This window comes from Anser anser (assembly GCF_964211835.1).
Source record: "Anser anser genome assembly, chromosome: Z".
Taxonomy (NCBI): domain Eukaryota; kingdom Metazoa; phylum Chordata; class Aves; order Anseriformes; family Anatidae; genus Anser; species Anser anser.
Window position 1 is genome coordinate 72,964,856 of NC_139723.1, and position 144,170 is coordinate 73,109,025.

The 144,170-nt window shown below is 42.8% G+C and overlaps 1 protein-coding gene across 3 annotated transcripts; it reads left to right on the forward strand.

Annotated features, from left to right (window-relative positions):
* Positions 1-25,204: 25,204 nt before the first annotated feature.
* Positions 25,205-117,029, forward strand: PLCXD3 (phosphatidylinositol specific phospholipase C X domain containing 3). Of its 3 annotated transcripts, none has more exons than XM_083818424.1 (3): positions 25,205-26,367; positions 79,844-80,552; positions 93,142-96,147. In XM_083818424.1, exons 1-3 carry the CDS (start codon positions 26,265-26,267, stop codon positions 93,308-93,310), a joined length of 981 nt encoding a protein of 326 aa, XP_083674550.1. In that variant the 5' UTR covers positions 25,205-26,264; the 3' UTR covers positions 93,311-96,147. The 3 variants fall into 3 exon arrangements, with proteins under 3 accessions (XP_083674550.1, XP_083674551.1, XP_083674552.1); XM_083818425.1 differs by lacking the exon at positions 93,142-96,147 and adding an exon at positions 103,447-110,357 and having other exon boundaries at positions 25,210-26,367; XM_083818426.1 differs by lacking the exon at positions 93,142-96,147 and adding an exon at positions 110,365-117,029 and having other exon boundaries at positions 25,244-26,367.
* Positions 117,030-144,170: the final 27,141 nt, after the last annotated feature.

The window sequence follows — 144,170 nt, forward strand, 5'->3', positions numbered from 1 at the left end:
CTTCAAGTTCCAGCAATTGTGATACTACTTCTTTTCACATTTTCTGTCATTGTAGGTCAATTTGTTCATGATTTGCTGGGTTAGTGTCAGTGTTACATTTGTCTCCTTTGCATACTCCTGTATATTTTCTGAAGTAATACGTTCTTTACTGCTCTGCTTGCCTTCATTCACAATAATTATTGCTGCAACACAGGAGATACTGATCACCCAGTCTTTCAAAAAAAAAAAAAAACAAAAAACAAAGAAATCCTCCTGTGTCAGTCTCTGCAAAAGAAAACCTGCTTCACTTTAGTAAAACTATTAATGTGTCTCCATTATTTTGTTCCTTTCCTGTCTCACTAATGGAGACAAAAAAAAAAAATTGAGACGAGTTTTTTCTTCTGATCTGTTTAGTTTAGTTAGATATAATATTGGTCCCAGCATGTATCATTATTAGCAGTGGTTTTCTGGATATCTTCATAATTCTATCCAATTTCTGCAATTCAAGTAAAAAGACAGGACTTGTACTTCTCTCCTTAAGAGAGACAATGCACTGTTATGTTGTTCTTGTGCCAGTTACTAAAGTCTTCCTTCACACAGTGATCTGGAGCCTCCAACGGGAATGGTTCATATTCTCAGTATTGATAATGTCTGTCTTAAAGAACTTGTCTTGGTTGATGCTTACTTCATACCACAGGGGTGACTATCAGGTTACACCCCATTTAGCTGAGTTTTGCTTCTCCATCAGCAGGTTTCTTGGCAGCTGACTTGCTGACAGCCTGGTAACCATTTTATGCCTCCAGCTGAGTTAAGAACTGTTTCTATTTCTCATTTTTTACTAGCATTCTCCAATCTGGACTGCACATGATTATGAATAGAGTGGTATGTGGCTTTTATCCAGACTTGCAAAAAGTCCTGGATATCGCCACAAATTTGAAGGGACTTTATTTTAACATTTAATTTCGCTGTTTATTGAAAGGGTCATTTGACCTTGGCCAACATTGCTATCTGCCTAGCTTTGTAGAGTGAAGGAGATTTTAAAACTGTTAAAGATCTCAGCTGAAATTTCTTCATTGGCATGGCTGAGGACGAGAAGGTCACAATTCTTTCCTACAGCTTGAGAAACATAAGGTGCCAGTGGGGTTCCCACACAAAAACTGCAGAGCACATCTTTGTTATTTATGCCTAAGCAAACACAGGGATGCCAGCAGAGTTAAAAATCATACCATATGAGGCTATAGTGATATTTTGTCCTTATAGCTCACCAGTGAATAAACCATAGGGATGAGAAATGGTGGAAGTGGTTGAGTCACCGTTCCTGGAGTTATTTAATTGTTGTGTAGATGTGATGCTTAAGGACATGGTTAGTGATGGACTTGGCAGCAGTAGGTTAATGGTTGGACTTGAAAATCTTAGAGGTATTTTCCAACCTAGATGATTCTATGGTTCTCACACCTTATATTTGGCTGATGACTGCAAAATACCCTTCAGAGAAAGTGCTTTCTTCAAAGGAAGGGATTTGGCTAACTGGTCTTAACACACACATAGGGCAATTGTCTTGTAGTTAATGTGATGTTGCTTTCATTGAATTCTGAGCTGCACCTGGGGGTACAAGGAAAGCTTGGGCCAATTATTATTTTGTAAGCAAATAGTGATATTTCAGCACAGTCTGTAAGGCATGGCTGTAAGCAGCATAGGAGAGAAAGGGAAAGAATTGTGCACAAAAGAGAATAAAAAAACAAGGGCCCCAAATTACTTAGTAGGTATAAAGCTACACGTCAATAAATTATGACCATGCTTCATACTTTGAGTGATAGCCTGCAGGTGCTTTCACCTGGGGAATGGGCATGCAAACACCTGATTACTGTTACTCCTCTGACATTCCTGTGCCCTGGTGCACTATTGGCTGCACATCTTATGCCTTGTCTGTTCCTTGGGCAAACCAACCATAAAAGCAACCGTACTGTGGAGAAACACAATGAAAATGGGTCCCAGTGAGTTTCTGACTGTTATTACCAGGACACCATGAACAGCAGGCTGGAGGAAGCGTGCCTTGGCTTAGTGATGTGGCCGAGGGGCTGGATATTGATATGAATGAGAGAAAGGCAAGATTAAGAGAAGTTGCTAAGCAACGAGGGGAAATTATTCTTGGAAATGACATTTGGACTGAAAAGGGCCAATGTCTGATCTCAGTCTTCCTGCTGCAGAGGGGTTAACCTAATAAGAGTGCCACGCACAGTTATCTACGGTGGGTTCTTCACCGTCTTAAATGGAAGTTACTTAATATCAAGAGAACTAATTTGACGATGGAAAAGCTGTAACTTGCAGAAGTAAAATTGGCTAAGATAAAACTAAAGGGAAAAGACAGGATAATAACTGCTTGCAATGAGGGTGGTAAAGCCCTGTCATTGCTGCAGTTTGAGCACAGATAGCAGTGTTAAAAAGAGCACATAACTGTTCAGCACATCAGGTTGTACGCAGTATATTTATGAGTGGTATGTTAAGTATGTTTTTTGCTTAAGAGTACGGTCTGACAGTATAGTAATATGTTGAAAAATGTAACACCACGCAAAAAGGGAAAAGAATTATAACGGATTGCAACAGCCACTCATGCATTGGCCTTCCGAATTCACATTCATTATTTAAAAAAAAAATTATATAGTTCATTCCCAATGGCTAAGAAGAGTGGGAATAGTCACTTGATAACACCACATTTATAACCTGATAGTACACTCATATATAGATGATATAGATAGAGATGACATAGATATAGATATAGATATATAGATATAGATATAGACACAGGTATAGATACAGGTATAGGTATAGCTATAGGTATAGCTATAGGTATAGGTACAGGTATAGGTATAGGTATAGCTGTAGGTATAGCTATAGGTATAGCTATAGCTATAGATAGATAGATAGATAGATAGATAGATAGATAGATAGATAGATAGAGGTAGATGTGTGTGTGTGTTCTTCAGTGTTGCACTGGCAAGGCCAAAATCTTTAAAGAACTTTAAAGGGATCAGATTACATGGTAAACTCCCATTAATTTCAAAAAGTGATTGAGTATTGGATTGTCTCAGGAATTTGGCCATGGTTCCTACCGAAGGACTAGAGTCTCTAGACAGTGTCAAGACTACAGGTATGAAGTGTTTATTTCTAATAACTTTTATGATTAAAATGCATTATGGATAATAGTCTGAACTGGCAATGTCTGTTATACTACTATAACTCGCCTTATGTCTCCATGAGGAGGGAAATAGCTTATTCTGGTGGAAGAGAGAAGCGTAGAGAGCTGAGCCAAGTTCTCCTCCTTTTCCAAACAGAAGGATGCCCTAGGTGGTCCCAGAGTGCCAAGAACAGGCTCACACTAAGATCAGGGAAAATCGTTATGTGGTTCTAAACTCTTACATTTCTTATTTACCCATGTTGTCTTGCACAAGTCATTTAGCCCCCCAAAAAAGAGCTGGAGTAGGCAATGTTAAGAGTTGTTCTAACTGGAACCAATACACTGATTTTTCACCTTTCTGTAGCATAGACTTTTACAGTGATATAAAAGGATTTCAACAATATAGATCATTTCTGCAAATTTGCTGGAGAAGGTGGCCTTTTTGTTATGAAACCACTACATCAGCCTCAGCAAGGAAAAAAACACCCTTAAAAAGAATATTTTGGTATTTTAACTTTGAATTTGGTATCATGAAATGTTAAGGTCTAAACTGACTACCATCTACACACGTTGACCATTCCTGCAGCCAGACACAATACAAGAGGAGTTGGCACCCTTGATTCTTGAATTCTTGCTCACCTACCTTCTACTTCAGCATATGCCATATGCTTACATCCCTGCTGCACCAAATCAAAAACAAACCCAACTTCCCCCAAGCAAAATAATGCCAAGCAGTGCATGTCTGCTGTCAAATTTTCAAAAGATGTCAAAATCCTGAAATAATATCACTGGTTATGCACCTGGAAAAAATTGTTTGAAGCAATGAACCAACTTTTGCTTAAAAAAGCCCGTTTTGTATCTGCAAAGACTAGACCATTTCCCTCAAATAGATCTACCAAAGATGATTTCCCACAAAAATGAAAGTCAGCTGGGAGCAGAAAAAGTAGACGAGCTTTTTCCATTTTATGAATAAAAATGAAGCATGGAAGGAAAATGTATTGGTTCTAAAATCTTGAAGGACATCATCACCAGGAACAATCTGTTCAGTTCAGTGTATTTCTTAATAAATCAGTTTTTAATGTAGAATACAATTTGATAGGCTTATTTTTCTTCTTTTGTGTCCAGCAAATTCAAGGCAATTTAACAAATAAAACTACTCTTAAATTCTACTGCATGTAATTTAGCTGCCTTCCAATTTCCATCTAAATGTTGCTTTGACAAATACAAAGTTTCTTAGAGACAGGGCATACTCTACTTACATTTATGGAAGCAGCTATTTGATTGTAAGTGGTTATGTGGCTTAACACAGTTATTCAGTCTTATTTAATCTTGTGAAGACATTGTACATGTCCTTGTGTTACCAAAATTATGAAATTTAGTGAAAGAACTATAATAGTTGAAAATTCACATCATTATAGCTCTCACGACATGAATCATTTTTTTTTCTTTAGGAAAATAGAAGGAGAACAAGATTAAAATGTGTGACAACATGAATGAAGTCTTCTTCTGTGGTGTTCATACAGAGTTTTACATCAATTCATCCTGAGAAAACTTTGTGGCTCAGGCTTTTGAGTCAGCCTAGCATCATTTGAGCATTATGAGACATCAGATACTCCGAGGCCAGCAGGAAGGGCTGCAGCCCCAGATCTGGCAGTGCTGGAGAGGATGCACCAACAGTGGTGTTGCATTTTCCTTCCCCTGAGTTTTAACACCACTTAGGATGGGGAACAGCACTGGGATTGCCTTAACACACACAGATAGTAGTTTTTACCCACAGGGAGTGTTCTCTAGCCAGTCCTGCTGTAGCTGGGAGTCAGATGTAAGTGGCTTAACTGCAGGGTCAGGGGGTCCGGTGCATTAAAGCTGCCTCTCACTCCAGGGAAATCTCCTGTTTCCAGAAGGGCAGCTTCCTGGCCTTTTCTGGCATTAAAGCACGCTCCGAGTGTAATGGGATTGACCTGGTTTTGATTAGGTGTCTATAGTAATATCTGCAGTCACGTAAACAGGCTAAAACGTAGAGGAGGAAATGAAAAGACAGGGAACTTGTTGAGGTTTCAGCTGTGTTTTTTCCCGTCTTTAGACACTTAAAGCACCACAACTTTGTGTCCAGTTCAGCAGGTGAATGCATGAGTGTTTGCTCTGCCATGCTGAGCAGTGGCACTGTTTGGCACTGTGTGGTGGCCCCATTTGTTTGTCTGTGCCAGGGAGCTCGGGGACTGCCCGTGTTGGTGTCATTATGGATACCCTAACTGCACCTCTCCATGGCCATGGCAGAAGGTCGTCACAGATACAAGGTTACCACTACGTCAGGAGACATCACTTGCCACTCCATCAAGACATATGGCAGCATTAATGTTACAAAAATAATGAACTTCAGATTTAATTCCTATAATGACAAAAATTTCCCTAGCAAACCTTAGATTTAAGACAAGCAGAAACATCCATACAACATACAGGGTTTTAAAGTGTCAAAGGCCAACTTTTGAAATCTAGTTGCACAAACCTGCTGTCTTGTTCTCCTCCTGCTTTAGGTAAGCACCTAAATAATGCTAGCAGCCTCTCCAATGGGGACTGCCCAACTTGGTTCCCAGCTGCGATGCCCGCCCTCCTTTCCAGTTCTGCTGTGAGCCTTGGTGTAATTCATGTCACAGCATCACGCACGTCCACCAGATCAGTGGCCCCACCGAGGCCGGGTGAAGGTGGGGAGGCAAAGTCACAGCCCTCTGAGAGCCCCCTGACCCTACTGGAGGACACAGCAGACCTGGGTGAAGGCTGGGACTTCAGGCAATGCCTGCGTGTTGGGTGGTAACGTGCTGCTTCTTGAAATTTTCCTTTGGGTTTAGCAGCCCGGGATCTGGTTCTTGCTGCAAATCCAGTGGTTGCTTTGAGTGGTAATCTCAGAAGCCCTAAATATTTCTTAAAAATCAGTTTAAACTGAAAATTAACATCACTGTCGGGGTTTGTTTATGTGTGAGTAACAGGAATTTAAGCTTTTTAAGCTGTCATTACAGCTGCATTAGTAGAAGGCTGTGTGCAACTATTTTATTTCATCTGACAGCACTTACAAGTTCACAAACTGAAAAACACAATGAAATAAAATGTGTTCGAGTTTTGGAAGAGCCAAGGTGCCCTTCCTCCATCCTGTGTCCAGCTTCCCAGAGCGATGGGCATGCAACAGTCACAACATGGGACCCTTTGGACTGGGGATGCTGAACAGATTTGTATCTGGCAACACGAGTAATATTTGCTTCATCTGATTTATGTTTTTATGCTGGCATACATAAATATCAAATCTAGGTGCACACAAGCATCTGCTGTCTAATTGCTTATATGTTGGTAATGGCACTCAAGCTTGCTTTTGGCTCATTTTTTTTTGGCACATGTAGCAACATAGGGGAAAAAAATGGAAAAAGGAGTAGAAAAGCTGGCCTCTGTCAAGGCAGATTGAGGCAGCTATCAACCAGCACATGAGCTTCTTCACCTTCCCTGTGGGTGTTGGTGCTGGGGCTGCTCAGCCAGAGGTTGGGACAGCTGTTTTTTGCTTTTTAGGTGGCAGAGGGGAGCCATATGGCTGCATGGCTTGCAGAGAGCTTCCTTCTCCTCAGGGCTCCTGTCGACACAGCATAGTTCTGGTCTCACCCCAGTTCCTTCCTCACCCCACTTCCACATCCATCACGCTGAGATTTTAACCACTGAACTTAACCTTTTCAAATTATCAAACAGGGTAATTTTTAATTCAGATAAAAAATTTTTAATTGCAGTTTAAATTACGTTTTACATTACCACCATTGGGAGCACCCTTCCCTGAATTTGCTTTTCGTACCCACAAGAGGCTGTGAGGGCTGCAAGGAAAATGCTGCCCATAGACCATGGTCATGATCTATCTGGCTTCTCCTCCATCACGAGCATCTTGATGGAACGGGTTGCCCAGGGAGGTGGTGGAGTCACCATCCCTGGGGGTGTTTGAGGAAAGGTTGGACGTGGTGCTTAGGGACATGGTTCAGTGGGTGATAGTGGTGGTAGGGGGATGGTTGGACCAGATGTTCTTGGAAGTCTTTTCCAACCTTAAGGATTCTGTTATTCTATGATTCTTCCGATGATCTCTGCAAAGTGGCTCACCTCCTTTTAGTTTCTGTGAAAGAAGCATGAAAAGAAGTTTTTTGCTTTGTTAGGTGGGCAGGGGCATGTGTATGTATGTACACATGCATGTATATGTTCATACATGCATAAAATAATTCTTTAAAACTCTTTTCAGGAAGAAGGACAGTTATGAAAACCAAGCAGATGGAATTTAAGAGGAAGGAAAGTCATCCAGGCTGTTTAAAATCCTAAATCTCATTTATGGTCTCTCTTAAAACAGGCTTATTGAATATGTGAGTGCTCCTCGTAATAAATAGATATATTTTATTGTGCTGTCAGATGCTGTCAGATTATCTTGTGGGAGAGATACCAGAATCTTAAAAGCAATCATAATCTGGTTATCAGTTACAAACTCTATTGATTTACTTTTTAAATGAGAATGTAACTGGGAAGGTACAATATTTGCTTTTAAAAGATGACAATTTTACTGGCTTGTGTGGGTTGAAAATAAAAGAGGCATCCGACGGAAAGCCTGCAGATCTGACTGAAGAATCAAACAGAAAATGGTTCCTGCATGTGCTGAGGCACAGACAAACAGCCCGGTTTGCTGTGTTCGTGACAGCTGTTAGTGGTTTGGGATCAGAGAGGAGGCAGGGATTAATAATATCATAGTGCTGTTTAGGGAAATTTTAAATGGAGCCATCGTGCGCCTGGTTAGAGCCTCGTTGGAGGATTTTATTCTTGAGAAATGAGTCTGCTAGGGAGTGAGGAAAGAAGCAGGAGCTTCTCACAGATGGGTTTTGCCTGTCGATAGGGAATTGGCACCTCGAGAGCTAATGTATGTGCTTGTGCTATGGAGTGCAGGCACAGAGGACTACTTCACCAGCCAGGCAGGAACCTTTTCTCAAACTCTGCAGGCTTATTTTAAGGCATTTTTTTCAACTCACATAGGCCAAAGAAAATTTTGGGGGAAAGAACATGTATGCCATTTAAAGAAATCTGCAAATCTATCACACTGCTCAAAGGGATATGAAGAAAAAAAACAATATATACAGATATATTCACAAAACCCCAGCTATGATGTACTGAGCTGCTGCTGGAAGAGGTGTACCAGGACTGGAAGCCCATCTCAGAAATATAAAGTGTAGGTATTTTAGAGGTGCTTCTCAATTCCTATAGCAATAAGAAAGGAAGGAAAAGAGGAAAGTGCTGAATTCAGGATATAAAAAATCCAACAATGAGCTGCTTCGGAGGGCAGAGAGGTATGGCCTGTTCAGTGTTTTCTTTCCCCGAGATGTAGGAAATCACTCAGTAATTTCTGTGCTCCCAGCAAGATGGAAGGTGGAAATTCCCTAGCCTGCAACATCGGATGTCCCAGAGAGTCAGGCTAAAACCCTCTCACACTTACAAATCTGACCTTCACATTGTGAACCCCTTGTTATTCACATAATTTTCGTCTGTTTTTTTTTTTTTTTTTTTTTTTTCAAAAAAATGAACATGCAGATTCTGGGGCCTCCCACAGAGGGAGAGGATTTTTCTGCCGTCATCCACTCCGGCCTTTCTGTTCCAATAACAGGAGAGGGTGTAGGATGTGCTCCTCTCTTGGCCTCTCATCCTCTTCCCTTTGGGCCAACTCTTGAGGAGTTGCAGGAAGAAAAGTCTGTCTGGTGGGCCTTAGGTTTGTTTGGGAGCTTCTCTCTAACAATCGCAGGCTGTTTCCTTTAATTTAAACAACAAACCTGAATGAAGTTATGCCACTTAAGGAGAGCTTGCCAGAAGTAAACAAGTGCACATAAGGCATAAGGGCTAATAAAAGGATAGGCTGCTGACAAACAATAACGCTTTTAGTACGTCTAGCTTAGTCTTTAAACATTTCTATAAGGAAGGGGCATCAAAGCCAAAAATAGTTTGGGTGATTTGAACCATTTTCTGTTTTTACTCTTTCAGGCATAAAATCTGCAATTCCGGGAAAGCTTACACAAGGTTATTTCCATTGGGGTTCTTTCAAGCTCCATATTAAAATACTTAGGCAAATAAACAGGTGAGCATTAAAACAATAGGAATGGGTTTGTATTTTCCACAGGTCTGGTTCTCCTTTTGCAGCAGTTTCATAGAAGAAAAACCTTATTTGCTTCAGTATATTTACATGCACAAGAAGAAGTTTCAAGTTTTTATCTTTTCAGAGTGACTGTGTTTGGAAGGGGCCTCTGGAGGCCACCTGGTCCAACACCCTGCAGAGGGCCTCCGGAGCTCTTTTCCAGCCTCAGCCTCTCTGTGACTCCAGAAGGACCCCGAGCTCTGAGCTGTTCATAGGAGAGGCAGAAAGGCAGCATTTCCTTGTGTCCCACGGAGGATCAGCTTCTCCGTTTAAGCACATTGTGCCACTTCATGTGAGGAGGCAGCATGCCTCACTGTAATGGCAACAGACAGGTGCAGGCCGTAAAAATGAATCTGAATTTGGATCCCCAATTACAGAAGATATTTGAGCTTTTTGTTAGCATTAGGCATGCAATTAGTCTCATGGATTTGGTGATACTCTTCATGTGGTTGAAGATCTTTTGTAACTCATAAAAGAAATTAGACACATTCTTAGCTATTTTGCTGTAATAGGGCCAGCTAGCATTTCTTGAGCCTCTGAAGGCTGTTTGATGCAAAAATCTGAGTTCAGTTATGCTTGGTTAAAACAGGGAAATGCCTGATTTTGGTACTGTTTGGTCTTAAAGATAAACTGTATTTTTTTTGTTTGTTTTAATGTTTAAAATCACAGTGAGACCTGAGCTAAAACAGCAGCATCAACAGGAGTGTATAGCTGGAGTCAAGTAACAAATTCTAATTTATTTATTTGTTATTCAATATTTAGCATAAATCCAGGCTTTTACCACTGCAAGTATTTATCACTTCAGTGGGAAATAACTGTTGATATATATCAACGATTTTATGTTCTTTTTAAATTAAGGAACAGCTGCCTCTGATAATAATTTCAGCAGCTTGTCATAAAAAGTTTTAAGTGGTAGCTCTCCTAGGGAAGCTGTACAAAAAATAACTTTTAAAATCAGGACAAAAATAGGAAGCTGTGGATTCTCCATCCCTGGAGGTGTTCAAGGCCAGGCTGGATGGGGCTTTGGGCAACCTGGTCTGGTGGGAGGTGTCCCTGCCCATGGCAGGGAGGTTGGAATTAGATGAGCTTTAAGGGCCCTTCCAACCCAAACTGCTCTGTGATTCTGTGATGCTGCCAGGAGGAGCAGCACAAGGCTGACACCAGCAGCCTGCCTCCAGGGGCTTCAATGCACCCACGCAGGGCTTCAGAGCCTGAGCCCTCTGCAAAGCGGCGGGCAGCCTAGCCATCTTCCATGTGTCCTTCCTGTCTCCTGACCAACATTTCTGGGCTGCAAACACCACTGTGTTTTCAGCAGTGGATTGAATATTGGTATTTCAGAGGGCTTTATGGATTCCCAGTAAGAGCAATTTAGGGACAGGTGTGAAATGTTGACTTGAGGGAGTGCTTGCTTGGTTTCTGTAACCTGCAGGTGTTAGCTCTGCACCTAAAAAGCATTGGCTCAGACTGATGCATAAACAGCAGCTTTTTCCTCTGAAATCTTGGTTTCCAAAGTAAATTTCACCTTAACTAAAACAGTATTTTATTTATTTTTTTATTTATTTTAGGAGAACAGTGCTAGCTGTCACACTTATATTTGGCAAACCTCAGTAGCTTTACAGTTGTTATTTAGAAACTCGGTGTTTGCTGACACAATAACCATTGTATACACGAGCCTCTTTACTTCAAAGAGGAATTAGTTTTGAAACAGCAAATGAAATTGTTGGCAAATTGTGGCAACTAGTGTAACACTGAGTTATTACTGTAAATATTTTTTGCTATGCCATTGCTCCATTTTCCCCGCCGAGCCAGCTCTGGGACAGCAGGCGTACTGGCCCCGCGTTGGCATGCCAAGGCAAAGCCTCAGCAAAACACATCTACATCTGTCCCCCCGAGCACTGCTTGCATTAAAATAGATTATTCTTCACATACCCAGCGCCTGGCAGGCCAAATGGAGATGCCTGGGTTGCTCGATCGATTTCCATTTCTGACAGCCTCGTGTTTGCTCAGTCTTGCCTCCTGCTCGATGCCGGGGCGGGTGTTGGGGCTGGGAGCTCGTCTCATCCTCATCCGCGTCCTCACTGGCATCGTGGTGGCTTTGTTGCTTGGAGACAGCTGCGGGGACGTGCTGGTGGCACCGAGCACACCTGGCTCAGTTGCCAAGGAGATGGGAGCATCTCCTGCTTCCCCTTCAGGCCTTGTCACGAGAGAGGCGAGCAAAACCCGTCCCCAGGATGCTTAAAATATTGCTTTAATTTAACCAAAGTGAGAGGGAAGCTACCTAATGTGTGTCTGCAGCAGCCTTCTCGGGGAACAAATGCTGTGTTTTGTGTCTTCTGGAGGTGGTGGCTGGAAGCGCGAGGTTACAGCACGTTGTGTGATGGAGGAGAATAATTAGACACAATCTGGATTTAGGGCATAAAAACGCCATAAACTTTCTGGAGGTTTTAAACTCACAGAGCAGCGCCTTCTGCTCACCCTAATGTTTATGGAGTTTCAAGGAAAAACACTAAAATTTGCTACCAGAAGCTTGATTGCAAAAGTGAAGATTGGACTTGAGAAGTTCATTTTTCCTTCAAGAAGACCGTAAAAGAAACAAAAGCCAGGCATATCTATTTCATTCCTCTCCATAGAGAATCACAGATGCACACTTCAGCTGGCCTTAATAAAATGCTTGATACAGAGGTAGAGGAGAAAATGTATTTGGGGAAGAGCAGAGATCCTGTGAACACATTTCTCAGTCTCCCTCAGTTTCTTGAAGGCTCCTTTCTCCTTGACGGGACTGGGAATGGGCACAAGCGAGGTGGCCACTCAGGAAGGGATCGGGCATCCTCCTTCAGAGCTGTTCTCTCTCCTCAGTGAAAGCAGGTCCAGATAGCTGCTCCCCTGTGACATGGCTTTGCAATGGGCCGCCTAGGTTCTGCCTTTCCCTTTCCCTTTCCCTTTCCCTTTCCCTTTCCCTTTCCCTTTCCCTTTCCCTCCCTCCCTCCCTCCCTCCCTCCCTCCCTTCCTTCCTTCCTTCCTTCCTTCCTTCCTTCCTTCCTTCCTTCCTTCCTTCCTTCCTTCCTTCCTTCCTTCCCTCCCTCCCTCCCTCCCTCTCTCCCTTCCCCCCTTCCTTCTTTCCTTCTTTCCTTCTTTCTAAATAAAATGGGTTTACTGTCTTTTATCCTTTGCAAAATCTGTAAGTCGCTAATCAGCGCAGCATAGCAAATGTATGGGGTTGGGTGGTGTTGGAAACAAAGTTCAGCACTACAGGGAAAAAATCCTTGGAAATTGCTCTTGAGATGTATTCATAGGTCTAGAGGTTTCTAAATATTTAGTGTCCATTACTGTTATTGGCAGCAATTTACTGGTCTCATAATTATTTCTTCTCACTTATTTATTTGGATTTATACAGCCAATAAAGCAAAAACCTATCCCCATCCCTAGGCACTCCTCATAACTTTTGAGATAAGTACCTTAAACTCACCGAGCTTTACCAGACAAAACACCAACAACAATATTTATCCCCCCTCATAAATATTTTAGAGATCCCCCTATCTCACAGATCTCCCCACCACTGGGGACTTCAGCACTACAGAGGAGAGCAGCAAAGCACCAAAGCAAAAACCCACCCAGGATTTCACAGGCACGTTTTAACCACCGGAATACTGCTATGTTAATTATTCATTCGGGTTATGAATTTGCATGACATTAGTGAGGAGAGGTCTCTATTAGCACGTCACTGGAAAAAAAGAAAAAAAGAAAAAAAAAAAAAAAGCACCTGAGCTGAAGAATTTACTACTGTATTTTAGAAATAATTGTAGGGCAAGGGGTGAATAGCAAGGAGTGGTAAAGGAAAGGAGCAGCGAGGCACTTCTGGTCAGGGTCGTGTGCAATGCTGCCGGTGTGTCTGACTCGTAATTGCATGTTTTTTTGTCAGTGTGGTGCTGTAAATGGGTTAAAAGGAGAATTTAAAAGAAATTACTGTTCTTTCTCCTTTCTCCTGCCCTCTTATCTCTCAGAGACAGAGGCAGTTTTAGCAGATATTCATTGCCTTTTCATACTTATACTTTTAAATATTTTCTTTGTGAATTATGTGTACATGAAGTGCCAGAAGTTCCTTCTATATCTAGCAAGATTTTTTTTTTTTTCAAGGACTGGATGCACAGTAAAAGGATGTTCTGACTATTCCAGTGTACTTTTGTGAAGACTTTTTTTTTCTCCAAAGGTATTATTCCTTGGTCAGCAAACCACTTATCCATGGCTGGCACACTCAGCTACTGAAATCCTTTGCTCTCACATTTTTCTTAATTATTCTTCCTCATTGTCCTACAGACCCTCTCTGTGCATTAGTAAAAAGCTGGCACTTCAATCCACTCTCAGCTGAACTTCTCTAACTTCCCAAAAGTTGCTCAAAGAGCTTCTTCTAATAAAGACAATTTTCAGAAGGTATTACAGTGAGAAGTACCAGAGAAGAGAGTTGGAGTGTTGACACACCACATCCCAGATGGATTTCTGCATGCACACATGAAAGTGTGCAAGCAAGACACACATTGCTCAAAAGGCTTTGTTTTTTCTGGAGGGAATACCATTTCAAACACAGCATTTGCCTTTTGGGATGCCTTTGGGGGTTTAAGGATGTCTGTCTCCACACAGGTCAAGAAAATTATTGTCCTGGGATCCCAAGTTTGTTTCCAGGGGAGAGGAGTGATGCAGAAGATCAGAGCATGGTTCTGGTTCTCGTTTGCAATGGGAAAAAAAAAAATAGTTCCTGCTTTTCCTTTTTCTTCCACAACACTGTGGCTGTTTAGCCAACAGTGAGACTTGCAGAGCTCTTGTTACATCCCAGGGAAAGCCAAAACAGTGCCGGTGAAGGCTGGCTCCCTCATGTTTGGAGCCAAACCTCCCATTGACTTCAAAGGGGAGAGGATTTTACCCACTGGATCTTCTCCATCTGTGTGCCATTCAAGCTGCTTATCACTCTGAACATTCACAAAACTCCTGCTGCTGTTTCTCTTCCAGCAATGGAAAACTCTTCCAAAAAGTGAAATTCTAAAAATGGGCCTGAGTTTTGCTAGCTTTTTCACTTCATATGGCTGGTAGAATAACACATCAACACTCCTGCTTTTCAGATGGCATATGCTCAACGTAACAGCAAGGAAACATTATTGGTCTATCCTCACCATGTAGATGCTGATGAATGTGCTGCATCATTTCCACACAGAAATTTTCAACAACGTACTTACACTCTGAATCAATGTACTCTTTCTTCCATTCATAAATATGTATTGTCTGGTTTTGAGATGCTTATATATGTATATGTGCATCAATCTGTTAATTTAGACAGAGCTACAACTCACCGTACTTTAACAGAGAAATACTTGTTAAAATAAAAGACTACTTAAAAATCTTCAGATTCAATCTAGCACTTTAAATGAAACTGATTAAACTAAATAAACTCTTTTTAAATTAAAAATTAAATTAAACTAAATAAACTAATTAAACTAAATAAACCATTTATTATGTTCTGCCCGTGTGCACGAAAGGATGAAGCCAAGTACTGGGCTCTCTCCCTGCAGCTTCTGCCTGTTCTCCAGGTCCATCTTCATCCCCTTCACTTGCCCATGCCCCTGCTGGTGCTGGTGGCTGTCCTCATGGCTGCTGTGGTCAACACTGAGCCATTCCTGGAGCTTTCCAGGGCCAAGATCTGCTTCTGAGCCACTGACACCTAAATGCACAGCCATCTCTTGCCACTTGCCATCTGAAGTTATTTTAATTTCATCCTCAGGTAAGAGGGCTTTGTGAAGCTGTAATTACCATGTGGAAAATTCCCAGGATCTCCTCCTAGGTGTGAAAACATCAGGAGCACAATCCAGATTAAGTTTCAGCTTTCCACAGAAGCAGAAATTGGAAATCATCACTTTGTGCAGACACAAAATGTATTTCAGTAAAGTTTAACACCTGTGTGCAAATTATTGTAGCCAGCATGGCTTTGGGAACTTGAATTCTTTCACTTTTTGTTGTCTTGCCCATGTGAGCCCCATGATCTCCATGGGTCTGGAGTTGACATGAGAAAAAGCAGATGCTGCAGGTTTCAGCCCTGCCCTGCTCTAGCCTGCTTCACCTGTACAAAAACACCCGTTGGAAGTGGCCCATTCGTGGAAATACCGTGGAACATTGATTGCAGCAATGTGTTGCTTTTCCCTATTGCCCTGAAAAATTATAACGAGAAGACCGGATATCTGAAAAAAAAAAAAAAAAAGGATCAGACATATTTTAAGGCAAAGTGGTTGTACCTTGCATTCAGGCTAGTAGGTCAAGGAAATGAGCTGCCCAGAGCCCTGTGAAACACTTGGGATTTATTTCATTGTAGGAGTGAGCCTGAAAACGAAATTCACCAGCCTGATCCTTCACTGAGGGCTGTGCTGCCAGCTGGACCCCGCTGTGCTCCCCAGGGCAGCGGGACTCGGGCACAGCGAGTTACCATAGCGGGCCACAACCTCTCCCTCCAGCTTGCTGTTTTATGGTGCTTGCAGGTTGCATGGGGAGAAGTCTGATGAATTCTTTAACCCCATTTTTTTTCCAAGGGAACTAGCCAAATATTTTACAGTCCAGCAGCTAAAATATGTGACTTTATATTGGGAAAAAAATAGTTCTAATCCTAAGGGGTTTGTATATTTACTACGAATTCTTCTTATCTTTTATTCACTCAGTGTCATACGGATCATTACTTTTGCAAACTTAATTATCTTTAGAATCGAGAGCTGCACTGCATTTAATGAAACTGTTTTTAACATCTTTTCACTCTGCTAGCAAGTCATGATGCACAGTAATTAGGGCTCGATCCTGTGGACAGAAAATTACTTTGGAAACTGATGCCTGATTTCCAGGCTTTAGCTGGAAACACTCGTGTCCTTCTGGAATTGTTCATTACGTACAGTGCTATCTGGCAATTAAGGTGTTAGGTGCATAATTTAATTTGCCGCACAGGTCAAGGGTGAGGAAGCAATTCAAAGCAGAGAGAAGCTGAGATGAGTCCGCGGGTATCAGGAGGAGCCAGATGGCAGGGGGCAGACGCTCTTTGAAGGAAATGCGGTCTCTAATCCTCAACACTGGAACTATCTCTGTTTCTCCAGTGCTCAGCAGAATTACGTGGCTGGCTTCCCATGCAGACATGTCAAGGACTACATGATCCCCCATGAGGAAACTGAAATTACAGTGCAGCTTCTCTTACTTGCTCCTTTTACAAGGGGGTGTGGGATGCTGCTGTGGTCCACTGGCCCCTGTCACTGTTTCAGTTCACAGTCAGCCCTGCCTTACCACGCAGCCTTGCTTGACCCCCAAGCATGGTCCTTTATTAGGCAGTAAGAGAAGCCATACTGTCATACAACTATTATGCAAACATCAAGTTCCTCTGCGTACTTGCCAGCCTGGATCCAAAGCTGTGATTCCATGTTCCTCTTCTAATTATGTATTTTCATTGCATTGTATCAATTGTTCTCCTATTGATTATTTTTATATGTTTAATTCAACCACTATCCCATCGAGTTTTGCAGGCTATACTGCGTGGTTCCTTCACTTCTTGAAGACCAAGATCTGAAGAGTGGTCTTGCACTATATTCCTCTCCAGGGCTGATGTGAATCAAGCCCTTCCTTTAATTAGCCTGGGCTCAACAGCATGTTTAGTTTGGCCTGTTGACGTCTCCATTGCTTTGTTACTTGGCTGCAAACAATTAGCTCCGCAGGCAGGTTAGATGAGATTTCCAGGTGTGCGTTTGTCTTGTGCCCAGCTGTTAGCTATGGGGCACTTGGCTGAGACAAGCTGTGCTCACTGTCTTCCAAGCCTGTATGTTACTTCATGCTTTATAAAAGACATTCATCCTCCAAGCTTATAGTTCTCCTCCTTTCACTGATTTTGGAAGATATGTAGAACAAGGTGTTTAGGATCTCAGTGACCTATGATCTGCACATAGGTTTCAAGGTGTTTCATGACTCAGCAGACAGCTAAGACCCTGCCATCTGCTGATGAAACACCTTTGCCAACAGAGACTCCTGGAGTCTGCCTTCCTGGGGATTTGGTCAGGACATAGCATCTGACAGCTTTTTTTGCAGCCTCTGGTTTGTTGACAGCGTTGAACCCTGTCATAGTCTGCAGGCATGTTGTTATCATCAGGAATCACCTTTGGATTTCAGCATTCTCCATTTCCTTGAGCAGTTATTTTCTCTCTTCATGACCAGCTACTTTTTCATTCTCTTGTTCTTTCCCTCTTTCCTTCTCACCTCATTCTCCTGGGCTGGAAAAACAAATATTCCTGGTTTCAGGAGAAAAGTTTACGTTGTTCTATAGGATACTACCTTTGAGCAATGACTGTATGTATAACATTCCTTATTAACACATGGCCTGGCATGCTGCAGAAATGCTGACTCCCCAGAATTAGTTCTCATCTTTATTTCTCTAGAATCCATGCCTACCTCTTCCTACCTCTTCCTCTAGAGAAGACAGATGCATCATGCATTTCTCTGGAGCTGAGACTCTGCCCTGCATTCTGTACTACCTGGCCTGCAAATGCCAAGACGGTATGAATATTTTGTTCATACTGATCACAGGGTGTGTCTAATTAGAAAGGAACATTACTTCTCATTCCCACAGCATGCACTGACTGCAGCCCGTAAAATGTGGCTATTCTACTGATTCCAGAAGTGTGCTAAAATCTCATTACTCCTGCTGACCATTTTCAACACCGCTGGTCAACGCTTCATTACCATGCAACCAGCAGGAGCCTGTTTAGGAAGCCTTGTCCAGGATGCTGAAATGCATCGTTCATGAAACAGTTGCAGTTGCCAAAAGTGGAAGTGACCACCGTTAACACTCTGCAGCTCCTGTTGGGAACATTCTGTGTCATCCATCATGGTTTCTGTTTAAAAATAGAAGACAATTCTCATCCCTAGTGGCTTTGGATATAAGCACAGTAGAAGCATCAGCTATTAACCAACTGACACTGGTTCTCCACCCAGGGAATCCAAATCCTACTGAATCCAGCAGAGAATTTAATTTTCTTCACTGATTTTGGTTTATTTTCCAACAGGCAAAGAAATAAAAATAATTTGTTTATTATTGCTTAATATTAATTGCTTAAGGAGCCATTCTACATTTATTCACTTCCGCTGTTTTCTCACTTAATTCAGTTCCCATTTCTTTTAGCCTCTTTTAAATAACATTTAATACAGAACATGAATGGCTTGAGTGATGTTTGCTCTTTTAAAAATAATCCTACAGCAAAGAAATGGGAACTACAAAGAAGTGCATGTGCTCTTCATTCATAGCCAAGATCAATTACAAGATATCATTCAGAATATCTTGATTGTAATGAAAGCTCTGTAGAATTTGAGTTTCACTTTTTATAAAACTTGTTTTCCATACTTTAACAAATAAAAAAACTATTTTCCTCTTTTCCCTTGGTAGCTAAATACCCTGTCAGGGAGGTCTGAACTTCATCCTAAGTGGCTGACACACACAAAATGATTGTGTCTTTTATTTCTGATGGTCCACTGTAAAATCCTGCAGATGCTTCACTGTGGAAGAAGATTACACAAGTGGAAGATTATCCACTTTGGATAATCTCAACCATTTTTTTTCCTGCTACATTCACTGATTTTTCTGTGTGTGGGCTTGTCTTTTCTTACTACCACAGGATAACATAATAAATATTGACAATTATTTTTTTTTCTCGACTTGGTTCTGTCTTGCATTTTTAACAGTTTTTACCCTGCCATGGAAGTTCCTAACTTGTCTCTGCTAGCTACAGAGTCCTAAGGTAAGATCTCAGCATCTAGATACTCTGAATTCTTCTGGAATATATTGTCCAGTTCATATTACTTTTCAGTGCACATTTTATTAGACTGGCCAAAAACATATATTCATACAAAGGGGTGGGTTTTCTGACAAAACTAGGTAGCTTCATTGTTTTGTGACTGCCTTGAAAACTTTTTTTCATTTGTGCTGCTGGAAAACTTAAAAATTGGGAGGAGGGAGGAAGAAACTGGAGGAGGAGATATTGGCTGGGGGCTTTCAACTCTATACTTTTTAACCAAAGGTAGACATTTTCCTGTTGAAGAAGTCTCCTGTGACCACCTCAACACTACGCTGGGTGGCTACATATTTTATGATTAGCACTGGGACTTAGTTCTGCATTGTCTGTGATACCTCCACCATTAAACTAGCTCAGTTAGCTCTTGTTTTTGTTAAAACTCAGTTTTCATTCTTGACAATGTGCTGAAGTTAATATGCTGTAATCCAGCCTGCTGTGCAAGGTCTCCACTGAGTTAAACATGGGGCCTTCAAAGTCACAGAGGCACTTGTTCATGGCAAAATGTTCCTGAGCTTCTGTAGGATATTTTGAAACATTGTCAGGCCTGTTTAGATTAAAAACCAACCAAACACGTCTCTCCCATCCCTCCCTGTACTGAAGTTGAATATATATATTTTTTCTGTGATCTTATGCTACTGTGCAGAAAATGGGGTTTTTCATGATCTTCCATCACAAAACTCAGTAATGCCACTACAGTCTTTGCAATTACGCCAACATTACCAACCTTGTTTGTTTTTAACCAAATAAAAGAGTAGTCACCATAGCTGTATTTTTAAACAAACTTCTTCGATAAAACATGCTGTAGGTGATTACTGAACATGTTTCATTTCATCATAAGTACAATGTTCTGTACTTTTCAGTCATTTTCTTGTTTTATCTGGCCTTTCCTAAACAATAAATAACTCCGCATGACAATCTTAGAAAAGAGAAGAAACAAAACAAAACAAACACTCTCTTCCAGAAACTGTAGAAATAACGTTCATAGAGGGGTAGCTATGGTGAAATTGATTTCCACCTGCATGCTGGACATGTGTATTATAATTCACCTTTCAGCCTCTTTATCACAACTTTTGAGAGTTTGGTTAATTATAACAAATTGTCTTTCCATACATGTTAATTATTTTATTCTGGGTTAACAGTAGATGGAGTATACATTTTGGACCTGTGGTTTTTTTTTTGTTTGTTTGTTTGTTTGTTTTTTCATTAAGACATGCATATTTTCTTGGGTCCCCTGTATATTATAGTGAAGTTTCTACTTTGGTTGTAAATTATGCTACTATAAATGCACATTGGATCTTCACCCATTTCGTTCGCAGTGCCTGTAGTTCACTATGACAAATGGGAATAACATAGAATCCTTTTCATCAGCTGCCTGGTACAAATACAATGACTTCTCCTCAGATTCAACACCAGTACCAGCAAGGATGTTCAGTTTTTCTTAGCAGAGAAAAATTGAACATGAGTGCACGGTAAAATACTTTTTTTTTTTCTTGAAAAAAAGACAGAAACACAAATATTCTTTCCTATAAAATGAAAAATAGACTATTTACCCTAATTTTACAAGGTTTTATTTTCTGTTTACTCATAAATTTTGTAAGCTGTTTTGCCAGGATGAGTACTGCCAAATAAAGATTGCTTAATGAAGGCAATATGAGATTGTTGAAGAATCCAGATGAAGTCTGAAATGACAAAAATACTTGTCACTTCTCGTATTAATCTATATGGTCATTTTAAAAATTATGTCCTTCAACCAACCTCTGATTCTTTAGGGTTTTGCTTGTTTTAGGGATAAAAATGTCTTTTTATTCCTGTCAGCCATGAGGACTAACAATGTTGAGAATAGCATGGTTTCAGTGTTTGTGGAGGTAACAAGAAGATAACTAGAAATTCAGCTGCAAACAACTGGAAGGATTTTGCTGCCCAGTTGTGACTGATAGCATAATTTAAAGACATGAGAGCTGCTAATGTGGGGTTGTGGCCAGGATGTGTTCTGAAAAACTTCTATTCATAGAAATGAGCAAAGAAGGAGGAAGAGACCAAACCTCAGAAGCAGGGTCCACTGAAAAACTTCAAATATATAAAGAATATCAGTTCTTCTGTGCAGAGCCTCATTTTGAATTCATTAACAATAGATTTATAGTAGCCTCTAAATAAATAACATATAACAGGAAAACTACAGAGAGACAATGTCTCGCTAAGCCATTTTTTTCTTTTACCTTTCAGAGTAGAATGTACTTTTTGCTATTTAGAGGAAAAGATCCTGTTACTACTCTTTTGTTATTCACATGATTAAAACGGATGCCAAGGACATGTGAAAAGACAAAGCATCTGACTGTTAAAATGACAGAGTTTAACAATGAATGTTTACCATTAAAATGCTAATTTTTAAGAGAATGAAAACAATGGAAAACCTTTTTTTTTAACAATGAAATTAATTTTGAGTGCTGAAGTAACATTCCTACTGGCTAAATTACTGTGTTTTCCTGTTCCAGAGAAGCAGAGGTGTCACTGTTCACCAATGCAGTTATAGTTGCAGACTGGAGAGAACACAGTATGCCATGACCAAATAGTACGATTTCAATTCTCCTTCTCTTCATGGCATCTTCAGTGAGCTCAACAAAGTTGTGAATAAAAGCGTGAAGATGGTATTTTTCACTATCTGTGCATTGCCTTTCATTTTCATTGTATCTGGTCCCTCTTAAACTTTTAAAGTATTTAACTCCTGGAACTCACTTTCTTTAGCACTTCAGACTTGCTGTGTGTAAGTACTCGGTAATTTGACCAAAGATGTAATTTAAAAAAAAATCTTTTTAAATAGGAACAAAAGATTGTATGGAAGCTCTGACCCTGTTTTACTTGCTGCCACAGTTTAAATTTTCTTTAAGATAACAAAAAATATTTTAAGATAAAAAAAATTCTTTTTACAAACATATTAACAGTAAGACGAGTGCCAAGGAGGATCTTCATCCTTTACTGGACGCAGTGGGGAACATGGCCACTGAGGATAAGGAAAAGACTGAGATTCCCAATGCCTTCTTTATATCTGCCTTTAATAGTCAGACCATTTATCCTCGGGGTACTCAGCCTCCCGAGCTAGAAGTCTGGGACAAGGAGCAGAATAAACCCCTCACAGTTCAGGTGGAAACAGTTAGAGACCTGCTGCTTCACCTGGACTGCCATAAGCCCATGGGGCCAGATGCAATCAAGCCAAGGGTGTTAAGGGAGCTGGCAGATGTTACGGCTGGGCTGCTTTCCATCATCTATCAGCAGTCATGGTCAACTGGAGAGGTCCCAGGTGACTGGAGACTTGCTAACCTGACACCCATTTACAAGAAGGGATGTAAGGAGGATTCAGGGAACTGCAGGCATGTCAGCTTGACCTCAGTGCCAGAGAAGGTGATGGAACAGGTCATCCTGAGTACAGTGACACAGCATGTGTGGGACAATCAGGGGATCAGGCCCAGTCAGCATGGGTTCATGAAAGGCAAGTCCAGCCTCGCCAACCTCATCTCCTTCTATGACTGGGTGACCCGCCTGGTGGATGAGGGAGAGGCTGTTGGTGTAGTCTACCTAGACTTCAGCGAGGCCTTTGACATGGTCTCTCCCATGTATTCTCCTGGAGAAGCTGTCAGCCGATGTTTTGGACAGGTACACTCTTTGCTGGGTTAAAAACTGGCTGGATGGCTGGGCCCAGAAAGTGGTGGTGAACGGAGTGAAATCCAGCTGGCAACTGGTCACCAGTGGTGTTCCCCAAGGGTCAGTGTTGGGGCCCATCCTCTTTAATATCTTTATGGATGACTTGAATGAGGGAATTGAGTGCACCCTCAGTAAGTTTGCAGAGGACACCAAGCTGGGGGGAAGTGTCGACCTGCCAGAGGGTAGGAAGGCCCTACAGAGGGATCTGGACAGGTTGGGTCGACGGGCAGAGGCCAGTGGGATGAGGTTCAGCATGGCTAAGTGCCAGGTCCTGCACTTTGGCCGCAACAACCCCATGCAGTGCTACAGGCCTGGGGCAGAATGGCTGGAAAGCTGTGCAGAGGAAAAGGCTCTGGAGGTGTTGGTCGATGCTCACCTGAACATGAGCTGGCAGTGTGCCCACATGGCCGAGAAGGCCAATGGCATCCTGGCTTGTGTCAGGAATAGTGCAGCCAGCAGGACCAGGGAGGTGATCATCCCCCTGTACACTGCTCTGGTGAGGCCGCGCCTCGAGCACTGTGTTCAATTTTGGGTTCCTCAGTACAAGAAGGACATCGAGGCCCTGGAGCGTGTCCAGAGAAGGGCTACGAAGCTGGTGAAGGGCCTGGAACACAAGTCCTGTGAGGAGTGGCTGAGGAACTGGGGTTGTTTAGGCTGGAGAAGAGGAGGCTCAGGGGAGACCTTGTTGCTCTCTACAACTGCCTGAAAGGAAGGTGTGGGGAGCTGGGGGTCGGCCTCTTCTTGCAGGTAACTAGCGATAGGACTAGAGGGAATGGCCTCAGGTTCAGGTTAGAAATTAGAGGTCATTTCTTCTCAGAAAGAGCAGTCAGGCCTTGGAACGGGTTGCCCAGGGAGGTGGTGGAGTCACCATCCCGGGGGTGTTTAAGAAAAGGTTGGACGTGGTGCTTAGGGACATGGTTTAGTGGGTGATATTGGTGGTAGAGGGACAGTTGGACCAGATGATCTTGGAGGTCTTTTCCAACCTTAATGATTCTGTGATTCTAAATCAGTTAAAATCCGTAAAATAGGTTTAGGCCAAACCAAAGTAAGCTGCTCTTCAACCAAGAGAGGCATTTGCTCTGTTTTTTATTAAGCTCTTCCCAAACACGGATGATTCGTTATGCTGAACTTACAGATCACTGAAACGCTCAACAGAATGCTACCTTTTTAAGTCAAAAATTCCACATAAGTGTTTCTTCAAGTTGCTAGAGAAAATATTTCCTACCTTCTGTCCCATTGGAGCTTCCTCTCCTGCACCACTTCCCTCTAAATTACTTATGTGTGCTTTCTCAGAAGTTCATAGGGAATCATTGACAGATTTCAAGTCTGCTATCTTAGCAGTTACAGTACATTAGAAACAGAGGCAAACCTCTTCAACATGGTTAGTGTGAGACATACTAGGGGGGACTGGTTTTTAGAAAATGGTTTGAAAATCCAGACCTTTAAGAAACCCTGCTTTGCATACTGAAAGACAAAAAAGCAGATACAAAAGCTCCAATTACCTGTGGAAGCAAAGGCCCACAAATTTCTAGCCATTGCAAAAAGGGACACTTACAGTTCTCCAGTAAAGTAGAAAGCATTCCTGAGAGACCTGGAATGATATCAGATAGTTCTAGCATTATTATAAAAAATAATACATCAAAAAATGATGGGACTTTCATGTATTTGTTTTATTTTGCTCTGAGGTAGACCCAAAGCTTTAGAGACTGAAAGAGATCAACAGTAGTTATTAATAACATGTTTAACCTTTCAAAAAGCAATATACATCAGTTTTGTGTCCGAAAAGATAGAACACATAGTGGAGTGGATAAAAATTCAGCAGCAGTTTTCCAGGTAACCAGTGCAATCCATTAATAACATTGCCACTTAAACTGATTGGGTCCAATCATGTTAATAAAAATATTCATTACCCCTCATTTGAATGCTCTTTGGAAATTTATAATTTTTGACTATTATTTCTTACCATCTTTTGAAGATGAAGTAAAGCAGCATCTTCCTTTTCTATGTCATTAGTGGGTCTTATGTCTTCATATTCAAAATCTGGACTTTTTTTTTTTTTCCCATGTTTACTAATACTGGTGATTTTGGAAGGGGCAGATTAGCATACTAATAAGCAGGGAGCTAACACTGCAAAAATTAAACCTGTCACCATGACTGTATACTCTGTCCCTTTTTTCATGTACTACCAATTGAGATCCAATGTCTCTCACAAGGTCAACCATCTGTTCACATTTCTGCACACAGATCCCACCTTAAGAGCTGTTTCTATTGCAATAAGTGAGTCAGCAATTTTCCTTTTTTTGAATACCTCAGAAATATTCAGTCATTTTACAAAAAATCCTTCTTTTGTATTGTGCCTGAAGCAAGAGGTTTTTTTGTTTGTTTTGTTTTGTTTTGTTTTTCAAGCTTGCACTGAAACAGAAATAATGGTTATTAATAATTGCTCCTTCCATGCTTACGTCCAAAGCCAGCTGCTATTGAAAATGTTGAGGAAAAACACAAACTACAGGACCAGAGCTGGCTCTCCTAGGACTTCAGGGCAAAGCAAGCATTGCTTGTGGATCTCTTCAGGCATTGTTTATGGCAGATCCACCAGGTGAACATCTCCACAACTCCACACACATATCACCTACTAGCTACTTTAATAAAATGTAAGCAGTCACGTTGAGGTCAAAATATCAGGATTGTTTTAACAGCTCAAGATGGTCACTGAGCTTTATCAGCTTCACTAATTCATTGATCCAAAGGCAGAAATAAAATTGCTTTGCTAATGCCAACATTTAAGAAGCTGCCTCTTGAAATAAAGTTTGGTTGGGAATGAGAGTGTATGATACTACTTTACACCATCTTCAAAGGCTGCTATAAAATCACAGACCCTAAAAAATCAGATCTTGGAAGCGCGTTCAGGTAAGGAGCGATGTTTCTTAATGCAACACACTGCACAGAGTTTATATGACGAGCAGGGCAACCTGAGGCAGTCATGGGCTGAGAGACCCCTCCGCGGGCCACCTGTCCCAGCACAGAAGGCATTTATTTAACCCACCTCCTGCCGAGCTCAGGGGGCTGTTACAGACCCCACGGGTCGCCCTGAGGAAGAGGAGGCAGCCGACCCCCCCCGAGCGCCCTTCCAGGAACAGGCCGAGCGCCATCGCCGGGGGGGCCCTGAGGGGAAATGGCGGACCCCGGCAGCCACCTGGGGGGCGGTGGCACCGGGAGCCGAGCGGAGCCCGGCGGGGTGTGAGAAGGCGGCGGCCCCGCGGGGGAGAGGCGGCGAGGAGCGGGGCGGTGCCGGGCGGGCGGAGCCGGGCCGGGCCGGGCCGGGCTGGGCTGAAGCGAGCGAGCGAGCGAGCGGCTGGCGGTGGGAGAGCGGCAGGGGCACGGCAGCGGCATGGCTTCGTCGCAAGGCAAGAACGAGCTGCGTTTCGCCGACTGGATGGCAGCCCTGCCCGACAGCATCCACGGCACGCCGCTCACCAACCTGGCCATCCCAGGTAAGGGCCGCCCCGCGGGTCCCCCTGCCCCTCGCCGCCCCCGGGGCGCTGGGGAAATGGCGGTGGGGGTCTGCCGCGGGGGGGCGACCCCGACGCCCCCCCGAGGGACGCGGTGCTCTGGCGGCGGCTGGCCCCTCGCCCGGGATATCGCGGGGTCGGGGCCGGGGTCTCGGAGCCGGGGTCTCGGAGCCGGGCCAGAGCCGAAAACATCAGGAGAAAAAAATAAAAATAAAAAAAAAAAGCGTGTGGTATTGCTGCCCGCGCTCCATCCCGGCCGCAGTTCCAGCGGCACCGCGGCGTGCCGGCTGTGAACTCTGTGTCTCTCTTTCTCTCTTTCCCTCCTGGACTTTCGCATCCTTTTCCTCAGGAGGATGAAAGCCGAGGCTGCACTCAGGCAGAGCAGGCGTCGCAGTCCAGAGCGCTACAGGGCTGGGGCGGCCCTTGTGAGGGGCACCTCACCTGCCAAACCTCTTCTCCACCACCCCGTCCCCTCCACGATCCCCTCAGGAGCAGGGCTTCAGGGGTGCTGAGGTGTCTTATAATCCCCCCTAAGAGAAATGTCCACTTCTTGCAAGTTTTGTGTAGCAGCTGCTTGCGTTTTGTAACAATGGTCAAAGAGGGTCTTAATATTTTAAGTCCCTAGAATTGTAGCAGCATTTTTACTAGAGCGTGTCCTCAGTAATTGCTCTGTTCAAATGCAGGTATGCTGTTGTAAAACACTTCATGCATCTCGTAGCCTCTTACAGTTTATGCAAGCTATGGCTAGCATTTTTACTTGCTACGATATTTTATTTATTTATTTATTGCTGTTGGTTGAATGCATGGCGTAAAAACCTGCCCCTCCTCAGCACAGGAAACCAGCATCTGTAACCGTAACTTGATGTATGTCAAGCCCTGCTGGAGCTATAAAAACCCTTTGGTGTTAATAACTCTTCCACAACCCATGGGCTGTAGGTTATTCTTACAGAATACTGTCTGTGATGAGGGGTGAGTTGGTTTGCATTCATTGGGTCTTTACAAGTTAAATATATTGTTTTAGTCTTTTTCTTGGTTTTGAGATCGCGATCAAACTTACTTGTGTGAAATTGCTTAAGAAGTACATCAACATTAACTGGTTTCCTTGGCTGAGGCTTTACCTGGGCATCTCTCACCAAGCGCTCGCAGTTACTTTTTCATAGCCTTTTTGTAAAATACAGGGCAGGTTTTCACAGTAGACCTATCTCAGAGCTTTGGTGCAGCTTAGGCAGTAAATAATACAGGCTTTCAGACGTTTTATTAACATGTCTGAATTGTTTCTTAAAAAATAACCTCGTGCAGACTGTAAGTGCCAGTTAATGCCAGTACACCATTAAGCAGTGGGCAGGTTCTGCAGCCTTTAAGTGCAGAGAGTGACCCCTCATATTGACAGAAGGGTTTTCTTCTTGTAACGGTGATGTGTGCAATCTTGTCTTTTGCGAAATAAGCCTCAAAACTTCTTTTACTTCTGTGGCATATGGTGGAGACCTTTGAAGTTTGCCCTTCTGTTGACAGAAATTGACATAAACCTCATTTGTTTGTCTATTTTGCTTTTAAAATGCCATCTTTGGAAAAAAGAGCTGTCTGGGGAGTGGGGAAGTACAGCTCGAAAATTTGTCCCTATCAGAGCATGCCACACAGGCTCCGTGGGTATCAGTGCAGTTGAAGTAGTAGTATCTTCTGAAAGTAGATTTATTATCACGTTCAACATACGCAGCATGGAAATACACAATGTTAGTGCAAAGACAAACCTGGCATTGATTTAATCCGTCAAGAACAAATAATATTTTAGACATTAATAATGTTTGTTTGCAGGTTTCTTCCCATATGACCTCAGCTGAACATTAATGCTATATGTTTGTTATAGCTATTAACATAAGTACTGCTACCCAAGTAGGTAATGTAAGGAGTGTGCAGAAGCAGAAACCTATTATGCCAGGTTTATAGTTTTAACATGAATTTTTAACTATTTTTGGAATCTAATTTTTCCAAATTTCCAATTACTGTCTTAATGCAGTCATAGAATTTTTGCTGTATCTTGTAAATAGCATTTTCTGTGCATTTATTTTTCTTTTCCATACCCAAAGAAGGAAACAGTAATTTTTTTTGTTGTTGTTCTTGTTTTTTTGAGTAGGATATAAGTTTTACTTGCAGCAGAAGGAATACTGACTTTGGACTTAATCCAGCCAGATAGAATTCAGTTCAGGAGCCTGAGTAACAGTCCAACGCTAACGTCAAGAAAACCAAGTATTAGCTTGAAAATATTAGAATGAATTTTCCAAATGGATGTATGGATTCCAAATTGATCCAATACGGGTGATGTCCCAGTATATTAGGGAAAAATGTTGTTTTATTAAAAGTCATTGGTACGTTTCTTATTCTTTAGAAGGAGTACCTGGAACTGAGGTGACGCACTGTGTTTGCACTAGCAAGCATGCAATACTTCAGCTGTTGCAGAAGAGAAACACCAAAAATGTAGCATTTTCTCATGATAGTATTTGAACAATTCTGTTGAAGGTAGTGCTCATATTATGTTTAAAAACATGATAGATCACACATAATCTGTTTTTTTTGTGTGTGTGGCTTTTTTTTTTTTAATGGTCAGTTAAGCTTATGCAGGCACAAATATATACTGTTTATCAACACTTAAGCTTCTATAGTGTTGGATTTTGTCAGTATCCCAGTAAACCCATTCACTCGTTTCACTCTCTGCAACTCAGGCCAAGAATTTTTTGTGAGATCAGGAATCCAACAGAGTATGCAGAGATCCCTAACACCAGCTTTGTGTCAGCTTTATCTGTCAAACTTTTCCATTTGGATTTATTCCAAATATGAGGATAGTTCCATACACCATGGTGTTTCCTTTGGTTCTGCTGGCTGTATCTGTGCTCTCTTGTACTGCAAATGGCAGATTTTTCTCAAATGAAGGATACCAGTAACAATTAATGGTATGCACTATGTAGAAACAACAAAATCTCTTAGCTACCAGGAAATAATACCATGCATATTTAATCTTCTATTGCTATGACAATTAGAACAATGAAGGGATATATTCAGCCTTAGGTGTGTGTCTCCTAGTGCTTGTAAACTCCCTCGTATGTTAAAAGATCTGCCTGGCTGAAGACGTAACAGTGTGGTTAAGGAAAAGGTGGAGGATTGTGGGTTGCTGCTTGGTTGGCTGCGGGGGTGTTTTATGGTTGTCAGTAAGGTGTAGCATTGTTGAATGCTTGTGTCTATTTGACCAGGGTAAGAAATAGCTTTCTGTAGATAATGTAGGTTTATAGAACTGTAATCTTTAGGCCCCCAAATTGAGGATAGAAGGCAAAGTATAGAGTCTGTTCTGCTGTAGTAATGCTCACTTCTTAATCCAGGTTGAGGACATGAGCTATGTGCAATGCAGTAAAATAGACGTCAGTAGGCAGCATTTCCTTGTGAATTGACCCACTTAATGATCAATTAACTTTATCTTATTGACAGTCTGGAAATACGCACGTAGTTTTACGAGTCTGAGGTTTTTATACAAATCATGTCTAATACCTTTTCCTCTAGTGCTGATACTCCAAGCTTCTGAGAAAGTCTTTAAGAATAATTTACAATGGAAGAAAGTGTTTTCCTTCCCAAATAGCTATTCCTTCCACCAAAATTGGTGCTTGCCTAAGATCAGCTTTATGAGCAATGCTGATGTGTGCTAGGGATGTCTATTGTTCACGTAGTGCAGATAAAATCTTCTGAATGAATTTAAGACCCTAAATACCTCTTGAGTGTCTCATTTTGAGAGCTGGGACTCTTCAAGCATTTGTTTCTTATGCGTTTTGTGCTTTCTTTGAGTAGATGAAACCTTTGGCTTCAGTGTATGCTCTTGTTGCCTCAGAATTCACTGTGAGCAATGCAATTCTCAGTGAAAATTATTTTCACAGTGATACCAGCTTGGCAGCAGCATTTGCTCAGTGTTAGTTCCTTAGGAGGAATGCACAGGATCTGAAGAGCATCTTTTGTTTCTCAGATGGAATTTTTTTTCTGTTTTGACCTATAAAGTTCTTTGTTCATCGGCCAGAAAGCAATTACTAGACACAGCAGAGCTAAAGTTGGCTCATTTTAAATGAGAAGGAGCTTTTGGCAGGTGGAATTTTTTTTATGCTACCCAAATTTAGAAAGAGGCTCAGAGACTTGAAATTTGTATTCCCTACTCTCCCACCATCATCATGCTTTGAAAAGAAAAAGTGAGACCTCACAAAGAATCACGTTATAAGAAGGGACGATGTCTGTCAGTGTCGAAGATTTTTAGTAAGTGTATTAAGGTATGGGAGATAGTGCCAGGAGACCTGGGAAAAGCATGTATGTTGTAACTGCAATATCTTAGCCATTTGTGAATGACAGCACTGCTTAAGTAATATAGCAGATCTTTTCCTAATGATACTTTAAATTCCTTTCTTTCATTGTAATATCTTGCAGATGTTTGAGTGATTACTTCTTGGGCGGACAATTCTCATTTTCAGCCCCATGGGGAACTTCTTTCATCTTTAAAAGGGCTAAAAATACTTCCATGTCGGTTACATACATACGCGACATTTTCACTTTTTAAGTCTTACTAGGAAGCTCTTTAATTTTGAGCCTGAAGAGTCAATAAATTGGATTACCTTAGAGTCAAGAGTGATGTATTTGGGAAGTGTCTGGGACCTGTTTCATCCTTATCTGTCCACTAGTGGTCAACAGAGTACCTTTTCTTTGCTTTCCAGGGTCTGTACAAAATTACTTCTGCTTAGAATTGGGAACTAATAATGCAGGTAACCTTATAAATAAGCTTATAATGCAAGTTGCTCACTTAGCTTTTGGCCTAGACATGAAAGCCTAGAAGAACTCTTTCCAGTGCACCCTCTGTTCTATTTCAGTGTTCTTCTATCTGAAATAAGTACTTCACACTTTATTTTCTGGTCTGAAAATGAAGATCATCGTAACTGACATTCCTGACTTTTTTCTTTTCCTTTGGTAGCTATTTTCCTGGTAATGAGCTTTTTTTCATCATTTACTGTATGATGAAAACCTCTCACTGGCCTTGCACCTGCTAATAGGTTATTACCAGTCTTTTCAGAAATATTTCTGTGACACAGTTTCTTGTAGAATTCACCATTAATTCCCCCTACCATGATGTGTTTCTAGTATGCAGAGAATGAGGCTGTATGGTTCCTCTTACTGCCATAGAAAATGGGCAGTTCAGGCCCTTAAGTTACTTGCCCATCTAATACAAGAAATAATTTGAAACCGCTTTTTTTCGGTTTCCCAGCAGGAATTTCTTATTTAATAAAGCAGTCTCCTCTGCCTTAGTTCCCGCAGAGCTGGCTTCTTCTCTGACCCTCCTAGCATCCCACTATGTTGGCAGGTGCATCAGAGGAAAAGCCTGCATTGCCATCTGGAATTATTCCTTTCTTTCCACCTCACTGAATTTCTGTTTCATTTCATCTCTTGGCTGAAAACTTCCTTCCTCTTCTGTCTGTGTATCGGAACTGCACTTCTAACAATTTTTAACTCTGCAAATGTTTTATATTTGGTAAGTTTCTGCAGTTCTTACTGCATTACAACTTGTTCTGTATCTTTCATATGAAATGATACTGCCTTGCATATGCTCAGACATGCTCAAACATGCAAATAATTAAAAATGTAGGTGCGAAGCAGACCAAGTAATGAAAACACAACTTTAAGTAGAGGGTTTAGCCCTTACAGTGGGGTTATTGTATTTAAAAGGAAAACTGCAATCTCTGGAACTGCTCTGCAGATAGAGATTAACTACATTAATAAATACTTTTTGGATTTAGTAAAGATCAATATCTATTTCTAATATATCTATAATCAATATCTAACTAAAATTTTAGCAAATAGCAGAACTGTTAAACAGCAGTCTCTTCAAAGATCAGAACAGGGAGAATAAGGTCTGTACCCGTACATAGCTATTCAACAAAGCTTTCAGTACTGTACATAATCCTTCTGGACCAAATGTCCAGCAAACAGCTGGACAAATACATAATGCAATGGGTGAACAACTGGCCGATGGGTTGGGCTCACAGGGTTCTAGTAAATGGGGTTACATCAGGCCGGCGGACAGTCACCAGCGGGGTTCCACAGGGCTCCATTTTGGGTCCAGTTCTCTTCAATGTTTTCATTGACTTGGATGCAGGAATTGAAGGTAAACTGAGTAAGTTTGCAGATGATACAAAATTGGGAGGAGCTGTTGACTCCGTCGAGGGTGCAGAGGCCTTGCAGAGAGATCTTGACAAATGAGAGGGCTAGGCAATCATCAACAATGTGAAGTTTAACAAGAGCAAGTGCCGGATTCTGCACCTGGGATGTGGCAAACCTGGCTATACGTACAGAGTGAGGGATGAGAGGCTGGAGAGAAACCCCACAGAAAGGGATCTGTTTTTGGTTTATAGCAAGTTGAATGTGAGCCAGCAGTGTGCCCTGGCAGCCAGGAGGGCCAACCATACCCTGGGGCGCATCAAGCACAGCACTGCTAGCCGGTCAAGGGAAGGGATTGTCCTGCTCTGCTCTGTGGTGGTGCGGCCTCACCTCTAGTACTGTGTGCAGGTTTAGGTGCCACAGTATAAGAATGACATAACTCTGTTAGAGTGTCCAAAGGAGGGCTACAGAGGTGGTGAAGGGTCTAGAGGGCAAGATGTGTGAGGAGTGGCTGGGGTCCCTTGGTTTGTTCAGCCCAGAGCAGAGCAGGCTGAGGGGAGGCCTCATGGCGGCCTGCAGCTCCCTCACGAGGGGAGCGGAGGGGCAGGCGCTGAGCTCTGCTCTCTGGGGACAGCGACAGGACCCGAGGGAACGGCATGGAGCTGGGACAGGGGAGGGTCAGGCTGGGGGTTAGGGAAAGGTTCTGCACCCAGAGGGTGCTCGGGCACTGGGACAGGCTCCCCAGGGCTGTGGTTACAGCATCAAGGCTGTCAGAGTTCAAGAAGCATTTAGACAATGCTCTCAGACACATGGTCTGATTTTTTGGTGGTCCTGTGTGGAGCCAGGAGTGGGACTTGGTGTTCCTTCAGGGTCCCTTCCAACTTGGGTTATTCTGTGATTTTGTGATCTTGTTCCTTCAAAGTAGGTATAAATTATAGGTGCTTAGTTTGTGAGCATATCTGCTTGTGCAGTCTTTACAGTCTATGGGACACTGCAAATAATATAGTTTGGAAGAAAGAAGATTCAAAATCTGAAAGTTTGTTTTTTAATTTAAACTTTTGCAACTTTGAATGTATTTTCATTTGACCTACGGTAGCATATGTTGGTTTAATCTTCTTCCATTATTTTGAACAGCTGTATATTATCAACTGATAACTGTATGCAAGTACTGAAATGCTGGGGTAGGGATAAATCAATATAAACAAATGCATTATTTTCCCTTTTCAAGTAGCCTGCCAGAAATTGGAATCACTAGTGGTTTCCTCTAGGGGGATTTCAGTGATGAATAGTTTGTGTGCTTATTTTCATGTATATATGCTTGTGATGGAACACTGTACTGGTGCTGCTTATGTTTGCACAGCTAGACCAACAGAGGTCATATTTCACACCATTGTAGTAAGGGTTTGGTTTCTTTATTCAGTATAGGTACGTAGCAAAGAGATAGTTTGTGCTAAAAATGGTTGGGTAATCTGGAGGTCTGAAATAGTGTTATGTGTTGTTTTTTTTTTTTGTTTTTTTACTTCTGACAGTAAAAATACAGAATTGCAGTTTATAACAATAGTAGCCCCTCCCTAAATTGTCATCCATCCAAAAGGCATGAAGCAAAGCTGAGGATCTTTTTTCCCTAGGAGATGAGTGCCTGGTAGATACCATGCTGAAAGGTGCTGAGTGCTGCCAGTTCCAGTGGGAGATGAGGGTACTTGGCCTTTCATCAGCTCAAGCCCAAGCGTTCTGAAAGGATCTTTTTGTAGTGTTCCTAACGTACCAAAATGTCATATCAACTTAAAAGGTGTTTCTCTTGGGGTGAAATGTAATATATTCTGTTTTCTTCTTTTGGAAGTACAGATTCTGTTTTTTCCTGTCTAGAATAAAACTGTGTCATGGTTTCCACCATGATCTAAAACAAATCACTGGAATGTTTTTCAGATGCTTTGCCACCTTTTAAAATGTCCCTGTTCCTATTATTTAATGTTTGATCTTTTCTTCATCTATTCTTTCATCTGTTTAGCTTGCATACCCAGTGCTTAAATGCTTCATCTTAGTGTTTCAACTATGAAACAAAGTATTCCAGAATACCTGGAATAAGAGAAAAAGAGGGAAGGAAAAACCAGATGCTCTTAGCAATGGTTCCAGACTTGGCTCCCCTCTGTCTGTAACACTTGGGATGTCTCAGGTGATTGGGGATGTATGACGAACTACTGCTACAAAGGTGAAAACCTATTCAGGAAGTTTACTGGATTATAAATTTTGCTAGTGATTCGAAAGAGCCAGGATAAAGGGCATTGAGCTAACCTGACCTTTAAATAACTTCTACAGCTGCTTTTTTAACAAAATGAAGCACAGTGAGTTGAGTAGTGTACTTTCTGCTTCTCTTTGTTGTGGTGCTATCATCCACAATGTATTAGGTTTTTTTTGTTTGTTTTGTTTTTTCATCATTTTTTTCCCCCTTTAAATCTTATTAAACATTTGGCAAGTACTTACAGTTTGGCAGCCATGCAATTTGCTTTTTTAACTACAAAAGGTTATGTTGTGGCTTAACCTGACAGGCAGCTCAGTACCACAGGGCCGCTCACTCACTCTACCTGGGTGTGATGAGGGAGGGAATTGAAGAGGTAAAAGAACTCACAGGTCAAAACAAGGACATCTTACCAGGTAAAGCAGAGGAAACCAAGGAATCCACTCACTGCTTCCCATCGGCAGGAGGTGTTCAGCCCCTCCCAGGACAGCAGGGCTCATCGCCTGTAATGGTTTCTTGGGCAGACAAACGCCATCACTCCGAATGTCCCCCTTTCCTCCTTCATTACCCCAGCTTTTATTACTAAGCACAGCACCCACGGTGTGGGACATCCCTTTGGTGAGCCTGGGCCAGCTGTCCTGGCCCTGTTCCCTCCCAGTTCCTGGTGCACCCCCAGCCCCTCGCTGGCCGGGCAACAAGAGGAGCTGAAACGCCCTAGGCTCTATGCAAGCACTGTTTGGCAATAACTAACACATTGGTGTGTTATCACCAGTGTTTTCATCCTAAATCCAAAACATAACATCATGCAAGCCTCTGTGAAGCAAATTAACCCTATCCAAGCCAAAACCATGACAGATTGCTAAACTGGGACTGAAGTGAGAGTATTTAATATGTGAGTAGTGTAGAGCGTTATGCAATCAGGCTGTTGGTTTACTGCCTCAAAATGTTTCAGTTTGCATTTACTAAATATGTCTGGTAAAACTGTATATTCCTCAAAAGTGAATTGCAAACGTGTGTGCATGGTCATACCAAAGCCGAATCATAGAATATCCCGAGGTGGAAGGGACCCATAAGGATCATCGAGTCCAGCTCCTGGCACCACACAGGTCTACCCAGAAGTTTAGACCATATGACTAAGTGCACAGTCCAATCGCTTCTTAAACTCCAACAGGCTTGGTGCAGTGACTGTGTCCCTGCGGGCAGCCTGTTCCAGTGTGCAAAAATCCTCTCAGTGAAGAACCTCTTCCTGATGTCTAGCCTAAACCTCCCGTGTTGCAGCTTGACACCGTTCCCTCGGGTCCTATCACTGGTGACTAAAGAGAATAGATCGGTGCCTGTCCCCCCACTCCCCCTCGTGAGGAAGCTGTAGGCTGCGTTGAGGTCCCCCCTCAGCCTCCTCTTCTCCAGGCTGAACAGGCCCAGTGACCTCAGCCGCTACTCATACATCTTCCCCTCTAGGCCCTTCACCATTGTAGTAGCCTTCAAATGATATGTTCAGAAGATGTACTAACCAGAGAACAACTGGAATTTTCTGATGTTTCACTGTGGTGTCTGCCATTAAAAAGTAGAGAAGATATGGAGGAGTTTTAGCTTTTATTATCTGTGAAGGTGCTGTATGATCTTACAAAAGCTGTCAAAAATCTCTGCTGTCTTTTCCAGTGTAGACTAGGGCTATTAATCTCAGAAAGACTACTGGTGTTATGCTCCATGGGATGTGGAACAATTCACTCACCCCTAAACAGTTTTATAGGAGAAAGTAATTTTTTTTCTATTAGTGAATCATTAGTCAGTGCACTTGGGTGAGCTGGGGGTGGATGAGGCTATTCGTAATCAGAAATTCCTGTTATCCACAAAAAGAGGGAGGAGAGTGCTGACTGAAAGTTCTCCTGGAGGCAAAGATCTGACTTGGACATTAAATAGCAGATGTGGTGTGCATTCATCTCTGTATCCAGCTGCACTTAACAGCGTGTTTGGGGGTTGCATCATTGGATCCCCAGAACCTCCTATCCACAGATGTGCACTGGAGGTGGCTTTGCTCACTGCCTGTGTGTAACGGGCCTCCGAGTACAATGCAGGAGTCAGCAGCGTATTTTTTGGTCAAATGACTGTGCACTTAAATTCAGGATTATTTAGGCCATTTAAGTATGTGAATGCAAATCTGGAATTTTCCACTTCAGGCAGTGTTTTCAGGTGGTGTCTTTTTTTTGTTTGTTTGTTTGTTTGTTTTTCTATGTAGTACTACAACTTATTCTCCGATTTGCCTTGTCATCTCTAGAGCTGAAATGGAGGCTTTTGCAGTGCCATGGAGATGCTTAGTTTTGATTAACTTTAATCTGCAAAACATAGCTCGATTGGAGTTCTGGCTTACCCTACATGCAAAATTGACAGCCTTTACCCTTCCCAGTAGGAGAGGTTGTCTCAGATGAGTCCTGTCTGTGCTGGGAAGAAGAAGTGCATGTATTTTGACCTTCCAGCCCATGCTTCAGAGCTTATCTAGTAGCACAGGCTTTTGCTGCAAGAGGGAGTTGGACTCGTGCCGTCAGCTAAGTGTTATTTAGGACATGTGCCTAGTGAGTGTTTTGAAAAACATATTTTATAAGTTGACAATAAATAAGTAGAAATCAAGCCAGCCTCAGTACTTTTTGGATGTAGCTGTCTTACAGGGGAAACAAGCCAAGGGACACTGTGGAGGACATGAACAGTGCATGTGCAGTTGAATACTGTTGTTTCTAGTGTGTAAGAAGCAGGAAACACTTTGGCAATCGCAGTGTATAATATGGAGAACGCTGGGTATTCTTCTAAGGTCACTTTTAATGAAGTGGCTGTTAGTGATGCAGCCTCTTCGGGATGGAAATAGCATGAGTATGAACTGATACAAACAGACACCGAGTTGTCTGAGAGCTCAGGACGGTGTGGTAGTGGTAATGAGGAGACGTGATTTGCTTTTGGCCCATTCTGCATTTGGTCCTGTTGGGTCCCCCTGCGTTGCGGTGACTGGGACAAATCCCTAAACGACTTGACTGGTTTGTCCTATGATTTAAGTTCGTGGCTGTTGGGAAGTGTACTGTCTACACCACAGAATTACTAATTTGCTTTGAGGCTGCATCCTTTACAGAACCAGGAATGATCTCTGGCTTTGGAAAGGGACTTCCAAAGTGTTGCAGGAGTGCCCTATTGGTACACAGACGAATAGACTTAATGAGGATTAAACTGAGCTGGGGTTAGGTTATGTGGCCGTGTGTAAGACAAGGCTAAGAACTGCTCTGCCGAATGAGATCAAACTTGTGGTTGGCTTAGGGAACTGACTTTGCCATCTGCTGTGGCCTGTGCCCATTACTCTTCTGGCCTGTGCATTTCTTGGAGCAAAAGGTGGCATCCAGATTGTTATGTCGTATAATCCTTGATGGATTTTTTTTTTTTCCAGATAGCTTTCAAGGGATTGCCATGTCCCTTAGACTGTGAGTAAGGTTCAGTCAGAGTCTTTCCATATTCCCCTTGCCCATTGGAGAATGCAGGGTTTGCAGGACCATGAGGAGAGGACACAAGGCTTTATGACACTGCGGATCAGTGATGGGAGAGCTTAACTGAGACAAGAGGGGATGGAGAGAAGTTTGGTTCCTTGCCTCTGCAATTGCTTAGGTTTTTGACAGTAAATAGATGCTGGAAATAGCGACAGAAGGTGTGCTGGGAGCAGCAGCTGCAGCTTGAGTTTCTCCACAGCTGAGCGTGGCAGTGTGACAGTGATGGAGGTCTTGTTCCTGGTCTCCTGGAGCCCGTGAAGCTCTGACAGGTGCAGACTTGGAGGGGGAAGTCTGGAAGTTGTCCTCTTTGTTCCACCAACGCTCAGCAGCCTCTGGCTGCTTACAATTCACATAAGTGAACATTCCCCAGCTTTGGAGGAGGAAAGCATCTTTGTGAATCTCATGCATTGTGCCGCTTACCCTAGAGGGGCTAACATTTGTGGTGGCATATGTCCAGTCCAGCTTGCTTCTCAAGTCTTCAGGCAACAATAGGCCACCGCTGCAATGTTCGGAACTGGATTTTATCTTTCTTTGGCATTGCTTCCCCAGATGTGCCAAGAGATAAGGTTTCTTAATCTTCAAAACACCTTTGTCAGAGTGAAATAGCTTGAATTTTATCAGAGAGAGAGGTGGTGGTGGTGTTTTGTTGTCATTTTAAGCTTTTAATAATAAGTGCTTTCGTATTTTGAATAGCACTCAGAAGTGCTGATAAACAAACAAACTTAGTGTATTGAAAGCAACTTCTGAGTCAAGTGGGAGATAATGCCCTTTCCTTTCAAAATTACTGTTGTCTACAAAAGTATCTGTTCTTGGAACACAGAAGCACAGAAGGTAAACGCAGACTGTTTGCATTGAGCTTTCTTTCATCTATCATTTTATTAAGTGTGCAGTGTGAACCGAAGATACTTTGTTAGAGGATATGTAAAGTAAGTGGAAGAATGGAAGCATATTTTTCTAACACAGAAATCCTTTAAAAATAAATGGGGGGAGTCTAGCATTCATGTCTCTCAAACTTGAATAATAAATTGTGAACACTGTGTTAATCTAGGAAGCAAATTAGTGCATTTTCAAAGCTTCCAACAATATATGAGTAAACCAGGAAGGGCTGTCTGGAGGGAGGGAAACAAATATTAAAGTAAGCTTTTTGCTGGAGTTCAACTCATTTCATAGGTATGTTTGTTTGGTTTGGTTTTGGATGTTTGGTTGGATAATAGAATTTACCAGCTGCTAGGACAAATTTTGAACTCGCTGCTGCTGGGCCTGGTTTCCCACTATCATGTACCATGTGTCGTAAGTTCAGAACTGTATGAAATGCCACTAAATCAGGGCAATTACTCTGTGTTTTTACCTCGCATGGTGTATTTAGCTATGTGGTAGGGAACAGAGTCTCTTTTGGTTAGCTCTTGATGAATAAATTGCTCTAAGCAGCTTAAGAAAGCAATGCTGATTAGGTGATGGACTTAAATATGACCCTGTTAAAATACCCAATGCAACTTACTTGTCAGAGGGATGAGTACCAGCTTGTGTTGCTTCCAGTCTCCAACTGCACCATTATTAAATAGCTGCATGAAAGGAAAAATAATCTGTCTTCAAAGTGCTGGAGAATTTCAAAAGCTTTATAACTTAGCCTTATCCAGAAATTCTTTGTCTTTCATTATGACCTAAATATAAATTAAGGAAAAACTAGAACAGAAAAGCAGGATTTGAGATCTTACCTACTGCATTGTTAAAGTCAACTGGCAGATGCCCTGCAATGACTAATGGTGCTAGATCAGGCCTTTGGTTTGTTGTTGTAGTGGGTTAAGGAATGTACAGAAGAGAAGGAAGTCACAGGTAATGTAATCCTTGTTTGAGACAATGTGTTCCTGAAATATCACTAAGTATACTTTGGATTTGGTCTGCATCATAATGGTGAATGAAGCCAGTTGGCCTTTCACAGACTTGCTCTGTTTTACTGTAAGAAAATATGAGGCTTTCAAATGCTTTAATGTTTACTTATAATAACATGTTAACACTGAGGCAGCAGTATTTCAAAACAAGCTAGCTTATTTTCAAAGCCTTCACGTAGCTTTTCAGGTGTTCACATACCTAAGCCCAGAGAACTCTTGGGACAGGTTGAGGTTATAACTTCTGGTTTTGTCTCCAGTCCAAATGTAGTGAGTACAAAGGGATTGAGATACACATAGAAACAGAAAATATTTTCCAAGAAAGGGCTTTAAAATGACTGTGGTGTATCTGAGGCGTATCTGAGGCAGTGTATGGTTGTTTCATGATAGCAGTATTGGTCTGTTTTCTGAAGCCCTGAAACACAAGGCTGTTTATTTTTTCTTTTGAGCACCTTCTTGCAGAAAATCAATCCTTTTGCTTTGATCTCTGTTTGATCTCTGATCTTGATAGGATTGTTGTGCGATAGCACTTGGTGTGGGATAATTTGAAACTAAGTAGTTTAAATATTTAAGTTTTGGGATGAAAGGGGAGAAGAAAAGCTGTCAGAAAGAGCATTTGAAAACCAAAGAAAGCATTACAGTAACGTCAGCTAAATAGCAGGTTTGCAAGATCTGGAGAGAAGGAGCTGGCCAGTCAGCAATGGTTGTGCCTACTGTCCATGGGAGTGATGCCCCCACACTACCTGTTTTGATGAGTATTTCACGGGGCCATCCAGCAGCACTTCTTTCCTTCTCCCCAGGTGAATCATAACTGGTTTGTTTTATCCGCAGTCTTCAGTCCCTCATGCAAAGTTTCTGAGTGTGGGGTTTGTTTTCTGAAATGGAAATAGTTGAGGAAATTGCGCATCAGTATAGTCCTTGGTATATGCTATTGCTGAGGAGTGGGGGCACTCAGAAGCCTCCTCTTGCACTGTCTGAAAGCTTGGAGGCACAAGTAGTTTCACCTGTTCATCCAAAACCGTGCAAGAGACAGAATACAATATAGTAAGTTGAAAGGGGAATAAATATACTGTGGGCTGGAGGGATGAGTACAAGCAATTTAGGTTATTTCAAAATAACGTTTTTGTTACCCCTCAGTCAGCAGAGATGCATCTGTGTGACTTCTCGGGCACTGCAGAAGATGGAATAACCGAGGGAGGTTGTTTGCACTCTCCTCGTCCATCTCACTGATGCTGCGTATGTGGTTGTGTAAGACAACTGTAAATACCTGTTACCATCTCTCACAGATTCACAAAGAGAAAGAGATTATAAGAGAGAAGGTAGACTGCTGCTGTGTTCTCTTGTTAAATTTGTTGTATCAGCCTAGGGTATCGTCATGCTGTTTCACTGAAGCATGGTAAAGAAACTGAATTTCTGAGAATGCTGAGTCCCAATCTGCTCCTAAACCCAGGGGCTTCCACACAGATTAGAAGGTGAACGCTGCCAGATTCATCTCCATCTTTTCAAAGCATTGTTTCAGAAAACATCTGGAGTGCAACCCAGGAGTGGTTTGCTGACTGATTTTGCTTCTTAGACTTGAGCAAAAGCAAAGGAAAACAGAAAGAGGGGGCACAGGCATTATACTGTTATTAGGAAAATAAGTAAAACTTGCTATAACCAAAATGATACTTTACTGCTAAACAAAAAGGATATACCAGCCACTTCAGCAGATGCTGTGATCATATGTGGGCTCTGAAAAGACTGATTTATTTCTGTCATTTTAAGTATGTTCTGAAAATACATATTGTTGTGATATCACTATCCTTTAAATTTTACCCTCAGGATCTCTATTTGGAAAGAACTTCCTGTATACTGTTGCAGCACAGACCTTTCTTGCAAAAATAAATAAATAAAGCAACAACACTTGCTGTAGAGAAATTAAAGTAAAATGAGTGTTAAACCATACAGAAATAGGTTTTATGTTTGCTCCTAGCAGGACGAGGCTCTATTCTGAAGATTTGGCACAGAGACTGAGTTATTTTGCAGTATTCATATATTCCTTGAGTGCCAAGCTAGAATATTTAAAGTGAAAGATATTGAGGGAAGATGTCTTTATAGCTGCCAAGTTTAAATCAGTAAATGGAACTGATGAGGGCCAAAAATGATGTTTGCCAGTAGGGCTGTTTTTGTTGCCACGTGCATCTCGACAGTGAATTTGTGTTGACTTCAGAGTAAGTCTGAAGTATGTTTTGAGGGTGGAACTGATTGATGGCTTTAGGGGAAAAAAAAACATCCATAGGTTAAAACCCTTTTACTGTTGTGTTTTATATCTGTACATCTTGGTAGCAGAGCTTGTATCCAGTTGGTTTGAAAGATGAAGACAGCACTAACTTGGTGACATCGAGTTCTGGGCAGGGCTATTTTTTCACTACTAAAATGGCTGGGTCTTGTTTCATTTAATGTTTTTCATTAATAAGCTAGATGAGAACAAGCTCATTATTGAAATACAGGGATAATAACAGTTGAAAGAGGAAAACATTACCCCATCCTGCACCGCAGTGAAATGAACTTCACTTGGATAAAAATAAACTAATAGGTTGGGGCTGGACTGCAGAATAATTTTAAAGCTACTGGGCAGAAGAGGGACTTATGTAGTAATTCTGGAAGAGATCTGTAGGGGAATGATGGCTGTGATTTTAACACATGAGGCAGCAGGGGAGAAATTGCCGTTGCAGGTCTCAGCTGCGTACTCTGAAGCGTTGTGTTTATGAAGAAGATGCCTGTATGATGCTGCTGCAAATGCAGTGTTGTATTTGTCGTTACTAAAAATAAAGGCAGAAATGGAAGCTGAAAGTAAAGTGTCAAAACCCTTAATAGTGCCTCAGTGCAAGGAGAGGGAGTGAAGTAGTAAAACTGCAAGGATAGTACCCAGATACAACTCTGGAAATAGCACTGAGATGAGTAAGAGGTAACAATGACAGGAAAATACGTTGTTGGTGGATTAACATACTACATGATTCAGAAAAAAAGAAATGAGGTATGATCCCCCTGAACTCCTTTAAACTTGGGTCACAAAATCTGCCTTGCTGTTAAACAGGAATTTACATAATACCAGGTAGGTGCCCAGCCTGACACCAGAAACACACTTTTCCCGTCCTTTACTTATCTTCAGGAAACACGAGTTAAAATGTGGTGTTTTTCAACCAAACTCAGCTGAAGTAATGAGCTGTAAATCACGATAATCCATATATAAAAACTAGAGGGCTTCTGCAGGATCAAGCTTACACAGTCTTGTTGAGGCAGCAGCTTGGTATGACTTCACCATCACCTCTAGCTATCTTCGTATCTCGGTTCTCTTCCAATAGCTTCAGCTTTCAGGCTTCTTAGAAAAGCTACACTGCATGGGGATAATGTCAGATGGACTCCAGTGAGCACTGGGCATCAGCAGCACAGTAAGTCTCATTGATTTCTTCCAAACTGAGATCACCTTCTGGCAAAAAATATATATATACATTCTGGAGAAGTAATTTAGAGAATAGCAATTAATATTGTTTATTGCTGTTCATCAGGGACAAGACTGGAGGGGGTACTCTACATTCAGAGGGCTGCTAGTGCAAACTATGGGGCAGTTGCCGTAACTGGTGCTGTGTAAAAATTAATGCCGCTAGTGCCTTGGGAAGGTGTTCTTGCCATGCTGTATAAAAAGCCTGGGCATGTATTGGAAGATTTAATTCTCTTACATGCCTTGACCTGCTCTCTGAGCTCTGCTCTGCAGGGGGCATCAGACTGTCAAAAAGTGATGCGCCTTTTCAGTGAAGTTTTGTGCTGAGTAGCTCTGTCTGGTAAATAGCCAAGATCTGTGACCTTGGAGCCTCTCTCTAGACGTTTTTGTGTATGACAGAGCATAGCCAATTGAATTACAACCTAATAATTACAGAGAAATCACTCCTCATCAAGGAGCAAATTTTGAACTCTTTTGCCACTGAGGTGTGTGTGGTTTTTTTTTCCTTTCTCTTGCCACTGAGGTGTGTGTGTGTGTGTGTTTTTTTCCTTTGTTGTTGTTGTATGGTTTTTCTTTTTGCTTGAACGGGCTCTCTGGTAGGATGAGAACCGCAGTTGAGCCTTAACTAGCGATTGCCTATTGCTGTAATTCACATGAAAATTAAATCCTTAATGTTCCGCTGGAATCAAGGTGTATTCTGTCTTAACAGAATCGAAAGCTGGGCAGATGCAAGGAGATGTGCCAACAATTAAATGCAGTGCTTCTTTACAAGGTGTGGTAGCACTTGTAGGTTAGCTGTCCCTAAGCCATGAGGAACTGTGAACACCTTACCAAACGCTGTACCAGAGCTGATTCCTGACTGCCATGCTGCCTGTAGATTGCTTCCCATCATTCTTGAGCTAGGCAGTCCGAGGCATTGTTTTTGGCTACTGCCTACACTGTCCTTTACCGCTGTGCCAGCACTTCAGCCTTAATCACATGGAGGACCCTCTGAGAGATCCAGGCAGGGAGAAAATGTGATCCCTCTGTGTGTGGTTCCAGGGTGCTAGTCATGCCATGTGATGCAGAATCACTTCCATGAGATGGAGGCAAACTAGTGGTTAGATGATGTTGGAAGAAACAAGTGGTGTCTTCCTGTCTGAAGTTCATTTCGTATATTAAATCTATCAGGAATTATTTTTAAGTGTGTGTGTATAGAGGTATGTGTGTGTGTAGATACATACAAACAGGCACTATTTTTTTTTTATTTATTCTTACAGTTCCTAAGTGTGTGTATTATAATGGTGTGATGCCTGAGATATCAAATTACCTTGTTCTTTTTTGGAGAATGGTACTTATTTCCCAACCAGTTCCTGAATCCTGAATCTGCAAAGAAAAGAAAGAACCAAACCAAACCCCAGGAGATTACCACAGTATTTGTTCATCTGTCCGTACTTTCTAAACAGCCCTTCCACCCCTAAGTAGTCCCCTTTTTACCTGTGTGAAGACATTATGCCTTTCAAAAAGTAGTTGAGATTCACATGTGTGGCAGTGCCATTCTCTATGAATAAATGCATGTCTTACTGTACTTTGCTTCATAACACAGTGCTGTGGTTGCCTAAGCCGCGTGTGTCGCTGTGTAATCTGTTGCAGTGGAGTTTCAAAGCCTCAAGAAGAGCAAGTGGTGAGGCATTGCTCAGCCACAGGGAGGAGGGGGAAGCTGGTGGTGGAGGAGAGGACCAAATCCTTGCCGCTTCCTTGCATTTCAGCCCCGGTATCCTGAGGGTTCAGCTGAAAGTGATGTCCTGTAAATTATTGCATGAGCTGCCCCTTTACAGCTTTTAATGACGTTTTATTATGATATTAGAAATGATTAATTCCGGAGGAGGCCATTTGCTGCATCAAGACCATGAAGAAAATTAGTGTTAGAGACCCTGTGAGATTCATATTTTTGATGGAACTACCTCTTCCTACAGAGTATGAAAATGTTTCTGAGTCTGATTAAAGAATATGAGCAATGTTTTTGCAGGATGGCTCTCCTGTAGGAACATAACTATCACAGCATGCTCTGGGGGTAGTCAAGAAGTGAAATATAAATGTCATTTCTACTCCACATATATTCAGCTTGGAATTAAACTGTGTGCTTTTACCAATGAGGCTGCTAGCACAACTGATGGATTGAGAAATGAAATCTGTTAAAGCAAGATTAGAGTTCTTTCCAGAAAAAAAAAACACTTGAGGTTTCAGGGTTGCTGTAGAGTCTATCAAACGCAATAATTCTGTGTCCTGAACTGATTTCTTGTGTGCTATGTAACAGTCCAACCTAAGTAATCATTATCTATAGTGGTCTTAGAAGTCTGTCGAGACCCTGATCTGAAATCCCTGAAGACTGTCATCTCTTTTCCAGTAAGTTCCGTGTTGTCAGGAAAAAACAAAAACAAACAAACAAAAACCTTGGAAAGTAAGATACCTTTTTTTATTTGCAGTTGAAAAAAGACAAAGGAAAAGGAATGCTTTATTTAGGGTGGAAAAATACTCACTTTCTGATTTTAAAAAAGTTATAATACAGTTATGAGCCAACTTAACTGCATGAACTCAGTAATGGCCAGACACATCAAACATAAAGAAATATTTCAAACCAAGACATTGTTTACAGCACCATGTAGATAGATGTACTAGTATCTCCTTCTCACCTTGCTGTCCAGCAGTGACTGTGTTTGCAGATTCCTGGGGAAGGGCAAGAACAGAGGCAAGCAGATCTGCTACTTCCCTTGTACATTCTCGGAGTTTGCAGCTACTGAAAATAGCACAAGCGTACTTCTATTTCACTGAAATGCTTGTGCATCTTCTAAATCTTGAGGTGGTGCTAGGTCAAGAGGCATGTTCTTTCAAGATAATGAAAAAGTCCAGCTAGTTCTGTTCAGAACACCTCTGAGGTTAAAATAACTCTTTATACTGTGACTTTCTCTGGATTCGAGTTTTTTCAAACTTCTGGGTTGTTTTACAAATAGGACATTTCTTGTAAAGGACTAATTTGCAGGGAGCTGGATGCCCCTGTACAGAGTACTGCACTCCAGTGAAACTCTCCAGATTAACCTCCTATTTTAAAGGTGTTTGAAAATGGAACAAATTTCTAGTTGAAAGCTTCCTTTTCTGTGACATCTGTAATAGAGATTTAAAAAACAACAACAACAAACACGCTTGTCACACATTGCACTCTTCTGTGAGTGTGGACCTGGATCAGAATCAGGACTTGCACGATGGAAACTCTTGAGAGTGGCAAGAGGAGCTGTACATACCTGAGAACTACACACGTTTCTGCTGCCAGCGTTTTCAGCCCACTTCTCTTCTGTAGTTAGTTGTTGCTGGCTGTCGTTGTTGAACAGCCTATATCGAATTCTGTTTGGATTGCTGTGAATCTGCAGTTGTGGTCTGTTAATTCCCTCGGATGTTTGTTTTGTGAACCAACTATGTAAGCTTACTTTCCTCCAAAATAATATGCTGTAGGCATTCTTGAACAGTAAGATATGTGAGCTTAGATCAATGGAATCACACACTTAAAAATAAATAAGTAATTCTGATTTAAGTAGTAGGAAATATTTTATGAAGTGGACAATACATCTCCTTAGTTTAGGATCAGTGATGTTACAAAAATAATGCTTTTTCTGTTACTTTCAAGACATGAAAGTGAGCTAATACCACCACTTGCAGAGAATTCTGAGATATCTGTCAGAAACCAAACCATTATCACTTACTGTTATTTATTTTAAAAGCCAAAACAAACAAAAAAGCCTGCAAAAGGCAGAGGATGCTCCTGACATGGTAATGAAAGAATGTTTCACTGTAATACCACTTTTGCTGTTTCCTCCAGTAGGAATTGTATTCAGTAGGAATTGTACCTGAATGACTAATGAAATGATTTACTTCTATGTGCCCTGAAGAACTGAGTCGTCTTGAGTCTTTAAGGAGCAAAAGTTTTTCTTTTTTTAGAAGCCAGAAACAGGCAGTGATTTCTGAAAATACTCTTCTGAACACTGTGCAGAGGATATGTGGGCTGATGCAGTTTTTTGCTCTCCAGAATTGAACAAGGAGTGAGAGTTGTAGCACAGTTAATCAAGGGAGTTTAATCATGGATTCAACATTTTGTTACAAACAGATTTTTTCTCACTTTATTACTTCCTCCATACCCATTAGACTTCCTCAATTGACTCACACAATAGACAGTTAATCCCATTGTTTTATAGATTTTTTTAAATCTTGTTGTCTTTCAACATCATTTATGAAAATTTCATCCTTAATCTTTTAAAAATCAAACTATTATTCTGTAGTATTTTGGTTAGGTAGTTGCTTTTCTTTTCCTCCTTTTTTGGGAAGGAAAAAATGTTTGGTAAGGATTTTTCTTTGGATTTTTTTTTTCTGCAGTAATTAAGATCTCAAATAGGGATAGTTTAGAATGAATTTATAAACATAGACTGTTTTGGGGTAGATTGTGGCTGGATGTTGTGGGGTGGACCTGAAAACAATGTGTTTTCCATTGCTTTAACTTACATTTTTAGTTTTTCTGGGTGAAATATAATCCATCTGGTATCACAGTTGCTTGGGTAGAGCTCTTGCTCTCAAGATGTTTTATAATGCTCAGATTCTAGAAGCTTACTCCTGTGCTCAAAAGAGAGAAGGTCAGAATGTGAATAGGGTACAACGTGGCTGTGGTCCTGGTTCAGCGAGATGAAAAAAGATTGGTATATACTGAATTAAAAATATGAGAAGGTATATCTTGAATGAAGTGGCCCAGTGAACTTTCCTGAGCACTCATCTAGCTATTTTTATGAAAAGCAATTATGTGTGTGAAAGTAATATGAAGGAGTTTACTCACTACTGTGTGCTCTAAGGACTGCTCACAGGAGAGCAGATTGATGAATCTGACTGATAAATAGGCTGCAAAATGCAGACAGTATTATTAGTCACAGCCAAATTCACTCTTTCAAAGCAGACTGTGGACTAAGCTACATAATAGGAAGAGTAAGTTAAACTTCTAGGTCTGTTAAGTGTAAGGACTAGAAACTTAAGCAGCCGAGCTGCAGAAGGTTGTTAGATGTGTCACACAAAGGCAGTGGACCTTTTTGGCAGGTGATCATCAAAAATTGAAGGTAGTATGGATAAAAACATTTTTAATTCCTTGTTTATGACACGAGCACCAGACTCCCAGGAAACAGATGATACCTGTTTTCAGGCTTCCAGGTGCTTAATGTCAGGTGGTGATTTATAGAAGGCAATATTTTTTCAGTACATAACAGTGACAAGTGCATACCTGCCAAGCTGGGATTTTTTATTTTTATGTTTGTTTTTTTTTTTTCTGGCTCTTGCTGAAGTATGGTGTATGAGTTCACTTTCATGGGAATTGGTAAAATCTTAAGTGAGGATTTTCAAATGCACCTGGAATTCACCAAATGTTGCTCTCAAGAAGCTGAGCTTAGTCCAGTGCTGGGGTGCACGTACATCTAGCCCTAGGCTGACCCATTCAAACCTCTAGCAAACCCATTGGCTCCCCCAAGGACAGCAAGCGTTTCACGTTTTCAAGGCATTTTAAAAGCAGCATCGTGGTGTGACCATGTTCATGATGCTTGCCCCTTCCCTCCTCCAGGCTAGGATGTTGCCTGCCTCCGTCCGGGCATCCTGATTTAACTCCAAATTCTTGAATTGCTGGAGGGGAATGGGATTAGGATGTAACAGCAGATTGCGAGGATCCATCATGGCTTTGTAAAGGTTGTTCTATGAGTTGCAGGGTAGCTCTTTAGGCTGCCATTCAAAGAAGTCCTGCACACTTTTTCATGTATACATAATTCATGCATTAATGTTTTTTTCGTCCACCTGCTGAGATAGGCTTTCAGCTGTGGTGGTGGTCTTAGTTACCCTCTGTGTCTAGTTCTTCAGGGTAAAGATGTAAAAATGCAGTACGACTTTTCTACTCAGAAGATCGTTGTTACCTGATTTGTACGTTGGAGCTGGCAATATTTTAGTATCAGTAGTTCTGCCTGGGACACCAGCTGTGCAAGGGATTTGAGAGGTAGTTATTAAAAACCCCCAAAAGACTGAATTATCCTCATCAGATATTGTAACCAGCTGCACACAGGGCTTTGTAACAAACCTATGTCCTCGAACCTGAGTGAGCGCAGTAGTATCACTCTATCAGGACTTCAAGGCTGCTGGCTCTCCTTTCCACCAGAGGCACTTCAGCAACCCAGGTTCCTTTCTTAAATTCTGGAAATTTGTTCTTTGAAACCCATTGTTAGAAACGGCCTCCCAGGGCAGGTAGTTCCAACGTTTTCGTCTCCCTGCTGTGAACGTTCAAAGGATGGGAAGATTAAAGAGAGCCTGGGCTTGCTCTGCACCGTGCTTGGGCATAGACCTCACATGCTGCAGCGGGGAGTTCAGAGATGCATTATTTTGGAGGCTTGTTGGATTTGTGCAGCTGCATAATGAAAGGCGTGCTGGAAGGCAGCACAGTGCTGCTTCTGAGACCCAGAGGCTCGTTAGAACAGCCCTACAGGTAGGGGAGGTGCGGGTGGCCCTGTTGTAGCTGTGCTTCTCTTCCTGCTCTGGGATTAACTATGCAAAACCAACATGAGCGTGGACAAGGATTGGAAAGGCGAATTTTCTCCCTGATCTTGGTTGACCCCAGTAGTGCTATGCAGTGTTGTCCTTTTCCTCATTTAAGCTCTTATGTTTGCCCATCTTTTGTCCCTGTTTTAGGTTGTATGATGTCCTGGGCAGGGACTGCACATGGCTTAGCATCTTTAACATCTGCACAGGTGTAACCAAGGTGAACTCCTAAATTCTTTAGAAAAAAAGAGCAGGGTTGAGGATCACACTTGGTGTGCCCTGGCGCTTTTAATGGGTGATTGACAGCCGAGGTGTCAAGAACTGAAAAGCTGTCCTGAGCCAAATCCGGGTGGATCTGAAGTCAGAGCAAAACTTTTCCTTTCCAGGAAAGTATGTTCCCCTTTCAAAGGTTTAAGAACTGTGTTTCAAGTGATGCTAGAAAAATCAGTTGGTTGATGGATACTTTGTATTTGGACACATATAAATCACTGCATTGACTCCAACTAGATAGATGGGTATGCCTGTTTTTTTGTGTGTGCATATATTTTTCTGTTTGGTCATTTAGGGGACACCTGCCTGTTGAATGTTTGTAAGAGATTAAATTAGAATTTATTATGCAAGCTTTGCAAAGTATGGGATGAAATGAATGATAGAAGAGATGAATGAGCTAGGAGAACTCTTAGGAAAGTCTGTTCTTACGACTTCGATAGTAGCAAGCTCTCAAAAGCTGGGCAATCTTGTTTTCAGAGAAAATATTGCAACCTTCTCTGATTCTCTGTTCCTATTCTCCAGGTGTTGCATTGTTGAGCACGTGGGTGCCCTGTGGTGGGTGGTGCAGAAGCAGCTGAGCAGCAATACCCATCTTCCTCTGACAAGAACCTGTCTGGGAACTCTTAGAGAAGAGCTGATATAAGTTGCTTCATAGTAATGATTGCTGTGCTGTTTGATGAAGAAAAGAAGTGTATTTGCCAAAACAAATTGTTTTATCTACTAGGAAGTTCATACCTTCACTGCTTGTAAATGAAGGTACCCAGGAGAAGTTAGGTTCAATTACCAGAGCTTTGCACAGACATTCTACTGTAATGTCTGCACATCTCCCAGGTATTTACGATATAAATGATAATTATTTCCTTTATTTCAGTTTATTTTTTCCCTGACATCTGTGTATGATCTAGCTGATTTGTCTGGAAGAAAATGCTGGAAGAAAGCAAATTGCAAGTGTGATTTGTGTTCTGGTGCAGGGTGGTTTAATGCCAGAGCTCAGAGCTGCAGTTCACCCTTTTGTTGCAGGGCAATTGCAGCAGACCCGTACTTGGATCTTGCTTCTTTGTAAGATCACTACAGAGCTCAATAACCCTGTCTTGAGGGCATGTTTCCTGCAGATACTCTGTGCTGATATCTCCTCTTAGGTTCTGAAATTCTAGGATTTAGAGCCGGTCAAGTGCCATCTGTCTACCCCAGAGCCTTTCCAGTAGCTAACTCTTGCCTTTCCACAGCTCTGTCTGTGTGTGGACAGCAGCACAGAGTCTCCTGCTTTGAGGCTTTCTATTAAGAGCAACTTCGCAAAGCATCCCTGGAACACACACGTTTTGCCTATAGACTAAACCATGGGTAATCTTGAAGCAAAACAACAAATTCCTAAACCTCCTCTACATTTCTTTGACTCTGCTGAAAATCTCCTGCACTGCAGGCAAGGTTATTATGACTGTTTCTATTTCTGTCATCTACCACAGCCTTTTCTTCTGTTCTTGTCTGGTCTCTTCTGCTATAGATGATCTGTTTTGCTGCATTGTCTCCATTGTCTCATCCTGGTTTTTTTTTTTTTTTTCATTTTCTGTTTGAGTTGTGATTTTTGATATTTTCTCTCTGCCCTCCTTTTTCCCCTTCACTCCGTGACTGCTCAATATTTGTGTTTGATACAGCAGTTAAGAACCATTAGCAAGACAGTCATTTTTGGCCAGGAGTCGTCATTGCCAAGGATCAGTAATGACTTTCTCTCGACAGACAGATTTTTCATCTCCCTTCTCAAGAAGAAGAGACATGGTGAGAGTCTGGAGTAAAAGTTAAAAGCAATTCAGAGAGCTGCTACAATGGGATTGGAATTTGAAGCTGATGTGGTCAGATTAACCACGTTACTCAATGCCACAGTTAGTATCCAGTTATAGCGTTGTTCTGATGACTTTGAAGGGATTCAGAAACAGTGATGGTTGTGGAGAGAACAGTCACTAGTCCAGAGGCGATATTATGAAAAATGTGCACTAAGATACAAGTGCAAAAATGGTAAGTTGACTGTGTTTTTCCCTTGCAAGATCAAGCAGAAATCAGTGTTATGTCTGTAACTGCCAACTGTCAGCTGGACCAAAGGAGGAGTCTTTAAGTTCACTGTAATACTGCTTTTGAAATGAAGGTTTTAAATCTCTAGGCAGAACAAAATGGTCACAGGGACCTTGTTTTCCAGGGTTCATTAGAAGTAAAAAAAATAGTTTCCAAAGTGTGTAATACAAGATGTAGAATTAAACTTGTGCACTGGCTTTGGAACTGTGCGAAAAGGGCTTGAGGTAAACTCTGTCCTTCTACCTTCAGTTATAAATGTGTGTCATCTTCCCCAGCTCCGCTGTGATTGCTCTGTAGGACACTCCTGGATGCATGCTAAGGACGCTCTCTACTGAATGGAACCTGATAGGACTTTGAAATATTGATGAATGAAAGGTTAATTTTTAATTCCCCATCAATCTGAACTAATTAGAACTCAATGTGTTTTTCTCCCAGAGACTTTCTTACGTTATATGACTTGATGTGGCTGCCCATTTAAATAGACACAGAGCTACAGAATAGTACTGTACCAGGGGCCAAGATGTTAGGTTTAATAGAAGAAAATGTGTTTGTGTGCTTCTATTTGTGGTGATGCCAGTGGACCAAATTCTGCTTTTACATATTCTTTGGCCATCATCATGTGATGCAACTTGCATTGAGCTAATCTTGCCACGATGTCTTCAAGAACTCATGCTGCAGATCAAATATGAATAAATTAATATTGAGCCTATCTGAATAACAATATCCCATATGCATAGACCCAAATCTTGTTGATGTGTATTTATGCGTTGCTTCCGTGTATTGATCACCGACCCGCTTTGGCATCAGTCTTGAGTGCCTGCATTTGTGCTTATGGCTTGGAAGGCCTGAGCCAGCTAGGGTGATGTTTATCTCACTTCTGTCCTCATTCATATTTTGATTGTCTGTCTGTTTCACCTAATTAAAATTCATAGATTCCTGTTGTATGTCCATATTTAGAAATATAGGACAGCGGTCACAAGTTCTGATTCTTCATTAATAGGATGGAATTTATTAAAGTATAGTGGAAAAGAGATTTTAATCCCTCTGTGTCTTAGCCAAATGTTGCTTCATTTGAAACAGATTAAATATGAACACCTGATAGCCTCTTTATGCTGCCAGAATAAAGGAGCTAATCACACTATGAGCAACAGTAGCAAAGAACTGAAGAAGATGAGGAAATATACTTCTGCCCCAGGAAAATGCATTATTCAGTGACTGCCACTGTGATGTGTGCATGACTGAGCCAAAACCCGAAGTAGTTGGTGGTCATATTGTTTCCTTTTGAGTGGGCAGGGACTGTGTTTGCATAAACAATAGCCATGCAGTAGGTACAGCCCCGAGGAGAAACTCCTAATGGTAGATCATTGAAATACCTATTTAGTTGGTGGTTGGCCAGAAGTTCAGTGCTGTTTGTGTATTTGCTATTGAAACATTCATGCGAGGCTATCTCTGGCATCGGGAGTTTAGCTGCTCCACTGCCAAAGATAAACTTGGACTCTTTTGCTTTTGCCTTCTTAATGTTTTTTTTTTTCCTGCAAAACTGGGGAAGTGATTGCTGGTGTATGCACAGTAATAAAGCTTGTCAGACACAGCCAGCCAGAATTCTTCTGAATTCACATTTAATTTATTCACAGCACAGCATGCAGCAGAGCTGATGGCTGCAAGTTAATGTGCTGCACTTTAATGAGATAACCATTTACCTCCCAGGTTTTGAGGCGTATTGTAGTTTTACTTGTCAACCTGGCCAAAGCTAGAACCGTTAGAAATCTCTGCACAGAAATATTTTATTTACTTAGATGCTCTTGCCAGGAAAGAAATCAGTGAAGTAATTAAATAGTGCTTCTTCTATTTTAGCACAAGATATTTATTTATTTGTTTATTTAAGTTATTTATTTATGGAGCCTGCAGTTTACAGTATGTCCTTGTCTGTATTCTGGCTCACAAGTATTACCTAGATAAAAATGTTCTAGTCACAACTTCTTTGTACTTGTGGAATTAAATTTCCACCAGTGTCTGAAAACGGATCACCTCGTTTCCTTTAGATGTGTGTGTTTCTGGGGAGGACAGTCAGTGGGAGAAATGCAGGAACTCTGCAGCATGAAATGCAGATACAGAAATGTCGATGTGACAGAGCTGCGAAGTCTCCCTTTAAACAGCAAATTGTGTGGCTCCACCCAGCTCTTGAAATTCAGTTGATGCCCACAGAACCACAGAATGGTTTGGGTTGGAAGGGACCTTAGAGACCACCCAGTTCCAGCCCCCTGCCATGGGCAGGGACACCTCCCACCAGACCAGGTTGCCCAAAGCCCCATCCAGCCTGGCCTTGAGCACCTGCAGGGGTGGGTGCTGTTCTTTAACCCCTCAGGCAGCTCAGCACCGCACAGCTGTTTGCTCACTCCCCCCTTCCCCCGTGGGATGGGGGAGAGAATTGTGGAAAACAGTAAAAGCTTATGGGTTAAGATAAAGACAGTTTAATAGGACAGAAAAGGAAAAGAAATAATAATGATGATAGTAATAATAATGATATGTACCAAGCAAGTGATGCACAGTGCAATTGCACACCACCCCATGCCCAGCCTGTCCCCAGGCAGCAGTCCCCCCAACTCCTCCCAGCCAGCCACCCCATGTTATTGCTGAGCACGGCACCACACGGTGTGGGACACCCCTTTGGCCAGCCTGGGCCAGCTGTCCTGGCCCTGTCCCCTCCCAGCTCCCGGTGCACCCCCAGCCCCTCTCTGGCAGGGCAGCACGAGGAGCTGAAACGCCCTGGGCTCTGTGTGAGCACTGCTCAACAGCTAACACATCGGTGTGCTGTCAGCATTATTCTCATCGTAAATCCAAACCACAGCACCATGCCAAATGCTAGGAAGAAAATTAACTCTATTCTAGCCAAAGCCAGGACAATGGGGTGTCTGCAACTTCTCTAGGCAACTTTTCCATTGCCTCACCACCATCATAAGTGAAGAATTTCCTTCTAACATCTCATTAAATCTCCCCTCTTTTAGTTTAAAACCATTCCCCCTTGTCCTATCATTATTTGCTCAAGCAAAAAGTTGCTCTCCATCTTTTTTATAAGCCCCCTTTAGGTACTGGAAAGCTGCAGTGGGGACTCCCCAGAGCCTTCGCTTCTCCAGGCTGAACACCCCCAGCTCTCTCAGCCTGTCCTCACAGGAGAGGTGCTCCAGCTCTCTGATCAACTTTGTGGCCCTCCTCTGGACCCCCTCTAACAGCCCCACATCCTTCTCATGCTGGGGGCCCCAGACCAGGACGCAGCACTGCAGGTGGGGCCTCACAAGGGCAGAGCAGAGGGGCACCATCCCCTCCCTCCACCTGCTGCCCACCCCTCTGTTGGTGCAGCCCAGGACGCAGTTGGCCTTCTGGGCTGCAGGCACACACTGCTGGCTCATGTCGAGCTTTTTGTCCACCAGAGCCCCCAGGTCCTTCTCTGCAGGGCTGCTCTCAGTGGGTTCTTCTGCCAGTCTGTGCTCATGTCTGGGATTGCCCCGACCCAGGTGCAGCACCTTGCACTTGGACTTGTTGAACCTCATCAGGTTCACATGGGCCCACTTCTCAAGCTTGTCCAGGTCCCTCTGGATGGCATCCGTTCCTTCTGGTGTGTCAAACTCACCACTCAGCTTGGTGTTATTGCATACTTGCTGAGGGTGCACTCCATCCCACTGCCTGTGTTGTTGGTAAAGATATTAGGCAGTACCCGTCCCAAGACCCATCTAGTCCTTGAGTACAACTCAGTCTTTTAACAGTGGCAGTTCCTCCTCATAAACTAGTCATGGCATCCATAACAAAAAGATGACCCCTCCTCAAGAAAAACAAGACCTCGGTGCACCCCCAGTGAGACCATTCCTGCCAGCCGGTGGGAGCTGGGGCCTGGGGCCACCCCTTCCCCAGGGTGGCTGTCGTGTGTCCCCTTGTGGTGCCGCTGTCCTGGCTGGAGCCCTGGCTGGGATGGGATGGGATGGGCTGGGCTGGGCTGTCAGAGGCTCCCTCTGCTCTGCCATGCCACAGTTGGTTTCCAGCCTGGTCCAGGAGCACAGTGCACGGACACTATGTTCCTCTTTAAAGCTGGCTTCCATCAGACTTACCGTCTGAACTGCTGAAATCAATGTGACCGTCCTCGGAGAGGCCTGCATCGATTTATCTGAAGCCAGCTAAAATATCATTTTAAGTCTCACTCGTACCCATGCAGAAACATTGTTTCTGTACACAAAAGAGTGTTTGAAAAGGAGTCTTTGAGACGGAGTTAAGGTCTTCTGTGTGTGTTAACCTTTAATGTTTAAAACCTGTCAAAGTGAAGGTCAGATTGACCTTTCACTTCAGCCATTGTACTCTACCGGTGTGTTTTCTGCAAAAACAAAGCCTGTTGGACTTATCACCTTGTGCAATGGGAGTACAGGCGTGCTAAGAAACCGTGTTGTTCTCTGTCAGTTTTGTGCACCATTTGTGACACGAGCTATTGTCTGTTCGAATAAAAATGCACAAATAAGCCATTATTGGGAAATAACCGATAGATTTGTGGGAGAAATGTTATAACAGGCTTCAGCTGACATGTGCCTGGCGTTGGTTATAGCCTCCTGTTTTCTTGTTTCTTTGCTGTTAACAGAAGTTTGGGAGGGGTAGAAGGAGTAGGGAGCACATGTGTAAGAGGGAACGTGCCACTGAGCATAACTGGGGTTGGGAATAGGGAGCCCTGTTTGTGTCCAGCCCTCTGCTGACAGACTTCAGAAAAAAGACGTGCAGGCACTATACTTGAAAACTATAGTTTTCTATAGTTTTTTTTCTATAGTTTCAACTATATTGAAAACATTAAACTGCATTTGACAACAGTCAGGCGATGCAGCCTGCAGAAAGCACTAGACTGAGCCAACCTTTCTTGTATTTATTCAACAAAATTAAAAAAAATCTTGGTTTCAAGCACCATGCAGGTGGAAAGGAGCCCATAGACAAAATACAGGCACGTTTGCATGTGCCTAATCCTTTTTGTGTATAAATGTCTTACCTCTCTCTTGGATGATAAGCTGCCTGTTATGTGTGTGTTTTCCCCAGATGCATATAGCACATCAAAAGGAGAAATCAGGAGTCTGGCTTTGCCTTTGTGCAAATGCCACCTCTGTGGTAAAATGGTTAACACAGCTTCTGGGGTGTCTTTATGCTCTTATTGACTGATCTTCATATATTGGAACAGTCTGAGAATGATAGTTATGTACTTGGCTGACAAAAAGGTAAATTGCAGCCGTGGATTGCCAAGTGCAGTTTCCTGTACCATTAGGATCTGGCAGCTGAGTTTGTTACCTGTTGATCAGAAGTTAATGGGATTAGCTTAATGAAGAGATTTAAGGTTCAGAAAATTATTAAAAAGTTTAAAGGGTTTGGGTTTTTATTAGCTTCCTGCTGTGCAAGAAATAAAAGTCTTATTAAGGATTTTGCTCCAAATTTGTGTCCAAGGTTGTCCAACCTGACGTTACTGTTATTTCTCTTGATGTTTTCACAGGGTTTCCAGGTCAATTTGTTGCTGGCAGTGGGTGTTTTCTTCGTGTTAATGAGATTTCATATTTTTCTTGTTTTGTCTGTTAGCAAATTATTTTGGCAGCATTTTAGGGTTTGCTCTCTAGTGCTTGTTGGTTTTTTGTTCGTTTCTGGGGTGTTTTCTTTTAGTCTGTTGGAACGCATTTCTTCTTTCAGTCATTTCCTGGTGAGTTGAATAGCTGAGTGCATGAGATGGTTTCTCAGTGCATTTGCAGTTCTCTACCTAGTTGCACAGTATAGTAACTAAAAATGAGTAATACTTAAAGGAGTGGGGGTAGTCTTCTTCTGAGGATGGTGTGTTTCTGTGTAAATTTGAGAACTAAATGATAATGTGGCTTCATTTTTCTTCATCTTAAGCAATCTCCATTCAGACGACAAATTCAGTGTCTTCCTATATTGCAGTAGTTTCCTTATGGCTGTGATAGTCTACGAATATCAAGACCTTAGCATGTATCAACAGTTATATCTTTTGAGGACCAGTGGCTATAATGAAAGAAATTGAATAAACTTTCAGGTATAGAAACCTTTCTCCAAGCCTGGAATGGAAGCAATGGACTTCAATTTAAGTGCAAAAATACATCCTGACACTAATCTAATGCTAGTGCTGCCTAAGAATAAACACAGCCTGAGTAGCTCAGTCTGTGAAGCATGAAACTGGCACTGCCTGGATATCAAGCAGAGTCTGGCCAGGGTTGGGCTGGGATGGGACTACCCCAAAGGCTGCTTTTCCTTGGCACTCCAGCAGTTGGTTGTCTGGGCACTGTCCTTATGCAGCAGGCTGGGGGGGAATAACAAGAGTTTTGCTGTTGTTGTAACTGTGACTTTGTCCTGCATGATGGCAGCAGAGGTATGGAGGATGTAGAGGAACAATGCTCTAAAAAATCTGGTGGTTTTGATACTGCGGGGAGGAAGAGGATTGTCAAAAACACTACTTTTCTGTTCAAATAATGGTGTACAATGCAGGTAAGAAATACCAGAAAGTAAGTGGTCAGGAGAATCAAACCTTCAAAATCAGCAAATACTTGAATTAAGGTTGCTTCTGTAGTTTTTAGTTTGTCTCCACTTTGTGTGTGACACACTTTGTGTAAGACACAGAGAATTACGGGACAATACGCTGTTTCTTACTGCAGGATTCCTGTCTCATAGCGTCTGGTGAGTGCTCTGTTTGGTTTGGTTCTCTTTGGGTTGAGTACAGCTTCATACCTTACCGCTTTCATGCACAGACAGAACAGTTCAATTTCCCACAGGTGTTTCTGCAGGAGTGATTTTGCAGGTTCTCCTTTCTCTTGTCTTGTCCAGACCCCCTTGCCTGTCACATCAAACACAGGGTGCTTATCCTTGGTTTCAGAGTCTCAGCTCACCTTAGCCCAGCCTGAGACCTGGCTACTGTGGAGGGCTGATTGTTGCCAGTTTCAGTAGCGGTGGTCCCTTCTCTTGAATGACGGTCAGCATTTCCCACGAGCACCATCACCTTTTCTTTTAGACTTCTTTGTATTTCTGGGAGGGGGTAGGAAATACTGTTTCGGAATGGGAGTCTCACTCCCATCATTTCCTAAAATTAAGCTCTACCATGATGCTGAAGTATCAAGCGCTTGGAAAACAATTGATGAGCTGTGACCTTTTTATATGCTGTTCGTAATTATCTTAGTGATTCTTTCAGCTCTCCTCTTTTGATCGTTATTTTCTACTTCATGCATTTCTTTTTATTCTTAGAGGGTTAGATCCTTGTAGAGATGCAGGCTGTCTGTGAAGTCTCTGAAAAAGTGTCTCTAACTGATACCTAGAGTGAGGCAGCCATGCCCAAGCATGATGAGGACTTTTTGCAGCTATCTCAGTACAGCTGTTGCTGCTACAATTGTACCTCAATGAGACAGAAAAGAAACGGAGGTATGGCTGAACATGAGAGAGTATGTTTAAAAACAAATAAACAAAAGCCTTTCTGGTGCTCCATTTGAAATATCGTGGGCCTGGATTTCCAGCCTTCTTACACTCCCAAGAGCTGTCACACCACCACCACCCCCAGCACGCACACCTCAGGCTGTAACCACGGTGCTTTCTCTGGACTATGTGGCCTGGTGTCTGGACTTACTCATCCCCTTCAGGTCTGTCTTACGTTGTCTTGGGTGTGCTCAGTGCCAGGTTTCTAAATAGGAATTCCGAGCAATGACACCTTAAGGTTCTGGGCCCAAACAGGGTTAATATGCTTTTTGGGCACTCGGCTGTTCGGCTCTGAGACTGACTCAGTTCTCAACTGTCGTGGCTTGGGAAATGCCATAGTAAGGAGACTTTGTGGCACATGAGCAAGGCATACGAAAGGGATTTCAGAGTCACAGTTTTAGACTTTAAGCTTCTAAATTCCACGTAGTAGGTCTTTAAATTCTTTTAAAATATGATTTCCAGCCTCTCAAGACCCTGCCTTGCCCATTAGTAATAGAGGCATAATATTTCCCTCTCCTTAGATGTGTTCATTAATACCTGAGGTATGTATGCTGGGATTCACCTGACTTTAGCTGCCTGAAGTGAGCTGTTTGTCTCATCGAAGGAGTAGAGAAAAGGACCATCTCACAGGAGAATCGTCCTGACTTTATATTAGACACCTGTATCTGGACAAGGATGAGCAGCCACCACAGGTCCCCCTCTCTTCCTCCATCTCTGCAGGAATTTAGATGACCATCTTAGATTAGAGGATTAATTTTAAGTGGCTACAGTTGGGTGGGGAGGCTGAGGTAATAGACGTGGAACAGAAAGTGGATGTTCATCCATGTGATTAAATATCCAAAACATTGCTGTTCCTACAAGCACTATGTGTTCAGCTGGGGACAATTGTACTTCTAGAATCAAGTAGAGATTTCTAACATTTAATTTTTGGTAAGGAGGATATGAATCTACCAAGATCCTGGGAATCTTCTCTGCCTAAATACCACTTTACAACTTCACTTCTTCAAGTATGTTTCTATGCTTTGGCTTGGTTTCAAGTAGGGTGACATCATTTTTATCAAACTGCCTCTATTAGTGCTTTAATTCAGCAAATAGAGATTGCTAAGTAAGGTACCTTTTCCAGCCAAAATGTCAATCAGAACTGCATACTCTCCAGAGTACTGTACAAATTAACATTTTAACATCGCTATTGTAGTAATTATTCTGAGCATCTTTCTTTTATGACACTCACAAGAAAAGCGATGACTTTTTGCTGAGTTTCCAGACTCTAATTTTCTCCCTGTGTAAGTGTGCTTTGCCGACATCTCTTTCCCCTCTGGCTGTGCAGCGTTTCTCCACGGCTGGTACCCAGCTGGGAGCTCTCTGGCTTCGTTATTGTACTGCCACAATAGAGGGCAGGAAGGATCCAAACAGCCTTTGTGTCTGTGAACAGGTGGTTTGAATGTTCAGAGGAGCTGATGAATAGACAAACATATGATTTGACTGCTAGGGAGATGATTTGATAGCAAACAAAAGGTCACATACTGGCAAAACTTTTCACTGGTGGCATGAGGGTGGGGACTGCTCTGCTCACTACTCATTTTCCTCCTACACTGAGGGATGGATTCTGCCTCAGTTGAAACTGCTTGCTGCACCAGACAAGAAAGCTTTTCGGGTGACGTACAGCAGGACTTGCCATAGCACAACCAGTAATGGAGCATGAAGCAGGCTACGAATGGATTTCGGAGCAAGTTGGTTACCCTGTCTCCTCTTCCTTTTCATGGACTTTTTTGTGCAGTCATACACAAAAATGTGCCTGGCACCTGCATTCATGCTTGCCTCGTCATCCTTGAGCACCTCATCTACAGTCCAGAGCGCAGTGCCCTTGTGTGCCTCTTTGTGTCTGCTTGACTGCTGAAAGTCAATCAGTGCCATGAAATCTGGGTCTCTGTATGCAAATAATTGAACTGTCCTGTTACTGGACTTCTTCAAAGGAGGCTCACTTGTGGAAGAAGGAAGCAGTGTTTCGTGTGGATTAATGTGAATTTTTATCTCTTCACAGAGAGAGATGTGTTAATGGAATAAGGCAAAAGGTAGAATACATCTTTTGCCTGGGGATCGGGTACAACTCTTTTTCCTTTTTTTTTTTTTTTTTGGATGGCTAGGGACTTGGAGTGAGAAACACCTGTGCTTGAAGTGCTTTGCAGCAAATAAAATAGCTGTTGTACTTCCAATCTTTTCTCAGACAAAATAGTTTGTAAATTCAAAAGGTTTTCTTCTCAAGGCTTTGTCCTGATTATTCCTTTGGCTTTCATTCACCTGCATCTCCTGTTTTGTTTTTGTTTGTTTGTTGTTTTTTCGTCTAAGGGGAAATTATGTTTCACTCAGTAGACCCAGCAAATTCATGAAAACTTTGCACTTGGTAACTGGGCTGCGTTCAACTTGCCTGGAACAGTGCTAGGAAATATGCTGCTGAAATGAACTGTGGATGCTGAAGAACTGTACAGTAATGAGATCTGAACGTTAGCAACACCAACTGTTACCTCACTATTATAAAGGGTGGAGATCTTAAATTTCAATTTCAAACTGCCTCTTCAATAACAATGAAGCACTGCCAGGCTTTTAAAGTGTGCATCTTGCTTGAAAAAGCCTAGATGTCACTGGGTCCCAGCAGTAGCCAGAGCCAGAGTTTCAAAGGTTTTGGGGAACAGAAAGGTACAAGTATGTGGGTTTTCAAAAGAACCGAAGTGGATTAGTTGAAATATATTAAAAAAAAAAAAATACTAGTCACTGTAGCAAAGGAACGATTTCTTCCCTTTTTCTTTGTTGTGTTCAGTGAAAAGGGGTTTTAATACTTGTAGCTACCAGGTTGGAAGTGCCTTTCAAAAACCAGAGGGGAAGAGAGTTCTTAATGGAAAGACAGTGATGTCATGGATCTGAATTCATGATGTAGGAAGAGCTCTTTTCTGTTGCATTAGTGACTCTGTAACATTAAAACAACTGTGTGTTGATAAAGATGCAGATCTGCTTCATAACAAGTACATCACAAATTTTCTAGACAGTGATTATAATGTGTGAATTAGAGCTAATTAAAGTATGTCAGTAACATGATGTACAAAATGGCTGATTGCCAGAAGAGGAACAGAATTAGGAACTTCCTGCAGCTTTTAATTTTTAATGAATATGTTTAGATTTCAAAACACACACTCTGATAAGACATTTATTCTTTGTTTATATGTCAGAGCAGTTGTTAGCAATAGGAGATTATGGACTAGGTGTTTGTCATAGGTGAGAAATAATTTGCTGTGCAATTATTTTAATACTTTCCTCTTAAAATACTAAACATTTTCACTGTACAGAAGGGCGAGTGTATTAACAGTTATGATCACAGCACAGTCTACTAGACCCAACCACTGATGAAAGTCTTCTTTTGTGGTAGGTGGAACCTGTCAGCTCGGTGGTGAGGTGGGTGACAAGCTACCAGGGTGGAGAGGAGGACGTTGCTGTGGTGGCCATGTCCAGCCTGCAGAAATGGTGGTGGCACTGTCCTGCTCCCTGGCTGCCAGTGGGTTTGCAGGGTGCAGGGAGGCAGTGTGGCAAGCTGGCCCTTCTCGTGAGTGAGAGGTATATCCCCATGGACGGTGATGAGCGTTCATGGTATTGTTCAGCCATTGACTGAATGCCAACTTGATCCAGGCACTGCCTCAACTGAAAATTCAGTGCCACCTAGTTCCTATGCAGCATTTTTATTAGCAGAATTTTAATGGAAGAGGGAGTACTAACATCCTCTGTTTTACAGAAAGGAAAGCCGAGTGATGAAGTCATTTCTACCAAAGCGCTGAATGTGTCTCCCAGGCAGTTCTGAAGCTCTCTGGGTCACAGCTGCATGTTGGAGGGACACGGGGTCACAGGAGCTCTGTCCCCAAGTGCTCCCCAGCTTCAGCGTCAGCTACCAAGCTTCACTCCTTAACAGAGTGGCCAAGGTTCTTAAAAAACTCTTTAAATAAGGTTAAGTATGAAGATCCATGTCTCTGCCCAACTTGATCCATTTTTAGATAATTGCAAGTGGCTTGCTGGATATTTTTGTCCATTTTGTTTATCCAGTACAGCTACTCCTGAAAGAAGTAACAACGATTTTATCTGTTACTCAAAATTCATCAAATTCCTGAATTAATACATATGTCTATAACTGAGAGAAAGGCAGAGATTAAAAAACAACAACAAAAAACAGTCTGAAATAGACTCTGCTTTGACAATCTCCTTGAAAAATGGCAATAATAGCAGTGTGGAACAGCTGCTATTATATTTGGTTGTGGAGCGGGACTGCAGAACTGAGGCGCTGTCTGCCAGTGCCGATTTATTAAGTAATAACATAATGGTTTAGAGCAAAAAGGAAAGAAAAGGTCTCTTTTCACACAAGCCACTCTTGTCTTTTCAATAAATGGGTTAGAAATGGACCATCTGGAGCGAGTCCTTGCAAACATCCAGAAATAAATATTCAGGATGGCATAAAGCTAGGGAGCGAAGGGAAGGAGGATGTGAAGGCAGTTTGCCGTGTGATACTCATGCTTGAGTAACAAGGGCCATCTTGGCCCAACCACATACCAGTTGCTACAGGAGAGAAGTGTGACACAGAAGTTATTTAAGAATTCAAAGGAAGCATGAAAGGATTTGTGCTGGAATCATCACTGTATTGTAAGTGTCAGCTTTACCAACATCATCACCTTTACTAGTATCACCAGCTTTGGGATTATTGCAGATAACAAACAATACTTGGACTTCTAAGCTGAGGAATGTCATGTTAAAGCCAAAATGCAGTCACTGGAGTGGACTGTTGTCAAAGCAATGTTCTGAGAAAATGTGATTATTTTGGGTACATTCAAGACTGAGAGCATTTGATGTTCTGATGCTTTGAAAGCACTTTGAAATACACTTACTAATTCTACAGTATCAACGTTAACTTTTGAACCAGGATGATGAAAACAGCTGAGATGAGTTAGGAGGATGAGGATAGTCTCCAATTACGTGTTAGGAAATTAATATGAAATGTTTTATTTATGTAGTGTTAGTATAAAACAGCTAAACTAATTACTGTTTTTAAAGACATGAACATATCCAGTGTAAATTAGTTGTAATCAGAGCCTGGACAAAGTGCAGATCAGCTGACTGTTCATTCAGTTAATCAATAATGCTGCCTGTGCTTTTTCATTGACTTCTTGATGCTAAATGGTAAACGCTAACAGCCAGATTTACAGCGGTCTAAATTGGCATAATGGGTCATTAGAGTTATACTGATAAATACCAACTGGGAATCTAATCTGGTGTGGACTGGAAATTTAGGAAATGGAACAGTTATTTTGTAACTTCCTTCATTCATTTATTATTGTCCACTGTGTTGTATAGTGGCTTGTTTGATTGCTGTATTGAATCAAGTAGGGATACAGTTTGCAACAAATAATGCAAGAAGATCTGAAATTGGATTGCTGGGCATGGCGTGTTTGGCAGCACTCCAGGTTGATTGATTGTGCAGGGCTTTAAATTGCCTGCTCAGTGATGGTAAAGGAGATGAGTAAAAGGCAGGCACTGACAGTTTGATTCCTCTGTATTCTGCGTGTCTTTACTTTTTGCCATTCTGTTTGCAAAATGAAATTATTAGTCTCTTTATGTCCCTGGACCAGAGTGGATATGCACCAGATGATGTAGCTGATAGACTCATTTTACAGTCCTACCTAAGACTGCTCCAGCAGTAGCTCTGGGTGATGCTTACCTGTAATACAATGTGATTTTTATTTTTTTATTTGATCTACAAGTTGAAATAGCATCAAATTGAGTCCTGTTTCTGGCATATTTGTTGAGATTGAGATCTGACTTTAGGTCTCTGGTGTTTTGCCACATTTTCTCTTTTGTTCTTTTATGTTATCTCCTGGTCTGAAAGGACAGAAATGGAATTAGCGGCATGGATAGGGATATTTTTTTCAGACTTACAGTTAAAAACAAGAAAAATTTTGAAAACTCATGTTTTGGGGCTTAACTTTATTCAAATGCCAGACTGTGAACCTGTGGGGAAGAAGGGGTGGCAGATTATCCCATACGTTTGTCTAGAGGGCTTTTAAAACTCTGCTGAGGTGTAGCTCCTGGAGGAGGACACTGCCCTTTCACAGCACGGCTAATCTGACAGTGCTTGCCTTAACTATGCTCTTACCTTAACCAATCTGAAATACTGTTACATGCGTGCATTTGCACCCAGCTCAGACAGGATCTGTTTTTAAACCTCTCTGTTTGGCTCCAGAAAGGTCTCCTGTCTGTTCATATCTCATGGTCAAGGAGTTAGAAAGCAGATCACTTTTGCTTACTATTCGCTTCAGTACTGTGATGGCAGCCAAACCCCACCACAACCACTCCCTCACTCCTCCTCCTCAAAAAAAGAGGGGGGAGAAGAATGGGAAAAAAAATAAGGATTGAGATAAGGATAATTTAACTGAAGGGAAGAGGAAGAGGGAAAAACAAGCAAAGACTATGTGGAAGCACAGAGAAGGAAAAATAAATTCTCCACTTGCCATCAGCAAGCGACGTTTGGCCATGTCCCAGGAAGCAGGGCCTCCATACACGTAGCAGTTGTTTGGGAGGACAGATGTCTTCACAATGAGATCCCCTGCCCCCTTCCCCTTTCTCAGCTCTTATTGCTGAGTGTTATTAGGGCTGTTCTAGCTACAGGTGCAGAGCACAGCACTCTATGGGCTGCTCTGGTGAACTCCATCCCAGCTAGACCCAGTACAAGTACTAACCAAATACATTTATTTATTTTTTTAATGGATTCTCCTTTTCCAACGATGTGCATCTTTCCACTCTTTTCCTCCGTAAAGCCTCTTTGCCCACTGTCTTTAAGGCTGGGTGTCATCCGATTGCAAAAGGGTGTTCGCTTTTATTCATTTGGTGTTTTACAGGTGTCATGATTGCTTTTCTTCACACACTGTGCAGCCAGACACATTTTTCTCCATCATCTCCTAGGAAAGATGGTTTACAGTGAGTACATGTGGCCGTGGAGATCTTCCATGAGAAACTGAACAGTACAAGAAAATGGTGAAATGTGAGAGTAGCATTGGATGCTAAGAGGACATGCAAGATCAGAGTTTATCAGTATCTGATGGTTCGTAACATCTTAGAATGGACGTCTTGTGAAAGTTTTGAACTCTCACATGCAAAGTTTTTGGGTGAGGTTACTTTCCTTGCTCTGCAGTTGGATGTGAAAGTCAGAGACTGATTATGTGGAAAGAGGAACCTCCTAGAAAGTTTTTTTCCTCTGCAGTGTTTTCACAGGGAGTAAGTTGGTAAAACAGGCTGTAGATACTAAAGCAGAGCTGTCCTGCATTTGCAGACCTCCGACGTGGGGCTTCAGAAGGCCAGTGACACCATGGTGTGGTAACTTGGTGGTGTGATGGTGTCTGCAGCCAGCTAAGCGAGCTGGCGTGCTTCCTCCTGGTGACACTGCTCCAGCTGCCCATTCTCTGGCACCCTGTTTAGTTACAGCAAAGGAAAGTGATGGCAGGAGACACACACATCTGAGGAGGACCCCACTTGTACATGTTTAACTGGTGTCTTCATAAAGCTCAGGCTCCAAATGCTTAGGACTGCTTTTCTGGAGTTTTGCAGGGAAAAAAAAAAAAAAAAAAAAAAAGCTTTGGAAAAGATGTAGTGTTTTTCATTCACGTTTCAGGCCCAAGGGAAGTATTTCATTATTTCCCTTCTACTAAACATGAAGCCAAACATTACAGTGGCTTTGATTATAGTTGAGGAGATCTTCTGTAAGAGAGACTTCTTTTAGAGCACCTGTCCTCAGGAGGTATTCCATGTACAGCACCATGACTTTGGGAGCTTTGTTTGCAGCAGTTTGTCAAATGTACCAGGCAATACACAAGAATAGAAGAATCTCTAGTGTGAAGATATTAAGCAAACAAAGGATAAAGAAGAGGGCAGAACAGGGGGAATGGTGAAAATATAACAACTTCCATGCTTCCCTCTTCCTTCCATTCCTTTGCAGTACTTTGCATCTTTTCATTATCTCTGAGTCATGACATGGTTGGTCAGCTAAGTTTATATGGACAGCTTCCTAAAAGTGATCTTTAAAGAGGGTTTTTGTGTGAAAGCCTTTGTGAACTGACTCAGAGTAGGGAATAATATTTCTCCCACTCGCCTCTCCATCTTTCTCTCACAAGAATCAGATTAACTGCTCAGGTTTGTCCCAGCTTTTCAAGCTCAGTGGCTGAGAAAATGAAGATGAGCCTAGCTTGGATTTATTGCATGGTAATAGAAAACTCCACCAGTACCACCCCTAGGACAGCCCATCCTGGAGTGCTGATACACTGGCTGGCAGTGCACTTATTAAAGTGTAGGAGGAATCCTTATTCTTTGCTTCACAGGTGTCCTTGCAGCAGAGTTTGATGCTTCTAGATACCACTGAAAGATCTTGCCTTTAAAGTTCTTTTGGAGATGCATCTCAGACTGCATTGGATTTCTTGTAGAGATCTTTGAAGTCACAGAAAATTTGTTTTAAGGCATCATTCTTCCACAGCTTTGCAATGCAATCTCATTTTATCCAACCATGCCTCCCAGTTTTCATTTTCTTGGCCCTAAAATAATGGGTAATGCAGAAGCTACACATGCCATGCAAGTAATTTTTGTCAGTTACAGGATTGCTACAGTTGTTCAGTAGCGTTATTCAGATTTAATAGAAAATATTGCACTGGTTTAAAAAGGAAAAAAATAAAAATAATTAAAAAAAAAGAGCACAATGAAATAGCAACAATAGTGAGGCTAATACATGCTGTCAATGCAGCAATGAGTTAGGAAAGGGCTATATTGTATATGCCAGAGGGGAGGGAGGAAATTACATCAAAGAAGAGGGGAGAGGCAAGAGATGAGGGAAATGCAAAATCAGGTATCCAAAATGCTCTCTAGTGCTGAAAAGATGCAGTAACTGGCAAGAGTCTGTGTAATCAGAAGCAGTTATTTCAAGGGATATTTGTCTTCTTACCAAGAGTATTAAAGGCTGTTTTTCATGAAAAGAAGTCAAATAAATAAAAGCACAAGAAGCAGAGGTGGTCTGATTTGATCCTATTTTCGGGTGTGAACATTGCATTACTTGTGGCTATACATAATAAGTAGCGCTTTATGCTCCTGTGTGCATGGAGAAGAAGAGATATGAACAGATCAACAGCAGCCCGTTCTCGTTTTTATAAGCCTCCTCAGCTGCATGCTGCCCTTGAAGGCTGTCCTGTCAGTGGTAGCATTAGGGTTATGAACAAGAATTACGATCGGAAGGCATTCGCTGTGAGGAGATGCCATTTCACATGCTCAGCAGAGCTGCCTGGGGTCATCACAGCTTCTTGCCAGTCCCAAAGCTACTGGCTTGCAATGCAAGTGTTGCTGATTGCCCCAGGAGATATGACTTGGATGCTGATGACACACTCAGCCAGACTGAGCTGGTGCTGGAATAAAATACGCCCCGAACTATTCCTGGCACATTAATTTTATGCTTAGAATCAGATACACCTTTTGTACTCTGAAATGTTCACATTCATATGCTATTCCTTGAGTTAAGAGGAAAATAGCTAATAGGGTAATTCTAAGACTAGTGTCTAACTAAAATGTCAGTTGTGATAGAGATCTCAGATGCATCTGTACAACCAGCAGTGAGCTTGCAGAGCAGAAAGAAAAAATAGCATTGTAGATTGGTCTGCTCTGTTCCCAAAGCAGCGAAAACTTGAAAGAATCCTCATTTGTGGATCTCATTTGTGTAGCTAGGGCTTTGCCCCCCCAGGGATTTTATTTCCAGGTAATTAGATAGCTAATCTGTCTTCACGTTATAGCTGTCCATAATATTCAAGGATGTATGTGATAGTCATTAGTTTGATACAAAATATACTATTCAACCTTCATATATGCAGTTAAATTCATAAATAAAGCCACAGCGGTCCACCTATCACAGCGCTTGACCCATGGCTTGCAAGCCATACAACTGCGTCTGCTCTGTTGAAATTGTAACTTACCATCGTAGACTGTATGTTTTAGGTGCATGGTCAGTCTTGATGTAAAAATTCCTTAAAAATAAATAAAAATAATTCAATGGCTAGTCTTGCTGTGCCAGAAACAGGAGTTGCCTTATGAGCTTTTTTAAGTTTGAGTTGAAGCTCTTGTTCCATGAATCCTGATAGGTGTTAGCTCAATAGGTGAAGCGAGCCTTCTTCCATTAAAGAATATGCTGTGTCTGCTTTCCAAACATCTTGAAGTCATCCTTACAATTTCATTTGAATAAATAAGAATGGCTTTTTTAGTTTCTTACTGTAGGGCTGATTTTAAAAGTTTAAAGTCATTCCTACACCTTTTAAAATTTTCAGTGCAGTGCACAAAGATGAAACGGTGCTTATGCATTTGGCATGCATGCAGGCAATATCACTGCCTTCCTCCTCCACCTTTTCTTCTGTGTTCAGCTAAGAGGTTTATAAGATCACATTTGGAAAAAGAGTGGGGAAGGAACACCAACTGATTCTTTCAATCCTCAGTATGATCATTTACATTTCTACATGTATAGTACAAAAATGTTCCCTGTGCTGTTTGAATTCAGGTGTCGGCAGGAACTCTGGTAACCTAACTCGTGTTTTGCAGAGCAGCTGGGGACGGCTCTTGGGGCAAGAGAGATGGAAAGAGGCTGTGAGCAGAGCTGCCACAGACAGCTTGCCATGCTGCCGCTGTGCCGTGGTGCGAGGTCTCCGCTGAGCTGATTAAACCTGCGAACAAGCCTGCTCTGCTCTGTGCTATGGCCTGATCCTGCAGCCCCTTTTCAGGCTTCCTCTGATGTTAATGTTACATTTGTCTGAGTGAACACTAGCTTGTTTAGAACCAACCTGCAATGAAACTAATCATTCCCTTAATGGTGGGCTTTCTGAGTACAGTAATCTGGTGCTCTCAGAAAGCCCCTGGCATTTGAGCACTGCTCCATCATTCTGTCTTCTCTGCATGCTGTCTGCTTGAAGTCCACGCTGAAATCCGGCTGGAGGTGGTTCGACTGGTGAGAGGTGGGAGGCTATTTACACTTCAGTGTCTCAGAAAACATTTAAACACCTCCTCCTACACAAATAATTACAGGACAGTAAGAAAGTTATCAAGCGAGAGGGGAAACATGCTCTCAGAAGGGCAACATGTGCTAATTTTCTGTTAAAGAATAGTTTCTTTAGCAGAGCTTTCCTTGTTGGTATCCATAGTTGTGACACGTGCTCATACTGTTCGGAGAGCTAGAAATACAGGTTGCTTTTTCTTATTTCCTCACTTTTCAACAGTGCATTGAGAATTTGCAATTTGGTATTAGCTGATGTTGTGTTGGAAGGAAAAAGGGAAAACAAGAAAAGGAAAAAAAGGAAAAAACAAGATCCTTGTTTTTACAAGAGGGAGCTGTAGGGGACTGAATGTGGGTGCGTTTTATGTACACCAGATGTACTAGCATGAATTGAGTAATCATTAACCTAACCAGGTTTTTAGCCAAAGTTTGCATGTAGTACTGTGATAATTTCCATTTATCTTTGGCTTTAAAGCAAAGAACATCCTTCCCCACCTTCTGTCCTGTTTGATCTTAGGAGTTGGATCCTCAGTCAGTACTGCCTCTTTCGTAAGAGCAACGCCTTGCCTCAGTCGAGCAATCAGAAACACTTCCCCAGCGCAGGCACTGCCACAGACCACAAGCTGTCACATAAAAAAGCATTCAAATGGTAATGTCTCTCAGAGAGGGTAAAGAGCAGGACTTGGAGATTGCAGGCAGTGTCAACAAAGGCTCCCCTCGGAGGCAATTGTAGCCATGTTCAAAAGCACACAACAAAGTGTGAGCTCAGGAGTATTTCATGCTTGATGAGGAGACGCTAGAGAACAAGAGTAAATAGTTGCTAAAATCATTTCTTGTGCATGAAAATTTGATTTGTGCATAGGGAGAACAGAAGCAGGGAGCCATTCCTGATCTGAAAGTTGGTCAGTAGACATGGGATGCCGTCTCTGGACTGGGGGACTAACAGTTCATCTTTCTCCCTAGCTAAGAAGCTGATGCAGACAAGTCTTTTTAAGCAGTCTTCAATGATTTGTAGCTGTCTGTCAAAATATCTTTCTTTCACTTCCTTCTCTTTAGACACAAGAGAAGGGCAGTTGGACCAGATGAGCTACAAAGATCTCTTCCAACCTCAATTAGGTTGTGATTCTCTGAAGGATAAAACTCTCTATTCTGTATTATATATGAAATCATAGAATCATAGAAAGGCTTGAGTTGGAAGGGACCTCAAAGATCATCTAGTTTCAACCCCTCTGCGATAGGCAGGGACGCCAAAGACATTTGCTAATTTGCTTTGTGCTGGGTTTTAAATGTTTTATACTTTACCATGTGGAGCTCTAAACCGTGGCTATTGGTACGGTAGCTGCCGTCTGTTGTAGGTGTGCTGTGCTGCTCAATGTGGATTAAGGTGCTCCATCAGAGATGTGGATGTGTTGGCTGAGCAATGCAGGGTCCGCCCATGGCAGAAGTAGTATTAAACCACGTCTGGCAAAGGTTGGCAAAACGTGACTTTTCTATTTATTTATTTATTTTAACACACAGCGGGTTTGTTCACCCTTGCCAACAAACCACGTTAAAATGTCAGCATACCAATCACTGTGCACCTCTCTGGTTTCTCAGGTTGTTCCTTGACACACGGTTTGCCTGCAGTCTTCGTCCCAGTGAGGCGGCACAGCACAGATTTCTGACGGCCTGTCCCCATATGCGGGACTGAGGTCGGAGTTAGGGTTTTGCGCAGTTCTGGGGGGGGTCCAGGCCTTCTCTGGTGGAAGAGGGAAAATGCACCTTTCTGTCCAGCAGGAGGATGGCAGGTGAGGGGAAGGCTACCGCTTCCAGGAAGGATGGGAACAAACTCTTCCTTTCCTTTTCCCACATTATCTGTGAGGTCTTCAAGGCAGAAGGGGATATTAGCTTTGAGAGGGGAAGAGAAGAGTTGCTGGGACTGATACAACTGGCACAGAGGACATGGGCAGACTGTGGAGTAGATTTCAGATGGGGAAATTGTGCTGTATTTGCAACAGCATCTAAATTCTTGCGAAGTTTATAGTAATCTAACAAATGTTACTTTAACAGCTTCATTCTCTGTCACTCCTGTCACCTTTTTGCTTACATTTTCAAGCACGACCAGAATACATTTTCTCCTTTGTCACTGCATGCCTCTTCTTGCTCCCAGATATTCAAGGACTGCAATTTAGCTGGTGTGACTTGAAACTCCAAAGCAATTTGGAATTCTATTATTCTGAAAGAAGCTGGAGGAAAATGGGGCTCTTTCCTGCAGACATTTGCGCTCGTAATTAAGAGCATTCAGACAGCTGAGTGTTCCTAGAATTGGGCTCTGGACTTGTACTCTATCTGTAATCTCCCAGTGAAAACCAAGGTTAATTCATCCCTGTACTTATACTTTGTAAAAACTAAAATGTTTACTTCACAGGTTAAAACCATTGGCTTTGAGAGATTTGACTGTCTGTGTATCAGGTTGTTTGTGCTGTGTGACCTGGGGGAAGATTTGATTTTTAAGAAGCGGATTGATTTATGTTCATGTTTCCTCATAGACATTTCAAGTTTAATGGCTTTATTTTTAAAATGTCTTCATTTTAGTTTGTCTCATTCAATAGAAACTTCAAGGCTTTATGTACAAAAAATAAAATAGCTCTTCTGTTTTCACCACTTGGGATGGGGCTATTCAGGTTGATTTATGTATGGGCTAGCTCACCACCTGCAAAATGTGGGCTTGTAGAATATTTTTTTCCTATTTTCTGATCAGACAATTCACTTGACTAAAAGCCAGATATTGTTACCTATGAAAAGACACTGTTCTCCTTTAGAGAAAAGCCTGACTTAAGAAGGGATTTCTGTGCTAATACCAAGGTAAAAGAATATGAGGCTCTTTGGCTGACTGGGACTCTGGGAAGAGTGCTGACTGCTTTGGCTTTCCCTTAAGAAGTTTTCCTGAGCCTTCAGAAAGCCAAAAGCTAGGTGTGGTCCTGCTCGTGCTGCAGGCAACTTTTTCTGAAAAGCTTGGCTCACCCGCGGGCAGTGCCAGAACTGCCCATGGGAGGGGATCTGCAGAAATCCCGTGCAGCTCTCGGGGGCTGAGGTGCAGGAGCGAGGCTGTGGATGAGCTCCCTTGCCAGCCAGCTGGCGTGGTCACAACCATCGGCTTGAGTGGATGAGACCTGGGAGGTGGCCAGTTCCACCTCTGTAGGCTTCTTGATGCAGGTACAGAACAAGACAAAGGTCTGGGGGAAGCTTCCTGGTCCCACTATGGGAGGGCGTTTGTAGCTTTTCTTTTCCAGATCCAAATTGACTTGCACGGGGCTGTCTGTGCATCTTTAACTGCTCTTCTTGGAACAGCAGCGTGGTGCTTGGAGAACCCAGATATTTCTCATATAGTTTTGACAGGGTTTTTGGGGTTGTTCTGAGGTGTCATGGGTAGCAGAGGGTTGTCTGCATGCATTGCACGGTAACCTAATGTGGCCAGCCTAACAGTTCAGCCGCTGGGCTTATTTATACCAGAGTAAGCTGTATGTGTGCTCATGCTCTGACCCTGACTTCTCTGTTACCTGGATTTTTGCATTACGTGAGTACTGTAAGCCCCGTGACCTTCAGCTGGAGTTATGGGCTCACAACTGTTGATGCGCATTGGAAGAAGAGCTGATAAGCCACGCAGTTACCTCTGGGGAGGCTGGACCACTGCACAATATATAGTGTGTTCTTTCTCCCCCCAGTTGCTTTTGTGTTGCTGTCTTGGGCAGTCTTTTTACCAAACTAAGTTTGTGTCACCCAAGCAGTTTAAATACTAAAGGTTTTATGAAGCCTGAGTTCCACTGCTCTTGCCAGCACGTTTTGACTTCCTGAGATGTGCTGTGGCTTTGGCTGGGAGAGCAGTGAGGGCTCAGCTGTCTTAAAAAGAAGCTGAAACACAATATTAAGCTGCAGCAAGTCTAGTGTTCATGCACAAAGACTTTGCTGCTCCTTGATCACAGTGTTGTTAAGTAAAGATTCACAGAGGTTTTTGTCCTTGTGTGACTGTTTTTTTAGGACAAATGAGATGGCGAGAACAGACCAAATGAGACGGGGAGCACATGTGCTTTGGTTGCCTTTGGTACCAGATGTCAGGGAATCTGTCCTTGCTGTCCTCTGCAGCATCCGAGAAACGTTGTGATCTGGTGTCAGTCTCTGTAGAGCCCTCTTGGCAAGGATGTTTTCCAAAAGCTTAGACTGCCTCAGCATGTGATGCTTCAGCAGTAGTCACCAAGGGATGTCATCTCCTAAATATAGGAAACAACAGCAGGTAAAGCTTCTAGTGACACCCAAAGCAACAGTAAAAGACTACTTCTGGCAATCGCTGGGTAACTTCCACTGCAGAGGCAGGAGTTTGAAATCTGTGAGAGAAGGTGAGGAGGGCAAAGGGTGCCCAAACCTGTGAAACTCTGCTCCTGTTTGGGGTTTTGCTGTGGCTTGTGCTCCTTCAGAATGTGATTGCTGCTGTCAGGGGCACGTTGGGCAGCACCATTTGAATCAGTACCTCTAGTTTAGGTGCCATTTGCCAAGTGATTGTTAAGAGGGATGGCCAGAGCTCCCAGTGAGGCAAAGGGAGGGAAGAGTGAAGTTCAGCTGTGCCTGCCCTCTTTATGAATGATGTGTTAAGGCTTAGCCACTGAAAATAGTAGCTTTGCTGTGCCTCTCTGTAAATCTCTGGTGGGATTGAAGAAACAATTCTGAACTGAAACGCATTCTCCCGGAGGGATTTTTTTCAGCACTGAGCCCAATTATTTTTTAAATGGGGGGTTAGCCCTCCAGGGAAGCCATAAATATGTCCATAGCTGAGCAACAGTGGGTTTTATATTCCCAGTTGTCCTATTAAGGGAATTCACTAAAGAAAACAGGAGACCATTCTCCATAGTAAGAGTACAAGCAGCTGTTCTCTTGCAGTCTAAGTGATACTGCATATTTTACCCTTGAATGTCTGAAAAGTGTTTAGTTGACGTCTAAGTTCAAAAACTCTGTAAGGGGTGGGAAAGGCAACAGAGAGCTCCTGCAATTAAAGAAAGCTCCAGCAGCAAAAGAAAGCAAGGAAAATGCTGGTCTGCTGCTGAACAGGGCAGGAGACTTTAATGCAGGGCAAGAAAACTTCTAAAGCAATTGAGCAGGGGTTGGACCAGATGACTTCTGGAGCTCCCATCCAACCTAAATTATTCTGTCTGCTTATCTCCACACTCCCCAGAGATACAAAGGCTTCATTTCTCATCTCTCAACCTTAGAAACGATTATTAAGAGACACTTAAAATACATGCACCATCTGTGATCCAAAAAACCCAAACTGCCCAGTTTCAATAACTGATAGAGTAAATTGAGACAAGGCCAGCTTACCAGGTAAAGCAAAGGCCGTGCGTTCAGGCAGAGCAAACCAAGGAACCCACTCGCTGCTTCCCATCGGCAGGAGGTGTTCAGCCCCTCCCAGGACAGCAGGGCTCGTCGCCTGTAATGGTTTCTTGGGCAGACAAACGCCATCACTCCGAACGTCCCCCCTTCCTCCTTTGTTCCCCCAGCTTTTATTGCTGAGCATGGCACCACACGGTGTGGGACACCCCTTCGGCCAGCCCGGGCCAGCTGTCCTGGCCCTGTCCCCTCCCAGCTCCTGGTGCATCCCCAGCCCCTCATCACTGGCAGGGCAGCACGAGGAGCTGAAATGTCCTGGGCTCTGTGTGAGCACTGCTCAACAGCAACCAAAACATTGCCATGTTATCACCACTGTTTTCATCACAAAGCACAGCACCATACAACATACCAGCCTCTATGAAGACAACTGACTTTAATCCCAGGCAAAAACAGGACAACCCTGCATCCTTTCTTTATAGGAGCAGAGATCTGGCTATGCAGAGAGCTGACAAGTCCACTTCCCAGTGGCAAAGGAGTACGAGAGTGTCCCTGTGTACCAAAGCAAGACTGGAAAGAAAGCTGCTTGCTTAGAACAAGTGTATGTCCATACAGGATCCTCTCGTTACCAGGAACATAGTGATTTGGGACATGGCAGTACAAAAGGTCATACACTAATTTGCTCTGCCAGGTGTAAGGATTTTGAATTTCCCAGAGTTAGGCGAGCAAGCTGGCTCAGACGGGAGTGCAGGTTGAAGGCAGAAGGAATACAGATGAGTGCATGATGAGAATAAATATTCAAAAGACCTGATCAAACTACTTATACATGTGGAAAGAGAAAAACATTTGCTGTTTTTCTTTCAGTCAGGAGGAACCTTTACATACTTTGGAAGAGCTCAGCTCACATCAGTTCTTTTTGTTGTAAACCAAGTTTAATTAAGCTTTATTTTCTCTTTGTGGAATTTAGTGGGTCCTTCCTGTTCTAGTCACAAAATACGGACTTTCTCAGTGTCCTGTGTCCTCTTCTCTGTACCTTGCACCCACTGTGAAATTTCACCCAATTTTTAGATTCAAACATGTGCATGAAGCCCTTAATTAAGAAAAAAAAAATGTAGCCTATCCTGCTTGTAATGGTCTGTAGCTTCTATCTACGATGTTTCCCCTCTGCCCCCCACCCCATGTTCTGTGTTAGTGATAGCTGGTAGCTGCCAGCTGTCAAGTTTTCCACCTTAGTTTTATGCCCTGAGAACTGTGCTGCCTCTCTTGACTTCAGCAGATTTAAGTAGTGCTTGGCACAGTATACATTGCATATTGGCTGTGGTGGTCAAGCTTAGCTGCCTCTTCTGCAACTGCAGATTCCCAGAGGCTACAGAACTGACAATAAAGGGCAAATGGTTTAATTAATCTTACTACCATTTGGGGCCCACTGCTGCAATCAGTTATTCTTGTTTGTACATATATACCTATTCTGACGTAAATCCTACTGAAATCAAAGGAACGTCAGTGGACAAAGTGAAGAGTTTGCAAGATCCGTCCTTGATAATATCAATAACTACGCTTTGTTTTCAACAGGACTGGATTTACTTTGATTTCTAGATTAGTGCAGGTTACATTGAGCAGAACGTTTAATGTATCTCATTGATTTTTCACTGTTGAAACATAAGTCGCTGCTCTAATCATTTGTTTTACCATTAAAATTCTGTATGCAGATCTGGCCCCTTGGGATATCAGTGTGTAACAAGATAGTCCGTGATCTAATCAGGTGCTGTGAAGAATATGGTATTGCTTCAACACATAGCAGTAGAAAGCTTCATCAAAATGAAAAACTTATCTAATATTAGTAAAATGCAGTTCAAAGAGACAACTGTGGAAAGCAGGGGTGTACAAAATTTTAAGACGTTTCTCAGATTAAACAAAGCAAAATTCAAGCCAGAGTTTAAGATGATTTGTCATGACTCCACTTATTGTTAAAGAAGAAAATTTTACAGCTGTCACTTCAGTTTATAGGGTTTGTTCCAGCTCAGTTAAAATAGCATCGCCATCAGAAATGACTGACTAGCAGGATTTCGCTAATGTGATACGTATTTGTCACAGCATGAGTGCCTTGGAAAGTGATTTTGAAAAGCACCTAAAAAAGCATCAATAGCAGAAGACACGACTTGTTCTCTGAACTCCTTTTGATGCTTGGAGTTGGGTCTCTTGAGTGCTTAGCACTACAGTCCATTTTGGAGATGCGAGTCCTGCTGATCTTGGAGGAGTTCTGCAAGTGGTGTGGCGCAGGCAGAGGAGCAGACCTCCTCTCCTTGCTGTGGTGACTCTGAGCAGCAGCATCCTCCACCGCTGGGACAGTGAGACTGGTCAGACGGTCTGTGTAGATTGGAGAAAGCTGGTAGTAGACAAGGATGATAGCATCTCCTAGGGTGAGCTTATCCCTCCATAAAGCAAGGCAAAGTCCCTTACGGAGAACTATCATGTTTTTGCAGATGTCCAAAGCATTAGCATTATCAGCTTCATTCATGTAAAGACCTAAAGGCTTGTTAAAATAAGTGTGTGGCTTTTTTTTAATGGACATACCTTGACATAAAGAGAATTTTGCAGAGCAAATTGTCTTAGGTATTTTTGTATGCAACTACCTTATGCTGTAGAAAATGGCAACCTCTTTACATAGGTATGTTAAATAGTAGTTCTGTTCTTGTTGAAGGCACACGATGAAGTTGCTGTGTTTTAGCAGAGAAACATAATGCTGTCCTTAGCTCTGTTTCATTTATGTAACAAGGGAAATCAAAGAATTTTAGAGGTATATTTATGAAGGAAAACAACATTTAGTAACCTTACTGATGACCAGATGAGACTTGAAATAAAGGTCAGAAAGGTTACATGTCCTGGCATTTTTCAACTCAAGTAAAAGTGTGTGTTTTTTTCTTCAGTTCTGTAAACTAGACAGTGCACGATTCAGTGTGGAGGGCCAGATTCTCATCTTCTTGTTGGCTCTAGGGATTTGTTACATGTCTGACTTTGCTGGAATTACATCAGGCTTGTTTTGACGTTCCGAGCCCTCTGAGTTAAGTGGGATAAAAGGCGTAAGAGCTAAAAGAGTGAGGGAGAGCCCAGATAAGCTGTAAAGCAGGCACTGCCTTTCAGTCATGTTCCTGTGAAGCTCTGGTGGGTAAATGCTGCCAGGCAAAGGTTGTGTATTGAGAAAAAGGACAGGGGAGGAATTTGTTGTCAGTGCTGGTACAGGTCAGAAAATTACATTCAGTAAAAAAGAATCACTAATGCCTTCTAACATGTAAATCCAATATTGATTATTTTCCTTTGTTGTGTTTTTAGGGTCTCATGACTCCTTTAGCTTCTACATTGATGAAGCCTCTCCGGTTGGGCCTGAACAGCCAGAAACGGTCCAGAATTTTGTGTCTGTTTTTGGGACTGTAGCTAAAAAGCTGATGAGGAAGTGGTTGGCTACACAGACCATGAACTTCACCAGCCAGCTGGGGGCAGGCATTCGGTATTTTGATCTTAGGATTTCCACCAAGCCAAGAGACCCAGACAACGAACTCTACTTTGCTCACGGCTTATTCAGTGCCAAAGTCAAGGAGGGCCTGGAAGAGATCAATGCATTTCTTGCTGACCACCCAAAAGAAGTGGTCTTCTTGGACTTCAATCATTTCTATGGGATGCAGAAATATCATCATGAAAAGCTTGTCCAAATGCTCAAGGACACGTATGGAAACAAAATGTGTCCTGCTATATTTGCCCATGAAGTAAGCCTCCAGTACCTGTGGGAAAAGGAACACCAAGTGCTGGTTTTTTATCACAGCCCAGTGGCTCTCGAGGTACCATTTCTTTGGCCAGGCCAGATGATGCCAGCTCCATGGGCAAACACAACAGATCCGGAAAAACTGATTCAGTTCCTCCAGGCATCAATCACTGAAAGAAGAAAGAAGGGCTCCTTTTTTATTTCTCAAGTAGTGCTGACACCAAAGGCTAGTACAGTGGTGAAAGGGGTTGCTAGTGGTCTCAGAGAAACAATCACAGAAAGGTAAGTTCCTGGTGGGTGACGTCTGCTGACCGTGCTGAATGTGTGTCAGAAATGCTGCTTTTTCTAATTTATTTTCAAGAAACTCCAGCAGATCTGTTTTTACCATGCTACTGTGACTAAGAGTCAGAACTTGGGCATAATCCTAATGTATTTGGTGAAACGTGTTTAAGGAGGAGCTTTTGTATCTCAAAAGAAAATCTGGCACTAACTCATCATGAAATCATATGGATTGGCTTGACGTTCATTTACCTGAAGGCAGATGTTTTGGGTTTTTTTTGAATGTGGTTTGTCACCATAGGCACTGATCATTTTACCTCAGATTTCCTCACTGGCTGTGGACAAATTTGTCTGAACAGAACAGTTCAGTTGCAAGGGAACCATAAAAACCATCTAGTCCCTCTGCCTGACCACTTCAGGGCTAACCAAAAGTTAAAGCATTTTATTGAGGACATTATCCAAATGCCTCTTGAACACTGAGAAGAATGGGGGGTAATGACCACTTCCCTAGGAAGCCTGTTCCAATGTTTGACCACCTTCAGAGTAAAGAATGTCCAGTCTGAACCTCCCCTGGTGCTGCTTTGTGCTGTTCCCTTGTGTCCTGTGATCAGTTCCCAGGGAGCAGAGACTGGCACCTCCCTCTCTGCCTCCCCTCCTCAGGAAGATGCAGAGAGCAATGAGGCCACCTCTGAGCCTCCTTTTCTCCAGACTGGACAACCCAAGTGTCCTCAGCCTCTCCTCACAGGACATGCCTTCCAGCCCTGTTACCAGCTTTGTTTCCCTCCTCTGGAGGGCATGCCTTCAAGTATCTTAATGCCCTTTTTTTACTGTGGAGCTCAGAACTGAATACAATATTTAAGTTTAGGCTGCACTGAGTTTATTTAAGTCTGTTTTGTGCACCAGGCCTCGGGTACTCAGTAAATCATTTTTCTTTCATTTTGGCTTGTTAGCAAAGTCTTGACAGTGCAGAATTTTGCATCCTTTACTATCCTTATACACCTTAAGGATGCATGACTTCTTTCTGCATATGATCATACACTATATCAGCTGTCAAGACACCATTAGGGTGCATTTGCCTTCTAACAGCCCTTTGATTATCATACAGAATTTCTTGAGGAAAGAAACTCTGGAGAGCACTGTAGAGGTTGTGTATTTGGAATGCTGTGTTGGCAGGCCATTGGCTGTTACATTGCAAAACGTCTGTGCAAGACTTGCATTATTTATACTGTTCTGACTTTGATAAATCACAGCCAATTTTCAGCTTAAAGGCATGTATGTGCGACTATGTTCTTGACAACTTGCTAGGAAACCTGAAATTTAATGCTAAAGCACAAGAGCTTTTTTTTTTCCCTTAGAAAAAAGGAATGAAAAAAAAAATACAGACAGGAAAAATATATAACGGGGATGAATGGCCTGCTAATGTTCTGCTATCTGGTTGGAGGTGCCTGTACCAGGAATGTCTGTCTACTGGGAGCACTGTCCTCTTCTCTGTGATGAATGGCACAGTGTCTATGACACTGTGAAGACATCCTGAGAAGAAAACATGCCTCACTTTCGAGAAGGATTGAACTGTTTTCATGACAGCTTTCCCAAGTGACTGTTAACTAGGAAAAACAGGGACACATGTTACCTGAAAAGACAAAGTGGTGACACAAATGGTTTTATAGACAGTTGAATATGATTCACAAATGCTTGTGTGACTGTACTTGCAGGTGTGTGTATATCCTCCATTAATGTTTTTATAGACTCCTTTGGGTTGTGTGTTTCTCTTAGTGGTGAATCTGAAGAACACTTCTTAGAACTGAAATCCCACTTTGCCAGTGGGTTTTACTGTTAAACACTCACCTCATTGTTCAGGGATTTCTTTTCTCTGATAAACATCTTTCTGAGTGTTCTTTAGAACATGAAGTAGCACAATTGAGAAACAACCAGGTTCATCTTAAAACTTGCTGCATTAATGGAATAGCCAGTTAAAAAAACTTTTTTTCCCCTCTGGCTCATAAAGTGCTTCCTTGAAGCTGTTCGAAAAAATAAAAGGTTCAAATGGTTTCTGGATATGTTTGTCTAAGCTCTGAATGATTTGTATTTGAACTCTCAGTATGCTCTTGTCCACAGCAAATTTAGAGATTACAACTAAACCACTTGAAATGTTAGTAAATAATTGGGCAGGAATACCTGGCAGTGTTGGTTTTTTCCAAATTGCAACTGAGATTTTCACGTGAGCCCTAAGTGTGTAATCATATCTGCTTCATGGATACTTTTTTTTTGTCTTTGCATGGCTCTTTTAACCATCGCAAAAGAAATGGACTTTGAAAATCATTTCCAGAGCTGGTATGGAAATTGAAATCCTAGTAGTTGTTTAAAAAAATACATATGATGCGTGAAGACACAGGCTTGAAATATGTGTTAAACTACACAGAAACAGAGCTTGTATATTGAGTTAACTGCTCTGAAAGTAAACATCAAGTGTACTCAAAACTGCTCCTTAATGTGATGATGATCCTGTTAAAAATAAATAGATGAGCAATTAAGGGTGGAATACAACTAGTGGAATTTACAGAATTCTCTCCAATCTCACTGCATTAATAGAACAGTAACTTAAAAGTATGTAATCCATACTAAAGGAGTCAGGGTATATGTTCCAGCTGCACTGTGTTTGCTGCTTTGAACCATCTAATGATTATTCATGGAGACATTATCCTGTCCTTTTCAGAATGAGTACACACGTCAGATCCCATTATTGTGTCCAGGTAGATTGCACATGTGCTATCTGGCAGTTGCTGCAAACACGTATAGATTTTTATACTACTTTCTGCTTTTTAATAAATGTTGACAAAGAGCTTTGCAGCGTGTTGCTTTTGGACACAGTTTTGTAATTGTACCTGGCGAGGTTTTTTTTCCTCACATTGAATTTTGGAACATTGAATTTACGATGTAAATATGGAACAAGGCTGAATTTTCATATATTTTTTTTCCCCTAAATGAAATACTATATTTAAAAAATGTTCCTTTTCAGCATTTTCAAATAAAACCTTTGCTTGCCTGTTTTTTTCCCCCTCATTTTAACAGTGGTCACTGTCACTTACTTATCTACTTAATTCTGAGACCAGAACAAAGTTCGGATCCTTGTGGATACAATAAGACGTATCAGATTTTCATCTCTGAAATTGTTCGCTACTGATGAGATTATTTAAGATTGCAAGAACAATGGTTTGAGAGGGAGGATGTGGTTTCTGTCAGCTGCAGCATCTGTCAGTCCAGGAAAACTGCAAGCAGACACCGTGCAGCGAACCATGCTCCGTTCTGTTGCTTTGCAGCTCATGTCGCATGAAGGAGCACAGTGGAATATTCCTCTGTAGCCAACAAACTGGCCAGGCTGGCAGCTCTTCGGTGTGGCTGCTTGTGGTGTAGGCCCACCTGCTCCAACTGCAGTGTTGCAGTCTCCTGAGGTGGTGTTGCTCGTGCCTTTCCAGATTGTTCCTGACCCTGTTCCCCACTGCACCGTGTCTGAGGTCCTGCACCTGGGCCGGGGCAATCCCAAGCACCGATACAGGCTGGGCAGAGAATGGATTGAGGGCAGCCCTGAGGAGAAGGACCTGGGGGTGTTGGTTGACGAGAAGCTTGGCATGAGCCAGCAGTGTGCACTGGCAGCCCAGAAGGCCAACTGCATCCTGGGCTGCACCAACAGAGGGGTGGGCAGCAGGTGGAGGGAGGGGATGGTGCCCCTCTGCTCTGCCCTTGTGAGGCCCCACCTGCAGTGCTGCATCCAGGGCTGGGGCCCCCAGCACAAGAAGGACATGGATGTATTAGAACGAGTCCAGAGGAGGACCACAAGGATGATCAGAGGGCTGGAGCACCTCTCCTACGGAGACAGGCTGAGGGAGCTGGGGGTGTTCAGCCTGGGGAAGAGAAGGCTCCTGGGGGACCTCACAGCGGCGTGTCAATACCTAAAGGGGGCCTACAGGAGAGCTGGGGAGGGACTCTTTGTCAGGGAGTGTAGTGATAGGACAAAGGGGAATAGCTTTTAAACTAAAAGAGGGTAGATTTAGATTAAATATTTGGAAGGAGGAAGCTCTTTCCTATGAGGGTGGTGAGGCTCAGGTTTCCCAGAGAATCTGTGGATGCCCCATCCCTGGAAGTGCTCAAGACATTGAGAAGCCTGGTCCGGTGGGAGGTGTTCCTGCCCGTGGCAGGGGTGTTGGAATTAGGTGGTTGTTAAGGCCCCTTAACCCAAATCATTCTGTGATTCTGTTTTTTACTGATTAACTTTGCTCATAGGTGTGGCTGCTGTCAGAACATACGATACTCAGTGGGATAATAATTGAAAGAAAAAGAAATGAAAAAGTCATCAAGCTTTCTATCCTGCACAAATACAGGGGGAAAAGTTTTCTCATGAGCTCTCCCCAGAACCACGGATCACCATTACAGAACTTCATTACACAGCTTTTATCTTTGTTACTTGAATAAGGAGACTCACTTGCATGCACGTACGTTACGTTCTTGGATTTGATGAAAACTTGGAGGACTAACAATATGTTTTCAGGCTTAACATTCTGTCATGCACAGTTTACGTGCCAAGAAGTACTCTTTGATTAGCAAACAGTATGTACCAAATGAATTACATTCCCTCTGCTTATTGAATTAACTTCACAGTGAGGGAGCTGCCTTTAGTACATCTGAAAGACAGTTGTGAAACAACCTTTTGATGCGTGTAGAGCTGTTGCTTATATTAATGTAGTTTGCTTTCTGATTTGTAGTGAAATTACTAATTTTATCTCTGACTGGTAAATGACACTGGAGACAAGTATTTTATTCTCTTTGTTGTCTCTGGTTGAATGATACTGAAGAATAACAGATCTTGTTTAGAGAACAGAAGAATCTTGAGATACTTTTAAAGCTTTTGAGGAGTGGAAGATGAACACAGCCTATTGTCCCCCTTGATTTCCAAATTAATCTGTAAGGATAATGTTCCCTACAGCTCACATGTGACTAAATCCTTGCCCACCATGCTAAAGCTTCCCCCTTAGCAACCAAAGCAAAAAAATAAAATAAAATATATATATATATATCCTGCAAAGGGGAACGTTTGAAGTGGAGGCAAAGCATAGGCAGCATTAATAACGGGTGGTAAGTAGGACACAGAAGCTGTCTGGAGAAAAGCCATCTCTGGGTGCAGTCATAAACTAAGCAGGGTCAGATTTAGCTAGCAAATAGGTAGATATTAAAAGAAAAATAATCCCTGAAATTGCAAGAAGTGGGATTTGGGGGACAGCTACAGAGGGTGCATTCCTCCTCCAGGCCATATCTCATCCAGCTTAATTTTTGAGGGTTTCTGTGTTGCTGGGTGAGTGAGAGTTTGTTGTTTTGGATCCACACTTGGTACTGACTGTTGATGTTTTTAAATTATGTAGAAAAACAAATATTGGAAATGGCAACTGTATTTTGCTAATTGCGTGAGTGCACTTCCTCCTTGTAGTCTTGATGTCTGTCGATGTTATGGGCTGCCTGAGAGCAGCAATTTCAAATGAGCTGTTTGGCTTTAGTTCTCAGCAACCCATGGCACAGAGGCTGTGTGAGCTCTTAAACTGCCAGGAGGCAAGAGCAGACCCAGTCCCTCACTAAGCATGCTAGGCCATCATTATGTCATTATTTTTGACTTTGGAGGCAACTCTTCCTCTTTTTTTTTTTTTTTTTCACTTTCCAGAAGGCACAAACTATCATTACTATGGACTTTATCAGTTTGCTGTGCAATGCAGCCAAATCCTTAGTGTTTCTATTCCTCAAATTACTTTTCTAGCCCTTCCTCAGAGAAAGCAGTCTCTAGGTTTGCGCACAGACCAGCATGATGAGACCTTGCTGTCAGCTGAAGCATCTCGCTGCCACATCAATGGTCCTCCACAGTAAAATCTAGAATGGTCCGTGTATATTCATCTGGTTTTACTGACAGATGTTTTAGTGGTATTTCATCACTGGAGCATCGGTGTGCACAAGGATTTTAGTATAATGATCCTTTGGGAGGTGCTGGCTGGTTGTGTCTGATGGGTTTGTCTGGTCACGAACCTGGGATAGTATTAAAATACCACAAAATACAAGAGCACGGGATTTTTAATAACATTATTACATACTAATATAGATCTAAGTGCATATTAGTAGCCTCTGGGATTTAGTCCAGAATGGAAGGTGACATGGTGGTCACCAGCTCGACCACCCACTTAATTGGTGGCTTGGCTTTGGGGTTTTGGGGGATGTTTTTGTTTTTCCTCATAGTCTTTTCCTTGACTTGGCTTGCTTGTAACTTGTTAGGCACCAGAACACCTGTTTGCAGTCCTGGTGTGTGCTGGGTGGCTGCTCATAAAGATATTTTATGTGATGCTATCATCACACTCTCCAAGTACAGTCTGACCCTGTGTATACAGAAAACAGCAAGTGTTTTTCAGCATGTAGAGTAAATGCTCATTCTCCCAGCACTGCTGCTGTGTGCTGTCACTAATATCTACTTGTCTCAAAGACTTCATGCTTCAATCTGCACGGCAGCTCTAGTGAAATTGCAAATGGCTCATTAAGTCAGTTGGGTTTTCTTTGATCTTCCTGACATTACTCAGATAACTACGGAAGTTCTACAACTAATAGATGCTAACAAGTACTGACCCTGGGGGAAAATGCGTTTGCTTGTACAGAGTCTGGGTCTGCCTGTCTGCTTTGTACCTCATGGTGAAGGGAACAGTTCCCTGACAGGTTGGTCCTTCTCTTTGTTTGTAGGGTACAAAATGAGCACAGCGATTTACACAAACAAGCCTTTCCAGGGTTACTCACAAGGAGGCTTTCAAGCTGATAATGAAATTCTGTAATACAAAGACTCTTAATATGAACTGGGGTGAATAAAAGCTCAGCGGGTATAAAAACATTCATGTTTCTGTGTTGTATTAGCACTTGCATACTTCAAAGCACTGCCTTCAAGACTGCGTAAGTAAGTAGAACAATAGGGGCATTGTGGTCACTTCCTAAGCAGAGAACCGGGCAGTTCTTGATGCATTCACGGTATTTTTGGAAGTTTGAGCAGTTCCTTGTATCTGCTGTATGTTTCTGGAGTGGTAGGATGTGGAGGGTGAGTTGTCAAAAACTTCCCATCAGCTCTTAAAATCCTGTTGCACCTGCTGTATCATTCGGGATGCATTAGGGCAATTCTCAGCAAGCTCCAAGGCAATGGAGGAGGGTTTTCGAGGGTAATCTAGAGAGAATGCATCCACACTCTCACTAGAGAAGTCACTTGCTTATCTCCAGCTTCTGCAGTGGCTGTTTCCAGACTTGGGTGGTAGGCTAAGGAACCTTCAGCTGTGGAAACCCCCGGGATCCATTATCTGTCCTGGTTTTATGGACTGTTGTGATAGGGAAGAAGGCAGGGATGGGAGCTAAATAGTCTGAAAGCATGTACTGTCAAGAGAGCAGAGACGCTGATCTCTGGCAGTAACACTAGCGACAGAAGGTACTGGCACTTACATTAAAATGTCTGAACTCTCTTTGAGGTTAGGAGAGGAAGAGTGAAGTGTTTGTCTCACCAGAAAACAGCCGTAAATGAGGAAGATGAGCCTCCCGTCTGAGAAGAAGACTGCCAGACTGGTCTAAGTTTTCTGGAAATTACTCCAAGCCTAAAATTAATTTTATTAAATGCTGACCCATGCTTGCAAACAGCCTTCCCGGACTGAATGAGTAATTAGACATGCAGGATATAGCCAGAGATGTGGCTATATGTGTATTAGCTATATAGCCATATGTGCCACATATATAGCCATATAGCTGTATGTGTTGGTACAAAACGTACAGGGAAGGCAATAAGAGATTGTGGCAATGTGGTGATGCATTGGTACAAATAAAGTGGCTGGAACAGGGGGAGTGGAAAAGGACTTGGCAAATAGGAAAGCCAGCCAGGCAGAAGGTCTTGGTGGTACACCAAGATCCAGAACTTGCATAGGCTAAGCTTGAAAATGTTCATCCTGTTTTTATAAAACTTTTTCTCTAAAACTTTACTCCTAGGCAAAAGCTTCATTATTCTATTCTCTTCCAGGATTAATTTTTTTTTGTGGCTAAGCTACAAAGTTCATGTAATAGGAGATTATAAGAGTATGTCTATAGTTACAATGATAACATTGCACATACTGTCCCAGGCTGTACTGTTGCTTCAACAGAGCGCAAGCTACTATAGTAAAATGTCTCAGTATTTATCTCAGATGCTAAGGAAAATAATAAAAGACATGTCTTTGAGACACTGAATGATCATGCAGTGGGATCTGACCTTTGGCAAGATTTGGATGTTGTAGCTGTTGATCTGAGAGTTTTTGTAACTAAGCAACTGTCATCTGGAAGGTATTAGATCAAAAAATAGTATAAAGGCATGAAGAAGACTGAGTGGTTCAAGTCAGAGTCATGGTGACATGCTGGCACTTTTGCACTGAAATTTTTTGTTTTCTGAGTTGTAGCACAAAGGAGTAGTTACCATCACTCTTTTCATATTGGATATTAAAACTTGCTTAGCTTTATCTTTCAAGTAGTGCCGTCGTGCTCTCAGTTGTACCAACAAGCACTTTTGTGTAGGAAATCAAGAACTGATCCAGATCTTGGGTGATACAGCTCCTTGATTTTGCTGCTGGCCAGTGACGGGGGACAGCCATGGACCTTTATTTCCTCCCTACTTGGATTTACAAACTCTGAAGTCAGAAACTGACTTCTCTCTCCTTTTACAGTGAAAGCAATTGAAATCAGGGCTCCTAGACAATGCTGTAATCCCCCAAAAATCATGCAGGTAGTAGTGTACTTCATTGTTCGAGTACCTGGGAAAGGATCGTTCTAGCCAGTGCATTTGGTACCTTGTTTGCCAAGGTTTGAGCACCAGCAGGACTTTTTTCAAGAGTTAATTCGTTATGGCTTGGCCCCGTATTGCTGCTTGCCAGAACTTCTTGGAAGGAACTGAGGACATGGCAACCTGACTCCCCACTGCCGTTTGCAGAGAGCATGGGGTGAGCATGGTCACCATCAGCTCTTCGGGGGCATTACCCCCTGTGCCAAGGGGCTGGCATCTGCCTCCGCTCAGGATTGCTCCTGTGGCCTCCTTTCCCTGGCCTCCTTTCGCCATTTCCCTGCTTTCCACTCTTTCTGCTTTGTTTTCAATTTCTTCCTCTTGACCATTGCAGGCAGTTGTTCCAGCAAGTTTCATTTCTGCTTCAGTTGCATGGATGGCGATGATTGGGATTTGGACAATTAAGATGAAATAATTAAATCTGAAACCAGAGTGTTACTGGTTTCAGTGGTGCCACTGGGTGGAATTAAGGAAAGGGGGGTTCATTCCCAGAGGCGTTGTTTCAGGCTGCCATCGGGTGATGGGCAGGTGGTCCTGCGGGTCATTAAGCTAAATGTGTGTTCAGGCCAGCGCTGCTTCTCTGAGGAGTATGACCGCATGGCATGGCAAGTGTCTGTGCCTGGTTCATCCCTTCTGTCAAACATCCTTCTGTGGCAGTGACAGGGCAGGACTCACCTGGCAGGGATGGACAAGGTCATCGCGAAGGCATCGGAAATGAAGTGCCCTGAGAGCCGCTCTCTCGCCCTTGTTTAATGCCATGATCAGGAAGTTCTTTTGAGCCTGCTGCTAATCCTGGATCAGAAAGCATTTGGTTGATAATGGTCTCTCACCTCGTGGTGCTTGCTGCTGGCTCCCTCTCTCCCTCACACAGTGTGTCGTGCTATTCGTTTCTGGCTGCATGAAAACAGAGAAGATGTAAATGCAACCGGTTAGCTTCTTTCTTGGTGGAAAACTTCCTTCTTTGAGAGCTCCAGTCTGAGGAGCATTTGTGGAAATAGGAAATCATATGGTGAGCATCTGGGTGTTTTTCTTGTAACCTGTTTCTCATGAGAGTTACAGGTAGGTTGCTTCTTAGAAAAATATTTGCCATCTCAGGCAGGACTTTACTTTATTCTGTAGTAACTCTGGAAATGCACTGTATGGACTGATCACAGGCTCACTTACTGTAATTCCCTCTCAGAAACCTCTGGGCTTCTCTCCTGCTTGCAGCCATCACCGACCTTACAGCCAGGGTTGACCATACCAGCTGCCTGCTCCTGCACTGAGCAGCTCTTCTCAGGGTATGCCTCTTCTGAGATGCAGACTCACAGCAGCTGGCAGGGAAATCCTGCTTTATTCATTTATCCGTTTTTGTTGTTGTCAGTTGTTTGCATTTTTTTCTTTGCCTTTTTTTTTTCTTTAGGTGAGGTTTGTGTGTGTCTTACTCCAGGCCCATGCTTGTGAGCTCTTGTCATCTCTTAAATAACGTGTCCACGGATGCACAACAAGGTGGAACAGCCTGTGGGGACACACAGACAGAAGCCGTGCTGTCCAGAGCTGAGTCAGTGCTGGGTGGAGGGGCGCAGGGCCTGAGGCCAACCAGCAGCATCTGGCCTTGGGAGGTCTGTAGGAGGAAGGGGACTGCAGCAGCTTTTTAGTACATGTGTAGCTTGGTCTGTATCTCACAAGAGGCGCACGAGCCACCACAGCGGCTCTCGCACTCGTTGTGTGGCTGACGTGACGGGTCTGTGTGGTCTTCTGCTGATGGAGCAGAGTGATCCAGCATGACTCATGTCCCAGAGGAAGAGGGAATGCCCTCTTTGCTGTGGCATATCTCAGCCGAAATCTATCTTGGCTTCACCCCAGAAGGATTTTAGTTTATTGTTGATGCCTCCTCTGAAATCCCTTGCTACACTTTTTACAAGCTATATAATGCATTTTTTTAGTTTACCTCTTCCCTGATGGTCTGTGATGTGGTTTGTTTTATTTGTGGTATAGCAACCCTAGTTCATCAGTGTGGAGTTTTCGTTAAATAAAATATGAGATCAATTCAGAAGTTACCAGTATTACTGGAAGCATGAGACTTCTCACAATGTCTGGCTATTTATAGTGCAGATCAGAACCAGTAAGAGCTCTCCAAATCATCATTTGCACTTGAAAAAAACTTAGTTTTTAAAGCTAAGTTGAGATCACGTCAGTGCTATGTTAGTTAATATTTTATTTCCTTTTTTAAAATTTTGGTCTACAGTTGTTAGATTTGTTAGTTGTGACAGCAAGTACACGTTTGTGTTAAATTGTTTCGACCCAGCGATTACAAAACCATTTGTTCCCATTGGTGCAGCTTTTTGTTGAAAGCTGCAGATATCTTAGTCTACACTTTTTTTCAAGACTGCATCTTTCAGTGTTTTTCTCCAGGGAGAAGTCTACTTTAGCAAAACAGTTTATGTCAAAACATTTCAACTTTGTACTTCTATTAATTCCATCTTGTCTTTAGGTTTATGTTACAGTGCTAATTGCAATATTTAATGCTGTTGCTGTATCCACAGCTTTCATTTTTGTATTCAGAAATAGATTTTGAACTTTACGTGATGGGAAAGGCCAACACTTTGCTTTCTAATTTGAAATAGAATCACATTTTGAAAAGCTGGATTTTGTAACAGAACAGAAGTTGTTGGTTTCAGGCCAGATCTATGAAATATCACAAAGGGTGTCTAGCACTGAAGTGCCCAGCCTTTATCATTCCCTGGATTATCATTGTTGATCAAGTGACAGTCTGCAGACAATAACTTATTTTTTTTCTCATTCCTAATCTCCTTTTTAATTTTGTTTATGGCTATTGGAAATTACGGTCTTACCCATTACGTATACGGTGGGTACTATTGACCAAGCGAAATAGCAGTATTATTGACAACAATAATTCACCCAGTGTGCATGGGAATAGACACGGTAGAAGGACAGAGTTCTTTGGGGGAATCTGTCTTATGAGTAATGTTCTGTGTCATATTTCCAGGACCGTTACTTTTTTGCGGGAAAAATAATTCAGAACTTGTTTTTAATTTTTCTGTAAGAAAGTTCAACCTCATCACTTTGGCCAAGAGTGAAATGGCCCAGCTGACATTTTAAAATTTAAAATAATCTGAAACCAAGGTAGACAGCATGATGGTAGATGTAATCTAGAGTCAGTAATAGGCAGTGTGAAAGAGTCTAGTGAAGATGACTTAGCTTTGTGAGAGGACTGAATTTTGGTGCCAATCACGTTATGTTGCCAGTGATTGCTTCATCACTGAGCCATTTCAAGACCGTTGTCTGTAAGGTTGAATTATAGGAAAAGATGACTGTTAGCATTTTATTATAAAATCTGACAATAACAAATGGTAAAAAGGATGGCTCAAAGGTCAGCAAAAATACCTGCCAGACTGACATAAGCAGATTTCATTCCTTCCAGTGGATTCCACAGCACAGTGCAGTATATGAACTGTAGCACCATTACATTAAAAATTGGCCCTCTTGAGTTGGCTAAAATAACTGTACTAACAGTGGTTATCTTTATATTAAGTTCTGCTTCATTTATTCAGTGTGGAGCTTGAAAGTTAGACTTTTATCCTGTAGATAATAAAAACAAATATAGTATGAAAACATTTTTCATATTTTTCAATATTAGATATTTTCATATCTAATATAAAATATGTAATACAAAAATAATATGAAAAATAAGACCTGAATGTATTAGCAAGATTTCTGTGCTGAATGATCTGCTTCTAGGTGTACACAAACTTTTGGAGATAGACCTCTATGCAGCTGGATGAATTCCTATTCTGTAAGGCCAGAAGACCGGGAGGATAAGGTACATGAAAAAGCCAAACTGCAGCCTGAGATCCCACTGTCTGACTGTCAGGGTTCCTCTTGCAGCCTTCTTTGTGACCCCAGATAGTGTTGAGGTAAATGTTTTATAAAAGCTGTACAAAGTGGATACAATCAAGCACAGAGGAGAGTGGCATAACTAGAACTGCATAATTGCTAAATGCATAAGCATTGCCAATATTAAAACAGATCTATGAAAACAATGGCTTAGAGTGGAGAGCAGCAAATGTAAAATTTGCTTACATTAAAATGATAGGGGGATGTTCTGAGCCCCAACAGGCTTTTAGGAGAAGGTGAGACAGTTGACCTTAACTGGAAAGAAGCGATAATTGAAGTTACAGAGATTAAAGGAAAGTAGGACAAATCTTGATGAGGTTTTGCCAAAGGTGGATTGTGTCAAACTGTATTGATTATTTTTTTTAACTAATGTTATGGAAATTTTACAGAAAAAACAGATGACTGGATTTCAGTAATGTGGCTGGTAAAGTGTGAAATAGGATATTATCAACCAAAATAGAATTTAGGCGTCAGAAATGGAATTTAAACTGATTGAAAGTACCAGACTGAAGAGGAAGTAATGGTACCATTCCTTAAAGAGAAAGGTAGTCTTGAACATTTCCATGAAGGACCCTTGGTTCACCCATAGGAGAGTGCTAACGCAGTTTGCTGTTAACACAAAGAAAGAGGCTATCATCATACTAGACTGAGGAGTGACATACAGGAAGAACTGGGTGACCTTAAGACCTGCAGAATTTAGAAACAAGCTGGAATTCGGTGGTACAAAATGCAGGGTGATGGCAATGGGAACGTGTTCTGGTGAGGTGGGTTCTCCTCAGCTGGGAAAGCCAGGCACGGTGGCTGGGGGAGTATCTCTCACCTGTGGATGGCTAAAGCTACACCCTCAGTAAAAAGCATCTGGGAAAAAGAGTGGTACCATCTTGGTGTGCACCAAGGTGTTTCCAGCATGTACGGAAGGGCTGCAATGCTGTTGCCCAAGGTGCTGTTAGATATCTTTTTGGATATCCTGTGCAATTCCGAGCGTCCTTGTTCTGGGGAGGTGGTTAAGCCTGGAACAGGTGCGGAGAGGGACTACTAGGATAATCAGGGAATGCATTGCTGAAGACATGGAGAGCACTTGTCTTGTTTATCCTAGCACAATGAAGCCAGAGAGGCTATGTGATTATTGTCTATAAATATCACGGGGGAATAAATACCAAAGAGGGAGAACAGTTTAGGCTAAAGGCCAGTGTTCTCACAAGAGCAACAGCGATAAACTGACTACATGAATTTAGGCTGGAAGTGAGAGAAGGGCTCCCTGCCACCAGAGCAGTGAGGTTTTACAACCCTCTTGGAAAAATGGGAGGTAAAAAAGCTGGCTGCTTATAAGATGAGCTTTATCAGCCCTTGAAAGAGGGAGAGAGATAATTAGTTAGCAGATTCCTCCCAACCTGTTTCTGTGGATGAACAAGACATTTGTGGTATTCATTCACAGCCCCACTGGTTATTGGGAAGTCAGAGCCAGACCTGCCTGTGGTAGGGGGATAAGTCTTGCTGACTTGGGAGCACATTGGCAGGAAGAGCCCCATGAGCGTGTCTCCCTCAGCTGTGACCAGAGCAAGCATTTCTCGTTGTGAAAGAAAAGTGGCTATTCTGCCCTATCTCCTGGACACTGTGTGTGGCATAATTATAATTGGTGCAGCACAGGGCTTATTCTATGAATGTTTTGGGCTTGTTAGTACTGGGTTGCGTGAAAAACAACCAGAAGGAACAAGGATTTGCTCAGGGAAATCTGCTCCTGCTAAATGCTTCACAGGAATGCCCAGAATACTGTTTAGAGAATATTGCCTCTGGGATCGTGATGATTAACAAAGCTGGTTTTGCTATGTGAGGCCAGAGCTAGAAGCCAGAAAATGTATAAAGAATGCTAAGCATCTTAGTCTCCTGCTCTTGTGAGATTAAACAGCCGTTGCAGAGAGAGTTGGTGTTTGAAGATCCTAGACCTGCACAACCTGTGGTCTGGCTGCTGGGCTGGCCTTTGCTCTGACATTTTGTGTTCCTGCTGCGCAGTGACCACTGCTGGGCCCGAGGCTGCTGTGTACCGTTCACCAGTCTCCAAAAAAGATGAGTTACAGTTGCTAACCCAAATCAGGTGCTTCCCAGACATCAGTACAATGGCATGGCCATACCAGAGTGATCATGGCGGCTCGAACCCATAACCAAGACCTAACCAAGAGCTTGGTACTGAATGTCAGTTCTTCATTTTGTTAGTTGATTATGTAAAGTTTTTAAGCATGGTTTAAATGAAAACCTTGGGGGCAATGACAGCAATGTACTATGGGTTTGAAAATGTGTATCTATTTGATGTGGACCTTGCAAAACAAAATGATGAAACTAGTTTTGGACATACAGGCTTGGTGGAGAAAAAGGTGGAGGAGCTCCAGTCCACATGAGAAGATGGTTGTTGGTCAAAAGAAACAGCAGCAGGAAGTACACAAGGTGGTACCTCAGATGAAGGCATATGTAGATCAGGGAGGAATTTTGATGCCAAACAAAAATTTGCTAGAAAAACAGATCTGTGAGAAGCACTGATGTGATTTTTGAAATTTGGTCACACTTGATAAGTAATTGTATTTGATGAAAACATGTAGGAAAACATTTAATCTTGATATTTTCTAACTTAATGTTTTAGAAATATTGAAGTGCTTTGACAAATCCAAAATAACTTTAAAGACACCTCATTTAAAATGATTTAAATTTTAAAAGAACAAAAAGCAAGAAAACAAGGTTTAATTGGCTATGCTGAACATTAGCTAGACACTTAATTTTTTTAATTAACTGAAAAATTGTGTAAGCTCCTATATAATTTTGTCCCCCACCATCTTGCATCCTGATTTTTTTTCTTCACAACATCATTCAAATCAGAGCTGTAATTATTCGGAATTTCCATTACTTGAATATGCAAGCCTGATGCTCATATTGTACTCTCTGGTTCTTCTTGTTGTCCAGACGGCAATAGTGATGAAAAATGCCTATTTTTCAAAGGCCTTTTTTCAAAGGCAGTGATTTATGTCACAGTTTTCTTATTTCAGCGTTGTTGGGTGGATTGCTTCATTGTGATCTACTTAGTGATGTTTCACAAACAAAGCTTATTTCCACCTTCTTGGAAGAATCAGGTGTTAGCTTCCTGGGAATGCTACAAGACCCAGCTCTTCACTGGGGCTTTCTCTGGAGGCACAACAGAGTTGGAAGGATTTGAATGTGGTTGTTTTCCTAGCATTTTTCAACAGTGAATTCAATATGAATTATTCTACAGTGCATCTATCTCTGAATAAGGTATTATGGAATACACAGAGCAAGGTACTATGGCAAACAGCTGCGTGCAGTTTTGTATACTTTGGTTGTCAGCTCTCTGTTTCTGCAGACTCCTTGTAAATCTACTTGATGAAACAAAAAGAAAAATTGAACCACTTAGAGCAGTTTGATTTGAAAGGAAATGGAAATTGCTTTGTTTTGTATTCAACAGTGAAGGTTCAAGTATAGGTGAGAGTTAGTGTAATTTTGAAGCATTTGCAGGTAGTTGGGTAAAAAACATTAATTTTGCAGGCTACTCTACTAGACTGAAAAATCTATATTTTATCTATTTAATTAAGTTGGATTTATTGTAGTATCTGTTTCAGTGGAAACTGTTCAGTGAATGATGTGCGAAGTTCTGTTACAGGTCATACAGCAAAGTGATAGTGCTGGCAGCCAGAAGTTTATTTAATACACTTTGCCTTCCCTCTAGCTGCTCTGTTTTCCCTGATGGTGATGCATACCTTTTTGCTCATTTTTCTAGTTACTCAAAAGCAGTTTTTGTTTAAAATCACTTTGCTAATTCACCTGTTTTGCATGCAGGCTACTGGGCAGGTCTAAACATTAGTAAAAATCCCCTTTTCTTTTCTGCTTTGGTAGTCTTTCATTGTTCTCCACATCTAATTTCAGGGTGTTTCTTCTGTGCACAACATTTTTTAATCTTTTTAATTTGTATCCATGTTCTTTCTCTTTTCTTTCTTGCATCATTCAAATTTTAGGTGTTTAAGAATTTGAGTTTTGTAACGAGGGAGGGGCTAAGCCATCAGCAGCAAGTGAAACCATGAGCTGGGGGGTAACTGGGCAGCTCCATACCTGGAGTCCCCTACCAAGTTCCTCAGCAGGAGAGCTCTTTGAAAGGTTCCAGGCAGCACATGGTGGCAACTCTCAGAGAAAATGAACCCCGTGGTTAAGGCTGATGGAGGAAACCTTGAGCATGAGTAGTCCAGTACTGGCTACAACTTCATTCGAGACTAAAACCAGCAATCACCCCCTATCGTTGCTGTAAATCACTGCACAAGAAGTTGTTTTCTATGTATTCTCTGCTCCTGCATGTGTTGCTAGGACCTCCAAAAGCAGCTCCTGCACTTTTTGGCCCTTTAGAGGAAGTCAGTCCCTTAATTCTCTTAATTCTTAATCTTCCTGGGCATGTTGTGGGAGTTGTGCAAGAGCACTTGGAGCCATTAAATATTTGAGTTATTCAACCTGTGTTCCTTACTGCATGTCATGGAGTTTAGTAGTGCCATCCCCACAGTTTGAGGTTGAAGTGCAGCTAATACCAATACACAAGATAACTAGCCCTATTTTATATCACTGCCAAAAACTGGTGAAAGGGTTGGTTGTGTGGACAAGATGTGGGATGCATAAGCCAACATGAAATGAAAACAGTCCGATGGCGAATGATGTCAAGTTGAGGGGCAAAAATCAAGGAGAGGAGATACGGATGACACAAGTCCTGGGTTCCTTTCCCTTACACAGTGCAAAACCCAATTATGTCTCAGGTTGCTGCACATGGAGCCCTGGTGAGGTGCCTTCATTAAGCTCCTTGGCATACAAGTAGAAGAAGCATTGCTCTGCGTGGTAGGAAGATGGCCAAAGTTAGAAAAATTCGTCCTTTCATCCATCAGTGAAGCTAGTGCTTTTTACGTGTTTGTGCTTGCATGTACACATGCTTTCTTCCCTCATTTCAAGATGAATTAAACCATTTGTATCTGTTGCTTGTAATTGCTTGTTTATTTGAATATGAATATTGAGTGCAGCTGCACTAACTATAGACTCTTTTATACTGTTCTGTGAAGCTGTCTTTTATGTTAAAGCATAAGAAATCCCTTTGAAGCCAAAATGACATATATTTTTTTTCTATATTGATTATAATATTTAGGGTATCAAATGATTAATACGAACAGTAAAATTAAAAAAAAAAAAAGAAATTTTGAGTAGAAATGAACAAGGTATTAAAAATAACTAGTTGAAGTCTTTTCAGTTATCTTATTATTTGTTTTCTTTTAGGCTTCCTCTTCCCTGGCTTGTTTCCATAAATTCAGAGCATTTATTTTTTTCATTTAGAAAAAAAGAAGGATCGTTACATACTGTGATTCCAGGAGATGGGGCTGTAAGAAAAATGCCATCTGTCATGAGACCCATAAGAAAATATGGTAGTTAGCCCCTGATGACAGGTTGGAAAATTGTTGTGAAAACTTTTGAGCTTAGTGCAAAATGCATCGCTCCAATTCCGGAAGGGAGCTGTTAGCGAGGGGAGGAGGTGGGGGTTTTCTTACTCTGTCAGACTGTTGCTGGGCACCCAGAAGACAGAATTTTTCAAGATTGCAGTTTTGAAACATATACCCACTTTCAGTGAGATTCTTTTTTTTTTTTTTTTAATTTGCAGTGTTTAAAGAGAGAGGTTTTGCAGTGACAAAGTGCCTTGTGGCATTGACCTCTCAAGGTCTGTGTCAGCCCATGACCGTGGTACGGGATCCTTTCTTACATTGTTCTGCTCTGCCGTGGCTTCTTGCTCCCAGTTTCATTTGGGGTGGTCATGTTGGGCACCACCACTAGGTCTCTGAGCATAGCATGATTCTTCAGAGACGTGTATGGATTCAGATTCCAGTTAGTCCATTATAATTTCAGTAGCTCTAATGTCAGCATTTGATTTTTTCTAGCTGTCTGGTTGACCCTGGCCGTTTTATTCTTGTTCTCAGCTTTCCGCTGAGTGTTCCACCACAGGACTTGCAGAGCATTTTGATGCCTTGCTGTCTGCTGGCAGAAGGCAGAACACATGTGCTGTGCTTTGGAGAAGAAGAAAAGGATGTGTAGTGTACACAAAGCACCTTACAAGCAGGGAGATGATAGCAGCCTGCAGCTATACCCCCTCAGGCATTTGTCAGATCAGTGCAGGGAGGCTGATCTGCACCATACCTGAAAGCTGCTGTGGATGCCTGGGAGCTGGGGGCTGCCGTGGGCAGTATAGGTAACATGTTTAGGACTTGTTTTCAGGAGACTGTGAGTAGCTGGAGTTGCCAGAAGGTAGGAAGGGCAAACCTGCTGCCTGCCTAGGGCTTCTTCCTTGGTGGTGTTCAAAACATGGCATAAAATAACTCAGCATAAAATAACTCAAGCCTTCTCTCTTCAGAAGGTAGGAGAAGAATTGATAAGTGTGATAAAGGCAAGGAAGTTGTAGCCTTTATCAGTGGCAGAATTTGTAGTGGACATAGTCATGTACTGTAGTTGTAACAGTACTTACGGCTTTATCTTAATTAACATGATCACCCACAAGTTCCAGGTAGTAAGAAATTATTCCCCAGCCACCATCACTGATGAAGATGTACTTATGAGCATTTTTGGGAAGACACCTCAGAGTCTCCTGGCTCTGGTCATTTGCCTTTACTTCATGTAACATGACTCCTCCTGCTATTTAGAGCTTTGTTAGCTCAAAGTTTGAGCAAGAGACCTGGACTGAAAAAAAAAAAAGTATCGAAAAAGCAGCTTAGTGGCGAATGAACACATCTGATGGATGGTTATTTGCCATTGGTGACAATGCTGGGCTGCTTTGTTTGTGGGCTATTTATTCACGTAAGTTTCTGTAATGGCATGGTTCCTTGTTTGTACTTGTACAAATGAGGCTTATCAGTATTTTATCACCTGTGTTTCTTGCAGCTTAGAAAGAGTGAAAGGGGCATTGATGATGCAGCATCACTAGGGTTATGTTTTTGTGGCACTCGGAATCAGCTGGCACTGTTTCTGTTCAGCTCTATCAGCTCTGTAGGTGGATGCTGCAGAACAGTAAAATAGAAATGTTTGCGCAACGTGAAAAGGAGATAATTCTGTGTGACAATAGTAATGTGTTTAACTCCTTGCAATGGGAATCATGTAACTCGTGTAATTAGAAGGAAAAAACAAAAACAAAAACACGATACTAGCTTGGCTCAGGAAGTGCTCGACAACTCAGATCATGACATGATAGGGAGCACAGGGACTGACAACAAATGTCAGTGAAAGATCTGGGGACACAAAGCAGAACGAACACTTGACAGATCATTACACACAGGTGACCAAGCCATCCCTGTTCTGCGGTCAACTCTAACACACAATTTGAATGGTTTTAATGCAGTGAAACAAGTATAATGAGTTTATAAATAAATTATAACTTTTTTAAAGAACTAGAAGATGAGAGGAAAAAAAAAAAGCAAATGTGTAGCTAATCCCTTGATGGGTGGCAGAACATTATCTTGTGTAAAGCAGAACTTCTGTGTTTCACAGGCAATGGGCTAAGGTCAATTTTAATTTCTATAGTCTGCTCTTACTGTCATTGCTGTGGTTTCCTTAGCATTTCTTGAACTGCCAGATTTCCATTTGGAATGAAACAACTGCCTCAAGCAGGTGAACTTTGCAGACACCTGATAAATGGGTGTTCAGGCTTATCTCTCTGACCCACAAAAGGTTGGAATGAATGACATCTGAACAGCTCTTGAATCTCTCAGCTGAAAGGTTGATTAGGAAATGATGGCAATTCTATTCCCCTCTGTTTTCATAGCTTAGGACTTACACCACTGTTAATGAAAGTGGGAGATGTTCCTCTCCCATGTGATCTCCAAAGAGATGACAGATTAGAACAGTTACAGAGCTTGTCTGACTTGATCTGCTCAATCACTGGAAAAGCCGGGCTTCAAACACAGGCATCCTCATGACAGACAGTACTTTTCCAGTTAATCCATGGACTATCATGTACTTGTCCATGCTACCAGAAGTACATGTGTTACAAGGCCTCATGTCATAAAAGCTAAATGCCTCAGTTTGTGTGGTAGAAGTTAAAGCTTTTAGCTCTGCTTTTTTCCCACTTCAGTTCCCCACCACATAGGCCAAGAGAGTGGCCATAGTTCTAGCGTTGTCTCATTAGTGAGATCTCTGATAATATGGGGTCCGCTAAAGCCTTTACCAGCTGATATGTTCCTAATGCTATTAGTTAATGCTCGAGGTGCAATGGCTAAAAACATAATGAGGAAAATAGGATGTTGAATATTAGTCACTTCCAGAACCATCGCTTGCTGCTATTAAATATCCCATTACATTTTTATACAAGCATAGAGGTGTAGGTTCAATAAATACAGCTGAAATTTCTTTGAAGGGAGGGCAGAAAAGGGCACTTTTGAGCTCGTTTCTGCCTCCCCTTTAAAATGAAACCCAGAAAAGCAACAACAGCTCAATAGAAGAGCAAAGACATCTGGTCCCTTGTGACTCTGCAGAGTACAGTGCTATGATCAGTTACACTAAAATATTCATCTGGCCCCAGCACGGTAGTCTGTGTCATCTGATTAGATGAGCTTCCAAACTGTATAAAGCAATTGGAGATGACTGAATTATAGATAAACATTTCAGAAGAATAAATTCAGGGCTGTTTGATGTTAATGTAGGTTGTACCTGCAACCTGACAGCTCGTGGGCAGTGTAACGTGTCCATTCACGATCCTGGAGAAGGAGTTCCCACCTGTGTCTCTCTGAGCCTAAGAATAATGGAATTCACTCATTTCACCCAGTGTTGCCCAAATTTTCTGGTTCTAGTCAGTCTGGCCTTAGTAGTGCCAATTTTATGACTACTCTGCTGCTGCCTAGAGGATGTGAGAACTAAAGAAGCAAATTTAAGGAGTTCCGTCCCAGCTGGTCCATGCTTGTGCACGGCTAGTTCATTTGTTCCTTGGCTGTGCCAATTCAACGTTTATGAGATCCTGATATAAATCAAATCTCTTCAGTGAACTGGGGCCATTTGGGACATGGGAAGACTAAACATGGTTGATTTATTTCTTTTAATCCAGAACACTTCCATGTGCTGTCTTTCCTTTTGTCACTAGAGGTTTATTAACACAACTGAGAGAATGGTAAGTTGTGATCTGGGGACAGAAACAAATGGCTGGCATGGAAAAGAAAAATAAGCCTTTTAAAATAGTTCTGCCACAAAAGAAAATCACAGTTGAACGATGCACTGTGGAATGGTTTGTGTTTTGCAGGTAAACTATAGTGATGAACAGTTTCTCATAAGTGGGAACAGGGTGTGGACGTGATGAACACTTCTGAATAGCACACCTTTACGCCAATATTTTTGGCTGCATCTATTTTTGGCTAATCCCATTAAAACTAGGGAGAATGTGTATGGATATTTGTGTAGAAATGCTCTGAATAGAGAGCAAGGTTGTAGAATATGTGAAATCACTGGAGGCTTGTAAGAACTGATTAAATTGAACATTTGCCAGGAGTAGTTTGTATAGTTGATCTTCATGTTGCTGATCCTGCCTCAGGATGGGCTGTATGAACTTGAACGACTTTTCAAGGTTCTTTCCAGTCATGATTTTTATGATTCAGTGACACACGAGACATCCCCTGTTCCCACTGGAGCGATGAATTCTCAGCATCCTTGAAAAGCAAAAGTCAGCATGTGCTGACTTACAGCTCAAGAATTAATCAGTGTTCTTCAAATATGAGTAAAATTGGATGAAGGGGTGAGAAAAGTTAAAGTGTAAGGATTCTAATTCTGGCTCATATGAGCACATGCTCCTGCAGAGGAGTGCTTTTTTTCTTGAATAGTAACACCTACTTGTAAAAGGCTGTGTAGTTCACTGGAGTGGGAGGAAATGCCCTGAGTACTTAACCTTTGCCCTAAGCAAGTGGATGCGCTTCAGTTCTCTCTGGTGTTGCTGGTAGTGGGCATTTAATGCTAGACAGCTCTGCGCTCTGGAAATGAGACCGGTTTCCCTTTCTGGATTAGGTTGTAGTGGCTCTTTACACTTTAAAAGAAAACCTGTTGTCTGCCATTTAGTGCTCAAATTCTCATTAAACAGTGAACAACCCTTCTGTTTTGTGCTTGCAGAGTTACTTCTCTTCCTTCTCCTCCCTTGAAAGCTCTGCAGAGAGGAGCGGCTGTTTCGCCATGGGAGGTCCTGTTGTGGAGCACTGCTGCTGTTAATGTTCTGTCATGTTGTCAGGCTGTGATGACTCAGACATTAAAAAAAAATATCTTTCTGAACTAAAGTAGCCTAACAGCAATTTTTTTTAAAGCGAATTTTAATGCAATTAGTTACGTCATATCTTCTTTCTGAAAGCATATAATGGACCTCTCAGCTCTGCTGCCTAAACTGAAGCTATGTGAACGTATTATTTTCTAAACAAAATTTAATTCCATTGGAGTCCACCTAAGATATCTGACAGATTGAGAAAAATAAAGAAGTCATCCTGAATGGTAAATAGCTTTGAAAAGGGCCAAGCATGTCTTGTAGTTTAGGGCAGAGCTTCTTAGGTAAGTTCTCTAACACATCAGAAAATGACTCATCAAAGAAGTGCAAAACTTAAAAACAAAACAAAACCACAAAAAACACCTGCACACATTTCTGTTTATATGAGCAAGCAAGCAGAACCGGGAAAATAGAGGTAATAAAGTAACTGTCAAAGCTGAGACTAGATCTTACTGGGTTGTAAATAAAAATCACTCTAGCAACAGTATATGAGAAAATATGTGGCTCCTCAAACAACAACAAAAAAAGCCTGAGACAGTGATGTAGGGCATGTTTCCGTGGCACTGATGTAAGTCATCTTGATACCCAAGCCATGCCCAAATGATTGATATGTCTGACGGACCCAGTGAGGGTTCATCTAGAGAGAAAAGCTTTGGTCTTATAAGAACTGCAGCCACAAATGGCTCTGCAGGACATGGCATTGCCCAGTGTGCGTATGTCCCTATTACACCCATCTCCTCCACTGTCCCCCTTCCACACGTACCATCCAGCTTATCTGGGTGGCTGTAGAAGACTGCTGGGGAGCATGGCCGTGGAGTGGGTCAGGTTGACCATGTGGAGAGGCTGGAGCTGATCACCGCCTGTCCCACCAGGCATTTACATGTCATGGCTGTCCACGTCACTTCTGTGCCCTGTTCTGCTTCAGGAATGTGAGGGCAGCAGGCTCTGAGTGCAAATAAATGATGTATCCTACATATTTCCTCAGGACAGAAGATTTTTCTGCAAAGATTGCCAGTTGCTGTGCACAGTCAGAGCTGGGTGACGTGCCAGTTCCTTCCCCAGAGCAGCCTTCCCACGGTGGCTCAATTCTCTATCCTATGGTTTGCTTCTCCACACTGCTGGTACCACCAGCCCTGCCCCAGTGCCAGGGAACAGGATGAAGGAGTCAACCCCAGGTGCTGGTTGCTGGGGCAGCGCTGTATGGACCTGCAGGAGTGCCCTGTCTGGCCAGCCCACACAGAGGTTGGTGGATCTGCAGTGCTGTGAAAGCATTGCATGAGTTACTGCAACAAAAGGTGGATGCTCCTCTCTTCCTCCTCTCTAAGGCTTTGCCGAACAATGTGCCTTCCTTCCTGTGTGGCTTGAGGCTAAGGCAAGCAGCACCCTTTTTTGTCCTTTGTTCTGTTTTACAGTGGCTTTTGCAACCCCTGAAGTTAGATACTTTTCCTTCTGAAACTTTTCACTCTGCCACTGAGGGCTGAGTTTCACAACTGTGAGACACAACAGGCTTACATATGTTTTAAAGGGCTGACAGCATTCTGTATATTCAGGTTTTCCTGCTACCTAGCGCTTAGTTTGTAACATGTTAATGTATGACTTTCCATCCTGTGTGCGCTTCAGAGCATTTATTCACAGGGCTGAAGTCTCACAACACATGGGTTCACAAGGGGAAGGTCTGGCTTAACAAACTTAATTTCCTTTTATGTCAAGGTCCTCCATCTGGTTGATCAACATCCATCTGGTTTCAGGTGGAAACAGTTAGAGACTTGCTGCTCCACCTGGACTGTCACAAATCCATGGGGCCAGATGGGATCCACCCAAGGATGATGAGGGAGCTGGTGGATGTGATTGCTGAGCCGCTTTCCATCATCTATCAGCAGTCATGGTCAACTGGAGAGGTCCCAGATGACTGGAGACTTGCAAATGTGATGCCCATCTGTAACAAGGGTTGCAAGGAGGACCCGGGAAATTACAGGCCTGTCAGCCTAACCTCAGTGCCAGGAAAGGTGATGGAACAGGTCATCCTGAATGCAATCACACAGCATTGGTGGGACAACTGGGGGATCAAGCCTAGTCAGCAAGGGTTCATGAAAGGCAAGTCCTACCTGACCAACCTCATCTTCTTCTCTCAACGGGAGACCCGTGATGGATGAGGGAAAGGCTGTTGATGTAGTCTACTTAGACTTCAGCAAGGCCTTTGACATGGTCTCCCATAGTATTCTCCCTGAGAAGCTGACAGCCTATGACTTGAACAGATACAGTCTTTGCTGGGTTAAAAACTGGCTGGACAGCCAGGCCCAGAGAGTGGTAGTGAACAGAGAGAAATCCAGCTGACGACCAGTCATTGAAGGACATTGAGGCCCTAGAGTGTGTCCAGAGAAGGGCTACGAAGCTGGTGAAGGGTCTGCAACACAAGTCCTATGAGGAGCGGCTGAGAGAACTGGGGTTGTTTAGTATGGAGAAGAGGAGACTCAGGAGAAACCTTATTGCTCTCACAACTACCTGAAAGGACGGTGTGGGGAGCTGGGGGTTAGCCTCTTCTCACAGATAATTAGTGATAGGACATGAGGGAATGGCCTCAAGCTGCACCAGGAGAGATTCAGATTGGAAATGAGGAGACATTTCTTCTCAGAAAGAGTAGTCAGGCATTGGAACAGGTTGCCCAGGGAGGTGGTGGAGTCACCGTCCCTGGGGATGTTTAAGGAAAGGCTGGACATGGTGCTTAGGGACGTGGTTTAGTGGGTGATACTGGTGGTAGGGGGATGGTTGGACCAGGTGATCCTGGAGGTCTCTTCCAACCTTAATGTTTCTATGATTCTATGACCAAGAGAAGCCAGTTGATGTAATCTTTTTGCATTTCAGCAGTTTTCAGTACTGTTTCTCACAGAATCCTTCTGGACCAAATGTCCAGCAAACAGCTGGACAAATACATAATGCAATGGGTGAACAACTGGCCGATGGGTTGGGCTCACAGGGTTCTAGTAAATGGGGTTACATCAGGCCGGCGGACAGTCACCAGCGGGGTTCCACAGGGCTCCATTTTGGGTCCAGTTCTCTTCAATGTTTTCATTGACTTGGATGCAGGAATTGAAGGTAAACTGAGTAAGTTTGCAGATGATACAAAATTGGGAGGAGCTGTTGACTCCGTCGAGGGTGCAGAAGCCTTGCAGAGAGATCTTGACAAATGAGAGGGCTGGGCAATCACCAACCATGTGAAGTTTAACAAGAGCAAGTGCCGGATTCTGCACCTGGGATGTGGCAAACCTGGCTATACGTACAGAGTGAGGGATGAGAGGCTGGAGAGAAACCCCACAGAAAGGGATCTGGTTTTGGTTTATAGCAAGTCAAATGTGAGCCAATATTGTGCCTTGGCAGCCAGGAGGGCCAACCATACCCTGGGGTGCATCAAACACAGCATTGCTAGCCGGTCAAAGGAAGGGATTTTCTTGCTCTTGCTTTGCTCTGTGCTGGTGCGGCCTCACCTCCAGCCTCACTGTGTGCAGTTTGGGGCACCACAATATAAGAAGGACATAAAACTATCAGATAGTGTCCAAAGGAGGGCTACAACACTCAACAACACTCTCAACAACTTTCAACAACACTCTCAGACATATGGTCTGATTTTTTGGTGGTCCTGTGTGGAGCCAGAAGTGGGAATCAGTGATCCTTCAGGGTCCCTTCCAACTTGGGATATTCTGTGATTTTGTGATTAACTTCTGAAGCTCACACTGCATGCTTTGCAGAAAAGTCAGCTGAGGTATGGGAGGGTGAGGAGAATGAGAATTGCCCTGTACTGTAAGGAGAGTTGGGGCCTGTCCTGCCTGTAGTTTCAACATTGACATCACTGGCACTGCTACCAACATTAACCTGTTTGGTTATTATGAGAACTAGTTGCACTAGCGCAGTGCAGGATGTAATTAGAGTGTGCCGAGACCACTGCCGTTAGTGGAATTATTTTTGCCGAGAAGCAGAGATGCGTAACCTTGAGTATCTACAACTGCAGCCCATGCTGATGTGGCTGGACTCTTCCCAGCCCTTACAGGGTCAGGATCAGAACCTTTGTTGACAGGTCCCCACTGAGACCCTGAAACACAGACAGCAACAGCCTCCAGAAGTATCATAAGAGAGCCAGGATCTGCTTAACACAGAGTGGTGCTGTCAAGGTTGGTCTGCAGGCTGAGAGGCTTGCATATCCTCATGCACAAAATCATTTTTATCAAGATGGCAAGAATTTCCATTAAGACCATGGTACATACTGGGTTTCTGTGAACGCAATCATGTAGGTGGCTGCCACGCAGCATGGTTTGTGTTCCTCTTACTAAAACCCTTAATGAGAACAATTACTAGTTTGAGGCATGCAGAGACTGGAAATTACAAGGAAGGGTGAACAAGGTTTGTGCTGCTATCACAAAGACACCCTGAGGAATGTTAAAGCAGGCTTATTCTAATAATTACTGTGAGCGTGTGAGATATTTGTACTGCAGCTGAGCAATGCGTGGTTTCTTACAGTCAGTGATCTAGATCCACTTTCAAGATGGCACTGTGGGAGGAAGATGGGGAAATGTATGTGTTTTTCTGTGAATTTCTGTCACAAGCAGAGTTGCATAGACCAAATCGTTAAGGTCAGTAGAATCTTTTGTTCAGGTATATATTTTTCAGGGTTGTGTTCTTTGACTTTGCTATGCAAAGAAGCTTTTTATTGGATCTGATTCACTTTTTGACTTACCTTTGAACACTTGTCAGTCTCTTGAACAAAAGATTTCTATGCCTTTATCTAACAAATTGTGTATGGACAAAGGGTCATGCAACTGAGTTTTATTTGAGATATCAGTAAAATGTAAACAAACCCATTTTTACAACCAAGCCTATTTGGAGATGAAATGGCAGGGCAAACTGAGTTTAAAATAAAACACTATTTAAAGGAACATGACTGTCTATTAAAGACTGAATTAATAACAACACAATAGGAAAAATTAAAAAGTATTTCAGGGTATGTGACTGAGCATGTAGACAGGAAGCACAGTGGTCTCAAGGCAGAATTACATTATCAGAACCAGATTCAGAACAAATAAAGGACACCAAAAGAAAGTACTTATGCCTCAAGGAAGACTAATATGCCAAAGGTATCAACATATGCAGAAGGAAGAAAAAATCTGTGCCTGCCTGCACTCTCTCAGTTCACCTTTAATCCTGCAATTCCTTGAGCTTCAACAGGCAGATATTAAAGACAAAGGCAGCATGCTGCCATCTTAGACGTGCAGCCTCACGTCTTCCTTCAGTGTTCAGCAATGTCACTTGCACGTGAAGATGCGGTGGAGTTTTCAGCTGCTCTGGGTATCTGTTTTGCAGAATCACAGAATGGTTGAGGTTGGAAGGTGTCTCTAGAGGTTGTGTGATCCAGTCCCCCAGCTCAAGGCCACCTAGAGCTGGTTGTTCAGGGCCTGGGCCTTATGAAGGTCTCCAAGGAGGGAGACTTGATTGGTTTTGTGGTCCCAGCTATTTTGCTGAGTTCCAGAGTTTCTGATGATTCATGGACCTTTTCAAACAGCCCAGGCACTGCAGAATATGTAACAGCACACCTATGTCTGTTACTATTCCAGTGAGTGCAACTTTCCAGGATTGCATAAATCTATAGATACTGATTTTTTATTTTTATTTTTTTTTACAGTAGAGTGCTTAAGCTCAGTTTTATGAGCTGGTGCATATATATGCCTGTGCTTCAGTTGTAATGAATCAGTGTGTGAAATAAAATGCTTTACTAGTCCTAGACATATGTCTTAAAATGGATTTAAGCATATGGACAGATGTTTTGCTGAAGCTAAACCTTTGTGTTGTGCATTCACCTGTAAAATCATAGGTAATTGTAACCTTTCTTTTTTTTAATATTTTTTTTAAGACTGATTCTGGCCAGTCACAAATAAAATCTGTGTCTGCTAATAGTTCCAACGGTCAATTACACTTTTTTTGAAAAATCTGTACCATATTTTGTTTGACTTGTTAACTTCTGTCTTAAGAACATTGGATCTTGTTTCTTGACTTAGGGAGTCCTTTGTTTTCCCATATATATTTGTAGTGGTCACCAGTTTATATTTTCATGGTATCAGAAAGATTTCTTTACATTCACCAACCCAGTTAGGGAGATGTCTTTTATACCCCAGTGTCCCAGCACTAGGGGTCTCACATAATAAAAATATGCTGTTTTTAAAAAGAGTGAATATGACTGTAGTGCTTTTTATTTCAGTTATTAATCACTTGTATATGACAAAATGTAATTATTGCAGGGATATTAATACTAGGAAAGGAGGAGTATCGAGGATATGCTGTACTTATACTGTAGAAATCATGGTTGTTTTGTGTCCCCAAATATAATATTTTCAGTATTTCCTTGAACGTGTCAAATGTGCTTTGCAAGTGGCTTGAGTCCTCTGTTGTTTCTTTTTCCATAAACAATTCCCATGGAGTCATATGGCCATACGATACTGAAAAGGTGTCCAGTCCATTCCTGTGCCCCTAGGCAAGATCAGTAATCACTGTGAGCCTGTAAACCTTGCTTTTATTCTTTTCTACTGAGAAGTTGAATACAACCAACATAATATTCCCACAGAGAATAAAAAAGAGTAGGGTTTTCAAAAAGCCTGAGCAGTAACCCTTGTCCTTTCTCATGTGCTTCCCTTAGAAACAAAGTAAAATCAACGGCAGTCACTGCTAATAAATCCTGTCTTGATGTATTTCTCTCACTGCTTTATGAGTAATTATTGTTCCTGTTTTCTCCTTAGGGCTCTTCCTGCAATGATGCAGTGGGTCCGAACTCAGAAACCAGGAGAAAGTGGTGTGAATATTATCACTGCAGATTTTGTAGAACTCGGTGACTTTATCAGCACAGTCATAAAGCTCAACTATGCCCTGGATGAAGGTGAAGATGACACTACTTGATAGTGTTCTAATATGTTTGCTGTTGCATTATTTAGAATTAAAAAGAAAAAAAAAAAAAAAGAAAAAAAGATTGCATTTTAAAAGAATTATCTTGTAAAACGCTGATCTTCCTATAACACTCTCTGAGGTGTTTAGGGCTTTAGTGGGTGGGCATAAGGGAAGTGTTTTAATCAATTATGATCATTTTTTACATTTGTGTTTCATGTGAAGAGCAAAACTAACCATGTTTACAGTGTTTGATAAAAGAAGGCCATTTACATGTTTTCCATGAGGTACCAAATGTGATTCATGTGTCTTCTATGGTTATGAACAGTGCCAAGAAATGTGCTGCTTTCAGTGCAGTGGGATGTGTGTTTCTCTTTGTCTGCCCACAGCAGGATTCCCGAAGGTGTGAACAATACACCAGAGGACTAAGGACAGTATATCTGTCCCTAAAATTTTAAGCCGCTACACTTCATCTGTTAGGTGATTTAATGGATTCTATTTATCAGTGAGCTACAGGTTTAAATGCCTTTGTGAAGTAAATACAAAGTCATGCCTCCAACGCAGTCATAGTCAGTGGACAGTAAACATGATGCATTATGTAGCTTGCACAAAGCACAGACTAAATCTTGCTTGCTTTTCGTTCTTGAAATGGGGTTTTCCAGTGTTTTTGCCCTAGGTAACGTCAGCAGTTACATAGTGCTGGCCTAACTCTGTACTAGCGCTGCCAGTGTGTATTTTCCATGGCTTTAGCTGGAGCAAAGTTAGGCCAGCTTGGAGCACCGCTCCTTCCCAGGACTAATCTCATGTAGGAGTCTGATCCAACATCCATTGAATTTAATAGGGAGATTTCCTGTGTTTATCATGGAATGAGCATGGGATCAGTAAACTGTGTGTATTGTAAGGTGGGCAGGGTTTTGTCCCATAGTCGAAATAGGCTTTCTGTAGGTTTAAATCTACTCTTTAAAAAATGTAGGTGCAGTTTGAGCTTCTCTTTAGGGCTGTTGTAAACACAACACTTCTCTGCTGATTACAAAAAACAAAAACAGTGCCAGTTTCATCAGTGAAAAACTGCTGTACTAGAGTGTAGTAGTTCAATATCTGGCTAAAAACATTATGCTATAGTCCTTACTTTGTTTGTGGGAAATAATACAGCATAACACAAAATAGAAAGTCTACTGAATGGCACTGTGCTAGTAGCAGAACCTCTATCACCCTACTTTTAATGAAGCATATAAAACTCAATTATATGGAAAATTTAGTGAATTATAAAATAAAAGAAGAGCATTGTGAGTGTATGACACCAAATTGGATACCATCAATCGTACATCCTACATCCATCAATGCATATGCACACAACTTTGGAAAGCAAAACATTTTGTTTGTGCAAACCAATAGATGCTATACAAGGAAAATTCTCTTTGAAATGTTGCTTTATAGGATAAGACTAATGTCAAGTTTCCATTGATATTACTAGAACTTTCCATTGAGTAAGAAGAGAGAATGGCTTCATAGGGTCTTTTGCTATTTTCTGTCAGATGGTAAGGGCTGCAATCTACCATCAGATTTTATTTATTAAAAAAATTGTCTCATCAAAGAGGTGGGTTATAGGGGGTTTGTTGGTTGGTTATGTTTATGCTTTTATTTTTATTTTTGTTTTGTTTTATTTTAAAGAAGTGGAATAAAATGAACACTTGCTGCTATTTTGTACTGAGAGGGTGCCTTGGAAAAAGTGTGTGTGTGTGTATTGTAGAGAAACATTTAAGTGCATCTGTACTATAAAGACACGTTTTAAATGTATGTATATGATAAAAAGACATCCATGCACACTTGCACAGTGATGATCTGGCTTCTGGACAGGAGTGTTATAAATTTGCCTGAAGAAAACTGCAGGTGTTATGAAGTTATGATGCCTCCTTCTGTAGCAGATTTTTCCGTATGGATTACAACTGTAAAACTCATCCTTAGTAAAATCTGTGATCTAAGCCAGTTAGTATTTTTATAGCATTAAAATTTAACCCAAACTGATCCAAAAATTTACCAAGAGCCACAGCCCATCTTTGCATTGAACAAGGAAGGGGTAGGACTTGGTGCTTTCACCCATGACTAAGCATGATGTGGGGGTGGGTAGATGCACTTTGTTTTCAATCTTCACAGGCTTGCCAAACAAAATTAATGTAATGGACACATAAAATGAAACATGTGGATGTGTTCTTGAACCCTGTGCAATCTGAAGTCTTGTGGATTTTGCACAGTTTGTGAAGCAGTACCTTTTCTTCTTTGTGGGATGAAAATGTTAGCTAATTTATTGGAGATGTGGTGTGAAATGCTCTTTTCATTCTTCTGTTTCACTGGATTATTTGCTTCCAGATTCTTTCTGTCATTCTTTAGCTACTTAAAGTATAGTTCAAGCACTTAAACTATCCTTCTAATGTATTAAAATAATCTGAATCTTTAGGTGGAACAACAAAAAGATAGGTTTCATCTTTTGGATACTGACTGAAATTCTGTTAGATTGAGAGCACCAACACCGAGTTCCTCCTGGGACCCCTGGCTCAAACACGTGCCAGACACACCAGGCTTTTTGCTTACACAAAGGTGTACTCAAAGCAAATGTTCTGCTTATTGAAGAAGTGTGTGTATGTGTGTGTGTGCGCGCCTGTATATATGAATAAATATAGAGCTATATCGTATCTTAAGCTTACTACCGTTGTTATGAAATATTTGCTTAGCATCAGCTGTATTCTAATTGTCATTTGGGTGCTGGAAAATAAAAGCAAAGCAAAAAAACAAAACAAAACAAAAAAAAACCAACAATCCTCTGACAAGAAGGATAATAGACAAATCACATAGTTTCTCCATTAATGGGGGAAAATGTTAAATTTTGGTCAAAAATTGTTTTCATTTAGCTGTCCATCTCCTTTATATTGGAGAAGCACAGCACTTTATGAAAGGGGACAGGTAAACAAGCTTGCCTTAATTACTAAAATAAAATAAAAAAGGGGAGCATGCTATCCACACTTTTCTGGTGATTTCATATGTGAGGCACCAAAACTTTATTTGGACTGTCCTGATGGGGATACACTCCCAGTTGATAACAATTTGGGAGATTTCACCAGAAAAGAACAAGCCAGAAAGGACTATGCAACACAACTGGACCACTGTAGAGCCCCGTGTTGCCGTTCATATGCAGCTAGAACTTTTTGATTTCAACCACAAAATGCTTGCAGAAGGACTGCAGGGTTGGTTCAGACTAATTGTCTGACCTGATTCATCTGGGAGGCTTCTACCTGAACCCGTGCATTCTGGGCACTCCTGCATGGGAAGTCAGATGACTGTAATCAGCCGATCAGAGGAAAAATACCTGTCTACACTATTGATCTTCATGAACATCTGTTTATTCAAACTGTAATGTCGTTCTCTGTCAAAACATTTTTCTCTTCCTGTGTATCTTTCTCTTCTCACTACGTTCATGTTACACGCATGAAGCAGTATTGCTTTTCAACCTTTTCATGGGATTACTCACCCTCTCGTTCAGTTTTGCTTGAAAAATTACACCTGCCTCGCACAACACAAGCTGAAAGGAGCGGTTTCTTTGCTGGTGTAAATCTAGGTGGCTCCTTCTTTCAGTTTGTGCAAGCTGAGGATCTCGTTGTCCAGTGCTGACCCAGCTCCTGTCAATGTGAACCCATAAAGCAGCTGGTTCATAAGCCTGAGTCCTGCCTTGTGCAAAGAGGTGTAAGGTCAGAACCAGACCAAAGGAGCCTAGTTTTAAAATCAGTGGGCTATCTACATTCATTTGCTTAACAGCATTTGCTTATCTACATTCATTTGGTTAACAGCAAATGTTACAACAGGTTATGTTACTAGTTTTGTAAGTTCTGCCATTTCAAGCCATTCTTTTAAACATATATATGTGTGTGTATATATATATGCATATGTGTGTGAGAGAATGTACAATTCTGTATGCTGGGCTAAGTCCTTCTGTCATACTGATACAAATCCAGACCATTTCTACTAACTTCAAAACATTTACTAACATTTTACCCTGGGATGAGAGAGAACAGATAGTCAGTGTGTAGTAAGTATATGCTGTGTTGCAAAGGAAATTAAAAATGTGGAGGTCAATTCCACAATATTGAAAAAGTGGAGCGCCCTGAAAACATAGCTCCAGTGCTGTTTATGCTGAATATAGTATATGGAGCAGTAGGTATTAGCAGCTAAGTAGACTATTTGGTGATTTCAAGAGTTCAGTTAACACCATTTTAAACTTCTAAACTCCTTTTCAGTGAAGTAAAAGCTAATAGTGTGTATGATGTATTTGCCATATCTCAGTGGTAGCTTCTGTGTTACATACAGTCAACATTGTTCTGAATCGTATATGTTTACCCAATGATGAGGTTAAAATATGCTGTATAGTATGTGCAATGTATTGATTACAAGTATGTTGGAGTTCAGTGATCTATTTAGTTCTTACTGTGCTGCTGTTTTGTAGGTATGTGTGTATATGGGAGTATGGATTGTCTACAATGTACAAGGAAATAATTAATCCTAAAGGAAAAGGGCAGTTATGTAACCTGCCTTAATGCATTCACATAATCTTGTTTAAGTCCCATAATTGCAAGTTCTGATTTCAGATGTTAGTGAGGATTGTCTGTAGGGCTGACTCCCTCACTTCTCTGCATTAAGGAGTTAAACTTGAAGTTACCCGGAGCTCACTTACATATTAAGAAATAAAGAATAGCATGCTTGTACGACCTTGATTGTACATGCTGTCAAAGATCTGGTTTCCTATGTGGTACAGAGCAAATCACTTCTGTGCACACACAGCTCCTGTTGATGCCAGCAGGAATTGTGTTTATGCAACCGAAGGGCCTAAAATTCCTCTTCTGGTATACAGTCATGATGCTGAGGTCGTGGTACCCTGGCTCTGTGGAATTGCCTGAATGCTATGCAATACTGCTCATGTCCCGCGTTGGAACGAAGCTCTAAGTCTGCAGTAAGAGTTCTGAACTCTGCTCCAACCCAGGTTGGATTGTATAAGTCCTTACATAAAAAGGATGAATGTCTGAGGCTGAGCAGCCTGGCCTGGCATGCCCACATACAGCATTCTGCTTTCAGGAGCCTTGGCAGCTTAAATTAAGATGGTTCTAATAATTTCCTGGAGGCTGGCAAGACCTACTGCTCTTCTTGGGAAGGGGAATATTAAATCTGTCCATTGCCCTTACCATTCCCACAGCTAGATCTAGCTCTCCTTTCATTTTTTCTTGTGATGGATGCCGCTGCTTGATGTTAAGGGTGGTGCTGAAAGACATGCAGAACAGAGACAGAGTCTGTCTTGTGCTCAGCTGGTTGGGCAGGGGAAGGCAGAGCGCTCTTGTTTGGTGTGAAGTCAGCTTCAGAAAGACCCACGTACGTGGTGGTTGAGGGAAGGCAGAAGTCTGGCTGGAGACCCTCTTCTGTTATCTCTGTCTAGCTATAATACAACATCTTCCCAATTCTCTTTGTCTCAGCTCAGCACTCTTTATGCACTTCTGCATCCTCATCCCTGTAACCACCAGCTGTCAGCAGCACTGTGCACAAAGTGAGTGGTACAGGTTTGTTATCCTCACTACACCATCACAATTCACACGTTCTTACAAGGTGTTGAGTGTGGGGCTAAAAGAGGGCAGCGTCCCACATCTCATGGTTTATCTCTACACTCCAGGTGATGTACATGTCTCCACTTAGATGGACCTCACCTTGGCTGATGAGAAGTCAGTTGTAAGCTTTCTCTCTCCAAAACAGAAACAGACTAGAAGATAAGCCAATGAGTATCTCCTAAGATGGGGATGCAGTTAGGCTTTTTTTTCTGCAGTGGAATGGCAAGGACTAGTCTCTTTCCTTGGTTTTGGGTCCTGCCAAAATCAATTTCATCAGAAGAGATTCCTGTAGCAGGTGAAATGTTTGGCACTGCCAGATCAGTTTTGCTGTGAAGCTGTGATCCTTAAAGCAAAATCCTGGGCTTCATGTGTAATTATTATTGCTGAAAATAAGAATACATGCTTAAAAATACAACTTTAAAAGAAATAGCTGGGCGTGTCAGGACAGATTAAGTTTTTTCCTGCTTCAGTCACGAGTATCTTTATAATCATGCAAGGTGATGATTAGGATGTTATTGCCACACTGCCTCCTGACAATGTTCAGGGTCTCTGTACAGAAGCCTTACTATTCCAAATGAGCATTAATGCATTTGAGTGACTTTCTCCATTTCTGTGGGAAGGATGAATGTGTAACACTGAGGACATGGAGCTCCCTGTGTGTTGTGCCCACAAAGGTTCACAGAGCTGCACCTTCTCTTTTTAGGATCTATTTAATGGTACTTTAATAAATGTTGTGTAAAAAATGCCTACAGTTCTGAATAGCAAATGTGAATTTTTATGAGAAGAATGTGTATTTAATGTAAAAAAAAAAAAACAACAAAAAAACTATAAAATCCAGTTTCTTTGTATCCAGTGAAACATCTAATAAAGCTCTGGTACCTGTATTCTTGGTTTATGGGTTCTTTGCTTCCTTCAAGATGTTACAAGTTGGAGGCTTCTTAAATGCTGTTTCTAAGGCGGGCTGAAGTCAGACACTGAGCTCGGGCTGTGCAACCATGCCAGAGGCGTGCGTGGATGGACTGTCCCGTGAGGGCACCGCAGCGGGAGGACTGATTCCACCCCATTCAGGGGTCCCACACATGGCCACCACGGAGCTCTGGGATGGGTTTGTGCCACAGGGACGCGGTAGGCTCTCCGGCACCTCTCCCACCCAGCAGGGCTCTCCAACATAGGTTTGCCCCAACCACCAAACCTGCAAATGTTAGTGTCCCACGGCCCCCCTGGGGAGGATGCCAGCCACCAAGGCAAGCCCGGACAGCCTGGAGGTGCAGGTGGAGCAGGCAATTCCTCATGCCTGGCTGGAGGACGTGCCGGCCAGCAGGTGAGCTGCCTCCACTTCTCCTCGGTGACCCCTGTGGGGTTTGGGGACCTGCTTCATGGAGGGGGACGCGGGTGACCCTGCACCAAGAGCTCACTGCGCCCAGGAGCACAGAGAACGTGGCTGGGCTTTGCGGTGTCCTGCTGTGGTTGCACTCTTTTTGTCCACTGTCTCCTGCTGTTGGAATAGCCACTGTACACCCAAAACGGGGTGTCTCTGTCCTGGCTCATACAGTGGTGTGGTGATGCACAGAACACAGCCAGCTGAGATGCTGATGCCTTTAAGGAGGCATTTGCAATGCTAAGTGAAGCAAGTGAAGCAGGTATTTACTAAATGATTCTGATTCCAGAAAGTAATTGCATGTTGTGCCACTGGATCTGGGGAAAAAAAAAAGAAAAAAAAAAGGGCTACACGTAGATGTTTTTAACATGATAAGCGAGTTCAATTAAAATGTAACTATTCTCTTGGAAGATCAATTTTAAATAGATTTTATGTAAATAAGCAGTTTGTGGGCACAGTGTACGGTGTATGTGAAAAATAGGACCTCCACATTTTTGGTCTAGCTTCTTGCTTCTTAGTGACCTAGCTGTAGTTTCTTGCATTTTTTATTTATTACTGTTTTTCTCCCACCAACTGGGAGATTCCTGAGGGAAAAATAATTGCAATGTAAGTGTATTGATTGAAATAAAAGTAACTTAAATAATTGGTCTTAACCAAGTTTAAATCTTCAAGTACAAAACATTGATCTGAACAGTGAATTTTAGTCTTGTTTTGCCTTTTTGGTCAGTTTTTGGTTTTGATGACTGGTTAATCCTTATGTATAGCCAATAAGACCTGATTTAACAAGTAAGTGGAATAACATATTAGACTTGGTATGTCTTCGCTAAACAGGAAGCTAAGCTATGCATGAACATAGCTAATCTATGCATGAACAAGTTTCTGTTTTAACATACATGAATTAATTAATTTTTGAGCGTGTTTTTTCATGCTGCCTCCTAAAGATGACTACAGTGAATTATCATTTATAAAGTCTGTATAGCACTAATAAAATAAATAAAACAGAGCTAAATATGCTGGATTCCAAAGAAAATCCGTATAAATACTGATATCTATGAAAGGTAATTAAAAAAAAAAGAAGTTTTGTCTATAGTTAATTATTGAAATATTATTTTTTAATAATTACCAGATTCCCTTATTTTTTTTAGGGCCAAAAAAACCACAAAACTTGCATGTACATTTTGTTCATAGATTAGCAGAAAAGGGAAACGTTCTGGCTTTTAAGTCAATTTGAGAAAGCTAATTATTGAATTAAAGTGAAGGGAAGAAAGCTTACTGATTTCTGCTGCAGAGATCCCACAAGCCAAAAAGAGTTGGTCACTCCAGGAGGCTTTATTCCTGGGTACATAGCTGGGGGGCTTATTCATTTCTTCTTTTTTTTTTTTTTAATAAAAAATTTTAAAAAATGATCTATGTTTCAGTGCCGGTAATTTTACATTTACTAAGTAGTAAATGTAAGCTTTAACTTGGATCAACATAGATCAGCACTTCTGTAGATTTTTGGTTTTTAAAACTTTAAAACTTTTAAAACTCTTTTTAAGGTTATCCTTTTTATTTTTAGAAGTCATTTGTGTTAGTGAAACTGGGGTACAACACTCTGTACAACGCAGATGCATTTTCTCAGATGGGGTGAAATCTTAATGTTGCACAAAGCTTCCATTTCTCCTATAAAATGGTGGGAAGGAATACCCAGTTTTCATGTAACCACTAGCAGCTAGCAAACTTGACCAGGGTACGTGGACTAAAACCTGGAGCTGTTGGGAGACAGGGAGAATTTGGCTCGTGGGAGTGGCAAACCTGCAGAATGATCCGATCAGCTTGAAGGGACCCCAACACAGGAATGAAGGGCATAGGGTGGTTCCCGACAGGACATCCCAGGGGGCTATACTTTGTAATGAAAATGTATTTTGGGGAAATATATTTTGGGGAGAGTCAGTGAGAAGGTGGGAAAACCTAAGAGCAGCGGGAACTGCATCTGTAGGCATTGCATGGGAAGGGTCTGGGTTTGCCTCTTGGTAAAATGCAACAGTAAATGCTGCAGGTGGTTGGTCTCGCTGGGAAACGCAAATATAAATGTGGTATCTACACATACATATCCTATTTTCTTGTGCCTTTGCAGTTTGAGATGTCATGAAATTGTCTTCCTTATTATCTAGATTATTGTCTGACCAAACCGCTTCCCATTCCTGAGTAGCTGAACTGTCACATTTCTGAAACTTCTAAACAGCTTATAATGAAATCTGTGTAATTTGCAAAGAAGAACTGGAAATCACAAGCCGATGTGCATTTCAGATACGTCCAGCACAAAGAGGCTGAGACAGACAGAATAGGTCTCACCTTGAAGTACTAAAGCCCATGATTAGCCAGTTATGTGTCTTCTGGCTGTGCTCTTCTCGTAACTTAGAAAAAAAAAAAACATGAAGCCCATCTCTCTGCTCACGTTGAAATCCAGAAGGGTGCGTTGTGTTATATCATCCCAGTGTGGGCTCAGCTGTGGAGAGCTGGGACGGGGGATGATGGCTCTGGAGGGTCTGAGGTGGGGTCCTGGGCCCATGGGATGTGTCCCTGGGACATAAGCAGGTCTGTCCATGTTGTTGGTATACAGAAATACTTGAATAAATTATCTTCACAGTAAAGTGAAGGTTACCCTTGTTATTTAAACACTTCACATTACCCAAAATCTAAGCGAACTCCTTTTCCCTTGTCTGTTGATACCTCACATATCTATTACCCCATAAAATTCACCTCTGCTCTTCCTTCAGTTACAGCATTCAAAAGCACAAAGTGCAAGAAGTCAGAATGAAACCAGTGTGATGGTTTCACTCTGCTGGGCAGCTGAGCTACACCACAATCACTCTCTCACTCCCCCACCTCGAAGGGAAAGGGGAAGAAAACATGGAAATCATATTTTGGGTTGAGAAAAGGACAGGGAGATAACAATTATTGTCACCAGCAAAACAGACTCAGCATAGGGAGACTAATGTAATTTATTACCTATCACTAACAAGGTAGAGCAGTGAGAACTAAAAGCAAAACAAAAATGCCTTCCCCCAATCCACCCTCTTCCACCTTCTCCCCCGAGTGGCACAGAGGAATGGGCAATGGGGGCTGCGCTCAGTCCCTGACGCTTCGTCTCCGCCGCTCCTTCACGCTCACTCCCTGCCCCTGCTCCACGCGGGGTCCCCCCCACGGGATGCCTCCTTCCCCAACTGAGCCTGCGGGGGCTGCCCACAGGCAGCAGCTCTTCAAGACCTGCTCCCACACGGCTCCGTACCACGGGGTCCATCCCCCAGGAGCAAACTGCTCCAGCACGGGTCCCCCACGGGCGGCAGCTCCCCCCAGACCCCCTGCTCCTGCGTGGGCTCCTCTCCACGGGCTGCAGCTCCGGCCCGGGGCCTGCTCCTGCGGGGGCTCTCCATGGGCTGCAGCGTGGAGATCTGCTCCGTGTGGGACCCGTGGGCTGCAGGGGGACAGCCTGCTGCACCAGGGGCCTCTCCACAGGCCGCAGGGGAACTGCTGCTGCCTGCCTGGAGCACCTCCTGCCCTCCTGCTGCACTCACCTGGGGGGGTCTCTGCCAGGCTGGTTCTCACTCCTCACTCTCCCAGCTGCTGTTGCGCAGCATTTTTTTTTTCCCTCTCTTCAATCTGCTCTCCCTGAGGCCCAGCCAGTATCACTCACTAGCTCAGCTCTGGCCAGCAGTGAGTTGTTTACTGGAGCTGGCTCTGACCTGACATGGGGCAACTGCCGGGCTCTACTCACAGACGCCACCCCTGCAGCTCCCCTGCTACCGAAACCTTGCCATGTAAACCCAATGCAGGCATGCTGGATATACTTCTGCATGCTCAAGTCTTGTAATCATAGAATCATAGAATGGCTTGGGTTGGAAGGGACCTTAAAGATCACCTAGTTCCAACCTCCATGCCGCAGGCAGGGATGCCACCCACTAGATCAGGTTGGCCAAGGCCCCATCCAGCCTGGCCTTGAACACCGCCAGGGACGGGGCATCCACTCTTTTAGTGTAAGACCATTCTCCCTTGTCCTATCATTATCTACTTGAGTAAAGTCCCTCTCCATCCTTTTTATAAGCCCCCTTTAAGTACTGAAAGGCTGTGATGAGGTCTCCCTGGGGCCTTCTCTTCTCCTGGCTGAACACCCCCAGCTCTCTCAGCCTGTCCTCGTAGGAGAGGTGCTCCAGCTCTCTGATCAACTTTGTGGCCCTCCTCTGGACCCGCTCTAACAGCCCCACATCCTTCTTGTGCTGGGGGCCCCAGACCAGGACGCAGCACTGCAGGTGGGGCCTCACAAGGGCAGAGCAGAGGGGCACCATCCCCTCCCTCCACCTGCTGCCCACCCCTCTGTTGGTGCAGCCCAGGACGCAGTTGGCCTTCTGGGCTGCAGGCACACACTGCTGGCTCATGTCGAGCTTTTTGTCCACCAGAGCCCCCAAGTCCTTCTCTGCAGGGCTGCTCTCAGTGGGTTCTTCTGCCAGTCTGTGCTCATGTCTGGGATTGCCCCGACCCAGGGGCAGCACCTTGCACTTGGACTTGAACCTCATGTGGTTCACATGGGCCCACTTCTCCAGCCTGTCCAGGTCACTCTGGATGGCATCCCTTCATTCTGTTTTATTGACTGCATTACTCAGCTTGGTGTCATCTACAAACTTGCTGAGAGTGCACTCAATCCCACTGTCTGTGTCATTGATGAAGATACCGAAAAGCACTGGTCCCAAGACATAGTATATAACCATGTAGAGTGACTGCAAGCTCCCAAACTAGCCAGTGAATTCTAATAACTCCATTGCCATTGGCGTGTTTGCCAGAATGTGTCTGGCTTTATATTTGAACTGAAATATTTGCTGTAATGCAATTAACACTGAGGACAGTGAATGGCTGTAGTTTATTCTCCAGGCTGTTGAGAAACATGTGTTTGTCATCTGTCTACCTTTCAGCCCCCTAATGACTGTTAGCATCAGCACTGAAACAAACTGTAAATAATGGAGCAATAAAATTAATTTACTTAGGTGGTTGAAAAAGAAAATCACAGTAGGGATCATGAGGATACAAATAGGAACAAACCGGAGCACATCATTGTGCACCGTATTCATGAAAGTCTCTCAAGTACTGAGTGCAGTTTGGTGACACCAACTTAAGGAGGATGTGGCAGCTCTTCAAAAGACTTGGAGAAGGACAACAAGGATGAGCAAAGTTATGGCTATCTTCCACATTAGGAAAGACTAAGTCAGGACTCTTTGGGCTGGAAAAGAAGCTGATATGAGGATGGCAGGGACCTATGGACATGGTTTAGTGATGGTACTCAGTAGGTCAGGGTGACGGTTGGACTTGATGATCTTGAAGGTCTTTTCCAACCTAGATAATTCTAGGATTCTATGATTCTACAAAACCATGAATGGCATGGAAAGTGCAGATTGCAGCTGGTGACCCAGAAGAGTCAGGAGACATCACTTAAATCTTGCCAAAGTCATGTTCAGAGCAAACAAACAGAGGTGAGCTCTCACACACTGTGTAATTACACTGTGGCGCTCCTTGCCCCACGAGGCTGGGGTGCTTATGTTTTCACAAGCCCAAAAGGGGACTAGACAGGTTCATGAAAAATATATTGAAAGTTACTAAATACACAGAAACTGGATTCACCTCAGGAAGTCCCTAATCTGTAAATGGTTAGGGGCAGGGAGGGTGCTTAGGAGCTGTTGTTTGATAACAGAAAGGAAAGTTATTACTTTTAACTGGTAAAATCAGTGTAATCTTTCACACAAATCAAAAGCCAATAGCACCTGTGGTTTGATAAACAGGAAAAAGTTAATATATGTTATACTAATATGAAGGTAAACTCTTGCCTGGGTATCTCACCCTTGAGAACCCCACTGATTTGTTATCACAGAATAATTCAGGTTCCTCTATTTCCGTGTTTAATCCTTCCTAATACCCTTGGCTAGACAGGATGATCAGATGCTAAAAACATTATCTCGGGGGAAAAGATCCTGTTATGCCTTCATACATCTATTTGATGTACTAATTTTCATAAAGCTATCTCTGGCTATTCACCCAACATGCATTTGGGTAATAGTATTCTGTGGGCTAAAGATTTCTGCATATGATTTACAGCAGACTGGAGCACCAGGAGTAGTTTATTAGCTGTAGTCACGGCTTGTCACAGGGTCTGGTATCCAACTGGCTTGCATGCCTCATCTCCATAGTCCAATCTAACAAGTTATCGTGTCTTCATGATGTGTGTTCAGTGAAATAAAGACCACAGCAGCCTTTTCCAGATGAAAAGCAAGCTAGCACATTGAATGCTTTGGGATGATTAACTACACAGTTACACAAATAGGTAATCATACCCACAATTCATGGACTAGCACAGAATAGCAGTGCCCCGATTAATCAAACATTTTAGAGAGGAGTTTGTCATCTGCTTGAATTACTGTATTACTAAAGCCCTAATATGGTCAAATCAGGTGCTTTTTTGTAATATGAGGATTATTACTCAATACATCTGTTTGTGCAGACAACGTACTCTGCAAGAAAATCAGGTAATCTGTATTCTCCTTACTGGAGCAGTAAAATGTGCAAGCCAAACTTGGCTGAACCTTGTTGTCTGTGTGCATAATCAGCCTGTGGGAAAGGGGGCAGGAGGTGGAACGTCTTTAGCAGTCGCTTGCAAAATCTGGCAGCAGCACTGTAAGCAGCGACTACACAGCCTGAATGCTGGGATCTTTGCTTTATTCTGGCAAAATCAAAGTTGAGAGTGTGAGTGAAGGGTTGGGGCATTTAGCTGCCTCCTCATTGAGGAGGTTATTGCCCATACACACACCCTATTCTCACCAGCCTTGAGCCACACCAGGTTTGCCTTGCATGGGCTGCCAGATTCTCTTGGAAAATACTGGGGGAGACTGTGTCAAAGGCCTTGCTGAAATCTAGGTAGACTACATCAACAGCCTTTCCCTCATCCACCAGGCGGGTCACCCGGTCACAGAAGGAGATGAGGTTGGTCAGGCAGGACTTGCCTTCCGTGTACCCATGTTGACTGGGCCTGTTCCCCCGGCTGTCCCGCACATGCTGTGTGATTGCACTCAAGATGATTTGTTCCATCACCTTCTCTGGCACCGAGGTCAAGCTGAGAGGCCTGCATTTACTGCAGGAAGAGACCACCCACATAGCCATTATGGAGTACTTAAGATATGAGAAATTCCTGTATTTATTTGTAATAAGTCATTAAGAGCTGGTGCTCTGGGCATGCCACCACTCTGTCCAGGAGCAAGCATGTCAGGTAGGACCTCAGCTTCCTAAGGGCTCAAATAAATACTTTTGGCTATGTAAAATTTGGCCATAATTTATCCGGATGTTGACAAATTGTCTACTTAAAACCAGGGAAAGAAACAGCTGAAAACAAATGCAGCCCCAGCTTTCCTGGAGCTACACAAGAGGGGTAAGTTTGCTGGTGAAAGGAGCTGTTCCTGCTTTCAAATGTTTGTCATCTTCCCTTGTCGTTCTTTTTAATAATGCTTGAGTCCTAAATTAGAGATTGCTAAAATGACTTGACAAAGAGAAATGTAAATTAATAATTTATGATGAAGCTGTTTTTCCATCTTTCAGAGCTGCTTTTTCTGAACGCTGAAAGTGTCAGTTGTGCAAAGGCTGCAGTTAACAAATACGTGTAAAGTGTGTTAATTTGCCAGTAATCATAATGTTTAACACAATAGAGCTCCGAGGAGCTTTTTCCCTGATGTTTTCTCTCGTCTACTTTCTTTGTGCAGCTATGATTAGATTTTGGATTAAAGAAATACAACTTTTAAAGTAAAAAAAAAAAAAAAAGTAACTCAGTTTAAATGACCAAGTTACCGATGTGAGAATTTTGGCATGTTATTAAATTAAGTGCTCACTGAACCCCTTGCAATTTTAAGAAACTAAAAGGAACTTTTAGGAAGAAAAAAAAAAAAAAAGGTTAAATAACTTGGAGAACTGTTGTGCTGTAACTCTTATTTACCTGGTGTTGTGCAGAGGCTAGAGACTTGGATAGGAAAGTCTCGTGTCTCACCTCAAACCTAAGGTGGTCAATGCTCTCTGGGGAGGGAGGAGGGAAGAGGGTGCTTGGGTGGTGGCTGAGGTTGGTTGGTTGGGTTTTGGCTGTGAACTGACATATACCTGCTACAATCCTCTTCAACAGCTGGTTAGATCCTGATTCAAAACCTGTTGGACTCCAGGTGGGGTCCTTGCTGTCACATACAGCTGTCAGACCTGGCCAGAGCCCTGCACAGCACCCACGATGAGCTGGGTACCATCTCCTTGGCTTCACGGAGGTGGTGGGGCTGCACCACCGCTGAGGTGTCACCAGAGGCTGGGGACTGGGTGGCCCTCTTGAAAGCAGAGCCAACGAGGCCAGCGTAGGGGCCATGTGGTGTTATCCAAAGCATGTAGGTTGTGGAAACTGGGGCTGCAGTTTAACGCCTGCTCCGACCAGACCATCTCTTCCAGAGACCTGCTGCTGGCATAAGGTGCTCTTTCTTTTTCTTTCTTTTTATTTTTCTTTTTCTTAGGCATAGTAGAAGGTAGTGGGTTGGGGGACGGGGACGGGAACAGAACATAAAGCTGTTAACTGCTACTCTTAAACAGTGTTGTTTAATGCCAGTGTCCTGCAGCTCCTCTTAAAACCTTCGCTGCTTCGATCGGATCAGGTGAGAGTTGAACCTTTGTGGGAGCAGAACATTCATGTTAACTTCTGATCTTGTGCGTCTTGTGGGACCCAGTGCATGCACAGAAATAGTTTGTTGATAAATATAAATGTGATCTATTTCCAGGTCTGCACAAGCTCTCTCTTACTTCAAAGCAAGAGGATTCAAGTGCTCTGTGTGGTAAATATTGCAGCATTGAAGTTCTGAGTGCTATTCTGATGCATTGAGAATTTATAATACTGAGTGCAAAACCCTTGTCAGTCTTTCCTAAAGGCCATTTAATTGACCTGGGCCAAACTACATTTGCAAAGATTTGCCAGTAAATCTGAATCTTTTTCTCCTCAAAGAAATAAAGAAAGAGTGATTGTGCCTTGTAAACATCACATGTGTGTGCATGTGTGAGCACTTGCATGTGAGCATGCATTTGTGTGGGATAAAGGATGATTTTCAAAGAAGAATTGTCCTGTGCTTTTATATTTTACAAGCTTGCCTACTGCTTTTGTTTGCTTGTTAGTTTATTTGATTCCTTTTTGAATTTTTTGCTTTTTTGCTTTGCTTCCTGCAAAGTGCTGTTTTGCAGCACAAAACTGCTAGTCTCTGCTTTGTTAGCCAAATATTTTGGGCAGGCTTTGTAAACCAGCAAAGCAAGGTACCTGCAGTGATGCACAGAGAGCTGGTGTGCAGCTCTTCTGTTCTCTTCTCATGGAGCCCTTTTACACTGCATTGAGTATTTCAGTACCAATGGATGTGCAAAACAGAGTATCTTGATTCGAGTCTGTACCCATACCCACCTAAAAACTGGCCAGGATGGAAGGGAATAAAAGGTCTTGGGGACCTTTCTGTCTCTGTTTTTATGATTATAAGGAGGATGGGTAGCTTTGAAAGAGTAAAGAAGACAAAACATGTTTACATCCTCCTGGTCCTCGTGTATCTTTTTCTCAAATTACTGCACAAGCCCTGTGTGGAGGACAGTACAGAGCACTTTGACCTTACAAATAGAAAACGCTTTTCCTTTCTGAGGAATAAGTGGTGCTAGTTCTCCCTGTCTGTTAAATGCATTTGAATCAGTGCAGCTGTTTGTTTGAAGGTCAGGTGCCATCTTTTCACATGGGATTGCCTTGTGCTTTGCCTCTCACAGCACCTCTGGTGTGAGCATGTGTCCAGGTTTTGCTCTGTTGTGCCTGCTCTGAGTTTAATTGCTGCCCTCAGGGCTGGCCTGACATTCATACCTCTGCGAAGAGAGGGTAAAAAAAAATATTGGTGCTCTAATCTGCTAGCTTTCACTTGGCAAAAATGTAAAGCTTTGGGGAAGGGAAATTTCTCTGGATTTTGCAGCAGCTGGGGACAGCGGTGGTGGGAGGCTCAGGGTCCAGCACAGACCTGGCTGCCCACAGTAAGGAGATACAGGGGTCCCACATGCTCTGCAAAACAACCTCTGCTACACCAAAATGAGGTGCCAAAGGATTATTTTTTAACTGCAGTGTGACTGCCAGTTTCTATACCTTCAAGCTATTCTTAAACAGCAGCATTTTCTTTGGCTGGCTGGTGCTGGCGATTTTGCTTTTGCATCTAAGCTTTGTCATTCGAAATCACATTAATAGCTTTTTTTTTTTCTGAGAAAGAGAGGGGTGGAAATGGCTCCTCCATTTCCTTACTGTATATTGAAATTTTCCCTTCTGAGGTGCATCATGCTCTCCCATATGGGTAACACCTCCCTTACGGTCCCAGGCACAGCAGGATGCAGCCAGGGCTCCCTGAGATGTCCTGGTGCCTCTGTGCTGCAGCTGTGTCTAGACAGCAGGCAGAGCTTTTTTCTGCAAAACCCCATCTGCAAGCTCCACTCATCCTGCTGCTTTCAAGGTGATGAACTGTGCAATTCTGAGCGTGTTTGTGTGTCGCTGAAAGAAATTAAGAATTGTCAGGTAAGTCAGGAGAGAGATCTGGCTCTGAAATGAGTTCCTGCAGACTGAACCTGGGGTTTGGGTCAGTCTCAGCCATCAAAGACCTGGTTCTTGGCTGCTGTAAACGTGTGTGGTCCCACTGCAGTCACTAAAGCAGCATGTATACCTGCTTAATGCATGGCTCTCCTCTCTGTTATTGTCTCATCTGTGTTTAATCACACTGAATCCATCCCTCTGGGAACCAACAGGGGTTCAAAATACTCAAGCTGATCTGCAAGTCCGATGCAAAGAGTGTCTCACTGGTGTTGGGGATTTTACAGCAACCTTGCATTTGCTAATTGTCCTGGCTGTCCCAGGCACTGCTACTGGTCTGTCTGTTTTTAAACCCAAAAGCCTAGCATGGACTTCCCCACCACCATCTTGTTCGAAGGTTAAAAGAAAACATACTTTCATGACAATGTATTTTTCCTCTTCTCTCCCCCCTTACATGTACAAAGGGTGATGGAGCAGCTGCAATTCCCTCGTCTGGATACAGATAGAGAGTTTCTGCTGTGACTTAATTAATAAAGATTCAGTTTTCTTGGTTATTCCCAAGGACTGGAAAAAGTTCAGTTATTGCTCACATTTTTAAATTCTCAAGTGAATAGTACAATTAGGCTTCAAATAATATTTGAAATATTAGACCAATGTTTCAGTAGCACCTCTTCAGCATTCTTGCCTTGTGTCAGGCAGACAACAGCACACCCAGCTACAATGACCACACGTGCATGCACATTTGCACCAAGCAGTGCTGGTATTCGATCTGTTGTGATGTCTCTTGGGGGAACACTCAGAACAAGCTCCCTGTTGTACTGCACAGCTTGCTTCACCTGTAGCTGAATATGCCCTGGTAACCCAAGGGGTATAATTTCAGTGCTATTTTGCTTTATTTAATATCATGGCCCTAAAAACTGCCTCTGGATCACATCATCTTTCATTTTGGTCAGACTGTGAGGATTCTAGAAATGAGAAGTGTTTATGCATAGCAGCTGTAAGATATCAGCTGTGTTAAGTCTAATTAGATGGCACACACTCTGGATAACACTCTGGATAATTATTTTTTAAATTTTTCTTTTGGCAATTGGTCCATCTTTTCCTTGGTTGCTCTAATTCTTCCAGGAGACTTTTCCAGTAAAACAATAAAACCAAATTCCTCAAAATAAATCTGAAACTCACCTCATGTATTTATAAGAAAAATAAAGCTGAGTTAATGTGGTGACTTCAAAACCTTCATTGGTTTGGTCATACAGATCATGATCCGCTTTGCTATCATCTTCTCCAAACTTCCAGCTCTAATCGCTGTGCTCATCCCTCCCATGCAAGTTCACCTTCTGTTGAGCTTGCTGAGGCTCCCTGACATTTATTCTGAGAGAAGCTTCTTACCTGACTTGCCCTTAATGATTTTTTTATTAAAAAAAGCTCTGGCCACTATCATCACAAATATCAAAAGAATTTCAAAATGAAGAATCCTTTGCTGTTCTTCCCAACGCTCTGTTTGTGACCTTGCTTTTAAGTTTGACCTTTTCTTAATTTTTGTCTGAAGGAATGGCCTGATTATGCCTAGAGATGGAGCTAACCGTGGCTGCAGCACCATAATTGCACCGTGCTGTTTCTACACAGATTAGAAAATTCATGTCACTGGCCATTTTCTCACCTCTGCAGAGCAAAATTAACACCACAGCGTCAGCCAGACATTAATGACTTAAATTGCCTTTAATGAAATGAAAGGTGTTTTGCGTGACCTTCTTGGCTGGGGTGAATAGGAGGGAAAAAAAAGAAGGCAAATCTCTGATATATGTTGCTTAATTTGTTTCTACAGATTCCTTTAGGCTAAATTACTGCAGCGGTACACTCAGCTTTCTTCTCAAGGCCCACCGTCATCAGCAGTGCTGAAAGACTTCTTTAGGACTTCTTTACCTGGCAAAGCTGGTGTTAGGCAAGTGTTACATGTAGGGTACAGTGGGTTTGTCAATTGCAATATGCACTGTTTAACTCCTTCCAGGTTCTTCCAACAGGTCTGACTCAAAACATCCAGGTGGAAAATTATATAGCCAAAAAGATGAGCCTGGGATATCTCTTTCATGGACACCGACTGGCTGTGAAGTAGCTTGTGCTGCCTGAGGGGGGAGGGATGCTGTGGCACTCTGGAGAAGTCCATGGAGGTGAAACCATGACCAGGCCATCCTGAAGTGCTGCCAGGCTTCCAGGCAGAGAGGGTGGGTGGATGGGGGGAATGGGACCAGCGGAGAACAGCAGCAGCAGCAGGTCATAGCTGCACTGCAAACGGGACAAGCAAAGACAAGAGTCAGAGCTGGGCTGGTTATGCACCGTGAATGTACACAGAAGCTGCAGGCCAAGGACTGGGAATAGGAGGGCTTAGCGGAGAAAGTCTGAGCAGGAAAGCAAGCCTCATCATGCCTGCAGAGAGTTTTGATGTGCCAGAGGCCCAAGTGTGGTGAGTTAGTCATGAGACCTCCCTCCTGTGGAGTTAAGTCCTGGAGGGCAGTGTGAGCTTGCATCTTCACCAGCTTCCTGCATCAGCATCCTGCCTCCTTGAGGCTCACAGGCACAGGACAAAACCCGCCTTGGTATGCTGCTCCCTCCTGTTTAGAGGTGCACAAATCTCTTTTTCTTTTCCTTTAAAAAAAAAAAATAGGTGAAACCACTGAGTATAGAAATAGATGATGAAAAAAGCCAGAAAAGTAAGCAACTTGGCAAAATCCACAGAAGTCATGGGACTGGGTGCTGTAATTTCTAGTTCCCAACCTTCTGTTTGGTTGTCTGGGCTACGCCTCCCTCTGGTGCCCTATCTTGAATTTCATTAATTTAATTACTTCAATGGGAGAAGGAGCAAGACCTTAGGCTAGGATTTTCAAGGACAGTTGAGGGAGTCAGAGACTCACTGCTGTTTTCTAGAGGGATGTTCTTGTCTTTGAAACCTATTCAAAAGCCAAGATCTTTTAAACTGTGGCCTAGGGAATGTGGAGTTTTCCCCTCCTTCTTTCTGCAAATCAGGAGTTCAGAAGAATTATGTGGACCCTGGCAGAGCTAACAGTTAATTGCTGTATTTGTTGGCTAATGCATGTAGCCATTGGCTTTTCTGACAGGTAGGCATACAGGCATGCTTTGTACTGTAAGCGTTTAAGAAAATTCCAAAGAAATGTAAAACTAAAGAGTGGTGTGACAGATGGTCTTGCAACAACAAAATTACAGCTTGATGCTCTGGACCTACCTCTCGAATGCCTCCATGATATATTAATACACATGTTTTGGAGGAAAGGCTGAGGATCATAAACTCCTCCAAAAAGGGTGTTTTTCTCTGCCTAAATCATTAAATTTTACGGCTCTCACTGTCAAAGTGTCTCTGTCTCTGAAACACCAGTAACCCTGCTCTTGGCAGCACTGCTGGCTGCAGGGAGGAACATGACAGGATGTTATTTCACAGAGCAGCTTTGACTTGCTGAGGGCCTGGGGCAGGGGACAGGACAGCCTGTGACCACATGGACAACCACAGCGGGGAGCACAGGAGCAGTGAGTTCCTCTCATCACCAGTAAAACCCTGTGGGTTTCCAGCCACCTCTGCCGCAGAGGACCAAGCGGTATGAGTAGGTTGTGCAGCCATCACAGAGATCCCCCTGCATTTCCCTGGGTCTGCCAGGATTTACGGTGCAGCTCAGGAGATGCGGCCACACCGGGAGCTGGGTCAGTCGGAGCAGACCCAAAGCTGTGGGATGGGTGAGGAGGAGGGTGTCTGGCAGCATGACTGCCTGAGCCATATTGCACATCTCATCTTCATGCAGATGCTCCAGGAGTCACGCACACACCATTATCCTTGGATGCAGAGGCACACACATTACATTCGCACAGCCAGCGGTGCTCTGCATGCAGATCACATGCCAGTAAATGCACATGCAGCGTGTTTGGCATGCGACTCTCCTTCACAAGCACAAATGTCAATGTAAGGTGTGAGAAATAGAGACCCACAGCCAAACTCCCAGCCATTAGCATGCAGAGCAGCTTTGGTACCATCAGAGTCCCCTGTGCTCTGCCTTACCATAAGTGGGTGATGAATAAAACGCTGTCATGGAGAAGAGCACGGTTCCCGTAACTGTAGGTGAGGGATGTAGAGATGGCATGGCAACACCATCAGCTCCATCCCACTGCGGGACATGGGGAGCGACAGAGAAATAGTCATCTCAGTTCCCTCTGCAGAGCCATCTCTGGTGCCTGCCACAGGTGTGTGTGCACCTGCAAAGCATCGTTTTATATATATGTATATGTATATACACTGCCACATCTCCTCGCAGTGTCCGTCCCAAGGCTTGGTGGAGGGCTGAGAGCATGCCTTTCTGATGCAGCTCCTGTGTTGACTTTTGCCCAGACAATTTCACCAGTAAACGCTGTCCAGTATCAGGATTGCATCACCACAAAAAGACATGCAGGTAAACGTTCATTCCTGTTTGCAGAGCTGTAGCTAAAAGGGGTTTACAGCTGTGTTTGAGAAAAAAAATCCTTTCAGGATTTGTGTGAAAAGCTGTGGTACTGCACCACCCACGACAAGGAAGTTACCACCCAGCAGGAGCTGTGGTGCGCCTTGATGTCTCTGAAGCCTTTCCATGGGGTTAGGGGCACTAACAGCAGAAGACAGAAGTGAAGTTTAGTGACACAGGGAAAGGAAAGCAAAGCACTCTTTCCAGACTTGTCCTTTTTCTGGGAACACTTTGTGCAGGGTTTTAGCTACGTGTTCCTCCACTGCTGTGGTGGTGACCTGTGAAACAAGCACACCAATGCACACACACACGCCTGCCATTCCAGCTGCAGCTTTGATTTCAAAGATTTAACCATGTACTTATTCAAGTTACTTTCTAAATCCATCCTGATGGGTGGCATGTAATGTTTCTTAGAAGCAGCCTGTTTCGGGTCACAGAGTGTAATTAAAGGCAATTAATGCAATTACTCACAACTGTGCTGCTGATAATGCTCCAGATGCCGTTGCGGCACCACGCTTCTGCCACCAGCCCTGCAGGCTGCGCCTTTATGTTCCCCTAATGTCGTCCTTGTGGTTGAACCAGGGGGCTGGAAATGGGAGAAAAGTATATTTTATTGTTCTCAACTCCCCTTTGCCTGGCAGGCTTGAGATTTCCAGACTGACCCTAAATTCATTTTTCTATTCTTTTGTCTGTTTACTGACTGGTGGAGAATAAGGGGGAGACAAGGAGGAGACATCGGGTGAAGAGTGCCCTGGAAAATGGTCATAGCTAGAATCCCATACAGCACTTATACGTAAAAAAGTGTATTTTACAGTAGTCTGTTCTACAATTAAGTATGTACTAAATGTGCCAATTTTCACTAATGAGTTTTATAATTATGGGCTAACTATTCAAAGGGACTATAACTTGAGGCAGTAAAATCTGAAAGACTTGAATTAGCCGTGAACTTCAAACTTTTCCTTTGGCATCCAGCCCTGTCTTTCCCTTCTTTGTCAGCCACTGCCAAGTAATTTACAGTTCAAGAAAGGCTAATGGAGCTATAAACAAAGCACAGATGCCTCTCGCATTTCCCTTATTGGGCTGTGGTATGAAAATAGCCACTGCTTGCAGAGGAGGCAACAGGAGTAATTACAGAAGTTCCTCAACTCTCCTGTTTATCTACAGCTCAGTTACACCATAAATCACCTTTTGTCTTCAGTGGGCCTGGCTTAAGGGGCTAAAACCTACCTCGTTTCACTTTCTGTCGTCCGGATTTATTTTTGTAAAGGGAGCATTGGCCTACCGGGATGACTGTTAAACTCATTAAGTTTCTAAAGCAGGACTGACTGCAGCAAGCTTGGTTTTAAGAGCTGTCTTAGGCAGATAGTGGGATATCTTCAGATCACCTCGTGAGTCTGTCAATCACTGAACACACATTAAAGTTCAACATTTCCCACTTGCATCAGCATTAATCAAAAATAACTCCGCTGAACTGAATGGTGTTAAAACCGTTCCATAGCAATGTGGTCGTGACTGAGTTCATTAGCACCAGGACAAGGCAGCCTCACGCTCTCTTGCGCCTTTCCAGAAATGCAGGTTCTGCAGTGCTGCAGCCCAGGCAGATGTCACCATCCCGCTGCAGCTGGTGTCCCCTCGTAGGGACACCTCTGAGCACTGTGTGCCACCAGGACCAGCTCCTGCTCCTGCTCCAGCAGGGAGGGCTGAGCCCATCTCCCTGCTTCCCACAGGAGTGGTTGCAGGAAAGGGGAGTCTGTGTCCTCAGAAAGATCAGGTTTGATTTTTGGATCTGCACAGAAATACCACTGCTCAAAGCACAGCAGTGGCAGCATGGACCCCTGGTCACTCAGAGCTCGGCTCTTCCACTGACCACATTGCTTGCAGACTGTTTTGGAGAGCCAACCTTTAGAAGGGTGGTATGACTACAAGGGGAGGAGAGAAACAGGGTCTCCGAGCTATCATATTTAGAATGGTTTCTCTGATACTAAAGGGGAAGGAGCTTCTACCTGTATAAAGTATAAGGTATTATTTCTGTACTACGTTGTACAGCCCATGCAACACCCCTGAAGGCTTTTGCCCTCTGTATGACTTCTCTTATCCAGTGTTGTGGAACACACCAAGCATATCTCAGGTATCTCCCGCTTGTCTCAGTGGCCCTATTTCTGCTCCCATCCCTGCTGGCCTCAAACACATAGTGCCAGGGCAAGCAGACGGGTGGCCAGCTGGGGACTGGGTTCCCTGCCGGCCTGGCAGCACTGTGCCACAGAAGCTGTCCCTCTGCACATGGTCAGGAATGTCATCTTCATTGCCAGGGCAATGCACAGGTGAGCAGAAGCTTTCCTGCTGAATTCAGTTGCACCTTTTCCTGATATTTATAGCACATTAACTGCAGTAATATGATTACTGGCAAAAACAAGATGTGAGGTGACACACCATTGGTTGTGGTAGGGCTTAATCCATCTGGAACCAAATCAGTACAGTTTAGTTTCCATACAATAACCAAAAGGCTGTTCATAAGACTTCATAAAAGTCTTACGAAATATATACCTCCATCCACTGAATCAGTCTGTAGAGCTTCGCATCTCATTTCTTCTGATGGCTAGTGCACATGGATGGTTGATTTGAGAACTTCCCTGTGGCAGCAGCTCCACCCATGGAGGAGCCCTGTGAGCCAGGGCCATAGACTGGTCTCCAGTTAAACCTCCTCTGTTTTGTGAGAATCACTGTGAGGTATGCAAGGACTGTTTCATTGGAATGGGTTGCCTGGAGAAGTAGTGGAGTCACCGTCCCTGGGGGCGTTTAAGGAAAGGCTGGACGTGGTGCTTAGGGACATGCTTTAGTAGGGGATATTGGTGGTAGGGGGATGGTTGGACCAGGTGGTCTTAGAGGTCTTTTCCAAACTTAATGATTCTATGACTGCTTTCCATCATATGGCACTTTAAAGCTGTCATGGCTGCATGTCTTGTTCACAGGGGAAAATGAAGAATGGGAAGAGCAGAGACTTGAGGTGGTTCCTGCTTCACTGGGTAATCAAGGCTAATCCCATTTTCTAGTGTTAGGAGCGGAAGACGAGATGTGAAATCTTACATTAATGATCAGTTTATTATAAATGCTGCCCTGTATCCACAAAGCCATTTAGGAGCTGAGGCTGTATTGACCTGAGCCTTGCATTCATTCCAAAGCCTTGAGGCGTCTGAACGTCCACGTGGAGCCTGGCTGATGACATACAGCTAAAATCAGGATGACCAGAGAGTTTCACAGCACAGCCTGACACTGCCATTAACATCTCCCCACCGTGCACAGATGTGACAGCAGTGCAGGTGTTTTGTCTCCACTTTGGGCAGAAGGAGGAAGAAGAACAGAAAGTGTATGGGGCAAAGGGTCAGCAGCCATGCCTGGTCAGCCAGTTCTGCTGTATAGACCAGGGTCTGAGCTCTGAATGTTACCTGTCTGTCTCTGAGTCACTGCCAAGTGCTGTCAGGAGCCTCTGATCCTGATTTGCTAAAGAAAAACAAGCTGTTTGTTCTCCCAGCTCTGCAATGTACTTCAGATTTGACCTAGAAGTTTCATATCTGATGGAGAAAGACTCCTTCAGCAGCTGTCATTTGTCTCTTTTTGTCGTGATAAAGATACCAATCATACAGAAACTGGGGAAAAATAGCCACCAGTTGCAGAGATGAATCAGCAGGGAACTTGATGGGTATCAACTTACCGACCTTGACCAGTGGTCAGATAAATTAAAATCTCTTGCCCTGTTACTCATGATTCATCTCTTTTCTTAATGGGCAACTAAAAAAAATAAAAGTGTTTTAAAATGTTTATTGTCAGTGTCAGTGTTAAATGCAATCTGTATTTTATGCTTGTAGTTTAACACAGAAAAGCTCTAAAATAATTTGTCTGTTGGTGCTCCCTGCTGGTGAGGTTTGCCTGCAGTAAAGCTACAGAAATTTTGCTAATGATCATGCAATTCCACATCTTAATTGCTTTAAATAAAAGTCCTGCAAAAAGCCTGTTTGGGGTTGCAAGATCATTCATACATACAGTGCTTGAAAGACTGAGCACTTATGCAGCACAGTGCTGCATAAAAATTGGAAAAATGTACACACCAGCTAGGAAAATCATTTTTCCTTCCAAACCTTTGTTCCTTTCTATCCTTAGTATTGACATGACCCGTAAAGCTTTCCCAATAAGACGAGATGAGACTCTTTTTTCTTTCCTCTTTCTGTATCAGACAAAAGCCGGGCGCTAACACAGCCAGGCAGACACACAAGCACGGAGGCACAGGGAACGTTTCTGCTGTTAAAACATCCCCTGGGCTGGACTTCTGCAGCAAGCGGTGGGGTTGCCAGTGGGGAGGTCTCTCCTGTGGTGGGCTTGGTGGCTCCTTGCCCATTAACGTGACAGGCTGGGGACAGGCCATTGCCCAAAAGGACCTTGATGTCTTTCTCTTGGGGTAAACTATCCCAAATTGAGAAATGCCTGAGAGAGGAGAGCCAACAGCCACAAGCCTTCTGCCTGCAAAATACCTGCGTGCAGCCCAGCATAGCAGGTCCCAAGTGCAGATGCATACATGTAGCAGGAGCCAAATATGACCACACTGCCCCTGAGCAAGAGAAATTTAGCCAAAAAAAGGTTTGGTTTCTTCTGCTCTCATCCACCGCCAGCTGTGTTGCAGGAATTGCTCTGACCCTGAGCCCATGGACAAAGCCTAGCTGAACTGGTAAATCCACACCACGTACGTCTCCTCCAGCATGAAAACCCTAAAGCCTTTGGGTTTCCCCAGCACATGCTGGGATTTACACCCACAAAAAGCAATGAAGGAACAAAAGAGGAAGTTGGGGCAATCTGTAAATCAAGATTTGGTACCTTTTAAATAGGTGTACATTTTATATATAAATATATATATATATATAAAGACATACATACCTTTTAAATTACACCAAATAGCACCACTCTCAAACACTAAAGCACAGTGCAATGGTATTGGCTGTGGTCCATTAGTCTCCCTTAATGCAAAAGGCTGATAGCACCCCTGTTATCCTAAAAACTGATGCACCACAAGAAGCCCTCCTGTGCCAGAGTGCCTTCTGTGTTGGTGGGCGATGCTGCCCTGTCAGCATGGCCTCATGCCTGAGCACAAGGAGGCACACAGGTCTGGTAGTGCGCTATTACTTAAGCCAAGATGCATTTCTGAGCCTCTTTGGAAGGATCCTGTTTTCTGCTGTGATTCCTTCACCTATCCACAGATGCAGACCAAGTTTCCCAGGAATGCCTCAGCTCTGTTCTGGAACATACAGCAATCTAGCAAATTAGCTCTCAGCCTGCAGGACAGACACTAGGGCAGATGTGCTTCTGTTGCAAAGCTGATGTGGCTGTTTAGATTGTAATTTTCTTGTTGTTCAGACAGGGCTGGAATGGAAAGCTACCTCTTAGCAGCTCGGTATTTCTGCTGCTCAGCTGCGGGTAGCACCACAGCAGTTTCCATGTCGTGCTGCCCTTCCATAGACACTGCCTGGTCTTAAAACCGCAGTGACACCTGTCCTATTGCTCCCAACCAACACAGCTGCACCAGCTCTGAAGCTGTCCAAGAGAAGAAAGGTTACATTAAACATGATAGCAGATAAAAGTTCTGCTTGGGAATGCTTGGCAAAAGTAATGAAGATTTATCAAAGGGAGATTCATAAGGATCACTTTTAATTAACTGTACCGTAACTAATTTATATGTAATACAATTTAAAGTAATCACTGCCTTATTCTCTCTCTGTTCTCCTGCCTTTCCAGGCAGGATGGCTTGCTCTCCTGCAGCACTCCATATTTCCTCTCCAAATTGACGGAATAATAGGCCAGCGGTTGAGTTCCTTCTTTTGCCTCATTTAAAGTAAAACTCAATTTATGATACGGTAGGCACAGAAACATATTTCTATCCCATCAACTGCGGCAAAAGCCCACAAACATCTCTCTGCCCATGTAATCACATTGCATTTAGACTTCTCGATAGTGCAGCTCTGTACTGACTTGTCTTGCAGTGCTCAAGCTAGAAAATTTTATTACTGGATCTTAGCTATATGGGAGCTCAACTGAAATCAAATCAAAACTCAGCACACAAATGACCTGCCTGCATCTCAAATGCGTAGCACATGTTTAGGATGTTTTCAAGTGAAGTACATGCACACATCGTGTTATCGGCGTTATAAGCTGTGAAATGCTCACCAGCCACTGGTGCTCCCACTGCAGTGCACCATGTCTGCGGGGAAGTGCCGCTCTGCTTCACACATCCTGCTGAGTTTTCCTCTAAAGAAATGAAATTCACATTTTTTTCATTACTGCGAAGTGATCGGAGGGCAGAGGCAGCACCAGAGATGAAAGATGGGCTAGTACTGTGGGAGCACCCTGCCAGTCACTGCCACTGCCAGACTGAAAGGAGCTTTGTGATGGGGGATGTTCACAGACAGCTTCTGTGGAAACACTGCTGGAGAAAAGGTGCTGAATGGGTGGGGGATGTTCTGTAGCCTCCCGATCACCACCAGTGCCAGGGGCTGGCCATCCTGTCTCTCAGGGAGGAAGAGAGGTGGCGGTTCAAACGTCACTCCCGCATCCGCGCCTTGTGAGATAGAGGCCCTGCCACCAACCCTGTGAGCAGCTGAACTTTTCCTAGCACTGACCTTATTTTAATCTTTTCTTGCCACATTCTGTGGTGGAATCAGTGCCAGTTCCCCCAAATCCTCCTCCTTATTCTGTGCTTCGGAGGTGATGGATGACTACTTGGTAAAATTTTGAAAAGGAAGAAAACCCAACAGCAAGACATCTGGAAGGACTAGTTTAATTTTTGCAGCTCTGATTCCCAACACCTAAATCTGTTCAGAGCTTCTGACCATGCAGAGAGACCCTGCTGGGGTTCTCCTGCAGCATCATCCCTGATCGCTTCCTACAACTACATCAAAGGAGGTTGTAGTGGGGTGGGGGTTGTCTCTTCCAAGCAACAAGTGATGCAATCATAGAATCATAGGATGTCCCGAGTTGGATGGGACCCACAAGGATCGTCGAGTTCAACTCCTGGTACCACACATGTCTACCCGAAAATTCAGACTGTGTGACTAAGTGCACAGTCCAAACACTTCTTAAACTCCGACAGGCTTGGTGCCGTGACTAATTCCCTGGGGAGCCTGTTCCGGTGCGTGACCACCCTCTCAGTGAAGAACCTCTTCCTGATGTCCAGCCTAAACCTCCCCTGCCTCAGCTTAACACCATTCCCGTGCGTCCAATCACTGGTCACTAAAGAGAATAGGTCGGTGCCTGCCCCTCCACTACCCCTAGCGAGGAAGCTGTAGGCTGTGATGAGGTCTCCCCTCAGCCTCCTCTTTTCCAGGCTGAACAGGCCCAGTGACCTCAGCCGCTACTCATACATCGTCCCCTCTAGGCCCTTCACCATCTTAGTAGTCCTTTGTAGGACAGGAGGAAATGGCCTCAAGTTGCACCAGGGGAGGTTTGGGTTGGATATTAGGAAAAATGTCTTCATTGAAAAGGTTGTGAGGAGTTGGGACAGGATGCAAAGGAAATTGGTTGAGTCACCATCCCTGGAGGTATTCAAAAGACATGTAGATGTGGTGCTTAGGGACTTGGTTTAGGGGTAGACTTGGCAGTGGCAGGGTAACAGCTGGGCTTGATGATCTTAGAGGTCTTTTCCAACCTAAATGATGCTGTGATTCTATCATGAGCTTTGGTCTGAGGGCAAACTTCTGTGTCTCCCCTGACCTTGGGGCCCCAGGGAAGACAAAAACATGGTGTTTCACTGCAGGGCAGCTCAGCTAGAAGCACTAGGAAGCCATTGGAAAAGACTTACGGTTTATTTGGAAAGCAAGTCAGTGAAGAAATAAGAATTTACTGGTGACAGATCTGGAAGGTTTCTGGCCACCTCTATTTAGAAAAGAAAGGATGCAAAGGGAAGAGTGGAATATGGGCATGAGAGTGAACTGGCTTAGCTTGTGCAAAACAGAGAGAACTGTGACATTTCTTCTCAATTTGAAGTACCTGGGGGAAAAAAAAGAAAAAAAAAAAAAGTTTAATTTTGGCATAGAAACAAATGGAACCAAGACTCATGGAGATGCAGGGAGCTACCTTCAGTGTGTTTAACCACCCGTGGCAGAACTTCTCTGGATAAATAAGGGTGTACCAAGGCAAAGCTGCAGGGCTGTTATTCCAGTGGCTATTTTGGAGTGGGTTCCTGAAGGAGAGCACAAATGACGGGTGCCCTGCTGCTGGCGATGCCGTGTGCCACGCCGTGCTGCGGGGAATGCCACCCTTGTCATCGGGGGGCCGGCAACGGACAGAATAAATGAGATATTTTACAGTTCACTTTCCTTATTGCCAGAGGATCTGTCAAAACAGCTCAGTATTGAAGCTGTTCAGATGGCCTTTTCTGCTTAAAGGTGCCTTCACTTTTCTGTTTGTTTCTTTCAGTGTCCCTTCTCATCGGGGCCATATAGGGTGGTAAAAGTTTAAAGAGGAGAAAAAATACCTACTTGAATTATTGAATGAAGTGCTAGGAGTGTTTTCGTCCAAGTCCAGCCGGATATTAATCTTTAATCTGCCACATAGGGATGAGAGATTTATTTTGTTTTTCATTTTCAGGAAGAATTTGATTTTTGTCCAGTGAAGTGCCAGTTTATTCTCTTAAAACTCCGGGCTTTATCAACAGTGAAGGTGAGGGCAGAGAGCTGCAAACACATCTACAATGTCTGTGTGAGATGATGTGTGCTGCTCAGTAAACTGTTGTTCATCGCCCAAAGAGCTGGAGGTATGTGGTAACCACCTGCAGTTGTGAATTTTATGGGACAAAATAAATAGTTTTTCCTGTCTCTGTATCTGGGGGATCTGGAGAGCACCAGGAGATGACATTTAAATTTGTGAAGTTTTGACTTCTGCTTTGCTTACCTCCCAGAAACTGTAGTGGTACTTGCTTACTTCCTTCTGCTCTTTCCCCTTTACAGTTTCAGGCTTTCTCCCTTGAGCAAACCTTTGGGGTGAGCCTGTAAGCTGCTCTTGCTCAAGTTAGAGGTTAACATGGGTGGATAACGTGGTATTTTTTGGAGCAAGAGGAATTAGAGGATGAACTAGATGAGGTATGACCCTGTGAAACCCAGCTAGAAACACGACAACCTCAGGCCGAATATTCACTGGCTTTCTCAGCTCCATTTAGGAAACATTTTCCCTTTCTCTGAAAAATGATCTTTTGTAAACACACTGTGGCAGAGATGAAGGCGTGCTATCTTTGTTTTGCATGAGAAGTATTTCTTATAGGAATAATGAAATTGATGTCATTGATAAATGCATAGGCCACTGTACACTCTCACAAAGTCTGTGTGCTGTAAAATGTCATGGATCTACACACTGACCTCTCTGGGTGCTCCCTGCTTTCTTCGAGTTACAGTACTTTGGTCTTCAGGGACTGCTGGATCAGCACTTAAGACCAGAGACTTGGTAAGGGGCAGCGTAAGGTGGATGTAAAAATTGCAAGACTGCAGTCCAGGGTGAAAGTAACTTTGGTGGTGATATTTTTCCCCATGAAACTCAGCTCCAGAAGCTGACCTTGTTTGCAAGAACCATTATTTCCTGTGTTGCTGATTATATTTCTCAGTGTTTGTTTCTCTAAGATTTATTTCTTATACTCTTGAACAGCCTTCTGAGCAGCTGACTGTAGACAGTAGAGTGTCAACGCTAAGGTATCTCCTCCTGTTCAGATGCCCTGGCTTGTCCTGTGCTATAAGGGATGGACATATATTTGCAAGAGCTGATGTCCAGATGGTGCAGAACAGAGTGAGATTGGTCTGTGGACTTCCTACAGACAAGGCCTGTGATGAACAGATCAGCATTATATACGAAGAGCAGTCCTGCAGTGCCATGAGCTGAGCTGCCATGCCTGGGAGAAGCTCCTTCCTCTGGTTGGGCTTCCTCAAGCCCAACCTGTCCTTCACTGCTGTGGCCCATCATCTCCAGTCAACTCAGTTACGTTCACATAAATCCTTATCTATGGCTTCAATACCAATGTAGTCGTACTGTCCTCAAGCTCTGACTTCAGTTCGATGTCTGTCAGTGCCACCTACCACCTAATGCTATTAATGCCAACTGTGGTGCTTCTCTACTAGCTTGTTCTCCAGCTATGAGTGGCACAGTCTGCTTATGGACTGTATGAAGTGCCATTTCCTTGTAATCCCTTCTAAATATACGAAGTTTGAGTTACTCCTTCTTTCTCTGTTAAGGAAGTCCACAGTGAGTTTTTCAGCTAGAAGTGTTTAGCCATCTGCATATTATGATATCATATATTATAATTTTACATTGTATAGTATATTATATATGCTCTATAATCTGACCTGCAGCTCACAGTTGGCTTTTTTCTGTAAGCCTGGAGAAGCCAGGCAGCTCCTGTTGGGGGAGCCCACCAGTGCTGCAGGAGCTGCCCTCAGAGAGCTGGAGGTGCTGGGTGTTAGAAGATGCTTTCTGGAAAGCAGAAGCCAGTATTTTTCACACAACTTTACAAATTCCACCCTCCAGCATCCATGGAGCCAGTGACTATTATTTATTTTGATTTCTTATGACAAGTTTACTTGATGTAATAAGGATCTGGCTGAACATAAGTTCACTAGTTGTCCTCAAGTTGTGCAACAACACTTTCTTGGCCAGAATCAAAACACGCAAAGGCAACTGGAAAAACAGCTCAGCTGTTTTTCCTTTTCAAGGACATATATGATGTTGGGTCCCAGAAAAAGAACATTGGGTCCCATCCCATGAAGATGATCAGAGGGCTGGAACTCCTCTCGTGAAGAAAGGCTGAGAGAGCTGGGGATATTCAGCCTGCAGAAGAGAAGGCTCTGGGGAGATCTCTCTGCAGTCTTTCAGTACTTAAAGGGGGTCTTATAAAAAGGATGGAGAGTGACTTTTTGCTTGGGCAGATAATGATAGGACAAGGGGGAATGGTTTTAAACTAAAAGAGGGGAGATTTAGATTAGATGTTAGGAAGAAATTCTTCACTCAGAGGGTGGTGAGGCCCTGGCACAGGTTGCCCAGAGAAGCTGTGGATGCCCCATCCCTGGCAGTGCTCAAGGCCAGGCTGGATGGGGCTTTGGGCAACCTGGGCTGGTGGGAGGTGTCCCTGCCCATGGCGGGGGGGTTGGAACCAGATATCTTTAAGGTCCCTTCCAACCCGAGCCATTCTGTGATTCTATGAAATAGGGGAATGTGTTTTGAGGACTCTGACTTCTTGACACATTTCTGCCAGCCTGCTGAGATGAAGGGGGATTCAGTGCACTGCCCCCAGGTGGGTCACATGTCAGTTATCTGGGAGGCTTTGGGTTCTGTTCCAGGCTTTGCTTGTTTCTTCAAGGCACACTGCATCCTCTGTGCTTGTCACGGCTGTGTCTGCTCTGCAGGGATCTCAGGGTGGTGCCCATGTGGCCCAGCAGAGGCACTCAGCACAGAGCTAACCGTGGGTGGCAAAAGACAAGGAGCCATAAATAACCACAAATGTATTTGGATTTTT

Bases quoted from the DNA above. Each gene is read 5' to 3' on its own strand.
- PLCXD3 (XM_083818424.1), top strand. From the start codon at position 26,265: ATGGCTTCGTCGCAAGGCAAGAACGAGCTGCGTTTCGCCGACTGGATG. The intron at 26,368-79,843 runs GTAAGGGCCGCC...TTGTGTTTTTAG, and splicing joins CACCAACCTGGCCATCCCAG to GGTCTCATGACTCCTTTAGC. The intron at 80,553-93,141 runs GTAAGTTCCTGG...ATCTGCTTCTAG, and splicing joins AGAGAAACAATCACAGAAAG to GTGTACACAAACTTTTGGAG.